At 45.8% G+C, this 144,179-nt stretch overlaps 2 protein-coding genes across 3 annotated transcripts in view; both read left to right on the top strand.

Annotated features, from left to right (window-relative positions):
• The window catches only part of LOC311229265 (interferon alpha/beta receptor 2-like), a gene marked incomplete at its 5' end in the record, with an annotated part of 15,308 nt that extends 2,200 nt beyond the window's left edge, over positions 1 to 13,108 (top strand). The window contains 4 exons of the mRNA XM_084315330.1: positions 610 to 773; positions 10,528 to 10,687; positions 12,170 to 12,291; positions 12,435 to 13,108. Of these exons, the coding sequence (XP_084171456.1) occupies positions 610 to 773; positions 10,528 to 10,687; positions 12,170 to 12,291; positions 12,435 to 12,500 (512 nt within the window). The 3' untranslated portion in view covers positions 12,501 to 13,108. The remainder of the gene's footprint in view (positions 1 to 609; positions 774 to 10,527; positions 10,688 to 12,169; positions 12,292 to 12,434) is intronic.
• A 53,697-nt stretch (positions 13,109 to 66,805) lies between these two features.
• On the top strand, positions 66,806 to 142,906 carry LOC311228598 (interleukin-10 receptor subunit beta-like). Of its 2 annotated transcripts, none has more exons than XM_084314515.1 (7): positions 66,806 to 66,889; positions 67,811 to 67,937; positions 116,573 to 116,754; positions 129,666 to 129,826; positions 136,570 to 136,720; positions 138,210 to 138,352; positions 140,505 to 142,906. In XM_084314515.1, exons 1-7 carry the CDS (start codon positions 66,832 to 66,834, stop codon positions 140,718 to 140,720), a joined length of 1,038 nt encoding a protein of 345 aa, XP_084170641.1. In that variant the 5' UTR covers positions 66,806 to 66,831; the 3' UTR covers positions 140,721 to 142,906. The 2 variants fall into 2 exon arrangements, with proteins under 2 accessions (XP_084170641.1, XP_084170640.1); XM_084314514.1 differs by having other exon boundaries at positions 136,555 to 136,720.
• The last annotated feature ends 1,273 nt before the right edge of the window (positions 142,907 to 144,179 follow it).

Below are 144,179 nucleotides of genomic sequence, written 5' to 3'. Positions count from 1 at the left end.
GGCTAGGTCCGTGGCCGCTTCCATTCATTTGTGCTAAGCTAGCCTAACTTGCAGCCGGATAGCTTTCTACTGAACACACAGAGAGGAAATTGGTATCTATCTTCTTGTCTGACTCTGGAGAAGACGGTAAAGAGCATTTCCCATAATGTTGGCGTGTTCCTTGAGGATGAGGATTTCCCAGGAAATGTACAAAATCACAGTTTCCACCACATTTAGGTTTAGGTTTACTTTATTTGTTCAAGGGGGACATCGTACATGAATAAAACATTTCAAAAATGTAAATGCACCCAATTTTTGCCAAAAGGCTCATTTCCATTGGCAGTCCCCCTGCCAGAAGGTACAGGCTAAAATCCTGTGTGAAAAAGGGTTAGCAATACAAACAGAATAGAATCAAGATAAATAACATTAGAATAAAAACACAAACAAAAGTACATAGAACATACGATAGGGATACAGGGATACAGGGCACAATACAGTCATGGACACAAGGACAGAGCACATCATGACACATCATGACATTTACCATAACATGTATATGATGGATGGATTGATTAGCCAATTAACGTCTCCCTGCGTATTCTGACCGTGTGACGGCCTGCCGTCCCACAGCGGTGCTGGGTCCTCCGGAGGTGTCTGTGACTGGCTGCGGGAACTGCTTGGTCCTGCGGGTTGGCCCGCCTGCCAGACCCCGGGCCTCCCAGCAATACGAGCAGCTCCACGACCTCTACAGAGGGGCCGTCTTTGTGGTGCGCAGGACCAGGGATGGCTCACAGGTACAGTATAGGTTACTGGAGGGTACAGTCATTTCATAACTTGATATAGAATATGAGCAGAATAAGGGTTAGCTTGTGTGAGGCCTCCGTTACCCCTTTCACTACCACACTACAAAGGGTTAACGCTTTCACTACCACACTACAAAGGGTTAACGCTTTCACTACCACACTACAAAGGGTTAACGCTTTCACTACCACACTACAAAGGGTTAACGCTTTCACTACCACACTACAAAGGGTTAACGCTTTCACTACCACACTACAAAGGGTTAACACTTTCACTACCACACTACAAAGGGTTAACGCTTTCACTACCACACTACAAAGGGTTAACACTTTCACTGCCACACTACAAAGGATTACCGCTTTCACTACCACACTACAGAAGGTTATCCCTTACATTACCACACTACAAAGGGTTAATCCTTTCACTACCACACTACAAAGGGTTAACGCTTAACTATGTTATTACTCTCAGTAACTATTCTATTCCTCTCATTAACTATATTATTCCTCATTAACTATTCTATTCCTCTCATTAACTATATTATTCCTCTCTTTCACTTTTCTATTCCTCTCATTACCTATGTTATTCCTCTCATTACCTATGTTATTCCTCTCATTACCTATGTTATTCCTCTCATTACCTATGTTATTCCTCTCATTACCTATGTTATTCCTCTCATTAACTATATTATTCCTCTCATTAACTATATTATTCCTCTCATTAACTATATTATTCATCTCATTAACTATATCATTCCTCTCATTAACTATATTATTCCTCTCATTAACTATTCTATTCCTCTCATTAACTATTGCATTAATCTCATTAACTATATTATTCCTCTCATTAACTATATTATTTCTCTCATTATTCCTCTCATTAACTATGTTATTCCTCATTAACTATTCTATTCCTCTCATTAACTATATTAATCCTCTCATTAACTATATTATTCCTCTCATTAACTATATTATTCCTCTCATTATTCCTCTCATTAACTATTCTATTCCTCTCATTAACTATATTATTCCTCTCATTAACTATATTATTCCTCTCATTAACTATATTATTCCTCTCATTATTCCTCTCATTAACTATGTTATTCCTCTCATTAACTATTCTATTCCTCTTATTAACGTTAGGTTATGACTATAACCAAGTTCTGTTAATTAGGGGTGACGCTTGGCATCACTACTGCACTATCTCGCGTACGTGCACGCGTACTGAATAAACCACAAATGTACCTCTAATACCAGTATTAGTCTGACCACACCCCTCATCAGCTTACCTTCATAAGCAGGTGTGTGGTCACCTGCTCTCCTCCTTCCCAAGCTTTCACCACAAGGTGAGGTCAAGGGCTGCAGCGGCCGTCTGATGCCAAGCGTCACCCCTAATTAACAGAACTTGGTTATAGTCATAACCTAACGTTCTGTTTCATTAGGGGCTCTGCTTGGCATCACTACTGCACAAAGGGAGGCCAAGCGGAGCCGCTGGCTGACAAATACACCCCGCTGACAGCCCCCCAAAACCATCAGAACAGGGAGGGCCGAGCCCCCCCGACCCCCCCTAATGGAGGGTATCCCCCCTATTAGAGGCTTCACGGGAAGGCGACGGACCCGACCGTGCGAAGAGGCACTCAAGCAACTTAACGCACAGGGTGAGCAGACCGTGGCTTGACCCCACGACTACACACACGCACAACCCGCATGCCACCCGGGAACGAACGGAGGAACAACCTCGTTACTGCCCCCAGAATCACGGGGTCAAGGGCAAACCCAACCCCGTGGCAAGGCCGTAGCAGCGGAGCGCGAAGGAAGACCCAGACCCACCAAAAGGACTGGACTCCCTGGAATGGGGGCCCGGAGAAGTCCATGATGCCAGCATCAAGACCCCACCAGGTGGGCACGTAGTGCCCCGCCCCCCACATCGCCAGCGTATTCGGACAAAGGCCCCCCAGTTACTGCACCTGGTAATCCCAGGCGGTATCCCAACCAAGTACTAACCAGGCCAGAACCTGCTTAGCTTCCGAGATCGGACGAGATCGGGCGTGTTCAGGTCGGTATGGCCGTAAGCCGAGCGGGCCCCGTCCCCCCAACAGTACACCGCCTGGCACACTAACCCTGCAGAACAGACAGTCAGCATGGCCGTAAGCACACAAAAAAGGTTAACCAACGGAAGCAGGCAGCGCACCGGGGAAAAACCAGGCAACAGGCTGTTAACCCTAGCCTGGAGACTGCGGACGAGACAGGCGCCAGAGGGGACAGCTGAACACAGCTGCCCCGGCGGAAGGGGCGTATGCTGGCGTTGTTGCATGACCAAGCCTCCATTTAAAAACCCCCACCCAGAGGGGTCGAGGCAGAGAAGGCTGACACGATTGGCAGACGTCATGAACGTGCAGGGGCACCCTCAAACGGTGAACCCGGGAGTTGACACTGCACCAACACACCAGGGAACCAACCACCTCGGTGTTACCCAATGCGGTGGTTGTTCCTATAACCCCTCAAGAAAAAACTCCAAAACACACCTGCGGGTATACACCGGCTATACCGCAGTACAAGTGTTTCAGTTTTCAAAAAAGGGTTAACCCAGGCCTACGGGTCGCAAACATCACTTCGGACCGGGCCTGGCGGTACGGGAAGCACAGGGTCACCAGAGGAGGTCAAAAAACCACCCCCACAGGCCCCTCTTCGCCATGCGTGAGAGAGGAGCGAAAAATAATGGAGAACCAGCCCCTAAGCACACCGTACTTGGTATTCCCAGGCGGTCTCCCAACCAAGTACTAACCAGGACCAACCTGTGTAGCGGCCGAGATCCGACGAGATCGAGCGCGTACAGAATGGCATGGCTGTAAGCCATGACGACAGTGCTGAGTAAAAACATACCCAACCAGGGTCTCCATAGCGCTTAACCCTGTGACACCCAGACCGACCTGGCATTTTTCCCCCTGAAAAAAGCCCAAGTCCCTCAGGGTACCAGAACAGCAGATCTGCATCCCCGGCGGACAACGGGTTCAACTGATCTGGACCAGCGTGACCAGAACCAGTCCCGTGCCCTAACCACGCCGACATGCCTACTCCAGGAGAAGGGCAGATATGCGTGTTGATCTTAACATGAAAAGAAGGCGCCACCCAGACGTTCGGACGAACCGCGCCTGGTGGCCCACCCCAAGGGCGTGAGACCCCACCACATATGTTCAGATCCATCCCGTCATCATCCCCCAGACATGAACGAGAATCCGTCGACAACCCACCCAGGTCATGGGATGTGGTCGTCGGAAGAGGAAAAACCCCCATCTCAGTTGCTTTATAAAAACGCTGTTTCAACCACAAGCAACCAAGGCGTGCCAGTCAATCGCCTGTTTACAGCGAGCTAGCACTATACGTGCGTCGGGACACACCCCCATCAATGAACAGGCCATTTAGACCTGTCATTGAATCCCCAAGGCGCCCAGGGGAACGACAAGAGGGGTGTGACACTCCCTAACTCCAACACTTCTGGAATAGAAAGAAGGAAGCATCAACAGTATGTATCCCAGTCTACACAGCCGGGGTAAAAAATGTTCACATTTTTACATCCCACCACCCTCCCATAGGAAAGAGACGGGGATCCCCAGAGAGACTTCCCACGCGAGCTGTACAGATTGAAAAGAATATATTGCACCTTGAGCCATGTAAAAAACTGGTTTTAGGGCCTCCGGGGAAGAGGCACTGAACCCATACACACTCAATAAACGAATTGAATCGAATATACATACAATAGAAAAGGACCCTTCTAGAGGGTCCACTCACTTTGACAATCTGAGGAGGAAGGCTCTGTACTCTGATGGAGGCTTCCTCACATGGAAGAAGGAGTCCGAACTCACAGAAGGCCTGAATAGGCGCTTGGTGAGGAGGAGCCCTGACCACCCCCCCTGAAAACAGATCCATCACATGGACCTGAACAGCACACGGAAGTCCTACCAACAGAGACGCGCACGGTGACGTACTCTATGGCGGGGGAATTCCTGCGGTGCACACGCCCAATATACCAGGCCGTGGGACCAGGAACTCCCTCCCCCCCCCCCCCCCCCCCCCGTAACGTGCCGAACCGCCACGTGACGGGAACCTTGAAGGACAGGGGGTGTACCCCTGACCGACAGAACAATGGGGAGAGGAAAGGTTACCAGTTCACCCCTTTACGACCCCACACCCATGATACGATGTAACGACAAAAAGAGAATATGACACAGTCATAGTCAGCTCTATGAAGCGTTTCACAGCTCCACACAGCGCATGAGCTAACCTGCTATCTGATTTTTACCAAAGAAAAACACAGAATAGAGAGGGCTCTAAGAACCCCGGTCCAACATACACATGTGCTTCTGTGGCCAGTACAACCCAGTTGTAGGTCACATGACACACACAACCCATCATCACCTACAAAAAATGGCAAAAACCTCAACAGAGGAACGCCGTTTTTTTCACAATGAGAGAATACATCATTCTTGATTAGTATCGACCACAGGCCTTGCTAAGCACACATGACAGCAACCAAACCAATTTCCCTTTAGGAAATAAGTTTCTCCAGCAGATTTAGCACAACCTCAGCAATCAAGCTAAGAGTTACATCGTATCCCTACCACACAAAAGACACAATTAATGCACAACATGTCTGACAGGAGGATGAAAAAGTCCCCAGGGAACCGGGGGGGAAAACACAATCCTCCTATTTTACCCTCAATACGGCCAGTTAAAACAGGAAAACCTGTTAATGTGTGAACACACTGTTCATTGTCATTACAGTCTGAGAAAGAACATTCTTTTACTCACTTGTCACCAAGCATAGCTTCATAGGTTAGTTACCTTAGTTGTGAGTACACGGCCGTGTTTCTCACACAACAACCAGATCATTACATCCCGTTTGCACGGAGAAGCTAACTGCCAGTGACAAAAACAGCTCACACATAACCCGCAACGTATCCTAAATGCATTGTAGCAACACACGTTTTGGGAAAAACACCGTTATTCACAATACATTTAGCAAAGTAAAACCAGAAGACGTGTTATGAGGTCTGGTCAACCCCGTTCCTACCCGGAACGCAGATCAGCGAAGTGCAGTCTCAAGACACCGTAGAAACACAGCCGTCCTGTGTTGCTCGATCCGGGCAGCGTCGCCGCTCTACCCGTCGCAACGGTCCCTTTGTTGATGCAATCCTTGCCGTCCTGGCTCAGGGTAGGGTCGACGAAAACATCCCCTGTCAAGGATGACGTCGTGGTCAAGAGTGTAAAACATGTTAAAATCAAAGCACGTTCAACAGAATAGCATCAAGCTAACGATCAGAAGCGAGCTCACGGCGGCGCGCGAGAAGCTAAGCTACCCCGCGCCAGGCCATGGCCATAGCAGCAAGCTAACGTTACCTAGCGACCACGACATGCTAGCCCCGCAGCTAACAGCTGACTGGCTAATAGAAGGCCCTAAGCAGGCCATGCAGCGATCCAGCAGGCTAACGCAGCAGTTAACAGCTGACTGGCTAACCGTAAGCTATGAACATGTAAACAATGACATAACACTCACCCAGACAGGCCGCCGTTCTGAACCTCTCCTCACTTTTTAAGAGAAAAGAGAAAACAAGATGTCAACACCGCTTCACAACGGTGACTTCACCACATCCGACGGAATCAGCACAGTACCAACTGGCCTGTGTAGCTGACTTTGAACATGAATCTGCCGCTATCGCACATTACATGCACATATCCCCTCGTGAAGGAATACTCTCATTTGGATATGAAAGATGGGGCCTTAACACGGTGACAGAGAGAATCCACTCGTCCAGAACACACAGGGATCACCAGTGTCAATGGTCGCGGCCCACTAGTTAAAACTATAATGGTCTTCAGACCAAGGTCTCCTGTCGCCTAGGTGGCTGAACAAAGGACCCTAGCCTGGAGCCGGTTTCCATAAACTTTGTCAAGTAGCCCCCATAGCACTAACAGACAAGTGGAGCCCGCCAGCAAACACTACTCACCCAACCTGGAACGCACCGCTTCTCACAACAGCGGCATGTCCGACAGTTCAGCTGTGGCCTGACAGGTTTCACCCCAACAAACACAGCAAGGAACTGCAGTTGAGAAGCATGCAGCGGCGTGCTCCCAATACGAAAACCGGTGGAGGGTTTTTAGAATGATCATCATCTTCCAGACACTCCAGTACGAAGACAATATCGCCGTATTTTCTCGAAAATAGTGAGAGAGAAAATAAAGATATGATGTCAACGTATCCTTGTTTCCCAAAGCTGCTCCTAAACCTTTCTTCCATCATGGTGTCAAGTGTGGGGATCTACCGAGGCACTTCTTCCTTGTGGTGAAAGCGAGAAGGAGGAGAGCAGGTGACCACACACCTGCTTATGAAGGTAAGCTGATGAGGGGTGTGGTCAGACTAATACTGGTATTAGAGGTACATTTGTGGTTTATTCAGTACGCGTGCACGTACGCGAGATAGTGCAGTAGTGATGCCAAGCAGAGCCCCTAATGAAACAGAACTATTCTATTCCTCTCATTTACTATATTATTCCTCTCATTAACTATTCTATTCCTCTCATTAACTATTCTATTCCTCTCATTTACTATATTATTCCTCTCATTAACTATGTTATTCCTCTCATTAACTATTCTATTCCTCTCATTAACTATGTTATTCCTCTCATTAACTATTCTATTCCTCTCATTAACTATTATATTCCTCTCATTTACCATATTATTCCTCTCATTAACTATTCTATTCCTCTCATTTACCATATTATTCCTCTCATTAACTATATAATTCATCTCATTAACTATATCATTCCTCTCATTAACTATGTTATTCTGTCTTGTTCTGTTGTTAGCCCTGTAAGGTGACCTTGGGTGTCTTGAAAGATGCCTCCAAATAAAATGTATTATTAAAGTATTATTATTATGACAGTATTTTTCACCATTTGTATTTAGTTTATTTCATAATGTATAGAGCATTCTTAATTAGTATTTTTATGACACAATTGCATCATTTGTTTTTGTCACTATCTTTTGTCTTTGCATTTGTTTGTCATGTCATCCCAAAATAAATTACTTGGAGCAGACCTGTCCATGGTGCTGAATCTTTAGGCAGAAGTTTGAAAGACACTTTGAAAAGCAGATGAGGATATCAATAAGGACACAATGCTAGTCTTGTGTTTACGTCAGCTCCGCTTCGCCTCAGAATTCTTGTTTTGCACTTGTGGTTTTGTCACATATTTCTATCATCCTGACAGCGTGTGTCTGGTTTCAAGGAAACAGTGGGGGGAGGGGGGTGTATTACCATGCATACAGTGATGCACAGTATTATCATAACTACCTACCTCATCCTATAGTCTACCCATATATTACTGTTGAATACCTGTAGGATAGCCATGTACAATAATTATATTATACTTGTTACAAAGGGTCAGATTAAACCGAATATATATATTTATTGCCTGAGATCCCATGTATAATATTTGTATGTCGTTTGATATCCCCTGTATATTCCTTGTACAATATGCACTGAATATCCCTTTAGTCTAGCAGGACAGACCATAATATTCATTCCCCTATTGGAAGCGATCCCCTGGCGCCAGGTACCGAGTAAAGCCTTACCCCCTCGAGCTGACTTGAAAGCTACCGCCGGGACTTGCCCAGGCATGCCCGCTTTCGCCCACGGCTACGAGACCGAGAGGCGACAGAAATGAGATAGGTACTATTTGTTCACGGTACATATATATATATGGCGCAAGAAATGTAGAACCCCCTTTGCAGTTCCTCTTCAGTTCGCCTTCAGTTCAGTCTGGTTCAGTTACCGAGTAAAGCCTTACCCACTACGCAACGTGCGGTACAGCAGGGCTCGCATTGCCCCAATATAGTCTTGTGTTATCCTAAATACGTCTGTTTGTCGTATCGTTCTCTATTCATTAGTAAACCTTCATTACGAGTCAAAGACCACGTGAAGTGGGTAATTGTGTGTCTACATAGAGCACTTATTGCCCGTGCTAATAGGATAGACCAACGTCAAGTTCAACGCTGAACCACCGCGCACTACCGCGCAACACGGAGGATTTACCCCGCCAGCAGAGCCACTTTTCCGGCAAGGATTATTCTTCAGTGCTTTGACTGTGGCGGCTGGAGCAGAACCGTCTGCCCCGCTGCTGCTGTGGGAACTACACATCTACCGTGAGGACCTCCACTCGAGTCCGTCTCTGCCGGAGCAGAGACCCCACGGCGTTACCTGCGTGGCGCGCACCCTGGGACCAGCAGCTGCTTTCCCCGCTGAGCCAGGGAGTAAAGACCGCTCCCCCTGCAGGTGCCTCGCTGAGGACCAGTGGACTAATTGACTTGCATAGAGCTTTGGCCCCCTCTGCTGGCTTACAACCGGTAGTACCCCTATCCCAGAAGATCCATAGATCTAATTACTTAATATCCATTATTGATTTACATGCACATTCTATTTGCCTTATAAGCGCAACTAAGTAATGTAATCTAATCCCTTTTATGTAATAAATATTCTAACCGAGTATTCTGTGTGGAAAACCGTGTTATTGTCGAGTGTTCTAATCTAATAATACTCATGTACAGTATTGGCCAGAAGTACATAGACGGTAGTGATTAATGATATCAGTACTTGATTAATACAGTCAGGGAATTGTACCCCTCAGTTACAATACTGTATATACGTATATATATATTTATTTACAACTGTTGGATATATCTGCATATATCCCCGTTCACATACCTGTATATATTATATCTATATCTGTATCCCATACTGTACCTACTCTTAATAGTTATACCACTGGCCAGTATGGCTTACTACCATACTATATTTAGGCTACTACTACCTGTATATCACTGTATAGCATAATTATACTGTACATACGTCAATTTAGCATATATTACCAATAGCTTGATATACAGTATCATTTGTACATGTCCATTGTATATTGTTAATGAAATTTAGTGTTACATTTGCACTCTGGTTAGATGCCAACTTATTTTCGTTGTACTGTACTTGTGCTGTTAATTTGAATCGAATCGAACCACATCCAATTATAGATGATTTCACTGGAATTATGTTGCAAATGTATTTCCTGTCAACTATTGCATTAGCTAACATTGCAACAGGAAATAAACTTGGGTCCTGGACTCCTTGCCAATGTTATTTTTGTCACTTTGAAAATGTCTATAGAACTATAGTACATACAAATGGAATTACTAAATAATTTGGAATAGAATAGAATAAAATAGAATTACAAAATACTGCTACAACAGGATGTGTGATCAACATACATTACATTCACAATCAATATCTTAAAGGAACACACCAACATTTTGGGAAATGTGATTACTGTCTTCTCCAGAGTCATACAAGAAGATAGATACCAATTTGGTTGCAAGCTATGCTGCAAGCTAGCCTAGCTTAGCACAAATAAATGGATGCAGAATACAGACCACTAGCCTAGCTTAAAACTTTTTGGTCAACAGCTAGGCTAGCCTGATCCGTATTCGCTTCCATTCATTTGTGCTAAGCTAGGCTAACTTGCTTTCTACTGAACTGCACAGAGAGGAAATTGGTATCTATCTTCTTGTCTGACTTGCGCATTTCCCATAATGTTGGCATTGTTCCTTTAACCATTGCTGTGTTACACAATACTGCAGTTGTTAGAAATGTCAGATAAAAGATTTTTTGACAAACCCTTCTGTTTGTGTTGTTATTGTTATGCAGTTCAGTCTGACCTTCCCCTATGAGAAGGAGACAGTGATTGACTACCTGGAGCCCAGGGTGGAATATTGTGTGACGGTCACCGTGACGACGACCTTCATTCCCAACTCAGTCCCTTCCAAACCCCACTGTGCCTTCACCAGTCCTCCTGCCACCAGCACAGGTATAGAGACGGCTCAGTGGCGGAAAGTAACTAAGTATTTTTTACTCAAGTACTGAAAAGATTGGCGGCTGGGTGGCGCAGCGGACATTGCGCTCGTCACCAACGCAAGAGACACTGGGTTCGACTCCGGCTGTCGGCGTTGCCTCCGGCTTGGGCCAGTCGTCATACTAACTCAACAGAAATTAGGCATTTTCTTTCAAAAGTGGTTACCAATGGTTACAGGCAGCCATGTTGGAAGAAAGAAGACTGTCTGCACAAACATTCCATGCAAGGCCTCTATAAAGGGCGGGATGGTTTGATGGGGGGGGGGGGGGGGGGGCGTTCGGCAATCGGCACACATAGTAAACCCAAATCATAAAACACATTCCCCTCATTTACCATAGATTCTATAGGGGCAAACAAAACCACATGTTTCCTGCACACTATCCCCTTTGGCCAACCACCCTCTGGTGTTATGGTGCACACATACTTGACTGTCCTCAATCTCAATCAATGACAGAGCAAATATTGATTCTTGAACAGGTTTTGAAGATGAACAATGCATTTCCCATGCACCTTGTATAAGCTATGAGCAGTATTTGTTTTCACTTTTAAATCACACTACCTACTGTACCTAGCTACCTAACGGGGCTGGGCAATTAGTTGAGTTTCAATTTCAATTACGATGTTGGCTTCCCATGACCATGAAAACAAGATTAATCGAGATAAAACAGTTATTGTGCCACATGCCGTCTTGCTCTCATTTTGTCATGTGTTGCAAACGCAGAGCACCCTTCCCTCGAAGCGGTGCGCAGCTCGTATTTCATTTTTTTTATCCACTTTTTCTCCCCATTTTTCTATTTCTCTCCCATCCCAATTTCGTATTTCCAATTCTTCCCTCCCCTGTCTTGAACGTTGCTAGACTAGGCCTCCCACTGGTCGGCTGTAGTGAGGATAGAAGCCTTGCATAATGTGTCCCCTCCGGTACACGAGGAGGCAGCCTGTTGCATCTTTTCACCGCAGCAGCTCGAACTCTCAGTGGCGAGGAGTAACGCGTGGGAGGCTCACGCTGCCCCCGATACTTCCTGTTTCCGCCGCACCGGCATCACCCAACCGACCTGTAGGAGTCGCTGTCCACAACGTCAAATCCCCACCCACCGGCTTTCCCACCCTTGCCAATTGTGTTAGTATGACGGCCGGCCAAGCCGGTAGCAACGCAGAGAGCTGGGCTCGATACCAGCATCCCCTGCGTTAGTGGTGAGCGCCTTGCCCACTGTGCCACTCAGCCGCCTATCGCAGCTCGTATTTCTTTGGTAACAAGATGACAGAAAGGCAGCCTTTGGTAACTTGTAGAAGATGACAGAAAGGCAGCCGTTGTTCGGGAAGAAAGTTCAAACAAATTCAGCCGTCGTCATTATGTTGTTCTCAAATCAATGAGTAATGGTGTATAATAATCGATTTCAAAATCATGTCTAACTAACCTATCATATGCTATGTCCACAGTACAGTACACAGTCCTCAGTTTGCTCTGCGTGTTTTGCCTGCTGGTTCTCATGCTCGTCGGGTGGGTGGCCTGTGGCGGTCAGATGTTCTCCAACCCGCCAGGACGTCTGTCCAACTCTCTGGTAGCTGGGTTTGACTTGATTTGCTGTTATCAATTGACTGTCTCCACATCCCTTATGCATTTAGTTGTCTCAGAATGTCAAACTGATGTTGACCAAAGTGCATTGTGCGTCAAGATTCTCTCTCTCCCTCTCCCTCTCTCCAGTCGTCCATCCCGCTCTATAGTAAAAGCCCACGGAGGAACCTCAGGTCTGACCAGTTCAACCAGTAGATCTCAGTCCTCCCACTGAGCGGCGATGCTGACGGCTTCCTGGCCTCTCTATAACCCAGTTCACCCGCCGAAGGTGGTGGTTGCTATGTTGAAGGAACGAGTGCGATGATGTAGCTAACGGTGGTGATGATAGCTAACCGTGTAGCTAACGGTGATACAAATTAAAACAAGTGGTTAGCCCCATCACCAACGTAATGAGTGAAGTCACTGGCAAAACGTCTGCATTTCCTCTCTGCTAACTTTAAACCACATATTCTCTACTCTATCAAGCTAGCTATGAGATTCATGCGTGAGTATACTGAGTTATATGTAAACAATGGCGCTCTGCTGGACAAACTGTGATGACACCATTTCTAAACAATGCCAAGCCGTTTTCTGCATTATATTCTGTAAAAAAACGTTTCATATCGGCCAACATATACGCTGATACCAATATGTCTGTGGATATCACTCTGTATGTGAGTCTCCCACCAAATGAGGAACTTTTTCTTAAATGCTGCATAATCTTCTCTATGATACTGTTATGATAAACTACTGTATTATGTTAGGATAATCTGTGAATTTCTTCCAAGACATGGGAATTTCACCATCTTTAATAATTTTGATTAACGCTGAATGACATTTGTCTTTTCATTATACCTTTTCTAATAAAGATTATTACTGTTTTTGTTGAGAGCCATCTCTTTTAATTCCTTGTAATAATCTGCCAATTCCTTATTTAAGTACTATATCGTGACTGATTACTGATATACATGATTTTTATTATGCTAAAAGTTTGCACTAAGTTCTCTTTTACCTCTATATTTATTTCACTCATACAAATTTTTTTTAGTTACTGTTTATATAGTCCTGTATATTGTGTGTACATTGTGTCCCATATGTTACTTTATGTTTATATTAGATTTTTTTTTTTTTTTTTTTAATCTTTTTCCTCCTTTTTCCGTTTTTTTCCCCATCCCAATGTTAGTCGTTATGCCAATTCCAAATCCCCTTCCTGGTCGTTGCGCACTCTACCCCCTACCGTCGGTCTGGGAGGGCGGAGACTATCACATGCTTCCTCCGACACATGTGTAGCCAGCCCACCGCTTCTTTTCACCTGGCAGCGCAGACTCTCACAGAGAGAGTGTAACGTGTGGAAGGTCACACTACCTCTCTTAGATCCTTCCCTTGCTGTGCAGGCGCCCCGACCGAACTGTAGGAGTCGCTGTTCACAACGACCAGGACCCACCCTCTAACACTGCCAATTGTGTTAGTATGGACGGTCGGCCAACCCGGAAGCACCACAGCTGGATTCGATCCCACTGTCTCTGTGGTGGTAGACAGACGCTTAGTCCGCTGCACTACCCGGCCGCCCTATATTATGAAGGATCTCGAGGTTTTTCAGTGTATATAATGTAAACAAAATGTATATAATGACAGCACTGCTTATAGCCATCTGAGAGCACCACAGGCAGAGAGTGTGTTTACAGGCAGTGTGTCTCCACAGCGAGCAGGGTGGGAGCTCCAAGGTCCTTCGTCATCTTGATAAGGATTGAAAGTGCAGACAGGCTTTGGACGTTTAGTGTGTGGTAGGAGCTAATTAACAACCTGCAGATGAGGCTATGCTGTCATCACCAGCTGATAGCCACAGCGTTTGTTTGGGGTAAGTTAATATCAACATTGCCGTTGCTATAGTGATCTGGGTCAAATAGCTGTGGTCAAAGACAGCACGTCACATAGGAATGAGGAGAGGGGCGGGCCTGTCATTGCTATGCCGAGATGATAATGATGATTATTATAATGTGAGTTTTCTTCCGCGTGTGAGTTAGAACAGGACGCAAGGCTGATACGAGCAGACGTGGAGAGCGACTAGAGGGTGGTGGGAGAGCCCCCCCCCCCCCCCTCCTATGCCTCGAGGAGGCTAGCTTCGGCTAACAAAGAAGGGTTTTGGCTAACGACGAGGCCTCAACCACCATTGGACTAACAGAAGCAGCTAGCAGAAGGGACGATAGAATAATGAATTTAGTGTTCCATCAAAGACTTTTCAAGGACAATACGAAATGGGTAACATCTGAGGCTTTTGTTTATGTAATAAACAACGTGTTCCGAGAAAGGTAACATGTCTGACGGTGTGAATTATTATGATTACGGATTGCATTAAAGGGGAATGACAAAGATTGTACAGCCAGTATGAGAAGACGTCAAAGAAATAAACACAACGCAGAACTACACAAGCCAACAGATGAAGAGGTGACACTGGCTGATTGATCGAAATCTAACAATTAGGACTTTTTATATACACCGTGGGAAGGGGGGAACGCAATTTAATTTCTCTGTATGTCTTGCACATTATGAGAAGTGACAATAAAGTTGACTTTGACTTTATTCTTATGTAAGTACTATATTGTGATTACTGATGTATGTGATTTTTATTCTTATTGAAGTACTATATCGTAATTACTAGGGGTGGGAATCACCAGTTGCATCACGATACGATATCAATTATTTGGACAACGATATTTTCACAAAGTCTGCCACGATACGATTCGATTCAGGTGCCTGCGATCGATATGAGACGATATTATATGCCCATTTAACACAATCAGTAACATTTAAATCAACAAAAAAAAGGCAATGGAAATATCATTTGACATTTTTATTTTTGATATCTTCCAGACATTTATATGAAAAACAATCTATTGTTTTTAATACAAATAATAATAATAATAATAACTTTATTTGTATAGCACTTTTCATACAGAGGTTGCAGTTCAAAGTGCTTCACAACAGTAAAAAATACAGGCATAAGCGACCTGTTCACTGTCACAGCGCTGTATTTTGGCTGGAAAAGGCATATTGGGAGTCAGAAGGTGCAGTACCGGCCAGATCCTGGTAGTGGGGCTATCTCGAGAATGCAGTAACCTCCCTCCTTCCCAGTCCCTAGTGGACCTCTGCTGTTCTCTCTATCGCTCTATCAGCTTAGCTTAGTTAGCTTACGCTAACGCAACGTTAATTTCGGTTTTTAACGCGACATGGGCATAAAGGAATGGCGAGGATGGAAAGCATGTTAGATGCATTTGACCCCTTGTGGGGAAAAAAACAACAGGCACTTATTTCGGGTCGCAAAATAGGCGGACTCTGAAGCAATGCTGTCTAACGTTAACACACGCTGAGCTACTGTTGTTGTTGCAGCCGGGCGGATATGCTCACAGGGGATTTTCAAAATAAGAGTATCGCAATATGAATCGATCTTTTTACGTTGCATCGATCCTATTTGATAATTGATAATAGATCGATACATCGATCTGGATCGATGTATCGTCCCACTCCTAGTAATTACTGATATATGTGATTTTTATTCTTATTGAAGTACTGTATCGTGATTACATATATACGTGATATATGTGAAGTGCCCCTTTAAGGTAAGGGATAGTTCATAACCACCATTTAGATCAAATAATATTAAAAAGTACTGTACTGTATGGTCAATAATTAGATTAGATTAATTATAGAGTTATAGCATAATATGTGTGATACAGGTGTAAAGACAGTATGGTAGTAGTCTGCTGGCCAGATATAGATATAGTATCTACAAATATGTAAAAGGACTATGTGCAGGTCAATTCAGACAGGTGTGGATAGATATAATATATGTAGTGAGAATAAATATATATATATGGTATATACAGCATTTGTACATGCTATCATACAGAGCTATGGGTTATATGCAGGTGTATAAATAAGTATATAGAGGGGTTATAAGCAGGTATATTTCAGACAAATATGTATATGTATATAATATTTATATGCGGTAAATATAAGAATATAAATGCAAATATAAATGTGGTATATACAGCACTGTTGTACGTACATGATATCATACAGAGTATATATAGTATGAGGTGGGTAGTTAAGATTATTATGATTACAGTGTAGGGCAGTTGTAGACAGTGAAAGCTTTACTGTAGGTATACATTGAGTAGGCAACAGAGTTCAGAATCGTACAGTATGGGTAGCAGAGCCTAGGGTGTAGGCAATGGAGTCAGAGTTTATATGGTGGGGGGGCTGTCAACGTGGCACAGAGTTCAGAGAAATAACAGATGACGGAAAGAAGCTGTTCCTGAGTCTGTTTGACTTGGAGCGGAGGTTTCTGTAGCATCTCCTGGAGGGATGGAGGGCAAACAGTCCGTGATTGGTTTATTGGTTTATTTATTGTTGATGTTAATTTGTTGTCGTAACCTTTTTTATATGGATACTTTGTCTAGATTGACCCCAAGTTTACACAACAGGAGTCAAAATATATAGAATTGTATAGGAAGTGGTCAGGAATACATTATTGTATATACAATTATACACCACTAAATATCTGAACAATTTCACCCCTCTGGAAGGCCGTGACTGCTGAGGTTAGGGTTAAAGGGGCACTTCACCAAAAAACAATGCTGATTTATTTTGCACATAATCTCACACGCATCCATTATGTGCTAAATAAATCGGCATTGTTATTTTGTGAAGTGCCCCTTTAAGGTAAGGGATAGTTTATAACCACCATTTAGAATAGTTTTTAAAAGAAAAGAAACAAGCCCCACCCCACCTCCTCCAATGTACAGTTTCTTCCCCCTCAAATGTATACTCTCTTTTTATACTCTTTTTGTACTCTTGGTATGTCATAAATGTCTAAATGTAACAGTACTGTCTACCTCATTGTCATGTATGTCATATATGTTATGATGAATTGAAAATGGGGGACCCTGATGTAAACAAGACAAAAGTCTCTCTGGTCTGCATCAGGGGCATTTTTAGGGTTAGAAAACATTGGGGGCTTCAGCCCGGGGGGGGGGGGGGTCCGCAATTTTAGAGTAATTAGAGATGAATACTGAAGAACTAGAATTATTAGAGGTTCTCAAAGTGAGGTCCATGTCCATGAGAGGGATCTGGACAGTCCCCATAGAAGATTTAAAGTTAACAGGACCAAATCATCAGTTTCTTATTTATTTATTTTGTATTTAGCCAGATAAAACATTGATCTGGTCCAAGAGGCCCCAACAGGAGTACAAATATACATATACACACACATATATATATAATATATACATATACTGTACATACATACACACATATACACCAATAACAAAATAAAAACACAGTTAAGAATCATACACATAAGCAAATAAACAAACAAACATATGCACAGCCTATGTACATAAGAAATAAACAGTTCATCTCTAGTCTTTACAGTTTTCAATTGCATAAACACTCAAATCAAAAGTATTACACAATTATCAAAACCTTACACTCAAGGAGCAAAACATAGGTCCAGATTTGCACCCCTATAAGCACAATGTCAGCCTCACACTTTTTGCAAAACAATACACAGTTATTTGCAAAACACTAAACACACTTGCATTACATTAGACACAGAATGTCAAATTACCACACATATGAGCCAATTGGTAAAACACAGCCATCAGATGCACAAACACACCATTGCTTAATTGTAGATTGTAGGTTTAAGCACTATAAAAATGCAGCAGGTGAGTTCACCTGTCTTCAACCAAAATGGAAGGAGAGTGAAGTACTGTATACAGAGAACGTGAAAATATACAATACATTCACCAAACACTACACAAGACAACCAATGATGCAGACTAATGAAAATATACATTTTCTCCCATTTTCCCAAATCAGTCAACATATTTGTTATGGTTTGTAACCGACCCCAATCGCACAACACAAGACAGGTATGAGAGTAAGCCAAAACAGGGCATTTATTTATTACATAACAAAAAGCGGCACAGTCCCTTTAAGGGAGAACACAAAAACACTAGAGTCAAAGAAATATGGAAAATGCGGCACTGTGCCTTTAAGAGGCGAACAGGCTAAGGGACTAAGGCTAAGGGACAGGGCCAGGGTTAAATGTCAAGGACCAGGGGCACTGGAGAGGGGGACAGGGACAGAGGCCCGGAGAGGCGGGCTGGAGACAGGGACAGAGAACAGGGTTAAGGCCTTGGACAGGGCGAGGGCCAGAGCTGCTTACAGGGATGAGGACAGGGTTCCGACGGCGGAGGCCTGGCACGGGGACAGGGGCCCGACGGCGGAGGCCTGGCACGGGAACAGGGGCCCGACGGCGGAGGCCTGTCACGGGGACAGGGGCCCGACGGCGGAGGCCTGGTACGGAGACAGGGGCCCGACAGCGGAGGCCGGGGGGAAGAGGCGCCATCCTCCCGTGGAAATAGGGAGCGATGACGCGCCGGCTTGACGTCTGGAGTGGGAACACTGGAAAACCTCCCGTAGAGAATTAGAGAGCGAAGACGGTGTCCCACTCCAGGCACGGAGATCCTCTTCCTCCTCCTCGGGTGCTGCAGACGGGCAGCGCAGAACAAAGGGGTCCCAGGGGACCGGGGCGAAGAGACGCATCCTCCCGTGGAAATAGGGAGCGATGCGCGCCGGCTTGACGTCTGGAGTGGGAACACTGGAAAACCTCCCGTAGAGAATTAGAGAGCGAAGACGGTGTCCCACTCCAGGCAAACGGCGACAGGTGGTGATGGCTGGCACGTCGTCTCACGCCGGAGACGCGGCAGGAGATGGTAACGTACAGGATGGTAACCGTACAGAACTCCATGAACACAGAGTGAACATAGATACAGAACGACCCGACAAGGACTGGAGGGGAGCCTGCAACTTAAGTACTCTCCCGAGCAGATTGCAAACTCCCAACAGGTGCGTGAAGGTAGAGGAACAAGAAAGTCCAAGGGTGGGGGCTGGTGAAGAGAGTAGGAGGCAGGCAAAAGTTCTCACAAGGGTGGGGGCTGGTGAAGAGTAGGAAAGGGAAAAAAAGGTCCAGGGAACAGGCGAATCCTCACAATATCAACATGGAGAATCACAACAAAATATTCTCTTGCCAGATCCAGCTAGGCAAAGAGATAATGTCTAGTATTTTCTGTACTCTATTTAAAAAAATTCTAAATTGTTTTTGTTTTACTGTAATTTTAACCTGTACTGGATACAGTATTTTATGTTTGTCTGATATTTGCTGAGCTTACAGTGTTATGCACATAGTAGCATGAAAACTGGGACATGTTTTGTTGTGATTCTCCATGTTGAAATGTTGATTGATTTGGGTATATGGAGAGAAAATGTTATTTTTTTCATCAGTCTGCATCATTGATTTGGGTATATGTAGATAAATAAATTATATTTGCATCAGTCTACAGCATTGGTCTTGTGTAGTGTTTGGTGAATTTATTGTATATTTTTTAATATTTTCACATTCTCTGCTCTCAGTACTTCACTTACAGTACTCTAATCACTGAGAAGTAGAATTGCTAAATGTGTTTTAGGTTAAGCACAGCAGTGTGTGTAACTGGTTCAAACAGAATTAAGTCATATGAAACGTGTGTTTCATATGGTAACAAAATGTAGTTTTTATAAATTAGTGTATAGTTTTGACAAGTGTTTAATTTAGCAAAGGATCTGAGGTGTTCTGATAATTGTGTGTGTGGTTGTGCTAATTGTGTGTTTTGAAACACCGGGCCCCGTTTTCAAAATCATGCTTAAGCAATCGAAAAAAAACGGTATTGTGTGTTTCATTATATACATATGTTTCAGTCTTCTCATAATTATTTTTTTGATTTTTGGGTCTTTTCCTGCCTTTGGTCCGCTTTGCATTCACATCTCAAATGAACCGCAGCAGGGTTCACTTGCAAGAGTGAATGAGCTTTCACACCACCCCAAACCAACCGGACTATCTGAGGAAATGAACCAGGGTTCGATTAAAGCTTATTATAGTTCATCACAGTATCGTGAGCATGTCTTTGTCAGTGGACACTGGACATGGGTATGGATGGCTCCAGGTGCTGCTGCGTTAAAGTGCACATCTTCAATACCTATCTGTACTATTTAAAAGCACAGTGCAGGACACACTCAAAGGTTATCGCACCTCAGAGATGGCAGTGGACATGTATGACAGGACAAAGGCCATATGTAATGGCCTTTGGATTGAGGAACATACTACCAGCCAAAGGAGGAAGCAAAAAAGGATGGACGAGTATGTAGTTGAATCATCTTGTGGCACAAGCTCAGACCTCAGCTCAGGAGATCAGCTGAGACAGAGACTTTTCTATCCAGTCGTCAACAGAATGCTGCAAGAGCTTGAGAGCAGGTTCTCAACTTATGAGAGGCATACGATACAGGCATGTTATCCAGCCTCAGACCAGTTTCTCTCAGTGGAATTGCTGCAACCCCTCGCCACACATTACAATATCCAACTATTGCCAGAGGAGATCACAGTTGCAAAGTGTTTCCTGGTCAGGACAGGCAGATGCAGTCCCTACTATCCAAAGTGTCTTTTCCCTCCTGGATGATAATAATAATAATAATAATAATAATAATAATAATAATAATAATAATAATAATAATAATAATAATAATAATAATAATAATAATAATAATAATAATAATAATAATAATAATAATAATAATAATAATAATAATAATAATAATAATGGATTTGATTTATAAGGCGCCTTTCAGGACACTAAAAAAAAGTCCACAAATCGGTGAATGAAAAAATTATAGGATCAAATGAAAACTACTTACTAAAAATGGATGTTTAAAAGTACTAAAAACCAACAAAAAATACCAAACACTAACAAACATTCAGCTGACATCTAAAAAAAAATAAATAAAAAATTTAAGCTCCGGGGCTAGGAGAAAAACATCCAGGGCTAAAGCCCCGGAAGCCCAGGGCTAACGACGCCACTGGTCTGCATCCCCTTAACAATGGACCTGTCGCTAAACCACGCCCCAAAATAGAATTTGTCCAATCATATCACAGCAAAAATCCTCGCTGCAGAAACCTCGGTCAACTCGGTTTGTGGGCTGTATCAAACCAGATGGCTGAGATCGAAACCACTGTGAAGGGTTCAGTTTATATGTTATTATCTACCTAATATCTGATGGTGAAACGCTGTGCGTGGGGTACCTGTAATTCGGACACCAGGTACCCTGAAAGACTGGATGGAGGAGTATATTTCATACCTTTTCCGAAGCCCAAAAGACAACTCGACAAATGCAAGCGATGGATTCTGCTGTGTCGTCGACCACATACACAACTGAATGTGAAGACCATTACCAAGGACACTTATGTTTGCTCAAAGATAAGGTCAATTCATAATAACGTTAGCTTTCTGTATCATAACGTTAGCTTATACTCTGGACTGGATTGATAGCAGGGCTGCGTCTATGCCAAATACAACGCAGTTCGGTTTCCGGGTTCCTCTGATTGGCCACTAAGCCCACGTGACCGCGCACTAGCACGCCCCCCTTATCGCCCGCTGCCGCGCTGTGAAGCGGAAGAGACAGCAAGGCGGTGGTTTCAGCAGCAGCGGCCGTCTTCTTCCGAGGCGGCTCGTTCTTATTAATCCCTAATGTCATGTATGTTGTGTATGTCATAAATGTCGATATGAATTGAAAATGGGGGACCCTGATGTAAACAAGACGAAAGTCTTTCTCTGGTCTGCATCCCCTTAACACTTTGAGCGCCACGCCTGGTTTTCCTTTTTACCGGCTGAATGCCACCATCGGCGCCAATGTTAACGTTAATATCGCCTAATCTATGTTTTAAATTATGGCTATGTGTCTAATCTGCCCATCGCATTATCAAAGACTATTTTCCAGTCAGTGCTGTCAAGGCAGATTGTTTTTTTATCTCGTCGTTTCCGTTTCAGAGCATTTAGAAAAGCACCCGTTTTCAGATAAAAAACAGCCCATTCTGGAGCATTCTATGAAAATCGTCTTTTAGTGGAATATTCCACAACGTTGATATTCGTCGGCCTTTTTATGAATCGTTTTCAAATAAACGCTAGATGATCAATATTATACGTGCACGCAAGCACATTACGGCCGCGCACGGATAATCGCCTCGTTGATTTCCTCTCTGACTTTTACAGTGAAACCGAAAGAAGATGTAGTAGAATCCTAACAATAATCTAAGGTTATTGTACAGTACAAGGAGGTCGCTAACTGGAAGGAGGGGAAAGGATCATAAGTGATAAATTTGGTCTCCTCATCTGACTCCCAATATAGCCAGCAAGGAATAAATGTGCAGTCCAGACAACAGAGTTCGAATTCAACTCATGGATTTATTTGTCTCGGCGGCCAGGAGTGAATAAAAAGGTTGCTTTTCACATACAAGGATTATCAGAATACATTAATCATGTCTGTTTTGTACACAGGATCAACAAGGTTTGCATCTCAAAACCCCAACATGTAGGTACATACAACAGTCATTGTTAACATAAATGTAATTAGAGAAAATACTGTAAGCATTACACATGAGTAAATCTGGTTTACAGATCAGGGATCTGTACATTACTCTAATCTAAACAACAATTGGTGTTTCCCATGATTTACTCACGTAAAATGCAATCAGCTCACAGTAGTCTCTGGATGGGTGACCTGGGGAGGGGTCTGGGCTCCTGAATAACACTATGTTTTTCCCTTAAGTACTATAATTTCCCACCAATAATAGCACATGTTACTAATACGTTTGGTCCAATCCGATTGGTATCTTCTGGAAGGGCGGTCCGCCCTTCCCCCTGGTTTCCTCTGGGGGGGCTGGTTGCCCCCACCTCCTCGATTTCCTGTGTGGGTCTTCCTGTGTGGTTCCTTTGATGAGTCTTCTTTTAGTAAACAGAAGGGGGCCGCCGGTGGCCCCCGTCGTTGTCTTCCTTCAGTGAACAGAAGGGGGGGGTCTTGGTGGCCCCCCTTGGTGTGGCCTCTTGAGGAGTACAGAGGCATGTTCCAATAAACCTTTTACCAGATGTTTTGATACTAAACAATTGATTAATAGATAACTTTGTTTGTGAATTAGTGTCCATGACTAATCATCTCTTCAACAAGTCTAAACTGGTCTGCCCTGTGTTCAACCCAGCTGTCTCTGCTCCTACATTTACATACAGTCAATTCGAGAAGGTGTTGTTTGTTCTCTAAATTAGTCATTGCTTGAGTGGGGGTTAAAATAACTGTTCTTGCTGTTATCTGATGCAGCTGTCTCTAGAATCGTTCCTCATTTAGCCCTGCAACCCACTCTGCTGCTAAGCAGTATACAAGGCATTTGCATATATTTTCTATTTACAGACATATTGATTATGAAATCCCAGTCAAGGGTACCACAATTCCTCCCTTTGACATTTAATAATGTCATAAACAAGTACCTTGACTTGATTTCTATACATACTAGCCATACAACATAATAACAAAATCATAATTTTTTTCAAATTTCAATTTTTCTTTCTTCTCACATTTTTTTTTCCATTATTCTTTGGTACATATCATCAATGAGTTTTTGCTCCTCAAGGCTCATTAGCCAGAGGCCCACCTTTTAAACAACAACTTTTGGGCTTGTTGAAAACAATAAAACAATTTCTTTTAAGCTACAATTTATACATTAAATTATAATAAATCACAAATTTAAAACCCAATTTCCTTAATCTATATGAACGTCTGTTTCCACACTCTTTTAGATGATCTGGTTGAGAGAAACATACATTAGTATTCATTTTACATTCATTTTTTTTCTTCTCCTGTTAATTCCTTTCTTACCTAAGACAGCACAATCACATCTGCATAATCCTTCAATTGGTCTTCTCATCTATCCACCCCCCTTATGACCATATCATGGTCATATAACCTTACCTCCTCGTCGTCACCAGTCGGGCAGGGAAGGCGGAGCAACACTCAAGGAGAAAAAAATTCCACCACCTCCTTACTTTGGCCATAATCTATGTATAATAATCTACCTATGTGTATGTTTCTATGCTCCTACCCTGCGTTGTGTTAATCTATTCGCCCTCTGCCTGCGCCTTCTACCAAATCACATGTGCACAAACAGAGTCCATCAGTTGCTACTGTTCAGTTACCCCCTGTTCTCCACACCAAATTTCACATTCCACAGAGGCCCTCGCTCACCTATCCTGCACAGTTCCAGACCTGCCTTGCCTCCCCCTTCCCCCTTTTGCCAGCCAGCCTCAGCCGTAGCAATTGTTGTAGGCCTGTGGTCCCGTCACATTTTGACCTATGACTGTCCTTCCTCGGATTTACAGACGGCTCTCTCAGTCTGGATGCTTCCCAAACCTGTGTCTGTTTTGGCCTCTGTTCTCAGGGCTATGATGAAGGAGGGGCTAGCGTCCACAAGCGACCTCTTTCCACAATCTAACAATTTCCCACAGGAAATAACTGAACAGGTTCACTCCACTGTGTCGTAATCTAATGAAATGTATTCATACTCAACACTTATGACTCCTCTACACGTGTCGTTCCGCTTCCCCCCTCGACTGAATCTGTGAGGGAAAAAACACGAAGCAAATCCTTTTACTCAATATGTCAAAAACGTATAAGAGAAGCCACTGATAATTCATATGCAAATGTGATGGCACCACTTAGCTTTTGTCGTCATATCCTGTCCTGACGCTCTTACTCCTGCTACCAGCTCTCTCCTCTCTCATCCAGACCATAAAAAGCAGATTAGAAAAAACAAAAGACAAATAATTAACAAAATATCTCAATAAACCACATCCTTCAACCACATGTTCTGCACCTCCACATGTGAAATCACCATTCATACCTAAAACAGTAAATCAATAAAAACAACAAGCACCAAACATTAAAATCAAAGGTTATTTTTGAAAGGAAAGGAAAACCCAAAATAAACCAAACACATTCTCCTACCACCTACGCGGCAGACCACTTGTGAATGCCCCATGCATACCAAGAAAATATTAAAGAAATAAAAACAACAAGCTTCAAACTTCACTCGCACGCCACCTTTTAACTCATCACCATCCGTCCAGAAAATTACAGATTAAACAATAGAAAAGAAACCTAAAAATCTAGACTTAAACGCTCATCCACACACAATAGTGGCTGTTAACTTCTAAGACATTCAAAAGAAATAAACTTGAATGAAAGTAGTGTATCAAAACCACCACCGCTTTTAAAATCCTACTCTTTAAAAAAAAAAAAAAATACACTCTTTCATTCAATATCTCACAGCCTCAAGCACCCACTGAAATCAAAAGACACTCAGACATGCACTCACACGCCACTCAATTCATCCTCACATTACCAGGTAACCACTCAAAGACAAAGCCATTCACGCTTGCCCCACTCATGCATACCACCTGGCACACAATCATCCACAGATTTACTTTAGTGTAACATTCACAAAAAAACATTCACGCCTACTTCACTCCTACATTCAACACACAACACAACATAACTCATTAATCATCATTCAGGTCCACAGACAAGTTGTTAGATTTCCTTCTCTCCTACTCTCAGTTCTCCCTGTACTCATCCTCAGGCTAAACACAATCTACACTCAACCTCTACAATCAAAGGGTCTAGCAGAACCCCTTTTTCAACCTGAAGTCACCCCAGCCTGCTAGAACCGTGATAACCCCAGGCTATTCCTCCAATCAAATAGGCAGCCCTAATCAATGTAAATAACCGCATCTGACTTGGCTCCTATTCAACCTACTCCCACCTTCTCTTCCTGAATTAGCCGCTTCCTGCCTCACCTTCCTGTCACCTCCTGTCTCCCTCATGCTATCCCAAACTAGCACCATATCTTCCTGTCTCCCTGTTGTAAAAAACAACAGGTTTTAGCAACCCCCGTGGCTTCCCGCGACCTGTCTCAAAAGGATTTCTACCCCCCTGGGCAATATAACCTTCTCAACTTTTGTCCCTCTGGCTACTGGCACCTGGTGCAAGCCCTTGCACCCCCATTGTCCCAAATGCAGGCCCCCCTGCAACTCCATCAAAAGGTTAATCATTACACACATCTCACCCTGGGGGCAAGCCGCCCCCTAGGTTTGAATAAAACACACATTCCTACTGCTTCCAGGGGAAGGTTAATTAACACATATGTGCCTGTTCTTCTAGTCACAGACAATAACACTTATCTTTACCACAGTGAAACTACGGCATGAAAGCAATCCTTTTACAAATAATCATCACAAACATATTCATTAAATTGCCATTGCATCAATAAAATTGCTTTCTAACACAGACAGCAAGCCTCCATCAATAAATTATAATCCCCTACAATTCTGAGGCTTGTATCAAGCATTAAATGTCCTATCCATATTAACAGTGTATCTAAAGATTTAACTCATCTAAAACAAGCATAAACACATTCTCAAAATACCTCTATTCCAAACAGATTTTAAAATCACATCTTTACACAACACTAATCATGCATAATACAAATATAACCATCTTTATCAAACGCCACTCATTAGAAATAAAACATTACTAGTGGTCAGTTCCAATCATGCTAAGACTCAAAAACTGTAAACAGAATTTTCTGGGAACGTTAGCTCTGTATATAGGTGACATGTGATTCTAATGTAGATGTATCAATTGAACATAATACAAGCAATATGTCAGTTTTAGTGTAGAGCGCTTTCCCAACTCAGCCTATAGCTTCTCTCAAACCCCACTCGGTCAAGACTATACCCTTGTGTAACATATTATTGCCCAGTTATACAGGTCCAATGTGTAGCTGGTTTGTGAATCCCAGCTTAGTATGGCCCATGTATATTAAATCATCCCTGTTTGTTTGATAGCCTCACTGCATTGTCTGCAGCCCAAGTAAACCCCTATTGACTATCTCCCCTTGTCTAATCATCACATGCTGCACCTACTCTCCCCTTTTTCTACACAACCTTGTAGTAACACAACCAAAACCACTCCCAGATCATTGTTTACAACACAAACAAACTACTTTAAAAGAACAAACTATCGTAAAAAGAATTTAAAACATTCTAATATACCAACGCCGTCCACAGTCCAACACGAATCATAAACCAATTCTCCTACAATCTCTTCTCTTGTTACCGCATTAAATATAACCCTTAAAACGGCCACAATCTCCTCAACTTACGCCTCGATTCGCTTCTTTTTTTTTAAACTTACATTTTTATTAACACTTATAGACAAACAGCACTTACAAAAAAAAGAAACTAACAACACAATGAAAACAAAAAAAGCAGTGCACATATATGGTCACATGGGTATCATGGTTAGTTGTCTGGTTCCACTACAGTTGTTTTCCAGGTACTTAATACAAAGGCTGATTGTGTACCTCCCTTAAACAGGTATAAAAATATAATTCCTACTCAAAGATGTTAAATACTGACTAAGGCATGCATGTGTGATATGGGTCCAAAGACCCTCCTTGAGCTTCTTTCTTCCCTTATCCTTCGTCCTTTTTTTTTTTTTTTATTTTTATTAACTTTCACTTTGCCTTTTGATTCACCCATACACAAACCACATCATCCCTGAATATTAATATGACACTGTTAAACAGACATAAATAATAAAGTATAAAAACATAAAACAATTGTAATACCCCAAAAAAATAGAAAACACTAACTAAAGCATAGGTGTGTGACATGGGTTCAGAGACCCTCCTTGAACTTCTTTCCTCCTTTACCCTTCGCCCTCTTGTGTTGCATTTGGTTCTTCCTCTGTGATGTCGTTTTCGTTCCCTTTATAATCCTCCCACTTTCCCCATCTTTCCTCAAATTTCTCTTCCTGTAACCTCAGCATGTGTGTTATCCTCTCCATATCCTGTATTTCTTCCACTATTCCTACCCATTGTGCTATTGTCGGTGGGTCTTCCTTGTACCACAGTCTCGTTATTGCTTTTCTGGCCGCTATCAACATTATCTTTATTAAATATTTGTCCCCCCCTTGTATTCCCTCGTGTGTCAGGTCTCCTAAGTAAAGCACCAGTCCTGTTTGTGGTAACCCGTATCCTAATATTCTGATCATTGCCTCCCCTATCTCCTCCCAATACCCCTTCAGCTTCTGACATCCCCAGAATATGTGCGTGTGATTTGCCCCCTCCTTCCCACACATCCTCCAGCATGCTCTTTGTGTTGGTGTATATTTTCCCTTCAGCTCTGGGGTTATAAAGAACCTGATTATGTTTTTCCATCCAAATTCTTTCCATATCCTCGATCCTGTTGTTGAATGTTGCACCTCGCATATGTTCCCCCATTCCTTCCCTGTTATTCCCATCTCTAGATAGATATCTGAAGTGGTCCTTGTTTTCTAGTCCAAATTTCTCCTTTAATTTTTGTAGTGTTTGCATTTCCCCCTTCTCTATCATTTTGCATATCGCTGTTGCCCCCCCCCCCTCTCCCACCTTCTGAATCCATGGTCTAACCTCCCTGGTTTGAATCTCTTGTCATGTGCTACCCATCTCAGGACCCCTGACTGCTTCTCCAATTTGTGTGTTTTTACTACTCTGTTCCATATGGTCAAGGTGCATTTGGTGATTGGATCTAATAGTCCCTCTTTTTCTTTAAATAGTTCCCTATCTCCCACCAGAGCTTGTACCTTGTATCCCTCCCCTTCTTTTTCAATGTCTTTCCATCTTGCCTCATATCTGTCGTTACACCAGCACGTCACTGCTCTCAGTTGTGCTGCATAGTAATAATCTTGTAGGCTGGGTACTGCCATCCCACCCTCTTCCTTTGGTAGTTGTAGTGTTTTATATCTGACCCGTGGTCTTCTCCCCGCCCATATGAACCTCGATATCAGTCTGTCCCACTCCCTGAATTGATTCTGTGGTATTTGTATCGGTAGTGACTGGAATAGGTACAGTAACCTTGATAGTATGTTCATTTTAATGACCTCTATTCTTGAATTGAAGTCCAAGGGCATTACTGTCCATCTCTCTAAGTCTCTCTTGATGTTCTGATTTATCTGTGTATAGTTCGCCTCAAACAGTTTCTCCACCCCTCTCGTGATGTTCACCCCTAAGTATTTAATCTTGTCCATGTCCCATCTTATCCCGTACTGTTCTCTAATTTCCGTCGTTGGGGTATAGTTCCATGCTAAGGTCTGTGTCTTTGTCACGTTTAGTTTGTATCCTGAGTAGTGGCCATATTCCTTCAGTAGATCCATCAGTGCCGGGAAGCTCTTGCCTGGTTGCCTCATGTATACTATCACGTCGTCTGCAAATAGGCCTAGTTTATATTCCGTTCCCTTTATCCTTACTCCCTTAATGTCTTCGGTCTGTCTGATCAGTTGTGCCAGTGGTTCTATGAAAACGGCGAAGAGCGTCGGTGAGAGACAACATCCCTGTCTGGTAGCCCTCTCTAATCTGATTCTATCCGTCAAGCTGCCATTCACCTTAACCCTCGCTGTCGGTTCTTGATATAGCGCCTTGATCATCTTCATCGCCCTCCCGTCCAGTCCGAACCTCATCAATGTTTTATATAAAAATGTCCAGCTCACACTGTCGAATGCTTTTTCTGCATCTAGGCTAATCAGTACCGCGCTACCCCCTTGTTTTTGTATCTCCTCTACTATGTGTAATGTCTTTCTCACGTTGTCCTGTGTCTGTCTCCCTTTAATAAATCCAGTTTGATCTTCATCTATAATGTCTGGCATAAACGTCTCAAATCTCTTTGATATTATCGATGTATACATCTTGTAATCCACGTTAAGTATGGACACAGGTCTGAAACTACTACATAATTCCCTATCCTTCCCTTCCTTCGGTATCGTGGTGATTATGGCTTCCTTCCACGAGGGGGGCATTTTTCCCTCTTCCATCGTGTGTCTGAACGCCGCCCCTAACATGGGTGCTAATTCAGTTCTAAATGTCTTGTAGAATTCCGATGGGAATCCGTCGCTCCCCGGAGACTTTTTGTTTTTTGCTCTACTAATTGCCTCTTCCAGTTCTTGTTCCGTAATTATTTAATTTAATTCTTCATTCTGTTCTTTCCCTATCGATGGTAACTCTAGCTTCTCCAGATATGTTTCTATTTCCTCTTCTCCCGCTGCTTTTGGCTGTGTGTATAATTTCTCATAGTATTCTCTAAATGTCCTCTCTATTTCAGCTGGGTCCCTCAATATTTCATTAGTCTTTGTATCCCTTATTGTGTGTATCGTGTTCAACTTCTGTTGCATCCTAATTCTCCTAGCCAACAGTCTGGTCGCTTTTGGTCCCCCTTCATAATACGTTTGTTTCATGAACCTCGCTTTCTTTTCTATTTCCGTCAATAATTCCCTATTTATCCTGGCCTTTACTTCTTTGATTTCTCCGAGCGTTTCCTGTTCTTTTGATATCTGGTGTCTCCCCTCTAGCTTCTTCAGCTTCCCTATCAGATTGTGATATGTCTCCGTTCTGGCCTTCTTCAGCATTGCTGTCTTCTCCATCAATTTCCCCCTTATCACCACCTTCAATGTGTCCCATAGAATGTTCGGATCTACCGCCCCTGTAACTGAGGGGTTACAAAACCCTAACTGTATTAAAGATTGTGATAGATTAAACCACTGCTAGTTATGTACTTTAATTACTGGCCAGACAGTACATCAAATATAGATGGTGAACACCCACAAGAACACGGCATTGACAAAGAAATAGTATTTGAGGGTATTTTATTATTATGCAACATTAGGTTACAGAATGAGAATTAGGGTTGCGCTTGTATGGCGAAGAATATGCGTAAAGTCAGTCAATAGCATGAGTCACTAAGAATAGCAGGAATCCTACGATGGGTCTAAGTTGACACCACCTGTCGTATAATAGCAACTATATAAGGCAACGCTGGTACCGCCTGGAGACAATGGGTTCCCTCCGGGGGTGTAAGGCCTGGAGGGTAGAGGAATGTTCGGATACTCAGTCTGATTCAATGAGGAATAAAGAGACTCCAGGTACAGGAGTCGGTCCTTGTAAATCCCTTGATCAGCAGCAAAGCAATAATTGTAATCCAAATGCTCGACAGCATTGATGACAGCTAGCCGGCCTCCGTCCACGAGGCCAGCCCGAGTTGTAATCCTCACGTGGTTGAATCCCAAACGATAGTGGAAATCAACGATGCTCTTCTCCGGGTAACACGTTCCAAATCAATATAATCCAACCAGTAATGGTTCTGCAATCGCCGACGCCGATTCTCCTGTGCACATGTCCAACGGTTCTCCGCGTATTTAGGCCACACACCCTGGCTAAGTACACTAGCTAAAAACACGACGAACCGCTGGGTAATGCTACACACGAACGAACTGTGGCCGCACGATATACAATAAATGAACGACTATTTACTTCACATTAGATTAGGTCGAACTCGACGTTACTACATTAAACTCTGACACTTTACTATTCTATTCGCACATGTTCTCAACGCACGAGTTGCTCACTTCACCACGATTAACTACGTTGGCTTGTTTAGATGGACAAGCATGTGCTCGGGGTAAGGTGGGGTAAGGTACTGAACTGAACTACTGCTGTACGCACCTTGCGCTCTATATATACTTAAGTGACTATCTAGTCCCAAACCGCAGTCTTTGTCTGGTATCAATATGCTGTCTCCGGGCATGTTCTGACATGCCTGGACTTGTCTTTGAACCTGGCATTGGGGGCCTGCGAGCTGGCGCCTAGGGGCGCTGTCCAATAAGGAGAGCGAATATTACTCTGGTTTGAACGCAGGTAAAGGGATATTCCGTGTATATATATAAATAATATACAAAGTATATCAAACAATAAAGGTAGATTCTCAGTTTAATCTGGCCCTTCACAACAGCCGCCTCCTAATTAGTCCGCACCTAATTAGTTAAGGGAGACAGATTAATAGTCCAGTCAACTGCTCAATGTCTGTTGTGGGGAGTAGGGCAATCTACAAAGTCAGTGGGTCATGATCGTCATCAGGGGAGTCAGGGAGCCTCGGCAACTCTATCAGCCTCGCCACGGGTCGGGTGTAGGTCCGCCCCTGGACAATAACTTCTGCCGCTCTGACCTTTCCGTCGGCACCAGTGATCACTTTGCTTACGCGGCCGGCCGGCCACATAGCTCGGGGTAGTGACTGGTCTATGATCATAACGACTGTGTCCACTTGTAAGTTGTCTCTGTCCTTTACCCATTTCTGACGGGTTTGGAGAGACGGTAGGTAGTGGAGGAGGAAACTGTTCCAAAACTTGTCAGCCAATATTTGACTGTACCTCCACCTTCTTCGGCCGTTCGCTTCTTCAGGTCTGTACACCGTCTGTGGAAGCGCAGGGTCCAGCCGCACCATCAAGAGAGTGTTGGGGGTGACTGGGTCGACATCTGCTACATCACTTGAGACATACTCGAGGGCGTTGTGCTCGCCACTTGCGACAGTCTAGACGAGTCCGCTGGAAGCGATGTACTGCTTCTCTTCCGTTCAGTATCCAATAGCGACGTCGGATCTCAGCGAAGACTCTCTCTGCCCCAGCGTGGTGCACATCCTCGTCGTATTTCTTTATGATGAGCTCAGTGACCTTGTGTCGGCTGTTGAGGACTATAGGAAACTTGACGTCGTCCGTTAAGTCCGGGGCCCGTCTCAGACGACCACCCACCCTGATGAGGCCATGGGTGTCGCGCTCAGGGCCCAAGTGGAGCAGTCTGCTGTCTGAAGGGATTGGCTTTGTTCCCTGCAGGCAGTCTAGCTCGTCGGGGAACGAGTCTCTTTGGGCTCGCTGTAGCAGAAGGAGTTCTGCCTCTGCGTAGTTCGATGCGTCAATGTCTGTAGTGGGGGGAACCTCAGGGTGGTGCCACAGGAATGTTTTTAGCTGCGCACTCTCAAAGGTGAGGCAGTCGTCTATGTTAGGGTCAGTGGGGACTGGGATGTGCGTCAACCCACAGAACATAGATTTCTTGATCTCTGCCTCCTCTTGACTAGCCTCCCGTGGGGTGGGGGTAGGCCACTTCTCCTCCGGGAGCTTGAGGAACTCAGGACCATCACTATAGATATTGGGACGTGTGAGGTCATCTAGGGACATCCCCCGTGTGATGACATCGGCTGGGTTCTGTTTCGTGTCCACGTACCTCCAGCACGCTGATCCTACCAGGTCTTGAATCTCTGTGATTCTGACTCCCACGAAGACCTTGTATCTACAAGAATCGGACTGGATCCATGTGAGTACGGTCATGGAGTCTGACCACAAGATTGTTCTTTGCACCGGGATGGTGAGTTCACGTTGGATTAACGTGGCGAGTTGCGCGCCTACCAGAGCTCTAGACGTGGGATCGATTGTTGCTTGCGGGGGGCTATCCTTGAGCGAGCCAGGATGAAGGCTGTGTGTATTTCTCCTCCCTCCTCTCGGGCCCGCAAGTAGGCCACCGAACCGTAGGCCACTTCCGAGGCGTCACTGAAGACGTGCAGGTCCATCTGGCACGTCTCCAGCCGCACTGTGGGTGGGAAGTAGCTCCGGCGTATGTTCACATTTTGGAGCGAGCTGAGTTCTCTCTCCCACTCTCTCCAGGTGGAAGCTAGGTGGTCGGGTATGGGGTCGTCCCAGCCCTGTTCCTTGTCCCACAGCTCTCGTACAATCATTTTCGCCCGAGTGGTGTAAGGTAGGATACACCCCAGCGGGTCGTATTGACTTGCGAGTGTTCTGTATACGCTCCGTCTGGTGGTCGGTAGAGGGGTCGACCTTCCATGCTCCGGGGTCAGGGGTGTGTATTTGTAATGGAGCGAGTCTGTTTTGAAGCACCAGACTAGGCCCAATGTCATTTCCTATGCTTCACCTGGGGTGGTCGCCATCCAGGTCTCGCTGCGTGCTGCCTTTGTCTCTGGGGAGAGGCTGCGAAGTACGTGAGGGTCACTGCTGGCCCACTGCCGGAGATCAAAGCCGCCTTTGATCAGTGAGGTGCGGAGCTTGAGTAGGAGGGCTTCGGCTTCTTCTGGCGTCGAGACGCTTTGCAGACAGTTGTCCATGTACAAACTCCTCTCTACACTTTGTCTGACCTCCTCTCAGCTTCAGGGTCTTCTGTCACATGTTTTTGCAGTGCGAACGTAGCACAGCATGGGCTGCATGTGGTGCCGAAGGGGAGGACCTCCCATTGGTAGATGGATGGTTGCTCATCGTTGATCCTCTCTCTCCATAGGAACCGCAGCAGGGGCTTGTCCTCCTCCACTAGTCGCACCTGCAGGAACATCCCTTTGATGTCGCCGCTGATGGCCACCTTGTCTTGGCGGAAACGTAGTAGTACGCCGAGGAGAGAGGGGCCGAGTGTCGGGCCGGGCAAGAGTTCTTTATTCAGATTCTGTAGTCCGATCTGGTAGCTGCAGTTGAATACAATGCGATCCTTGCCGTTGTGGTGGACCTTGTGGTGGGGCACGTACCAGGACTCAGTCGTCTGGTCGGCTTCTTGAATGTCAATTTTCTTTATGTGTCCCGCTGTGATCAGCTTGTCGATCTCAGCGCGGTACACAGTGGCTTGAGTGGGGTCTTTGGCTAGACGCCGCTCGGTGTTCAGTAGATATCTCTCTGTCGCTTCTTTTGAGGCGTGGAGGGTGGGCATACCCTCTCGCCTCAAGAGTGGAGTTGCGTATCTCATCACTCCGTTGACCTCGACTCTCTTTGTCTTCTGCTCGAGGAGGGCTATGGCATAAGTGTCTTCCTTTGAGCGAACGAGTTTCTTTTCATTCTTAAAGGGCATCGCGTCTAATGTCCATAGCCTCTCGACGTGCTGCAAGAGGGTGGTGTCTTCTTCATTTATCCTCGTGTAGAGGCAGCGAGTGGCTGTCGGTCGGTTGGAAGACCCGGAGAGGGGGCCTTGTAGTGTCCAACCCAGGCGGGTCTCGACCGCTGCTGGACAGCCTCTGGGCCCGATGTGGACCCGGTCCGTTGGGACGATGAGGTGTGCGTGGTCGGATCCTATGAGCAGGGTCGGGGTGGCGTCGTCGATGAGCGGTATAGGTAGTTGACGTAGGTGCACGTATTTTTCCATCAGCTTTGGGATGTGGTAGGTGTACTGTGACAGGCCTATGTCGTGGCTGGTGAAGGCGTTAGTGATGCTATACTGCTTCTCGGGCTGCCCGACCGCTGCTATCATGAAGGAGACATTTTCACCCTTTATGGTCTTCAGGTCTCTTCTAATGGTACGGATTGTCATTGTTTCTTCGCTCCCCCGCAGACCCAGCCGGGCTGCGGCGGATGCGAGGAGGAGAGAATTTCTGACCCATCGTCTAGGACGGCGTAAGTGTCCATGACCTTGTCCTCGTAGCTTAAGAGCACTCGGACCACCTTCAAGAGCACTCGGGAGCTCCCGCTCTTCGCAGGGTCTATGTACATGACGTTCACTCTCGAGCGGCTTGGGGGTACGGGTTTCTTCTTGTTGCTGTCGTGTAGGACCTCCAAGTGGGCGCCGTCGCACTTGCTGCATCTTTTCTTTAGGCGGCACTCAGCTGCCATATGGCTGCGCGCGCAGCAGAAGCAGCGGCGGTTGGCTTTGATCCACTGACTCACCTCGTCAGCGGTCAGCTTCTTGAAGGTGTCACATTGAGACAGCCAATGTTCGTTTTCACAGTACTGGCATACAATCTTCCACTTCCCCTTGGTCTGGGGGGTGCTGTGGTTCTTGTGCTGCGGCACTGACTCGGCCTGGTGCATAACTGTCACTGACCGGCGGTTATCGTTGGACCTCCGAGGTCCATCTCTTGGGCTAGAGCCACTCCACACGAATGTGTCCAGTCGTAGACTGCTAACTTCCCTTGCGAGGAAAGCAGCCAGGTCTAGGAGGGATGGCTCTGGGCCGTTGGGGTCACGGTGGTCTCTCTGCCGCCGAAAACGCTCTTGGCGGGCTGGAGGGCGCTTCTCCAGTATCCGCTCCACATTAGAATTTGCATACAGTTCATATCTCCCCTTCTCCTTTTGGGACCCCAGCATCCCCACAAGGGATTGTACCTTGATAGAGAGGTCATCTAGTGCTCTATTGTCTTTGGCTGGGGGGAGGCGGTCGATATCCCGTATTTCTTGGATCACGTAATCCCATATGCGTCCATAGCGCTGGTCGAGGGCCACCAGAGCCGCGGAGTATGGGGTGCTTGAGTTGGAATATGCCAGCGCTATATTATGCGCTCTGGGCACCTTGAGATGCTTGAGGAGGATGGCATATTTGTACGACTCGTCGTGGACATCGGACATCATAGTCTCCAAACACATGCGTAATTCCGTGTACTGTGCTCTGTCCTCGCCCGTAAAGTCTGGGAACGTCGGTGTACCAAGGTAAGATGCCATGGATGGCTGGTACATTGGTGAGCGTAGGGGAAGAGGCCTCCTTGGCGAGTCTCCCCGTATGTGTGGTTGTGGGTTAGTACTTGGTGGGTACCAGAGGCCGGGTCCCCAGGTGCTGTTCCTCGGTGCTGACTGTACGTCAAACTCACCCGTGAGTTGGGTCGGGGGTTTGTAGTGCAGTGACTCGGGGCTGAAGTCGGGGCTGTACTGGGCCTCCTGGTCCAAAGTATGTTCGTGCGGGTGGGCTTGATATTCCTCCTCTTCCTCTTCTAGGTCCTGAAGTCTTCTAGTTAGTCTCTCGGCGACGTAGGCCGGTTCTTCCCGTTGGCTGGGTCTCGTATGGACCGGTCGGGGAAGGGGCTCGGAGACGTAGACAGGTTCCTCCTGTTGGCCGGGTCCCGGGTAGCTTTGTCGGGTAGGGGAAGGTGCCCTAGACCCTTGTCGTGATGATCTCCGGGAGCTCCGTGCGGAGAGAGGGGGTGTCGCCCTGGCGATCAATTGTTCTATCATCTGCGCCTGCAGCCGGTCGCGCTCTGCTTCGCGCTTCGCATTGCCGGCGTCGAGCTCTGCTTCGCGCTGTGCATTGGCGGCGTCGCGCTGTGCATTGGCGCGGTCTCGTTCGATGTTCTCTTCCGTCTGAAGGCGCCTCTCCTCCAGTCTTATGCGGTCGTCCTCACTCCTTTGTTGCGCCTGGAGGCGCTCTCGTTCAGTTGCAGAGTGTTCGCGCTCACTAAGGGCTTGCGCTTGGAGTTGCGCGTGAAGGCGCTCTCGTTCCGCTGCAGAGTGTTCGCGCTCGCTTAATTGTTGCGCCTGGAGGCGCTCTCGTTGTTCGCGCTCGCTCATTTGTTGAGCCTGGAGGCGCTCTCGTTCCACGGCAGAGTGTTCGCGCTCACTTAATTGTTGCGCCCGGAGGCGCTCTCGTTCCGCTGCAGAGTGTTCGCGCTCACTAAGGGCTTGCGCTTGGAGTTGCGCGTGGAGGCGCTCTCGTTCCGCTGCAGAGTGTTCGCGCTCACTAAGCGTCTTTGCTTGAAGCCGGTCGCGCTCACCCTGGAGTCGGTCTCTTTCGGTTGAGGCTGTCAGCGTGGCGATCAAGGCTTGCGCCAGTCTCTGGTCCGCCTCGCTGGGGGATGACACTGACGGAGGTGATCGGGTGCTGACAGGGCTTGTTGGAGATCTGTTCTCCTGGCGCGCTCCGAGGTCTATCTCCTGGGCGCGGTACTCTTCTCTTGGTTGTGTGTCGGGTTCTATCCCTGGAGCGCTTTCTTTATCCTGGAGCGCTCCGGGGTCTATCCCGGTGACGCTGTCTGGAGGTATAGTCACGTCATGTCCCACTTGGTCCCCCCCGTGAGCTAAGTCAGTTTAGTTTGAACCCACTGGGGTCTCTACTGGCAGGGTTGCCAAGTCGATAGGATTGGACATGCTTAAACTATCCGATTTATCCGTATTTAACGTCTGTTTAGATAAGCTAGGGGGTAGAACGAAAGCGAAGTCCTCCAGATATGGAGGTAGCTGACGTTTGCGCTGCGGGCGGTCTAGCTTAGGGGAGCCGCTTGGAGAGTGTTCACCGCTGGCCATGTCAATATTAATATTATATTAAATATTACACTGATACCCTCCGGCTCGAAGGACCAATTGTAACTGAGGGGTTACAAAACCCTGACTGTATTAAAGATTGTGATAGATTAAACCACTGCTAGTTATGTACTTTAATTACTGGCCAGACAGTACATCAAATATAGATGGTGAACACCCACAAGAACATGGCATTGACAAAGAAATAGTATTTGAGGGTATTTTATTATTATGCAACATTAGGTTACAAAATGAGAATTAGGGTCGCGCTTGTATGGCGAAGAATATGCGTAAAGTCAGTCAATAGCATGAGTCACTAAGAATAGCAGGAATCCTACGATGGGTCTAAGTTGACACCACCTGTCGTATAATAGCAACTATATAAGGCAACGCTGGTACCGCCTGGAGACAATGGGTTCCCTCCGGGGGTGTAAGGCCTGGAGGGTAGAGGAATGTTCGGATACTCAGTCTGATTCAATGAGGAATAAAGAGACTCCAGGTACAGGAGTCGGTCCTTGTAAATCCCTTGATCAGCAGCAAAGCAATAATTGTAATCCAAATGCTCGACAGCATTGATGACAGCTAGCCGGCCTCCGTCCACGAGGCCAGCCCGAGTTGTAATCCTCACGAGGTTGAATCCCAAACGATAGTGGAAATCAACGATGCTCTTCTCCGGGTAACACGTTCCAAATCAATATAATCCAACCAGTAATGGTTCTGCAATCGCCGACGCCGATTCTCCTGTGCACATGTCCAACGGTTCTCCGCCTAGGACTCCTCGGGTGTGGGCGACGTATTTAGGCCACACACCCTGGCTAAGTACACTAGCTAAAAACACGACGAACCGCTGGGTAATGCTACACACGAACGAACTGTGGCCGCACGATATACAATAAATGAACGACTATTTACTTCACATTAGATTAGGTCGAACTCGACGTTACTACATTAAACTCTGACACTTTACTATTCTATTCGCACATGTTCTCAACGCACGAGTTGCTCACTTCACCACGATTAACTACGTTGGCTTGTTTAGATGGACAAGCATGTGCTCGGGGTAAGGTGGGATAAGGTACTGAACTGAACTACTGCTGTACGCACCTTGCGCTCTATATATACTTAAGTGACTATCTAGTCCCAAACCGCAGTCTTTGTCTGGTATCAATACGCTGTCTCCGGGCATGTTCTGACATGCCTGGACTTGTCTTTGAACCTGGCATTGGGGGCCTGCGAGCTGGCGCCTAGGGGCGCTGTCCAATAAGGAGAGCGAATATTACTCTGGTTTGAACGCAGGTAAAGGGATATTCCGTGTATATATATAAATAATATACAAAGTATATCAAACAATAAAGGTAGATTCTCAGTTTAATCTGGCCCTTCACAACAGCCCCGTTGTCATTTTCTTCCTTATATCTGGCTATCTCCTCCTTGATCTGACTCACCACCCCCTTGTTATTTAATATTCCTACATTTAGTCTCCAGATCGTGTTCCTCCGTCTCCCTTCTAGATCTACTGTCAGATATATGGCACTGTGATCTGATATGTCCGCCACTCCTATACTGCTCTCCCGTGCCCTGTAACTGTCCCCCGTCGTCATCAAAAAGTAGTCTATTCTCGCATATGTCACGTGTGGGTGTGAGTAATGTGTGTATTCCCTGTCCATGGCGTGCATCCCCCTCCAAACATCTGTAATTCCCATTTCCGTCATCTGAATATTCATATATCTACTGATGGGTGCTCGTCCTTTTCTGGTACTCGTGGTGTCTAGGTCGTGATTCAGTACTACGTTAAAATCTCCCGCGCATATCAATATCCCTTCTAGTTCCATCACTATCATATCAAAAATGGTCTCATATAAATCCCTCTCACTCTCTGGGGGTGCATAAACATTCACTAACGTAACCATTTGGCCCTCCATTTTCCCCTTCACCAGAACAAACCTTCCCTCCTTGTCTCTTACTTCCTTGATCAATTCAAATTTGACTGTGTTTTTGATTAACGTGATTACTCCTCTCCTCGGGTTCCGTTTAAAGGAACTATAGTATGCATTTTCATATCCAAATCTCTTCAGTTTCTCATGATCCTGTGCTACCAAATGTGTCTCCTGCAGAAAAATCACTTCCATCTCACTTTTTTTACATTTCAACATCACTTTGCTCTTCTTTATCGCATTATTCATTCCATTAACGTTTAACGACATCATTTTTATACCTTTAACCATTGTCATCTTTCTTCTTCTTTCGTCTGTCAGTCCCCCCCATGTCACATTCATTCCCCCCTCCGGTAGTTATATTTCCATTTATTTCCTCCATCAGCTTGTGTATTATGTGTCCATGTATACGTTATGTTCATTTCTATATCCTGCCTCTACCTGGGAATGTGTGTTTATACATATGTTATTTCAGTTTCTATATTTTGTCTCTATTTGGATAGTTTTTTCAATCTCTTGTGCGTGTACTCATCCGTTCGCCTCCTCCCGCCTCCTCTCCCCTCCTTCTCCGTCTCTGGCCTCCTCGTCCGTCTCCGCCCTCGTTCTGTCACGTTTCACCTCGGCCTTCTCCTCTCTCCTCCCTCCTCTCCCTGGTTTCGGTCTCCTACTCTGGTCCATCTGCGTGCCCCCTCCAATCTCTGCTGCAGGCTCCGCGTCTGGTCCTCCTGTCTCCTTCCTTCTCCGTCCTCCGCCATCTGCATCCCCCGTCGTCTCATCTCCTGCGCCGCCTCCCGTGCCGTCGCGTACGTCACCGTCCCTTCCTCCCAGTGAATCCTTAGCGAGGTCATGGGTGATTGGAATCTCATTCCGTTTTCTTTCAGAGTTCTCTTCAGTCCCGCGTAGGACCTGCGTGTTATTGCTACCGCTGTCGAGTAATCATGATCAAACGATAGTCTTTTCCCTTCGATTTCAATCTTCTTGGTCCACGCGGTTCTGAGTATCAATTCCTTAATCTCAAATCTCAGAAAGTTAATAATCACCGCTCTCGGAGGTCTGTCCGGTTTCGGTCTCGGAGCCAACGCCCTGTGGGCCCTCTGAATCTCCATTTTTTCCAGTCCCGTCTCCTTCAATTGCTCCTTGATAAGCTTTTCTACATAATGGGTCACCGATTCCCCTTCGACTCCTTCTTTCAATCCCCATATTCTGATGTTATTTCTCCGTGACCTCCCCTCCATGTCCGACATCTTTGTCTCCATCTGTTCTTGTTTCTGAATCGCACATGTTAATACCTCGTGTATCTCTGTGTTCCATTCCTCCGCTTGCGCCGTTCTAGTCTGTAACTCGGTCACGTTTCTGTCCTGTTCCGCCATCTTCTCCTCCACCCTTTTGAGTTCTGTATTCATTTCACCTCTGAAGTCCTCCTGTTCCTTCCTCAATTCCTCCCGTAGCTTCCCAATATCATTCCTTATCGTGTCCGTGTTCAGTTTTATCGCCGCTGTTATGTTCTCCAGTATCCCGGCCTGCATGACCACGGCCCATCCTGGCATTCCCGTGTCTGCCTCAGCGGGACCTCCCCCTTCTTCCGCCTGTCTCTTCTCGGCTTCGCTTCGGGGACTCTGTTTCTTCAAATTCTCCTTTTCTCGTGTGTTCTCCATTTCTCTTTCCTTCACAATCGTTGTCTCTTCCTTACTTCTCGTGTGCATTTTCATTTTTAATCACTTTTCGGGTCCTTTTTTATCCGTTTTTTCGCTCATTTGACCAGGAGCTCTCTCGCACGTGTGTTACCCGTCTGCTCTCATACCGGAAGTCCCCTCGATTCGCTTCTTAACAACAATTGCCGCCACAGTGTTTCGTCAATTCTCCTACCTCGCCGCCTTATCGTCCCTAGAATTACCGCGGCTCTTCCACAGAGCTAAGCCAGTTAGCCCCAACACCCAATATGATTCGCTTCAGACTCGCATACCGCCCTGATCCACGTTAAACAACACAACAACCCGGCCGAGTTTGCTATGATCATACATGGTTACACAAATACATAAATACATAAAAACATAAATACAAACAAACCGACCCCCCCGTACGAGACATCGATTACATGGCGCAACGCTATCATTATTTTATCATCACTCTGTTCCCTGTTTCTATGTTATCTGTACTCTGTTCTCTGTACGCTGTTCTCTACACTCTGTTCTCTGTTTACTCTGTAACTCTGTCTCATTGTGCTCTAACATCCTGTAACTCTGTGGCATGTTCATCACTCTACAGTCCGGGCTCATATTCCCTGTACTCTGTTCTCTCCGTGGAACCAGGAACATCCTGTACTACAATCACGGTATTCTCTGTGGTATCAGGGCTCATATTCCCTGTACCCTGTTCTCACCGTGGAACCAGGAACATCCTGTACTACAATCACGGTTCTCTCATCTCATATTCCCTGTACTCTGTTCTCACCGTGGAACCAGGAACATCCTGTACTACAATCACGGTTCTCTTTACCTTACCCTATAATCTTCTCTTTAAGATCTGACTACTCTGCATTGTCCATCACTGTCCATAGTCACCTCACAGTCCCACTTCCTGCCTTTCTGCAACTATCCTCCACGTTCTACCGCTCCACGCCGTGTTCCCTCAAGTAAATTACCTATCCCTAACCTATCCCCCTAAGCTATTACTTTCAACAAAAATAAAGAAAATACTATCCCCCTGTCCGCAAGGGCCTGGTACCAAATACGCTGCCTGTACTTATTGCCATAAACCTCAAGTGAACAGGCCGGGAACGGCCTCCTGTGTCTAAATAATCATACAAACATCAAAAGCTCATGATTGTATATTCACTGCACAACAAGCGCGATCCCTTTACCTTTGGACAGTCTAACCTAAACACCGCTCCCCCATTCCTGTACGCAAAGGCTATATTCCCCCCCGGGCCCCAACTAGTGGCCTACACAACCAGCCTCCATCCTTTCCCTTTGTCCTCCATCCAGACAGCAAAACCCTGCACTGCAACCCCTTAATGAAACGCCTCAACCCCCGGCTCTTTTCCTGGATGTCCCCAACATGCAAGCAGGGTCGTGGCTCTGAGCAGCCAGCCACACAAACCTCACTGCACATCTTCAGGGGGGGCACAACAGGGCGGGTGAAACGGCACCATTTCTGTAGTAGAATCCTAACAATAATCTAAGGTTATTGTACAGTACAAGGAGGTCGCTAACTGGAAGGAGGAAAAAGGATCATAAGTGATAGAATTTGGTCCCCTCATCTGACTTCCAATATAGCCAGCAAGGAATAAATGTGCAGTCCAGACAATAGAGTTCGAATTCAACTCATGGATTTATTTGTCTCTGCGGCCAGGAGTGAATAAAAAGGTTGCTTTTCACATACAAGGATTATCAGAATACATTAATCATGTCTGTTTTGTACACAGGATCAACAAGGTTTGCATCTCAAAACCCCAACATGTAGGTACATACAACAGTCATTGTTAACATAAATGTAATTAGAGAAAATACTGTAAGCATTACACATGAGTAAATCTGGTTTACAGATCAGGGATCTGTACATTACTCTAATCTAAACAACAATTGGTGTTTCCCATGATTTACTCACGTAAAATGCAATCAATTCACAGCAGTGGAGGCTGCTGACCAAATTTTTAGGTGAAGCACAAATTATTATATTATATTATATATTAAATAATATTTTTAAAACATCCCCCACTGTGTGTCAGTGGTCAGTGGACACAGATGAAAACATATTAATATTAGGTGACAGCGGACCTGACCAGATGAAAACATATTAGGTGACAGCGCACCTGACCAGATGAAATCATATTAGGTGACAGCGCACCTGACCAGATGAAATCATATTAGGTGACAGCGCACCTGACCAGATCAAAACATATTAGGTGACAGCGCACCTGATCAGATCAAAACATTTTAGGTGACAGCGCACCTGACCAGATCAAAACATATTAGGTGAAGGTGACAAGGAAGCCACAGACTCATACCCCCCCGACACTCAACTAACCGCCTCGGACAGTCCTTCATACCAGTGGCCATCAGGCTCCACAACAGTGGGCAGCGACTGCTGCCAGACATCGACCTAGAACTAATAGGAACCCAAGTAGGACAATAACACTACCTTATGCATACTGCACCTTATGTGGATACTGTGATACTGTGAATAATGAATAATGTATATTTCAGTTAGTTAGATAGTAAATTATATTGACCTATTTGTTTACACTGCTTGTGTTGTTTTCACTACCTGTACCCCCCCCCCTTCCCCCATGCTGCTATGATGCCTGAATTTCCCCAAGGGGATCAATAAAGGAATATCTTATCTTATCTTAAAAGGAAAGATGAAATTACCTACCTGGGTTCCATCCTATAGAGGCAAATCTTTCCTGTGACAAAATGGGATCCAATGTAATAAAACTAAGTCAACCAACGAACTAGATTCCTGTACCGGATCTCCTCTCTGGTAAACAAGAATACCTTGAAGACTCTAACAGGAGCACTCATTCAAGGGTACTACGACTATGCTTGCACCTCATGGTACCAAAGCACCTCAAAGGCACTAAAAACAAGATTACAAACATCACAAAACAAACTGGTCAGACTACTGCTTGACCTTACTCCTAAAACCCACCTCACCCCTGCCCACTTTGACAACCTAGGATGGCTTAGAGTAGACGACAGAGTACAGCAACTTGCAATGGGCCTGGTCTACAAGATACACTACACCACTAAGATACCCATGTGCATGTCGAAATACTTCCCAAAGGTCAGTGAATGCCACGACCACAACACCAGATGGAGTTCCACAAATCATGTTCAACCCAGATAAAATAATAAAAAAAAAAAAAAAAAAAAATTAATAAAAGAAAATAGTCATAACTTAGAAATGAGATTGCATAGGTCTATGAATCGATATCGCGATTCTGTTTCGATTAATTGCCCAGCCCTACAGTGTGTACAGTAAGTTAGCTTGGTGATTATCATTGTGATGTAGGCTAAGCTGGCTAGCTACTGTTAGCATACAAGCACTGTAGCCTACTTACTTTTTCATCCACAACGTTTTTTCTGATCCAGATGCATAAATCCACTTCTTCATGTTGCTCAGTTGCTGGTTTATACTTCGGTCCTAATGTTGGCGCAAAGTTTAATTTAGCCTGACTTGACTTGTTATAGCTGTACAGCTTACTAACTACTAAACAACTGTGGTAGTATTGACGTTGAATTTCATAATTAATAGGTGTGAATAATTAGGAAACCATAACATTATGCCTTGTATACTGTTTAGCAGAATGGGCTGCAGGGCTAAATGAGGAACGAGACTAGAGACAGTTGAACAGACAAAGGTCACACCTACTGTGACCAGATTACCACCACACCTACGGGGGCCACTACATTTACATTTACATTTAGTCATTTAGCTGACGCTTTTATCCAAAGCGACTTACAAGTTCTGTGCGACAAGACAGCAAGAAGGGTATAACTATCAGCTGAGTAACAATGTTCATCAAAGTGTTGCGTGTTACAGTGTAGGTTAGTTTATTAGGACAAGTGCATGACATTAAGGTTAGTCGGGGTTAGATTATTTTTTTTTTTTATCATTTCAGATAATGGTTGAAGAAGTGAGTCTTTAGTCGACGGCGAAAGATTGGACGGGATTCGGCTGTCCTAACTGGGATGGGTAGTTCATTCCACCATTGTGGGGCAAGGACTGAGAATAGGCGGCTTCTCTTTGATGACCCTCCGGGAGCTTGGATAGGAGTAGATCTGAGGCGGCCAGAAGACGCAGAGCGTAGGGGTCTTGAGGGTGTGTAGTTAGAGACCATTGACCGGAGGTAGGCGGGAGCGGTTCCCTTTGCCGCACGGTATGCTAGGTCGAGGGCCTTGAAGCGGATACGTGCAGCAATGGGGAGCCAGTGCAGGTCCCTAAGAAGTGGGGTGACATGGGCTGACTTCGGTAAGTTTGAGATCAGGCGGGCCGCTGCATTTTGAATGAGTTGAAGAGGCTTGGTGGCAGTGGCCGGGAGGCCAGCTAGCAGTGCGTTGCAGTAGTCGAGGCGGGAGATGACTGTTGATTGGACGAGGAGTTGGGTGGCTTCTTTTGTCAGGAAGGGGCGTATCCTTCTGACGTTGCTCAGGAGGAATCTGCAGGTTCTGGTTGTCGCTGCGATGTGAGCAGAGAAGTTCAACTGGTCGTCGAGGACAACACCAAGGTTCTTGGCGGTCGGCGACGCGGTCACAGCTGCATTCTCGACTGTGATGGAGAGGTCGGTCAGGGGGGAGGATTTGGCCGGCAGGTGGAGCAATTCTGTTTTGCTTAGGTTCAGTTTGAGGTGGTTGGTCGTCATCCAGGCGGAGATGTCAGACAGACAGGCCGAGATCCGCTCAGAGACGTGGATATCTGAGGGAGGGAAGGAGAGGAAGAGTTGAGTATCATCGGCATAACAATGATATGAGAAGCCATGAGATGTGATAATGTTACCCAGTGATTTAGTGTAGAGGGAGAAGAGAAGGGGTCCTAGGACCGAGCCCTGGGGGACACCCGTCCGGAGGGGGCGGGTGGCCGACAGAGTCCCTCTCCATGACACTTGGTAGGAGCGGTCATTGAGGTATGATGTCAGCCATGTCAGCGCAGATCCAGCCACTCCCATTCCTGCGAGGGCCGCGAGGAGGATCTGATGGTTGACTGTGTCGAAGGCTGCAGATAGATCTAGGAGAATCAGGACAGAGGAGAGGCCTTTCGCTTTTGCTAAGTGAAGTGCCTCTGTGACCGCAATGAGGGCCGTTTCTGTGGAGTGGCCAGTCCGGAAGCCAGACTGATTGGGGTCTAGGAGGTCATTCTGTAAGAGATAAGCAGTAAGTTGGTTGGATACAGCACGTTCAAGTGTTTTAGAAAGGAAGGAGAGAAGAGAGACAGGGCGATAGTTGGCTATGACGGTGGGGTTCAGGGTTGGTTTTTTTATGAGGGGCGTGACTCTGGCTTGTTTTAGGGAGGTGGGGACCACCCCCGAGTTGAGTGAGGAGTTGATGGTTGCAGTTAGGAATGGGAGGATGTCCGGTGCTATGGTCTGGAGGAGTGGGGAGGGTAGCTGGTCCAGCTGGCATGTAGTCGGACGGTTCGACGTTACCAGTGTCAGGGTCTCGGCTTCTGTAATGGGAGAGAAAGATGACAGAGTGAAGGATGAGGTTCTCGATTCAGCGTTTGGAATGGGTGGGGGTTGGGAGAAGGAGCTGCGGATGTTCTCCACTTTTTCCTCAAAGAAGATCGCAAAGTCTTCGGCAGAAAAAGATGAGGGAGGAGGAGGTGGGGGGGGAGTGAGGAGGGAGGACATGGTAGCATGCAGTTTGCGAAGATTCTTGGCAGAGGCCTCGATCCTATGGTGAAAGAAAGAAGCTTTGGCATTAGTAATGGTTTTGGAGAATGTTAACAAGAGGTTGTGATATGTGTCGATGTCAGCAGTGAGGCGTGACTTTCTATACTTCCTTTCTATACTTCCTCTCAGTACTCAGCAAAATACCACACCAAAATCATCTCAACCCCCCACTCAAACTGACTGTATGTAAATGCTGATTACATGCTGAAGAGTCATGGACACTAAAACACAAACAAAGTTATCTATTAATCAACTGTTTAGTATCAAAAGAGTAAACCATAATATTAGAAATAAGGTTTGAAGGGTGATTACACTCTTGATATAGAATTCTGGTTAGTATTGTATGGTAATAGGTAGGCCCTTCTGTTCCCAAGCTATGGCCCAAAGGAGGGGGCTATTCACACCACCCCACCAGATGACATCACACCAGCCCCCACCCGTGGGACAAGACCCACACAGAAGATCAAGGAGGTGGGGGCAGCCGGCCCCCCCCCAGAGAAACCCAGAGGTGGGGGCTGCCAGCCCCCACAGGAGACCGCCCACAGAAGACGCCTGATTGGACCAACTGTATTAGTAAAATGTGCTATTATTGGCTAGAAATTATAGGATATAAGGGGACACAAAATGGTAGTTCAGGAGCCCAGATCACCCAACCCCGATCTGCGGCTCCACCCCTCCCCACCATCGAGAGACTGCTGCTGTGCTGTTTGCATTTTATGTGAGTAAATACATGGGAAACACCATTTGTTGTTTAAGTTTAGTGTAATCCTTAATATCTGAAACCAGATTTACTCATGTATAATGTGTACAGTATGGTCAATGTATGTTCAAATTATGTTACCAAGTGACTGTTTCTGTACATATTGGGGTTTGAGAATGCAAACCTGATTGTGATTTCTGTACACAGACAGCCCTGTTAATGTTTTCTGATAATCTTTTGTCTTATTCACCTTGGCCTCTGGCTCAAATAAATGTTGAATTGGACTACAGTTCATGGTTTGTCTGGCTACACGTTTAATTCTTCATCTGCTTTAAGTCAGATGAAGAGATCAACAATTCTATCAATATGAACCCTTTCTCCTCCTTCCAGATAAGCAATCTCATTGTACTGTACTACAATAACCTTAAATTATTGTAGGATTCTGTAGGAATTTACTACACAACAACTTTCTCATAGTCTCAATTTTCACATAGTCAAAATGGGTCCAGCTGCATGTCCGGAGGTTTAGCTCGGGCCAATCTCAAGTTTCTCAAGTTTCTTTATTAGTTGTCATACAGAAGTACAGAATACTTTTATACAAAATGCTTCTTTATGTTACATTTTGTATAAAAGTATTCTGTACTTCTGTATGACAACTAATAAAGAAACTTGAGAAACTTGAGATTGGCCCGAGCTAAACCTATCCTCCGGACATGCAGCTGGACCCATTTTGACTTTGCAATGCAGCAATCTCTGATTGGATTTGCAAGGCTGCCAATCATATTCAACCTCCGTGTATTGGATGTCAAGGGCTGTCAATCAATCAATCCTCCATTCAATGGCAAGAGTTTAACTGCACAGACCGTGCTTAGATGAAGTTAATAGCCTATTTTGATTCGCTGTTATTTATAATTTATTTAACAATGGGTCACACCTGTGAAGTTTTCTTCACGAATAATTACTGCAGGCAATACTGCAGTGCAGGCCTGCTCAGAGCTGTCAATTTTGGCCATTTTTGAAGAAAATAAAATTCACTGGCATTTATTTTACAGAGGAAAACATTTATAATAAAAAAATAATAATAATAATAATTTAAAAAAAATATATATATATATATATATATCGTTTTTTTTTTTTTTTTTTTTTTATAGGTATATGTAAATTAATAATAATTATGAATTATGAGTGAATTTGTGTTTCACGTGTTGTCATAGAGAAACCTCCACTGGCTCACAGTAGTCTCTGGATGGGTGGCGGTGGAGCCGCAGACCTGGGGAGGGGTCTGGGCTCCTGAATAACACTATGTTTTTCCCTTAAGTACTATAATTTCCCACCAATAATAGCACATGTTACTAATACGTTTGGTCCAATCCGATTGGTATCTTCTGGAAGGGCGATCCGCCCTTCCCCCTGGTTTCCTCTGGGGGGGCTGGTTGCCCCCACCACCTCGATTTCCTGTGTGGGTCTTCCTGTGTGGTTCCTTTGATGAGTCTTCTTTTAGTAAACAGAAGGGGGCCGCCGGTGGCCCCCGTCGTTGTCTTCCTTCAGTGAACAGAAGGGGGGGGGGGTCTTGGTGGCCCCCCTTGGTGTGGCCTCTTGAGGAGTACAGAGGCATGTTCCAATAAACCTTTTACCAGATGTTTTGATACTAAACAATTGATTAATAGATAACTTTGTTTGTGAATTAGTGTCCATGACTAATCATCTCTTCAACAAGTCTAAACTGGTCTGCCCTGTGTTCAACCCAGCTGTCTCTGCTCCTACATTTACATACAGTCAATTCGAGAAGGTGTTCTTTGTTCTCTAAATTAGTCATTGCTTGAGTGGGGGTTAAAATAACTGTTCCTGCTGTTATCTGATGCAGCTGTCTCTAGAATCGTTCCTCATTTAGCCCTGCAACCCACTCTGCTGCTAAGCAGTATACAAGGCATTTGCATATATTTTCTATTTACAGACATATTGATTATGAAATCCCAGTCAAGGGTACCACAAAGACATTTCACAAAACAGCCTATATCTTCATCAAACTTACTCTGATTATCCTAACACTGATAACATAGAGTCCTTACCTGACATCAGATGGTATCCAACTGGTATATTCCAATTCCTGAAAAATCGATACGTGTATGGATCCAACGCGATACTGTAGAACTCCATGATCAGCGGGGATCTGAGGTTCCAGAATGAACTGTGGTAACCCCGGCTGGATCAGTGGACTGGAAAATGTGGAGTACCGGATTTTTTTCCCCATTCATTTTCATTGAGTCCATTCCAAAATCACTTATGTCATCTGGGAGACGACAGGGGGCGCTTTTTTCCACAATGATCGCCGGCGCCGCTCGGCTATACTCGGGTAGGCTCGGGTGATGCAATATGATTTCAGATCGCTAAAAAAAAAAATAATAATAATTCCGAGAAATCTCGTGAGTGGCTTTCAACCACCTATAAATAAACCCGAGTATTCTCGTGTGTGGCAGGCAAAGTGTTAACAATTGTGTGTATTGCGCCGTACTGTATTGTACCCATTCTGCAATCTGTTGAATAAAGTTTTCATTCATTCATTCATTCATTTCTCCCCCACTACTCCCAAAAGTAACACTAAATAGATAAATTACAACAACGCCAGACTCAAGAAACTGTGTTCCCTTTGGCGCAATACACACAATTGTTAAGGGGATGCAGACCAGAGAAAGACTTTTCTCTTGTTTACATCAGGGTCCCCCATTTTCAATTCATATCGACATTTATGACATACACAACATACATGACAGCTTTGGCTGTTTGTACGATGAAACAAAGAACTTCTAAGATATACATTAACTTGGATTTCAGTGATATTCAGCGGTTATGTCAGTGTTCTTAAAAGCTTGTAGTTGTGCATGTCATAAAAAAACAAACTCGCATCATTTGGGTATTTCTGAATGTTTTGGCATATGAGTCTATATAGGATGCATTTTTGTGTAATTGTTTGATCATAATACAGGACTAAGGAACATGGTATTTTTTTATTTCAAATTATATATATAGGACTATGTATAAAGAAACCATTTCTTCTTTCAGAAAGGCTGATATAAAGCTAATGTTTTGTGTAATTGTTATACTCATTGAGGACCATTACATTTGTAGTATTAATCGTAGAATCATATCATATCAGTACCTTCAATAAAGAGTAGATCTGACTACTTTACTGAATTAACAATTACTGTGAATATCTCCAAACCACGCTCACAAACATTGAGTAACAATACCTTGGATGATGTAACTGATATGGATATTAGTCGCGCTACTGGAGAAAAAGACGCTTGACAGTTAAAAAAAAATAAATCACTTTATTCATTCCAGATGTAGCTTATTTTTCCAATCATATTGTACTGAACAAAGATTAGCAACACATTTTCTTGCAGTGAATTCCTGCCTGAACATTCAAGACATGCTGTATTGCGTGGGGCTTTTAGAGAGGAAGATCCGTAGGACATCACAACGTCGATTCCTGAACGCAACCGCTTTGATAGGAGAGATTACACCCATGCAGCCTTGAGTGTCGTGTGCAGTGTAAACAAACATTGTTTATGAGAACACATCCAAAGGGAACACAGTTTCTTGAGTCTGGCGTTGTTGTACTTCATCTATTTAGTGTTACTTTTGGGAGTAGTGGGGGAGAAATGAATGAATGAATGAATGAAAACTTTATTTAACAGATTGCAGAATGGGTACAATACAGTACGGCGCAATACACACAATTGTTAAGGGGATGCAGACCAGAGAAAGACTTTCGTCTTGTTTACATCAGGGTCCCCCATTTTCAATTCATATCGACATTTATGACATACACAACATACATGACATTAGGGATTAATAAGAACGAGCCGCCTCGGAAGAAGACGGCCGCTGCTGCTGAAACCACCGCCTCGCGTCGCCTCGCTGGCTCTTCCGCTTCACAGCGCGGCAGCGGGCGATAAGGGGGACGTGCCAGCGCGCGGTCACGTGGGCTTAGTGGCCAATCAGAGGAACCCGGAAACCGAACTGCGTTGTATTTGGCATAGACGCAGCAGGGCTATTACTAGTAGAGCCAGCTAGTTCCTCATCTCATCAGCAACGTTACCGCAATCCAGGTGCATAACAGTGGAAATGATGACCAACAAGGACAGTTATAGTTATAGATGTAATGTAGTGACCACCATTGATAGTATAAAGAACTGGCTAACAGACAACAGAATACTAATAACATGAATACTACTACATGCACTAAGAATGCTCGATGCACTTCAGATGCCATAGTGCCACTTGAAACCAGTAACAACAGGGACAACGATGTAAATAAGTCCTGGACTTTTCGTTTTATCCCCGACAAGGCAAATACAAATGTTGATCTGTCAAAGTTGTTATGTTTGTTGTCAATAAAATCCACTTTGAGCTGCATTTTATGTATGAAAGATGCTCCATAAATGAACTATTATTATTATTATCTGTCTATGCTTAGCTAATACTCAGCTTTGTGTTTTTTTCACAGAATGAGGCGTGCTGGAGATGTTACTGCCCTCACAGAGACAACACAGGTCAACCCAAGACAGGACATGAGTGACAATGAAAGAGGTCTGATTTATGTTTTTGGACTAAAGTGAGCATCATGGAATGTGTGCAGCTTTACAATCATGTCATTGATGAACTGAATATATGAACAGAATAATATCCCTCTCTCCTCATTCACCTCTCCCCCTCATCCCTCTCTCCTCATTCACCTCTCCCCCTCCCCTTATCCATCACCCCTCTCTCCTCCCCTCTTACTCCAGATGAAGAGTGCCGGCCTGTGGAGCAATGGAAGGTGGACATTACTAGAAAGCTAAACAGAATGATAGGAATGTTAGAGGTTCTAGAACAGACCTGGGCCCGCGGGATGATTCTGACCGGCCCGCGAAAGATTACATGATAATAAAAAAAAATAAAAAATAATTTTTTTTTTTTTTTTATTTAATATTATTTTTTTTTTATTTTTTTTACTTTTTTTTTTTCATGTCAACGTTCACACGCACAGTATACGCTTAGGAGACATGCTCAGAAGATGTTGGTTCTCTTTGGATCCACCTACATACAGTATGTGAACAGACATTCTCAGTCATGACGTTTACCAAGTCCAGGTACAGATCCTCTCTCACTGATGAACATCTGGCAGCTGTGCTTCGCATCTCCACCTCAGACATGCAACCTGACTTTGATGGACTTGTTAAAGCTCAACAGAGACTGGATTTCTCACACTGAATGAAAAAAAAGAACTGAAGAACACTAAAATGTGGAAATATAACAAGTGAAATGGGACACTTGATCTTTTTTTTTTTTTTTTTTTGCACAGTTCTGAAAACATTAAATGTTTAATATAGGCATGTAAAGTAAAAAAGGCTACAAAACTGGGACACTTTTCTTTACACAGTTCAGTGACATGTTTTGTTTATTTTTGCTATAAGATGATGTGATGTCTTTAGAAAGCTAAGAAAATCCTTGTTTCAATAGTATATGAAACTCAAAATGCCCTTTGTTATTAATGTTTCACATTTTGTTTATCATTTTGGAAATAAATTCTATTTGAATAAATGATATTTTTGAAAGCTAACCTCACCTTTTAATTGCCAAATAATAACATACACTCTTACCAGGAGTCAAAACAATGCCATTTACTGCTTTTTATATAGAAATAAAATGTATATTATGCATAATTGAGTTTGGAATTTTGGCCCGGCCCCCCAACATATTTTCAGTTGCTCATTCGGCCCCCCGGGAAAAATAATTGCCCACCCCTGTTCTAGAAGGTTCTACTATGACATAATCACCAACGTTCCAGAATGTTCGGGCGGCACTAATTTTCTAGAATGTTCCTAACAATAGGTCCGTGGGTGAATTATGTACCATTACAGTACTGTATTAAGTTTCAAAAAGTAAAAGTACAGTACATATTCTATAGGGTGTTCTTGTATTTCAGTGCATTCAACCCTCGATATATTGACCTGAAGGTTGTTAAAGTGGTCCAGTTATGCTGCTCTGTGTCCCTCAGATTGCTGGTTTAAAATGTTAAAGTACTTAATCAACAGTTGCTGATATTGCAAATGTCAACAGACCAGGCTGTAACGCTTGGTGTACTATTGAAGTAAAGAACACAGTTTAGCAGACAAGGGAGAATAAACAAGGTAGAGATGAGGGGTGAAGCTTAAAGAAAGGATATTTACTACAATCAAAACTACAAAACAAAGGAGGCACAGCCGGGCTGGCTCTGTAACAAACACGGACTGATAACAAAACAAACAGAAGAACGATCTCACTGACTGAACAAACTCACATGATAGGACAAAGGCACGGCACGGGGAACACACAGGATACTGGAGAAATGTCGCCACAAGGAAGGGAGGACAGACAAGACACCTAAATACCCACACTAATTGATAATCAACAACACCTGGCCAACACAGAATCACAACATACACAATGACAGTAAAGCAATGACAAACTAAACAACAACTAGACACTAAGGCAATGACACACAACAACACAACAGGGGAGTAACATTACACAGAGACAGTGGTGGCCAAAGATAAACAATTAGACACTATGTCTATTACTTGGAACCACAGTAGAATAGCCACCTGTACCCATAGGCTAGTCTGGCCACTAGAGGGTAGGAGACCAATGTCAGGAGGAGAGCAATGTCCAATGTTATTCTCCTGCCGGTCAGCAGGACCGGCCCTTGGGTCGTAACAGTACCCCCCTCTCAACGGGGGGCTTCCAGACCCCCGAGAACAACGTCCGCACCCAGGCGAGGGAGGAAGCCGGAACCCCGGAGGAGGCCCAAGGAGAGGACCCGGAGACCAGGAGCCGGAAGGCAGAGCGAAAGCCCCAGGAGGGGCATAGCAGCCAGGGGGGCTGAAAACGGGCGCAGACGCCCGGAGAGGGGGGGAGGGGAAGGGAACAGAGGCCCGGAGAGGGGGGGTGGGGAAGGGAACAGAGGCCCGGAGAGGGGGGGTGGGGAAGGGAACAGAGGCACGGAGAGGGGGGGTGGGGAAGGGAACAGAGGCCCGGAGAGGGGGGGTGGGGAAGGGAACAGAGGCACGGAGAGGGAAGCCGGATCCGGGAGCAGCGGCCCGACGAGGGGAGATGGGGACGGGCACCGAGACCCGGGGAGGGGGGCTGGACCTGGGAACAGAGGCCCAACGAGGGGGGATAGGAACAGGTACCGAAGCCCGGGAAGGGGAGCTGGACCCCGGAGCAGGATCCCGGACGAGAGCCCCTCCAGCCGCCGGACTAGGAACCGGTTCAGGGGAGCCGGAACGGAGGGGCGGCGGCGGCGACCCCCGGAGCAGGACCCAGCGTAGACCACGGCGAAGACCACGGCGAAGACCACGGCGAGGACCAGGACGCCGGTCACGGCGTGGGGGTGGACCAGACGGGAAGCCAGGACCAGTCGAGGAGCCGGAGCCCGGCGTTGCAGCCGGACCAGTTGTAAAGGCTGGGCTGGGCGTGGAGACCAGTCCGGTCTCGGCGGCGATGCGTGGCGTAGAGGCTGGGCTGGTCATGGAAGCCGGAGGGGGAGTGATGACAGCCGGGGCTACACCGAGCGGAACCAGGCTGGCAGCGACGGCCGGGTCAGCTGTGGAGGCCTCGTCTGCTGCACCAGCCATGCAAGCTGTAGGGTCTGTGTCAGCTGGGAGGGTCTGGCTAGCTACAGAGGCTAAGCTAACAGTAGGGCCTGGGTTAGCTGTGGAAGCCTCGTCTGCTGCACTAGCCATGCTAGCTGTAGGAGTGACGCTAACGGGCGGAGCTACGCTAGCTGGGGATGCACGGTTAGCTACAGGCTCTAGGCTGACCGTGAGTTGAATGCTAGTCGACCGGCTAGCTGCGGGGGAAAAGCTAGCAAGCGGGACCGGACTGGTGGGTAGGGTACTAGGGATCGGCATAAACCCTTCCATGAGGGCGGAGACGTGGTCGGCCATAACCCGCATCGCAGGCGCCTGTGTCGGGCTCTCTCTTGCAACCCTGTCGATCGTCTAGAGCCAGAACACCCACTTGGCAGGAGAGTACTGCTCCAGATTACCGTCCATCAAGTTTTGAAGGATAACAAAAGTGTCTACCACCTTGCCTGCTGTGCGTTTGATTGGTGGCGACATTCTGTAACGCTTAGTGTACTATTGAAGTAAAGAACACAGTTTAGCAGACAAGGGAGAATAAACGAGGTAGAGACGAGGGGTGAAGCTTAAAGAAAGGATATTTACTACAATCAAAACTACAAAACAAAGGAGGCACAGCCGGGCTGGCTCTGTAACAAACACGGACTGATAACAAAACAAACAGAAGAACGATCTCACTGACTGAACAAACTCACATGATAGGACAAAGGCACGGCACGGGGAACACACAGGATACTGGAGGAATGTCGCCACAAGGAAGGGAGGACAGACAAGACACCTAAATACCCACACTAATTGATAATCAACAACACCTGGCCAACACAGAATCACAACATACACAATGACAGTAAAGCAATGACAAACTAAACAACAACTAGACACTAAGGCAATGACACACAACAACACAACAGGGGAGTAACATTACACATAGACAGTGGTGGCCAAAGATAATAAACAATTAGACACTATGTCTATTACTTGGAACCACAGTAGAATAGCCACCTGTACCCATAGGCTAGTCTGGCCACTAGAGGGTAGGAGACCAATGTCCAATGTTATTCTCCTGCCGGTCAGCAGGACCGGCCCTTGGGTCGTAACACCAGGCTATTAATCCATAATGGAGGTACTAGAAGAAAGGTTACAGGGTAACCAAAATCAACATGTTTCTCCTTCCAAGGGTCATCAATAATCACAGCAAATGTTGTGACTATGACTAACGGGTCAGGAGATTGACAATGTGCATCCAGCGATAACATTTTAATTCGATTTGTCTGGGGTTGGGACAAAATCAAATTTAAGCCTTGTCACAGCATTAATTTGGCTACAAGAATATAATGTTAAATTACCATAGATGTATCACAACAACACATGATATTGTTCGCTATTTCAGTTTATATCGTACATCCATTTGTGTAACTGTAAATCCATGTATATTTATTGTATATATTAAAAATAGTGGCTATTTATGTACACTTTAGTTGTGGGTTTTCTTTTCTAATCAGAGTGATCTATCTTGAGAATGCGTTGTATATGCATTTATTTATATTTATATTAAATATAACTTATACTTAGTGTTATAAGAAAAGCTATGTCCTGTACCCATATACTGTGATTTACAGGTATTTTGGTAAATGGTAAATGGCTGTATTTATATAGCGCTTTTATCCAAAGCGCTTTACAATTTGTTTCTCACATCTTACCCATTCACATTCACACACCGACGGTGGAGGCAACCATGCAAGGTGCCAACCTGCTCAAGGACACTTCGACACGCTGCCCGGGAGGAGCGAGAATCAAACCGGGAACCTCCGGATTACCAGACGACTGCTCTACTACCAAGCCACTGTCGCCCCCTATTAGGTCTATTTTATTATTAGGTATTTTTTTTTTTTTAAACTCAATTTTTATTTGCATTTTTGTATTACAAGCATACAAACAACATCATATTTGAATATTATTATCCTCTCAGTCGGTCTTCCAAGTACATATTATATAGACATAATGTACAACACCGTTAAACAGACAAATTATAAAGAAAAAAAAAATAAAGAAAACATTTTTAATACCCAAAAACAGAAATAATAAATACCGACTTAAGCAAAATTTCCACAGACATAAATAATAAATTGAAAAAACATAAAGCAATCGTCCTACCCAAATGATAGAGATAGAGAATACTAACTAAAGCAAAAATGTGTGACATGGGTTCAGAGACCCTCCTTGAACCTCTTTCCTCCTTTACCCTTCTCCCTCTTGTGTTGCATTTGTTTCTTCCTCTGTGATGTCGTTTTCGTTCCCCTTATAGTCCTCCCACTTTCCCCATCTTTCCCCAAATTTCTCTTCCTGTAACCTCAGCATGTGTGTTATCCTCTCCATATCCTGTATCTCTTCCACTATTCCTACCCATTGTGCTATTGTCGGTGGGTCTTCCTTGTACCACAGTCTCGTTATTGCTTTTCTGGCCGCTATCAACATTATCTTTATTAAATATTTGTCCCCCCCTTGTATTCCCTCGTGTGTCAGGTCTCCTAAGTAAAGCACCAGTCCTGTTTGTGGTAATCCGTATCCTAGTATTCTGATCATTGCCTCCCCTATCTCCTCCCAATACCCCTTCAGCTTCTGACATCCCCAGAATATGTGTGTGTGATTTGCCCCCTCCTTCCCACACATCCTCCAGCAAGCTCTTTGTGTTGGTGCATATTTTCCCTTCAGTTCTGGGGTTATAAATAATCTGATTATGTTTTTCCATCCAAACTCTTTCCATATCCTCGATCCCGTTGTTGAATGTTGTACCTCGCATATGTTCCCCCATTCCTTCCCTGTTATTTCTATCTCTAGCTCTCTCTCCCATTTCTCCCTTATATAATCGGTTGTGTGTCCCTTGCTGTTCATTATAGCCCGGTATATTGCTGATATTACTCTTCCTTGCCCCCCTTCGTATGCCCATACTATCATCTTTATTATTCCATTCTGTTCTTCGTCTTTGGCCCCCCTTATTTCTTTGTTGTAGTAGTCTCTAACCTGTAGATATCTGAAGTGGTCCCTGTTTTCTAGTCCAAATTTCTCCTTTAATTTTTGTAGTGTCTGCATTTCCCCCTTCTCTATCATTTTGCATATCGCTGTTGCCCCCCCCCCCCCCCCTCTCCCACCTTCTGAACCCATGGTCTAACCTCCCTGGTTTGAATCTCTTGTCATGTGCTACCCATCTCAGGACCCCTGACTGCTTCTCCAATTTGTGTGTTTTTATTACTCTGTTCCATATGGTCAAGGTGTATTTGGTGATTGGATCTAATAGTCCCTCTTTTTCTTTAAATAGTTCCCTATCTCCCACCAGAGCTTGTACCTTGTATCCCTCCCCTTCTTTTTCAATGTCTTTCCATCTTGCCTCATATCTGTCGTTACACCAGCACGTCACTGCTCTCAGTTGTGCTGCATAGTAATAATCTTGTAGGCTGGGTACTGCCATCCCTCCCTCTTCCTTTGGTAGTTGTAGTGTTTTATATCTGACCCGTGGTCTTCTCCCCGCCCATATGAACCTCGATATCAGTCTGTCCCACTCCCTGAATTGGTTCTGTGGTATTTGTATTGGTAGTGACTGGAATAGGTACAGTAACCTTCATAGTATGTTCATTTTAATGACCTCTATTCTTGAATTGAAGTCCAAGGGCATTACTGTCCATCTCTCTAAGTCTCTCTTGATGTTCTGATTTATCTGTGTATAGTTCGCCTCATATAGTTTCTCCACCCCTCTCGTGATGTTCACCCCTAAGTATTTAATCTTGTCCATGTCCCATCTTATCCCGTACTGTTCCCTAATTTCCGTCGTTGGGGTATAGTTCCATGCTAAGGTCTGTGTCTTTGTCACGTTTAGTTTGTAACCTGAGTAGTGGCCATATTCCTTCAGTAGATCCATCAGTGCCGGGAAGCTCTTGTCTGGTTGCCTCATGTATACTATCACGTCGTCCGCAAATAGGCCTAGTTTATATTCCGTTCCCTTTATCCTTACTCCCTTAATGTCCTCGGTCTGTTTGATCAGTTGTGCCAGTGGTTCTATGAAAACGGCGAAGAGCGTCGGTGAGAGACAACATCCCTGTCTGGTAGCCCTCTCTAATCTGATTCTATCTGTCAAGCTGCCATTCACCTTAATCCTCGCTGTCGGTTCTTGATATAGCGCCTTGATCATCTTCATCGCCCTCCCGTTCAGTCCGAACCTCATCAATGTTTTATATAAAAATGTCCAGCTCACACTGTCGAATGCTTTTTCTGCATCTAGGCTAATCAGTACCGCGCTACCTCCTTGTTTTTGTATCTCCTCTACTATGTGTAATGTCTTTCTCACGTTGTCCTGTGTCTGTCTCCCTTTAATAAATCCAGTTTGATCTTCATCTATAATGTCTGGCATAAACGTCTCAAATCTCTTTGATATTATCGATGTGTACATCTTGTAATCCACGTTGAGTATGGACACAGGTCTGAAACTACTACATAATTCTCGATCCTTTCCTTCCTTCGGTATCGTGGTGATTATGGCTTCCTTCCACGAGGGGGGCATTTTTCCCTCTTCCATCGTGTTTGTAGAATTCCAATGGGAATCCGTCGCTCCCCGGAGACTTGTTGTTTTTAGCTCTACTAATTGCATCTTCCAGTTCTCGTTCCGTAATTATTTTATTTAATTCTTCATTCTGTTCTTTCCCTATCGATGGTAGCTCTAGCTTCTCCAGATATGCTTATATTTCCTCTTCTCCCGCTGCTTTTGGCTGTGTGTATAGTTTCTCATAGTATTCTCTAAATGTCCTCTCTATTTCCGCTGGGTCTCTCAATATTTCATTAGTCTTTGTATCCCTTATTGTGTGTATCGTGTTCAACTTCTGTTGCGTCCTAATTCTCCTAGCCAACAGTCTGGTCGCTTTTGGTCCCCCTTCATAGTACGTTTGTTTCATGAACCTCGCTTTCTTTTCTATTTCCGTCAATAATTCCCTATTTATCCTGGCCTTTACTTCTTTGATTTCTCAGAGCGTTCCCTGTTCTTTTGATATCTGGTGTCTCCCCTCTAGATCCTTCAGCTTCCCTATCAGATTGTGATATGTCTCCGTTCTGGCTTTCTTCAGCATTGCTGTCTTCTCCATCAATTTCCCCCTTATCACCACCTTCAGTGTGTCCAATAGAATGTTCGGGTCTACCGTCCCGTTGTCATTTTCCTCCTTATACTGTACCTGGCTATCTCCTCCTTGATCTGACTCACCACCCCCTTGTTATTTAGTATTCCTACATTTAGTCTCCAGATCGTGTTCCTCCGTCTCCCTTCTAGATCTACTGTCAGATATATGGCACTGTGATCCGATATGTCCGCTACTCCTATTCTGCTCTCCCGTGCCCTGTAACTGTCCCCCGTCGTCATCAAAAAATAGTCTATTCTCGCATATGTCACGTGTGGGTGTGAGTAATGTGTGTATTCCCTGTCCATGGCGTGCATCCCCCTCCACACATCTGTAATTCCCATTTCCATCATCTGAATATTCATATATCTACTGATGGGTGCTCGTCCTTTTCTAGTACTCGTGGTGTCTAGGTCGTGATTCAGTACTACATTCAAATCTCCCGCGCATATCAATATCCCTTCTAGTTCCATCACTATCATATCAAAAATGGTCTCATATAAATCCCTCTCACTCTCTGGGGGTGCATAAACATTCACTAACGTAACCATTTGGCCCTCCATTTTCCCCTTCACCAGAACAAACCTTCCCTCCTTGTCTCTTACTTCCTTGATCAATTCAAATTTGACTGTGTTTTTGATTAACGTGATTACTCCTCTCCTCGGGTTCCGTTTAAAGGAACTATAGTATGCATTTTCATATCCAAATCTCTTCAGTTTCTCATGATCCTGTGCTACCAAATGTGTCTCCTGCAGAAAAATCACTTCCATCTCACTTTTTTTACATTTCAACATCACTTTGCCCCTCTTTATCGCATTATTCATTCCATTAACGTTTAACGACATCATTTTTATACCTTTAACCATTGTCATCTTTCTTCTTCTTTCGTCTGTCAGTCCCCCCCATGTCACATTCATTCCCCCCTCCGGTTGGAGCCTCCTCTCTCTTCACCGAATACATATAATGATTAACATAAATAAAAAACATAAACTTTACATAAAGTGCTCCCAAGGCGTTCGGGGGGTCCCTGTGTCCCCCCCTGTCCCCTGCTGGTGGGTGAGGAGTAATTGCTCTCCTAGTGAGAGGCCTCCTCCTGACGGCTTGGGGGTTTGAAGCCTTTACCCCCAACCGCTCGTCATATTTGTCCAGCTTTCTTACTGTTTTTTTTGCTGTCGAGCTCCTGGTCAAAAGCGCTCTGTCCTTCATTCTGACCAAAGACCCTCATTTCCTAGGTCCCTCTCAATGTGTCTCATATGTTCCAATGTCTCTCCTTCCTCCCAAACCTGTGTGTGGTGTCTCCTGTGTACCCCTTTTTACTTTCTTTTCCTCCCCTCTATTTTCTATGTGATGTCCATTTATCCCCTTAATCCCTTCCAACTGTGTTACTCGCAGCGTGTCTATGTATTTGTTTCAGTATGTTCTGTGTCCCGTCTATCCTACCTAGTTATATTTCCATTTATTTCCTCCATCAGCATGTGTATTATGTGTCCATGTATACGTTATGTTCATTCCTATATCCTGCCTCTACCTGGGAATGTGTGTTTATGCATATGTTATTTCAGTTTCTATATTTTGTCTCTATTTGGATAGTTTTTTCAATCTCTTGTGCGTGTACTCATCCGTTCGCCTCCTCCCGCCTCCTCTCCCCTCCTTCTCCGTCACTGGCCTCCTCGTCCGTCTCCGCCCTCGGTCTGTCACGTCTCACCTCGGCCTTCTCCTCTCTCCTCCCTCCTCTCCCTGGTTTCGGTCTCCTACTCTGGTCCATCTGCGTGCCCCCTCCAATCTCTGCTGCAGGCTCCGCGTCTGGTTCTCCTGTCTCCTTCCTTCTCCGTCCTCCGCCATCTGCATCCCCCGTCGTCTCATCTCCTGCGCCGCCTCCCGCTCCGTCGCGTACGTCACCGTCCCTTCCTCCCAGTGAATCCTTAGCGAGGTCATGGGTGATTGGAATCTCATTCCGTTTTCTTTCAGAATTCTCTTCAGTCCCGCGTAGGACCTGCGTGTTATTGCTACCGCTGTCGAGTAATCATGATCAAACGATAGTCTTTTCCCTTCGATTTCTATCTTCTTAGTCCACGCGGTTCTGAGTATCAGTTCCTTAATCTCAAATCTCAGAAAGTTAATAATCACCGCTCTCGGAGGTCTGTCCGGTTTCGGTCTCGGAGCCAACGCCCTGTGGGCCCTCTGAATCTCCATTTTTTCCAGTCCCGTCTCCTTCAATTGCTCTTTGATAAGCTTTTCTACATATTGGGTCACCGATTCCCCTTCGACTCCTTCTTTCAATCCCCATATTCTGATGTTATTTCTCCGTGACCTCCCCTCCATGTCCGATATCTTTGTCTCCATCTGTTCTTGTTTTTGTATTGCACATGTTAATACCTCGTGTATCTCTGTGTTCCATTCCTCCGCTTGCGCCGTTCTAGTCTGTAACTCGGTCACGTTTCTGTCCTGTTCCGCCATCTTCTCATCCACCCTTTTGAGTTCTGTATTCATTTCACCTCTGAAGTCCTCCTGTTCCTTCCTCAATTCCTCCCGTAACTTCCCAATATCATTCCTTATCGTGTCCGTGTTCAGTTTTATCGCCGCTGTTATGTTCTCCAATATCCCGGCCTGCATGACCACGGCCCATCCTGGCATTCCCGTGTCTGCCTCAGCGGGACCTCCCCCTTCTTCCGCCTGTCTCTTCTCGGCTTCGCTTCGGGGACTCTGTTTCTTCAAATTCTCCTTTTCTCGTGTGTTCTCCATTTCTCTTTCCTTCACAATCGTTGTCTCTTCCTTACTTCTCGTGTGCATTTTCATTTTTAATCACTTTTCGGGTCCTTTTTTATCACTTTTTTCGCTCATTACCGGAAGTCCTATTAGGTATTTTTACTTTGGTCTCTATCACTATACATTTATAGTTAGTGTAATCAATAATTTGACCTGATGTACACTAGAATGTACAGCATACCATTCTCTGACATCTCACCCCTTTATGGAGGAGGATTGTTGGCAAGTGACAGCTCTCACTTTTTTCCTCATTCTAGTGACTAGTGACACAACTGTCGGGTCTAGCTCGTATACTGCGTTGGACCACTAGCCTTAAACTAAATGTATCAGCAATAGTAGTAATCATGGATTATCGTCATAGTTCTTGTAATCTTCAATCAAGTCAACTGTAAGTAATGCTTGAGACGTTATCTATAGCTAATGCTTGCGTCACCATGGAGGTCTAAGGTAAATGTGTATCTCATGAACATACTTTTCCACTGCATATTGTAACCCTCTCTGTCTGTTTCTAGATGAAATATTTGTGTTATCTTTAAAAAACAGGTCTATTACTGATGAAATATGACACGTATCATGTAATTTTATAAACGGAAACATTCTCCCATCACTACACTATATAAAGCTGGTTTACGTCTCTCTCTCAGACAAGAGGGCCACTCACAGATCAGTGACCTGCAGGCTGACCCCTGTACATGGTACCGTTCCTCTCACACAAGCACACACACACACGAACCCACACACACACACACACACAAACCCACACACACACACACACACCCTTGCTCTCAACACACACACACATCCACACCCTCAAAGCACATACACACACACCTACACACACACACACACCCTTGCTCTCAACACACACACACATCCACACCCTCAAAGCACATACACACACACCTACACACACACACACACCCTGGTACTGACCGGCACTAGATAAGGCCGGATCACGTAAATTACCGGGATGTCACAAGCCGGGTGAAATACGACTAGGTCATTCAGTGGTCACGAAGACCAGTCTCCATTAAATCACAGATCGTTATCTTAGATCCACACATGCACCTACTTACACGTTAATGTGCGTTCCACGCACTCGTGCATGGCAGACATACAGGCGGACCAATAGACACAGACACAGAACGTGCACTCAGGACAAAGACACATACACACTGGACTAGGGGGCCAATAAAACACCCTGACAGAGAAACCACTGGACTTCACTTCGACTTCTTCTGCTTTGACTTGGACTGGACACAGACTGGAACGGAGGAAACATGCTGGACTGACACAATGACTTGACTTTTATACTTTCCTTTAAATATACTCAACCGGCCGGTTGTAACAATCGCTAGATTTCAATTGTACCTTGCTAATTTGCTGTTATGTTAAACTGTTTATAATAAATACCTTCAAAAGTGTTTCATCTCTTATATTTCTAAGTATAGTATACAACTTTCACGTTTGAATCTAAAACGTGACATTACCTGCTGTGGTAAATCTCCCGCAGCCTAGCCCCTTTCGTGACTGTGAAGCAAGGCTTGCATCACAGTCAGGAAAGGGGCTGCCTGCGGCCATCGTCAACAAGAGTCATTCACGGTCGGCTTTGTTTGTCCGAGGTTTCAAAGGGGGCGTGGTTTAGCGACAGGTCTATTGTATGTATTGAGCCGTACTGTACTGTACCCATCAATCTGTTAATAAAGTTTTCAATCAATCAATCAATCTGTCAAAGGCCCTTCTGGGAGATGGCCCGGGGGCGTCTATGCTTTTACCAAGCGGTTCGTGTTTCCGCGTTCCCGTTTTGCGCTCTGATTGGCCAGGCACGTTTCTGGTCATGTGACATGTGCACCCAATCGCATGACGAGCAGTGTCTTAGCCCATTTCCGCGTCGAACAGCCTGCAAACGACCTAACGCCTAGTTTATCACTGGTTAAGCTTAGGCGACTCTTTCGCAGTTGGTTAAGGTTAGAGTTTGGAATCAGGGCTGGTGTTCTATCGCCCTGCTCTAAGACAAACTCTAACCTTAACCAACTTCGAAAGAGTGCCTAAGCTTAACCGATGAAAGAAACAGGCGTCACACCATTGGCGTGACCAGAAACGTCAGTGGCCAATCAGAGCGCAGAACGCGAACTGGAAATCTGTTGGTAAAAGTATTCAGCTTTTGAATGTCTGATACAGTCTAGTCTATGAGATGTACATTTTATTTAAACAAATGTTTTATAATAATGCTAATAGAAATAAAAAGGAATGTTATCTGGAACAGGAGCGCATCTAGACTAGTCACTAGAGAGCGCATTCTCGAAGTCAACTTCCTGTCTTTTTAACTTTCTGTCTAAGTGCATGTCTATGGCTTGGGGGGAAACATGCACTTTTAGAATCACCAGAAAGGCTTTCGAAATAGTGAAATGCCATGTTGGCCTCAATATTTTCAAATTATATGAAAAGGTTATGAAATGAACAAGAATGTGATAAAAATAAAAACGGAGCTCAACGCATACATTTGATCGTAGAAATCCGTTTGTTGTTCTTACATATCTCGATGTGATTTATCTAGAAATATCTACAGCAAGAATTTTGGGTCTCAATGAATCCAAATTGACAATGTGGTTAGAAGTGGTGGAGAGAATAAAAGCTAGCATTTAATGGTAGTGTCTGGTTAGGAGCGAAGGATAATGGATGGATTATCCATTGGGGGGTCCAGGGCGGGGGGTGCGAGCAAGAGCATAATTGTGTAGGGGAATAGAATAGCAGGTATTAGGGGTATATCTTGTATAAGACATTTATCCAAACGGTGAGTTAACTGATGTACACTGTTTTACAATGCTTGTATATCTAATCGTGTGTTGTCATGTTTGTTTATGTGTTTGTTTAAAAAATAAAAAAAAATAAAAAAAATCCGTTTGTTTCCCCAATACCAAGATGGCGGCGGTCTCGTGACGTCAACTGTTGAGACGCGTCACTCGCTTCCTCGAAACAGACTTTAATAACTGTCAACTTACTTTCGTTTTCCCCGCCGCGCCCCGCCCCCCTCTGATGAGCCGCGGCTTTTTAACAGGAAACAATATTCAGAACTGTTGACTAACCGGGGGAACCGTCTGGACAATATGGCAGCTGTTTTCTTTCCAATTATCCTGACATTTTCAATACTATGCGGATCAAAAGGTAGGCTGCTAGTAACCCGTTCACTTGACTTATTAACTGTTACTTGTGTTTATTAATCTAACCGTAGATCGAGAGAAAAATACTATGAAATCACTGTGATGATCACCAGTCCGAGACGGATACTGGATACACTGTAGTATACAGGTGTGGTACAGACAGACTACAATAGATGCCTAGGTCTGTATTGTTTATTGGCCTACTTGCGCGACTTCAGTTTACACCATCAGTAAGGTGTCAGTTCCATAAGAAACGTATGCTGCTATCTGTTTATAGATGCCGTGGGGGGGGGGGGGGGGGGGGGGGGGGGGCATATGTGGGAGTGGGACCTACGTTTTAATTAAAGCCCTATTTAGATTCAAATGTATGTCATCATCGTACAGCACAAGTACAATACAACGAAAATAAGTTGGCATCTAACCAGAGTGCAAATGTAATAGTAAAGTGTATTAACAAGTACGGTGTACAAGTGATTACAGCAGGCTACTGGTAATAGCCTTATATGCTAAAGCTAAATTGATGTACATTGATACAGGTATTTATATACTATGGTAGTAAGCCATACTGGCCAGTGGTATAACTAATAAGAATATGTATGGGATATATACAGATATAGATATATGTGAACAACATATCCAACAATTGTAGATACATGTATACAGTATAATGTAATTATTGTACATGGCAATTTTTTTTACAAGTCGATTATTAATTTCAATATAGAATATTCGTTGACTAAGTACAATTAGTTACTGCACACTACATCACCCCTGAGTGGAACATGGAAAGCCAAACTTTCCCCCACTGTACCGAAAACCCGTACCGAACTGTGACTTCAAAACCGAGGTACGTACCGTACCGTGGTTTTTGTGTACCGCTACACCCCTAATATCAACTATCATTCCATAATCCTCGTCTCTGCAGGGGTATCGGGTGGAGAACTCCTTGGACTCAGAAATGTGAGAATGACCTCCTTCAACATGGATCTGGTCTTGATGTGGGACCCGCCGGAGAACGGCACCACCGGCTTGGTCTACAGAGCAGAGTACAAGTGGGTGGATGCACAAATAATGTGTATGTTATAAAGTATAATTAATGAGTGGGCGGCTACGTGGCGTAGTGGGCAAGGCGCTCGCCACGAAATCTGGAGATGCTGGGCTTGCCTGTTCGAGCCCAGCGCTCCACATTTGCCTTCAGTTTAGCTGGTCGTTCATACTAATACACATTGGCCGTATTAGGGGGTGAGAAACTGATGGGTGGGGATCGGGCGTTGTGGACAGCGACTCCTACAGGTCGGTTGGTGCGCCTGCGCAGTAGAATCAGGAAGTGTCGGGGGCAGCGTGAGCCTCCCACGCGTTACTCCTCGCCACTGAGAGATCGAGCTGCGCAGGTGAAAAGATGCGACTGCTGTTACCTCAAGTACCGGAGGGGACTTGTGCTATGTATGACTTAGTCCACGTTGCAGCCGGCTTGTGGGAGGCAAGAAACAGCGTTTGTGACAGGGGAGGGTTGAATTGGATGATACGAAATTGGGATGGGAGAAAATATAGAAAAATGTGAGAAAAAGTGGATAAAAAAAAAAGTATAATTAATGAGTATGTGTGTGTATTCTGTCCTTAAAGGGGTAGTTCTGATCTTTGGAACACTAGCCCTGTTTGCCACTATGACGTTGATCGGTAAAGTCCTTTCTCGGCACAATCCCAATATTCAAGATTCAAGAGATTTATTAGTCACATACACGAGACATGTAGTGACATGAAGGTGGCCATGCCCACCTTGATTGTGCAAAAAAATACAATTAATAATAGAATAAAATAGAATAGATAATAATAGACATGATAAAAGGTACTAAGATAAAATACAATACAATGCTCAGCTTACGAATTAAAAGTAATGAGTCATATATACACTACTATACAATATACTATACAATATACCGTTATGGGCAATTCCATGCAAATGTCAACCTCACCATGAAAAATTTTAAATAACATGATCATAACCAAACTAATTTCAAATGTATCATCAAGGTCTATATTTTGAAGTACAAAATAGATTTGATCGTAATATTTATGAGAATGCATGTTTTTTCACACTACAGGAGGAGACACAATGATGTACAAATTTATTTTTCGATTAACCTAATTGTATGACTTTCTGAATTGCCAGAATTGGCAAAAAAAAATCAACAGATATTTTTCTAACCTCACCTTTGGTCATGAAGGGCTGGTGAATCAATTATGTACTTTGTGTCTTTCCATTGGCAGGTGAAGCATGCTGTTATAATGCCCCTTTATGGGACAGCGAATGTAACATCCATAACGTTTTCCAGGAAAAGTTGTCATAAAACATGCATCTGGAATGCAATGTCAACCAAACTTCCTAAGCAAATCTAACTTTTATAAAGATGACATATTAGCAACAATTAGTCATTCTGGTCTTATTTTTTGTATTCTTTACAAGTGTTATGGATGTTACATTGCAAGTGACGGATGTTACATTGTGAATGTGTGTTGTTAAGTCCGATTATGACCCCTTTGTTTGAAGTATAATTTACACATTTTAGTTACACTTATTGAGATAAAGATGAGCCTGCAATAAGAAATTTTTGACCTTTTGGATTTTGAGATAGGTGACAAAATACACAGCGTTATGGATGTTACGGAAATTGACAAGCTTTTCGGACTCACTGAACACATGATGAAAACTATGTGAATATCTTTTTCAAATAATAACATGTTCACTATCACTTTGTAGGGAAGGGTTTGAGGTACCCAAAAAGCACATTCAGGAAAACCTGGCATTTCCTCTCAAGGAATGAATCACACAAAAGTGCTGTTATGGATGTTACATTTTTGCGTTATGGATGTTACACGTCTGAAATAGACAAAAAACACTATCAAACATGTGTGTTAAGTCCAATTATGACCCCTTTGTTTGATTTAAAATCGGAAGTATTTTATGACTCCTTGTTTGATTAAAATCCAACATATTCCCAGACACAACTTTTTGACACATTGTTGGTCTAGGCAGAGCAGTGTCCACGTTAGCCTACTGCTAATCGGCTGCTGTCGGCCATCTCCCCCTCGCGTCAGCTCAGCCTACATGTGTATTTGTTATTGTTTTGCCGAGTATCGTGACAAGAAACCCACCCCAAAAAACACAGAAACCCCAAATGAAACCAAAAAGTAAATGAGTATTATTCCAGTATTATTCCAGGGACGACATTTCAAGACAGGCCCCAGGAATGAAGGATGCAGTGACCATAAGAGAAGGAGTCAAGCAGAGGGTTCAGAAACGCCACATGTCCATGTCCCTTATGGAGGCTTACCGCTGCACTTCCAACCAAAGAGGACAAGTCCTGGGTCAGTTTTGATAAGATTCGTGAACACCTCAATCCTCACATGGATAACAGAGGGAGATACCATTTCTCTGAACCAGTCCAGGCAGAGTGAATTGGACTTGATTTTTTATAACTTTCTTATCATGGTGAGGTTGACATTTTCATGGAATTGCTCCAAAACTCATTTTCTGATTTAACCGATATTAATATTGCTGTTCTCTGTATATAAAACACCTTTTTTTATGTTAATCAAATAAAGAGCTATTTTCCAAAAACTTTTTGTAATTTATTTTCAGAATATTTATTTTGTGTGATTTTTGTGATGTCACAGTATGATGTCATAATAGTACATTCTAGAACATGGCACAGTATGATGTCATAATAGAACATTCTAGAACATTTGTGATGTTTCCTGGCATTTTTTCAGACTACAACATGAATCCAGACTGGTTTGACCCTCAAAATGGTCCACCGAAGTCAAACACATGTGGGTAAAGCCATATTTTTGATAGTGTTTTTTGTCTATTTCAGACGTGTAACATCCATAACGCAAAAATGTAACATCCATAACGGCACTTTTTTGTGATTCATTCCTTGAGAGGAAATGCCAGGTTTTCCTGAATGTGCTTTTTGGGTACCTCAAACCCTTCCCTACAAAGTGATAGTAAACATGTTATTCTTTGAAAAAGATATTCACAGAGTTTTCATCATGTGTTCAGTGAGTCCGAAAAGCTTGTCCATTTCCGTAACATCCATAACGCTGTGAATTTTGTCACCTATCTCAAAATCCAAAAGGTAAAATAATCTTTTACTGCAGGCTCATCTTTATCTCAATAAGTGCAACTAAAATGTGTAAATTATACTTCCAATTCAAATCGATGCCTTGTCAATGTTAAGTTAAGTTTCCAATTGTCTCTCTGAATGTAACATCCTGTTATGGTTTGAAACCGACCCCAACAGCACGGCACAGACAGGTAGTTTAGAGTTAGCCAAAGACTAGGGCGTATTTATTTCTGAAACAGGAATGAGCGAAATAACAATAAGAACAACAAAAGGGAGAATGTTTGCGGCTCTGCAGATCGTCCCGGTATTGAGATGGTGAAGCGGCGTAGCGCCACTGCCTCTGCGGCTCTGCAGCTACTCCAGGATCCAACTCGGGAAGGAACGGAGAGAGAGAGACAGTGGTCAATAAACAAGCCAACGGAATACAGAGGCAATCCAGTCCTCCTTAGCTGAGTCCAGTATAATCACACGTGACTTGATCTTCAGTGTTACCAACACACAAGTTTAGCTGAGCCCAGTACAATCACACGTGACTTAATCTTCAGTGTTACCAACACACAAGTTTAGCTGAGTCCAGTACAAAACAAAAACGGCAAATCTTCAGTGTTATCCAAACACACAGAAAACAGAATCCAAAAGGTTCGTTCCAAAAACTCACCAAGGTGCAAAGCGGGCAACGAGGCACAGCTCCAACGGATGATAGAGAAACACAACAGCGGCGACGTCCTGAAGAAAAACAGACGAGGCACAACAACGGGGGGAACAGGCAGTAGCAGTGGTAATCCAAAACGACCCGACAACGACTGACAGAAAGACCCGAGTATATGAAGGGCTCTGGAGCGTTGATTACAAACAAACAACAGGTGCGTGACGGCAATTGGTAATTGACCTAGAAGCGTGTGGCGGCAATGAGCCAATCCTCCTCACAGTACCTTGAAGCATGTGGCGGGAATGGGCCAATCCTCACAGTACCCCCTCCTCCACGGGAGCCACCCGGCGACCAGCCCGGCCCGGCCTGTCCGGATGGGAACGATGGAAGTCGGTGATCAGGTCGGGGTCCATGATGAGCTGGCGGGAGACCCAGCTCCATTCCTCCGGGCCGTATCCCTCCCAGTCCACCAGGTACTGGAAACCCCGTCCCCGCCGTCGGACGTCCATAAGCCGACGGACCTGCCACTGGGGGTGTCCGTCCACCATCTCGGGAGGAGGCGGGTCCGGAGTAGGAGGCATCAGGGGACTGAGGGAGACAGGCTTAACCCGGGACACATGGAAAACGGGGTGAATGCGCATGGACGCAGGAAGCTTAAGACTCACCGCCGCGGGACTGAGCACCTTCAGAACCTCAAAAGGACCGACGAACCGGGGGTTAAGCTTCTTGGCCGAGGATCGAAGCGGAAGGTCCTTGGTGGACAGCCACACCCTCTGCCCAGGGTGGTACGTCGGTGCAGGGATCCGGCGCCGGTCAGCCGCACGACTGGCGCGCTCCGATGACCGGAGCAGTGCAGTCCTGGTGATCTCCCAGACCTGTCGGCACCGGTCGAGATGGTCCTGCACGGAGGGAACTGCCACCTCCGACTCCTGTGCAGGGAAAAGAGGGGGTTGGTAGCCCAGGGATACCTCAAAAGGCGAGAGACCGGTGGCGTAACTGACCAGGGAGTTGATGGCGTACTCGACCCAGGGGAGGAACCGGCTCCAGGAAGCGGGTCTCTCGGCAGCCACACAACGGAGAGCAGACTCCACGCTCTGGTTCATCCTCTCTGTTTGTCCCTTAGTCTTTCCTCTGGTTATCATCCCCAGACTGACTGTTGCCCCCAATCCCTTGCAAAAGGCCCGCCATACCTGGGAAGTGAACTGGGGGCCCCGGTCCGAGACGACGTCCTGGGGAAACCCATGGAGGCGGAACACGTGGCTTGTGAGGAGGTCCGCTGTCTCGGCAGCCGAGGGAAGCTTGGGAAGGGCCACGAGGTGAACCCCCTTGCTGAACGATCCACCACGGTCAGTAGGCACGTGTTCCCCTGGGACGAAGGAAGACCTGTGACGAAGTCCAACGCCACATGGGACCAAGGGTGGCTCGGAATGGGAAGCGGCTGCAATAGCCCGGAGGGTGCCTGGTGGGAGGCCTTGCTGCGGGCGCAGACCGCGCAGGCCAGAACAAACTCCTTGACGTCGTTCCTCATGGTGGGCCACCAGAATCGACGAGCCAGGAAGGAGAACGTGCGATGAACGCCCGAGTGGCAGGCGAACCGGCTGGTATGGCCCCACTGGAGGACCCGGGACCGGACTGAGTCGGGGACGAAGAGGCGACGAACAGGTACATTGCCGGGAGCGGGATGGAAGCGTAGGGCACGCCTTACCAACCCCTCGATGCCCAAGGTGACCACTCCCACCACCCTGGCCTCTGGGAGGATGGGAGTCGGATCCTCAGTGGTTGGAGCCCCCTTGGAGTGTAACCAGGACAGGGAGTCGGCCTTCGTGTTGCGGGACCCAGGGCGAAAGGTCAGCGAGAAGTCGAACCGACTGAGGAAGCTGGCCCACCTTGCCTGCCGGCCGTTGAGGCGCTTGGAAGCACGGATGTACGTCAAGTTCTTGTGGTCCGTCCAAATGGTGAATGGTTCCTCGGCCCCCTCTAGCCAATGACGCCACTCCTCCAAGGCAGCCACTACCGCCAGCAGCTCCCGATTGCAGATGTCATAGTTCCTCTCGGCAGGGAGGAAACGACGCGAGTAGAAGGCGCACGGATGTACCTTCTTGTCCGTTGCCGACCGCTGGGACAAGATAGCCCCTAGTCCAGTATCCGAGGCGTCCACCTCCACAATGAACTGTCTCTTGGGGTCTGGGTGGAGCAAGACCGGGGCGGTGGTGAACCTCTTCTTGAGGGAACGGAACGCAGCGCAAGCCGCTGGGGACCAGTCGAACGGCAGGGAGGGAGAGGTTAGCCTGTTTTTCTTTTTTTGGATCAATTTCTTTTTTATTATTAACACTTTAATCGCCGAAAACGCCGGAACTCGTCTTTCCTAGCCATGCTCATTCTGCCGAAGACGCCGTAACTCGTCTTTGATGTCAATATTTAAAAAATCTGTCATCGAAATCAAATTTACTTTCCGGAGCCCTGAGACACACTGCAAAGCTCCACTGAACTCTCTAGCGGTTCAAGAGCGCCATCTGGTGGCCGATCGGCAGATCGCCAACCGGAAATTAACCTTTGAACCGGTAGTGCTCATCCATATGTGGTCCGGCCACTCGCTATCGTTAGAGAGACTCCGTCTTGATACAGTGAACATTGATCGGTGCAAATAACTCGAAAAAACAACATGATTTGGAGGTATATACTATTATACAACCTGGAAATGGATCTGGCATTTCTACATCCCATAATAGAAAAAATTCTGTTCCACGCTCATCTGCCAGCGGCGCGAGGAAGCCACGGTAAGATTCAGCGTTATTTTCTAACGTCTTCTATACTAACTGATCTGATGAACATATGACCCACTCTGGATGAATCATCTAACGCTGCCCACGGAATTATAAACGATCCCCCGCCCATCCGGTCATCAGATGATATGTAGAAACTTCTAGAAGCACATCCAGTTGAAATTTTTTTATCTCGCACAGATTCCTACCAAACTGTATTTGATCATCAATATAATGCATTTAGGGCTATAAATCACGTTCTGAAGAAAGCTGCAGAAAACGATAAAAACATACTTATACTTTAGACCATATTTTATTATGAATATGTGAATGAAAAAGTTTAACGTTGCTACACCCTGAACAATACATATAGGACATTGAATGGGCCATAATAATGGCAATTTAGCAATAGAATTTAAAAAGTTATAGCCCTGCAAAGAAGGGGAACTTCTCCATGTTAAATAGGGCTGGCGAGGGGTGGTAAATTATGAATTTAACCCTGGCGATTAAAGTGTTAATTACATGAAACAAGACAACACATTAACCACAATCACAATACACAGAACTTCACAGGAAAATAACAAAAACAATAATAATACAGAAATAACAATTTATAAATTATAAAGACAAAAAGAAAAGAAAATAAAGTTCAACCTTTTTAAATTTAAAAATGTCAAGGTTTCAAGGGGGGCTATCTAATAAATGACCAAATAGTGAAGAAATAGCTAAATAGCTGCCCCCCAATAAAATCCCCAGTTAAATTCAAGACATAACAAAAGACAAGACAGACAAGACATTTCCTCCTCCCCCTCCCATGAGACCGCCGGACTCCCCCGAACAAGCACCCCAACCCCGCTCAGCCGCACACGGCGGTCCTGACCTTCTCAGCTGCTGCGAACCACAGGTCAATCCCAGCCTGCCCTACCCGAATCACCCGCGCCGTGGATATCTCAAGATAAATCACATCCAACAGTGTTAGGGACCAGTTAATCACTGTGAGCTTCTCAGGCTCCTTCCACCTCAATGCTATTAGCTTCTTCGCTGCTGTGACGCCCGCTAGGACAACCCTTTTCAGTTGTACGGATGCGGGTAGTGTTGTTATATCGTTCAGGAGTAGCGTAACAGCTGTGAATGGGATAGTTAAGCCACACAGATCTGAAAGTTTGTCCGTTATTGACCTCCAGAAGCGGGCCACTGGTGGGCAATCCCAATACATATGCATATAAGTGCCAGTGGCCTTTTGAGAGCACAAAGTGCACCGAGAGTCGGTTATCAGTCCCATAGCAAATAACTTCCTAGGTGTAAGATAGGTCCTATGAATATAATTAAAATTAATTTGCTGGTGATTGGGGTTGCGGGAAGACAATGCCACATTTGCCCAAACATCATCCCAGTCAAACTCGGGGTCCAACTCCGGGATATCCACACGCCAGATTGTATCCAATGATACATTTTTATACGTGGATTGAATTAAGAGCGTATAATAGTCTGAAACAAACCCTCTGGAGGTTGACCTGTCCACTATGAGCCTGAGGAAGGGGTGTGGGTGCAAAGCTTGAGCCCACGGCACGCCATGCGCCCTCAGCGCTGACCTTAGTTGAAGGTAAAGAAAGAAGGACTCGCCGGGAAGATCATAAAATTCTCTTAAGTCCTGAAACGCACGGAGGCCGTTCTTATCATAAATATCCTCCAGAGTATGAACTCCCCTCCTCTGCCATTGAGGAATATTAACCGGCTTGTGCCCAACAAGTAATTGCTGGTTATTAAAAATTGGAGAGTCCAGGTGCCATGGGCATTTAACCCCACACGACTTCTGTACATTACGCCACGTTTGGATCACGTGAGTTATGATCGGTCCATACCTCAGCCGGCATTTCGAAATAGAGACAGTGGAGTACACCACATCCTGCAATCTTAGCGGTGAGACCGCCGCCGCTTCTAAGGAGCGCCAAGAAACAGCATCTACAGGGTCTAGCCAGCACATCAGAGGTATCAGTGAAAAGGACCAGAAATAAAGCTTAAAATCAGGGATTGCGAGGCCCCCATCTTGTTTCCTACGTTGAGTAGTAGCTCTTTTGATTCTCGGGCGTTTGTTATTCCAGATAAACTTAGATACCATCGATTGTACCTTGCGCCAGTGGTCTATTGGAGGGGGCAGGGGGAGCATTGAGCTAACAAAATTTATCCTAGGCAGGACGTTCATTTTGATTATGGAAGCTCGGGCTTGTAAGGAGTTAGGAAGGGACGACCATCTGTCTAGATCCTGGCGTATTTTATCATAAGTACCCGTGAAGTTGTACTTAGTAGTTTGACTCAGCGTGGGGAATATCTCTATACCTAAGTATTTAAAATGTTCCACTATGGGGATATCAGCTGGTAGTCGCACCGCCTTGGCCAGCTCATTAAGAGGTAGGCAGGCTGATTTGTTCCAGTTAATCTTAAAGCCTGACAATTTACCAAAGTCGTCGATTATTCCCAATAATTTTGTGGCCGACCGGGAAGGGTCATCCATAAAAATCAGTAGGTCGTCCGCATAGAGAGCAATTTTGTGTGGTGTATTATTGATCATTATGGGGACGATGTCCTCCGATTGCCTAATAAATTGGGCCAATGGTTCGAGGGAAAGCGCGAATAGTCCTGGGCTCAGAGGACAACCCTGTCTAGAAGATCTGGAGACTGGGAAAAGTGTGGAACAGTTTTTGCCTGTCAGTATCATTGCCGACGGCGAGGCATACAGGACTTTAATCATATGAATAAAATTCTTTCCAAGACCCATGACCTCAAGTACCTTCCACAGGTATGACCATTCTAGTCTGTCAAACGCCTTCATGGCATCCAAAGACAGAACAGTGGACGGAGCTGTATTGTCTTTACTGTTATCGACTACATGCAACAGCCTCCTAAGATTATCTGCAGCCAGGCGCCCCGGGATAAAACCAGTTTGATCGCAGTGTACCAATACCGTCATAAATCTCTGCAGGCGGTGGGCCAGCACCTTGGCAAACACTTTTAAATCGGCCCGAGAAGACTCAAGGGCCTATAGCTACCACAATCATTGGGATCTTTGTCCTTCTTGAGAAGTAAAGAAATCAACGCCATGTTGACATCTCTTGAGAACTCCCCTTGTTCAATAGCGTAATTGATCATATCGAGCATCAATGTACCCAGTTGGTCCCAGAAAGCTAAATACACCTCGGGTGGAATACCATCCCAGCCTGGTGCCTTACCCCTCTCCATTTCAGCAATCGTCTCCCTTAGTTCCATAAGAGTGAACGGTTTCCCCAGTTCCTTAGCCTCTTCCTCAGAAATGTGGGGTATCTCAAGCCCGCCAATGAACGATTCAAATTTAGAGTCGTCGAGATTAACCTCTGAGCTATATAACTGTGAGTAAAACTCTTTAAAAGTGTTGTTGATCTTTTTCGAATCAGTAGTGATTGTACCCTGTCGCGTCTTGATCGAGGGGATATCCGAGAAATGATCATTCGAGCGTATTTTCATTGCCAATAGATGGCTAGGCCTGGAGCCGTGAAAGTAGTAATTTTGCCTTGTCCTATGTATCAAGAACTCAGACTGTTGTTTAAGTATGGAGTTTATTTCCTTCTTGACTATCTTACGTTGTGTGTTTAGTAGTGATGCACGATATATCGGCCGATATGGCCGTTTTTTTACACATCGGTATCGGTCCGATATCAAGATAGGGCCGATATTAATTTTTTTTTTTTTTTTTTTTTTTTTTTATATTTTTTTTCTTCTTTTTACATGTTTTGGCCTTAAATAGTTTCAAAATATCAGTCATTTCTGAAAATAAGTTACAAAAGTAAAAAAAATGATGCGTTTTGGAAAATAGCTCTTTATTTGATTATCATAAAAAAGTGTTTTCTATACAGAGATATCGACATCGGTAAATATCGGTATCGGCCAGAACAGCAATATTAATATCGGTTATCGGTATCGGCCACAATTTTCACATCGGTGCATCACTAGTGTTTAGTCGTTCACTTTGGTCCCCTACTTGACATCAAAGTTTAGTGTTAGTGCGGCCCACGCGCAACCTTTTGCCGACCCGTTGCGCGAGTTGAGCGTTTTATTTATTTTATCACTTGTAGGCTACCATAGCGCAGGCTCATGGCAGCAACGTTAGTGGTTGAAACGTGATTCCGGAGTGATACCAAGGAAGGAAAATATATCCTGTCATCAGTGCGTATAGCAGGTATCCTCGAAATTCTCCCCTATCTCCTCTGCAAGCTCCTGTCCGGCTGCACTGCTCCCAACTGTCTGTGTCTGTCTACTGCTTTGGTCCAATCATATTCAGCGTCCCGTCACCATTCCCCCCCCCCCACCCACAGTCTGCGAATCAGAGGCAGAGTAGGGCGGGTCTTCACGGAATGCATGTTGTCTCTTTCAACGGGTCGGAGTCAGAGCGAGAGTTGACAACGCATCTACAGTAGTCTAATCTGCAGGTACTGTAGCTAGTAGCATAGTTTTGCCAGCAGGCAGCTAGTAGAAAAATATGGCATGTTCAAAGATGGCCAGTAAAATAAAAGTCAACAGTGAAAATCGCTGCAATTCAAAGGTGAATGGTCAATGGACTGAAAAATATGCGTTCATCCTCCCTCCAACCAGCACAATGTGCCAAGAAACGGTAGCTCTTGTGAAGAGTGGCAATTTGAAACGCAATTTGAAACGCCAATACGAAACAAAACACAGTTATTTTGATGCAACCTTTCAGCACTAAGAACCACAAAAATAAATGGAATGAAATCATCATATCAAGCTGCAAGCAGAATTATTGTTAAAGTTATGTCACGATATAAAGCAACCAAGTCCTCACTCAGTGGCATGGGTGTTGGCTAAACACAAGAATCCATTCTCTGATGCATACATAATAAAATAATGTATGACTGAAGTGATGGAGACCATGTTTGAAGGCAAACAAAAGCAAATCCTCCTCAGATAGCACAGCAACCAGAATAACTGAAATACTGGCTGATGATTTCATTAAACAGCTTTGTGATAGAATAAAAAAAATGCACAGTGCATTTCCATAGCTGTGGATGAGTCCACTGACACCACTGAGAATGCTCAGTTGCTGGTGTTTGTGAGGTTTTATGATGAGGCAAAGGGGTAGTTTGTTGATGTATTAATACATTTTTGGAATACTTGAAACCCTTTTTTGTGGAATATTTGATGCGGCCTCACCCAGACTCTACCTCCAGCGGCCCCCAGGTAAATTGAGTTTGAGACCCCTGCTATAGTTAGTTTGCAAAGATGCGTATAGGTCAGCATATAATGTTTCCAGTCCTTCTAGTTTTTTTGACCGGGATTTACGCAAATTGGAGGCGAAAAGTGTGACATGACCCCTGATACATCCTTTCAATGCGTTCCATAGGACCATGGGGTCATCGACCGTGCCAACATTGATCTGCAAGAATTCAGCTAGTTTACTCCTGAACTCAGAACAGAAATCATCGTTCTTTAATAAGGTTGAGTTAAAACGCCACCTGGGAGCTCTCGTGGAGAGCCTGCCAAAGGTTGCCACAAGGAAAATCCCCTTGTGGTCCGAGAGAGCCAGGGGAACCAATGAGACGTCGAAACTATCAAACATATTAGGGGATGCGAATGCATAGTCTATTCGAGAGAAGGTTTTGTGTCTGGCAGACAGGTGAGAGTAATCCTTGAGGGTGGGATTGGATAAGCGCCATAGGTCTGCGAGCCCCGTGTCCTGGGCCCACATCCTGAGGGCCTTAGAGGACCGTTTTTGGTCGCTTGTTTCAGAGGACCCGGACCTATCCATCTCCGCATCCCAGCACGCATTAAAATCGCCACCCACAATGAGAGCGTATCCAGTAAGTTCCAACATATTCTTCGTGATTGTATTATAGAACGCTGAATCAAATGTGTTCGGAGCATACAATGCTATTATTGCCTTCCTATGAGAGAACTCAACTTTTGCTATAGTAATCCTTCCCTCCGTGTCCGACCACACATCCAGGACTTTGATATCAAGGTTACGTCTTGTAACTATGACGACTCCTTTCGTCTTATCATCGGCTGAGGATGAGGAGATAACGTGATATTGTCGATTTGCTAGCCTTGACACATCACCCACCAATAAATGTGTCTCACTAAGGAGAGCAATGTCAATATTTCTTCTATTCAATAACCAAAGGACACTGGCACGCTTGTGTGGGGCGTTAAGACCCCCCGCGTTCCAAATTAAAATATTCAATTTAGCCATGGTCGAGTTTGTCTAAATGCGTAGAGAACATACCAGTGCAGCCAGGCTGAGTACAGAGGCGCTGATCCAGGCGGGCCCAGACGGTCAATCCCAGGAGTTCAGAGGAGGAACAATTACACACATATAAGACAACAGTACATAAAACACAGAAAAATACCACTCCAGTTACAACCCCCCCTCCTTCTACTCTAAACCCTAACCCACCCATCCTATTATAAACCCTCCTATACCCACTCTCCAATCCCCTCCCTATGCCCCATCCACTAAGGATGGTCATCTTCCTATCATTTCCCACTGGAGTCATGGATCCAATAAGACGCTCTCCACTCCGACCCCCCTCTAGATCAGGGGTTCCCAAACTTTTCAGGCCGGGACCCAGAAAATAAGGCGTCAGAGAGCCGCGGCCCAATGCACATCGCCCAATGCACCTTTTTACCGGCTGAATGCCACCATCGGCGCCAATGTTAACGTTAATATCGCCTAATCTATGTTTTAAATTATGGCTATGTGTCTAATCTGCCCATCGCATTATCAAAGACTATTTTCCAGTCAGTGCTGTGAAGGCAGATTGTTTTTTTATCGCGTCGTTTCCATTTCAGAGCAGTTAGAAAAGCCCCCGTTTTGATATAAAAAACAGCTCATTCAGGAGCATTCTATGAAAATCGTCTTTTAGTGGAATATTCCACAACGTTGATATTCGTCTGCCTTTTTATGAATCGTTTTCAAATAAACGCTAGATGATCAATATTATACGTGCACGCAAGCACATTACGGCCGCGCACGGATAATCGCCTCGTTGATTTCCTCTCTGACTTTTACAGTGAAACCGAAAGAAGACATTTCACAAAACAGCCTATATCTTCATCAAACTTACTCTGATTATCCTAACACTGATAACATAGAGTCCTTACCTGACATCAGATGGTATCCAACTGGTATATTCCAATTCCTGATCACCATTCGAAAAAATCGATACGTGTATGGATCCAACGCGATACTGTAGAACTCCATGATCAGCGGGGATCTGAGGTTCCAGAATGAACTGTGGTAACCCCGGCTGGATCAGTGGACTGGAAAATGTGGAGTACCGGATTTTTTTCCCCATTCATTTTCATTGAGTCCATTCCAAAATCACTTATGTCATCTGGGAGACGACAGGGGGCGCTTTTTTCCACAGTGATCGCCGGCGCCGCTCGGCTATACTCGGGTAGGCTCGGGTGATGCAATAATTTTTCAGATCGCTAAAAAAAAAAGAAAAAAAAAATCAGAGAAATCTCGTGAGTGGCATTCAACGTCACTATTAAAAACCCGAGATATCTCGTGAGTGGCACTCAAAGTGTTAAGTTAGTTCAAGTTAGTTATTCATTTATATGCTAATTATTATTGTTTTCAGCGTTTTATGTGCATAATCTGTTATTTAGTTTGAAATGTTCGTTGAAATAAGTAGATTTTTCGTTTTTGTTTATTTATTAAGTTAATATAAAACCATATAGTCACATTTTAGAATACAATAGAATATAATTTTAGAATACAACTAGAAACACTGTCCTGGCCTGCTTCTAAGTTCAGTGGCCTGACAAAATCATCTCGCTGAACTTTGGGACCCACTGCTCTAGATAAACCCCTGATTAAACCCCCACTCGTCCAATAAACACAAATAAAATAAAAATAAAATCAATAAAGATATCGGTCGAAAACCACCGTGAGCCTTGGCCCTAACATGAGACAACTATAATGGAAAAAATAGCTATTATTATATAATAACTCAACATCAACCCTGTAACCATCTACTTCCGAGTCTGCGTATTAATGTCGCAATGTTATAGCATAAATGGATAAAGGAAAATTCAAAACAAAATTAAATGAAAGCATACCAGCAGATAGTCTAAGGCAGGATCGGATCACAGGTAAATTGCGCAAACAGATGTAATTTAAACATCGACAATAAGAAGAAAGGGAAAAAAGGGGGTTATGGTCAAAGTGCACACATGTAACAGCCCCTCTGATCAGGCACAACGGCTGGAATGACATAACCTATGTAAGAATAGAATTAAACGCCTTCATTAACCCGGGGATAGTAATAAGCTATACCTGACACAACCTGTTATCATATATTGTATATATATATATTCAACCGACCTTCTCCTACTGGAGCCCAAAGCTCAAAACAGCCTGGATATAAAAATAAAAGCATACAAGAAGTTAGTTAAGGACCCGATCACTGTTGAATTGTGCAAACCGATGTCACTTAAACAGCAACAACAACCAAAATACGTAAACATTAACGGGTCTCGAATGCCTCGGCGCAGGCGATAGACGCAGCCCGCTAGCTAGCCCGAGGCTAGCGCGTAAGCTAGTGATGAATCCGGATAGCACGTTAGAATCTGTTATGTACATTGTTCAGCTAGCTCGCTAGCTTTCATAGAGGCGACACACAAGTACGACCATGAGGTCAGCATTAGCAAGTAACAGAAGTCATTGGGAAGCCCCGCTAGTTTGGATGGGCAGTGGACAGTTAGCATGTCTGGGCATGACAGCAAGCATTTGTGAGTAGTCGGCCCTATCAATGTATTCAGGCCCACATCGCCAAGTCACTCACCCGACATAGATATCAAGCTACAGTCTCGGCTATCCCCTAGAGCAGGGCTCGAGACTAACGATGTCCCGTCGTCCCGGGGACGATCAAATATTGATTTGGGACGAACAGAAATCTTTTTTGGGACGCAACCGGGACGGGGAGGATTTTTTCTTTTTTTTCACAGGAAATGTAAATTAGCGACTGTCAGTGCGCGCATATATTGCTGTCAAATGGTGAATCTAAACGTTGCATGATTAGCCGAATCCAATGTCTATCTCCGTCTCCCAAGGCAGCGATACGCCAGGGTTAGAAATTAACATTTTTTTTCAAGGGCTTTTTTTGCCCCCCTTAATTGATTTTCGGGGGCTTTTTTTGTATTTCGGGGGCACTGAATTTTTATGATAAACGGTAGGGGTGGGACGGTTCACAAAATGGACGGTTCGGTTCGTATCACGGTTTTGGGGTCACGGTTTTCAGTTCGGTTCGATATACGTAAATTTTTATAAAAAAAAATGTAACACTCAAATCTAAACATGCTTCTCATTTATTAAAAAAAAATAAAAAAAGTTTACAGTGTTAGTGTTTACAGCCTTAAATAATGTTTGGCACACAAAGACCGAACTGACTGAAAAATATAGGCTACATTTGTAGTATTAACTTAGTGCAAACAAACAATATGCTCAGCCAGCACTAGACTTTCCTTTCTTTAATATAAACACAAAAAAACAATGTCAACCATGTTTAAATTCCCTGATTGTCAGTTCTTAATGGAAAGATTCGTGTTCTGCTTGAAATTATTATGTATCTGTCTACATTTATTTAGACTAACATTATTTAAATATTGAGTGCAACTGTGGTGGATTACGTAATTCGGTGAGTTGGAACTATCTATGGGTTGGCGCCGGGTCCCCACGGACATTTTATTGTCACGCACCTTCAGCTCAGGCAATGTTATTATCAGCTCCGGTAGCTCCGGTAACGTTATGAGGTGATGGCATGCAGTGGGAAAGCGGCAATAGTCCCGGTTGGAGTTAATAAAACACAGTTGTATGTTAGCCTTCTTGGATGTTGAATAAACGCCTATCATTGTCTTTAAACACCCCGCCTCTCAGACTCCCATTTCCTTCTCTGCTAGCTAGTAGCTATGGTAACATTTCGTTGACTGTATTACCTCGCGGGCTGATTCTATAGTTAAAACGTGCATTGTTTTGTACAAACTGCTAACGCTATGGCAAGATGTGTGTATGCCTATGTAATGTTAATGGCTATGTTTTTAAAGTCGTAATGAAGATTGATTTAGATTGTGCTTGCCATTTGTACACAAACTGACTAGCACCTGGCTCAGCTGCAGTGCTGCAGCAGCCAGTGCTCACCTCCGCCAAATGAATTTTTTTTATTTGCGCGTCATCTGAACGGTACGATACACAGGCGCGCCATTACCGGATAAATATATATATATAATTAGTAAACTGTTGGGGGCATTTTGTGCCCCCCTTAACTGATTTTCGAGGGCATTTTGTCCATTTTCAAGGGCATTATGCCCCAAGCCCCCGTTAATTTCGAACCCTGCGATACGCTAATCCAACATCAAGCTTCTACCCACCACTCCTCAGCCAGTCACGCTGCAGCATCAAGCTCCTACCCACCTCTCCGCAGCCTGTCGCGCTCCAGCAGCAGCAGCAGCATCACACCCCAAATGAATCTCGCTCCAAAAAATTAAAACGTGTTAACAGGTGACTAGGTGAGGGAAATCTCTCTTACCTAGGCTTTCTCCACTGTACAAAAACACTGCTGTAACTGAGGGGTACAATTCCCTGACTGTATTGAATAAGTATGGTATCATTAAACCACTACTGAGTTATGTACATTACTACTGGCCATACAGTACACATGTATATGTGATGAACACCCACACAATAACACGGCTTAACAAAGAAAGTCCTGTTTGGAATATTTATTAGAAGAGCATCAATATTATCTTACAGTATTGAGAATTAGAGTTGCGCTTGTAAGGCGAAGAATGTGCATGAATAGGTCAAGAGCGTAAGTCCATGAGCATATTACGATGGGGATAATTAATACCACCTGTAGCATAAGAATTATATAAGGTACACTCGTAGGTCAGCTGGAGATACTAGGGGGGTTCCCTCCGGTTGTAAGCCAGCAGGGGAGAGGATTTGTCGGTAGCAAAAGTCTGGATCAACGAGGAATAAAGAGACTCCAGGTACAGGAGACGGTGCAATAATCCCTTGGTCCGTAGACAAAGCAACAGCTATTCTCCGGTATGCACTGCAGCATGGATGAAAGCTAGCCAGCCTCAGAGTCCTAGAGGCGGGCTCGACGGGGCTCCTCACAGGGTAAATCCCACACGGTAGTGGGGGTAGACGATTCTCTGCTCCAGCAGCCACAGGACCAAAGCAATATAATCCAGCCGAAAAGGGCTCTGCATTCGTCGGTGTAGGTTATCCAGTGTACATATCCACACGGTTCTCGTCTAGGGCTCCTCGGATGGCGGCACAAGGTTAGGCCGCCCAGCCTGGATAAGCACACTAGCTCGGTACGATGAAACGTTGGTAATGCTGGTCACTGTAGAACGGTAGCCGCACGATACACTATACATAATAGACTATCACTTAATAATAGAATAGGTCGAACTCGACGATACAGCGTTAAACTCTGACACTTCAGCTATCAATTCGCACGCGGTCTCAAGGCTCTATTTCGGGGCAAAACGGGCCCACTTCACAGCACGTTGTATCATGGTGAAGGCTTCTGCTTTTAGTTACTAAGTGCATCTGTATCCACCTGCGCCGTATTTATACGTAAGGTGAATAATCTAGTACCAGCCTTATTTCTGTCTCGTATTACTGCGCAAACCTGGGCATGTTGAGACATGTCTTAGCGGTGACTTTGAACTAGACATTGGGGGTATGGCCGTGGCGCCTAGGGGGTCGCTGTCCAATAGGAGAACGAATATTATGGTCTGGCCTGTACTAGGTAAAGGGATATTCCGTGTATATGTACAAAGAATATACAAGGGATATCAGACGATATACAAATATTATACAATATATCTCAAGTAATAAATATATATATTCGGTTTAATCTGACCCTTTGTAACAGCCGCCTCCTAATTAGTCCGCACCTAATTAGATAAGCAGAGACAGATTAACCGCCTTGTCCACTACTCAATGTCCGTTGTGAGGAGTAGGGCAATTCACAAAGTCAGGGGGTCATGGTCGTCATTAAGAGAGTCGGGGAGCCTTGGCAACTCTATCAGCCTCGCCACGGGTCGGGTGTATGTCCGCCCCTGGACGAGCACTTCTGCCGCTCTGACCTTTCCGTCGGCACCAGTGATCACTTTGCTTACGCGGCCGGCCGGCCACATAGCTCGGGGTAGTGACTGGTCGATAATCATGACGACTGTGCCCTCCGTCAAATTGTCTCTTTCTTTCACCCATTTCTGGCGGGTCTGTAGAGACGGTAGATAGTGGAGGAGGAAACTGTTCCAAAACTTGTCAGCCAATACTTGACTGTACCTCCACATTCTTCGGCCGTTCGCTTCCTCAGGTCTGTACACTGTCTGTGGGAGCGCGGGGTCCAGCCGCCCCATCAAGAGAGTGTTGGGGGTGACTGGGTCGACATCTGCTACATCACTTGAGACGTAACCGAGGGGCTTTGAGTTCAATACTCCCTCGATCTCCGTGAGGACTGTCGTGAGGACTTCTTCCGCCACGGTCTGGGCCCCAAGCACGGCGTACAGGGCTGTCTTTATTGAACGTACTTCTCGTTCCCAAGTTCCCCCGAAGTGAGGGGCATTCGGGGGGTTAAACTGGAAATCAATCTGAGAGGGAGCGAGGTGGGTCTTAAGTTCTGGGCCCATAGCTTGGAAGCTCTCTCTCAGCTCTCTTTCTCCGCCTTTGAAGTTTGTCCCGTGATCAGACAATAATATAGACGGTTTTCCTTTCCGCGCTGTGAATCTCCGGAAGGCCATAAGGAATGAGTCCGTACTCATGGTTGGAAGGAGTTCTATGTGTATCGCTCGGGTGGTCATGCATTTGAATACAATACCCCACCGCTTCTCCGTCCCTCTTCCTTTCTTCACATACAGCGGGCCGAAACAGTCCATACCGGTGGAGTGAAAGGGCTTGTCGCCGAGTCGGGAGGCGACAGGGGGGTAGGTCAGCCATCCGGGGTATACTGGGCTGTGCTCGCCACTTGCGACAGTCTAGACAGGTCCGCTGGAAGCGTCGTACTGCTTCTCTTCCTTACAGTATCCAATAGCGACGTCTGATCTCAGCGAAGACTCTCTCTGCCCCGGCGTGGTGCACGTCCTCGTCGTATTTCTTTATGATGAGCTCTGTGACCTTGTGTCGGCTGTTGAGGACTATCGGGAACTTGACGTCATCCGTTAAGTCTGGGGCCCTTCTCAGACGACCACCCACTCTGATGAGATTATGGGCGTCGCTCTCAGGGGCCAAGTGGAGCAGTCTGCTGTCTGACGGGACTGGCTTTGATCCCTGCCGACAGTCTAGCTCGTCGGGGAACGAGTCTCTTTGGGCCCGCTGTAGCAGAAGAAGTTCTGCTTCTTCGTAATTAGCTGCATTAATGTCAGTAGTGGAGGGAACCTCAGGGTGGTGCCACAGGAATGTCTTTAGCTGCGCACTCTCAAGGGTAGGGCAGTCGTCTATGTTGGGATCTGTGGGGACTGGTGTGTGTGTCAACCCACAGAACATAGATTTCTTCATCTCTGCCTCCTCTTTACTAGCCTCCCGTGGGGTGGGTGTAGGCCACTCTTCTTCCGGGAGCTTGAGGAACTCGGGACCGTCACTATAGAGATTGTGACGTGTGAGGTCATCCAGGGACATTCCCCGTGTGATGACGTCTGCTGGGTTCTGTTTTGTGTCCACGTACCTCCAGCATGCTGCTTCTGTTAAATCTTGGATCTCTGTGATTCTGACTCCCACGAAGACCTTGTATCTACACGAATCGGACTGGATCCATGTGAGTACGGTCATGGAGTCTGACCACAGGATTGTTCTTTGCACCGGGATGGTGAGTTCACGTTGGATTAACGTGGCGAGTTGCGCTCCTACTAGGGCTGCGCAGAGCTCTAGACGCGGGATCGATTGTTGCTTGCGGGGGGCTATTCTTGAACGAGCCAGGATGAAGGCGGTATGTATTTCTCCTCCCTCCTCTCGGGCCCGCAAGTAGGCCACCGAACCGTAGGCTACTTCGGAGGCGTCGCTGAAGACGTGCAGGTCCATCTGACACGTCTCCAGCCGCACTGTGGGTGGGAAGTAGCTGCGGCGTATGTTGACACCTGGGAGCGAGCTGAGTTCTGTCTCCCACTCTCTCCATGTGGAAGCAAGGTGGTCGGGTATGGGGTCGTCCCAGCCCTGGTCCTTGTCCCATAGCGCGCGTACAATCATCTTTGCCCTGGTGGTGTAAGGTAGAATACATCCCAACGGGTCATATTGTCTGGCGAGTGTTCTGTATACACTCCGTCTTGTGGTCGGTAGTGAAATCGACCTTCCCTGCTCCTTGGTCAGGGGTGTGTGTCTATAATGGAGCGAGTCTGTTTTGAAGCGCCAGACTAGTCCTAATGTCATTTCTTGGGCTTCACCTGGGATGGTCGCCATCCAGGTCTCGCTGCTTGCTGCCTTGTCCTCTGGGGAGAGGCTGCGCAGTACTTGAGGGTCGCTGCTGGCCCACTGCCGGAGATCAAAGCCGCCTTTGATCAGGGAGGCGCGGAGCTTGAGTAGGAGGGCCTCGGCCTCTTCTGGCGTCGAGACGCTTTGCAGACAGTTGTCCACGTAGAAACTCTTTTCTACACTTTGTCGGACCTCCTCATCAGCTGCTGGGTCCTCTGCGACATGTTTTTGCAGTGCGAACGTAGCACAGCATGGGCTGCATGTGGTTCCGAAAGGGAGGACTTCCCATTGATAGATGGATGGTTGCTCATCCCCGATCCTCTCTCTCCATAAGAACCGCAGCAGGGGCTTGTCCTCTTCCACTAGTCGCACCTGCAGGAACATCCCTTTGATGTCGCCGCTGATGGCCACCTTGTTCTGGCGGAAACGTAGCAACACGCCTAGTAGAGAGGGGCCGAGTGTTGGGCCGGGCAAGAGCTCTTTATTCAGATTTTGTGATCCGATCTGGTAGCTGCAGTTAAACACAATACGATCCTTGCCGTTGTGGTGGACCTTGTGGTGGGGCACGTACCATGATTCGGTCGTCTGATCGGCCTCTTTAATGTCAATTCTCTTTATGTGTCCCGCTGTGATTAGCTTGTCAATCTCAGCGCGGTACACAGTAGCTTGAGCGGGGTCTCTGGCTAGGCGCCGCTCTGTGTTCAGTAGATATCGCTCCGTCGCTTTTTTTGGGGCGTGGAAGGTAGGCATACCCTCTCGCCTCAGGAGTGGAGTTGCGTATCTCATCACTCCGTTGACTTTGACTCTCTTTGTCCCCTGCTCGAGGAGGGCTATGGCGTAAATGTCTTCCTTGGAACAAATGTGTTTCTTTTCGTTCTTAAAGGGCATTGTCTCTAGTGTCCATAGCCTCTCGACGTGCTGTAAGAGGGCGGTGTCTTCTTCTGTCACTCTGGAGTGGAGGCAGCGAGTGGCTGCTGTTCGGTTGGGAGACCTGGAGAGGGGGCCTTGTAGTGTCCATCCTAGGCGGGTCTCGACTGCTGCTGGACAGCCTCTGGGCCCAGTGTGGACCCGGTCCATCGGGACGATGAGGTGTGCGTGGTCGGATCCTATGAGCAGGGTCGGGGTGGCGCCGTCTATGAGCGGTATAGGTAGTTGACGCAGGTGCACGTATTTGTCCATCAGCTTGGCGATGGGGTAGGTGTACCGCGACAGGCCTATGTCTTGGCTGGTGAAAGCGTTAGTGATCCTATACCGTCTCTCTGGCTGCCCGCTTGCTGCGATAGTGAAGGAGACGTTCTCACCCTTGATCGTCTTCAGGTCTCTTATAGTCCGAATCGTCATCGTTTCTTCGCTCCCCCGCAGCCCCAGCTGGGCCGCAGCGGATGCGAGGAGGAGAGTCTTTTCTGACCCGTCGTCAAGGACGGCGTAGGTGTCCTTGTCCTCGTAGCTTAATGTTACGCGGACCACCTTCAAGAGCACCCGGGCGCCCCCGCTGCTGGCCGGGGTCAATATACATGACGCTTGCTTTGGTGCTGCTTGAGGGTGCGCGTTTTCTTCTGTTACTGTCATGTAAGACGTCCAAGTGGGCTCCGTCACACCGACTACACCTCTTCTTTAAGCGGCACTCGGCTGCCATGTGACTGCGCGCACAGCGGTAACAGCGGCGGTTGGACTTTATCCATTGACTCACCTCGTCGGCGGTCATCTTCTTGAACGTGTCACAGTGTGACAGCCAGTGTTCTTTCTCGCAGTACTGGCATACAATCTTCCACTTCTCTTTCGTCAAGGGGGTGCTGTGGTTCTTGTTACGCGGTACTGATTCGGCTTGGTGCATGACGGTCACCAGCCTGCGGTTATCGTTTGATCTCCTAGGTCCCTCTCTGGGGCTTGGTCCACTCCGCACGAACGTATCCAGTCGTAGGCTGCTGACTTCTCTCGCCAGGAAGTCGGCCAGGTCTAGGAGGGATGGCTCGGGACCGTTGGGATCACGGTGGTCTCTTTGCCGCCTGAAGCGCTCTTGTCGGGCGGGCGGAAGCTTCTCTAATATCCTTTCCACATTAGAGTTCGCGTACAGTTCGTGCCTACCCTTTTCCTTTTGTGCCCCCAGCATCCCTACCAGGGATTGTACCTTGATAGAGAGGTCATCCAATGAGCGATTGTCTGTGGCTGGGGGTAGACGGTCAATATTCCTTATCTCTTGTATTACGTAGTCCCATATGCGTCCATAACGTTGGTCGAGGGCTACCAGAGCCGCGGTGTATGGGGTACTTGAGTTGGAATATGCCAGCGCTATATTATGCGCTCTGGGCACCTTCAGGTGCTTGAGGAGGATAGCATACTTGTACGTTTCATCGGGGACATCGGACATCATAGTCTCTAAGCACATTCGTAGTTCTGTGTACTGTGCTCTGTCCTCGTGTGTGAAATCCGGGAATGTCGGTGTGCCAAGGTACGATGCCATGGATGGCTGGCACATCGGTGAGCGTTGGGGGAGAGGCCTCCTAGGCGAGTCTCCCCTTACGTGTCGTTGTGGGCTGGTACCTGGTGGGTACCAAGGCCCGGGTACCCAGGTGCTGTTCCTCGGGGCTGGTCGTGCGTCAAACTCACCCTTGAGTTGAGTCGGGGGTCTGTAACGCAGGGCCTCGGGGGTAAAGTCTGGGCTGTACTGGACCTCCTGGTCCTGTGGAGTACGATGCTGCTGGTGGGCTTGACTTTCCTCCTCTTCCTCTTCTTCTTCCTCTGCTAGGTCTTCTAGATCTTGCAATCGTCTATTCAGTCTCTCGGCGGCGTAGGCCGGTTCTTCCCTGTTGCTGGGTCTCGCATGGACCGGTCGGGGAGGGGGTTCGGAGACGTGTATAGGCTCTTTCTGTTGGCCGGGCTCCGGGTCGCTTGATCGGGTAGGGGAGGGTGCCCTAGACCCTTGTCTTGACGAGGCCCTGGAGCTCCGTGCGGAGGGAGGGGGAGTCGCCCTGGCAATCAGTTGCTCCATTATCTGCGCTTGTAATCGGTCGCGCTCGGCTTCGCGCTTGATGTGAGCGAGGTCGCGCTCTGCTTCGCGCTGGGCTTGGGCTGCGTCGCGCTGTGCATTGGCGGCTTCGCGCTGTGCATCGGCGGCGGCGCGCTGGGCTTCGGCACGGTCTCTTTCAATATTCTCTTCCGTCTGGAGGCGTCTGGTCTCCAGGCGTATGCGGTCGTCTTCACTCCTTTGCTGCGCCTGGAAGCGCTCTCGCTGGGTCGCAGAGTGTTCGCGTTCACTAAGGGCTTGCGCTTGGAGTTGCGCGTGGAAGCGTTCTCTTTGGTCTGCAGATTGTTCGCGCTCACTCAGTTGTTGAGCCTGCAGGTGGTCTCTTTCCATGGTAGAGTGTTCGCGCTCACTTTGGTGTTGCGCTCGGAGGCGCTCTTGTTCCATGGAAGAATGTTCGCGCTTGCTAAGCGTCTGTGCTTGGAGTCGATCGCGTTCAGTGGAGGCTGCCAGGGTGGCGATAAATGCCTGCGCCAGCATCTTGTCCGCCTCGCTGGGGGAAGACACTGATGGAGGTGATCGGCTTCTGGCAGTGCTCGTTGGAGATCCGTTCTCCTGTCGCGCTCCGAGGAGGTCCATCTCCTGGGTGCGCGTCTCTTCTGGTAGTGGGTCGGGTTCCGTCCCTGGAGCGCTTTCTTTATCCTGGAGCTCTCTGGGGACTGTCCCGTTGACGTTGTCGGGGGGTAAAGTCATGTCATGTCCCTCCTGGTCCCCCCCGTGAGCTTGGTCAGTTACGTTAGAACCCACTAGGGTCTCTACTGGCAGGGTCGCCTGGTCGGTAGGGTTTGACATACTTTTACTATCCGCTTTTTCCGCGTTTAACGTCTGTATAAAGCTAGGTAGTAGACTGGCAGCGTAGTCCTCTAGGTAAGGAGGTGGCTGCCGTCTGCGCTGCGGGCGTTCTAGCTTAGGAGAACCGTTTGTGGAGTGTTCATCGCTGGCCATGTCAATATTAATATTATATTAATATTACGCTAATTACCATCCGGCTCGAAGGACCAATTGTAACTGAGGGGTACAATTCCCTGACTGTATTGAATAAGTATGGTATCATTAAACCACTACTGAGTTATGTACATTACTACTGGCCATACAGTACACATGTATATGTGATGAACACCCACACAATAACACGGCTTAACAAAGAAAGTCCTGTTTGGAATATTTATTAGAAGAGCATCAATATTATCTTACAGTATTGAGAATTAGAGTTGCGCTTGTAAGGCGAAGAATGTGCATGAATAGGTCAAGAGCGTAAGTCCATGAGCATATTACGATGGGGATAATTAATACCACCTGTAGCATAAGAATTATATAAGGTACACTCGTAGGTCAGCTGGAGATACTAGGGGGGTTCCCTCCGGTTGTAAGCCAGCAGGGGAGAGGATTTGTCGGTAGCAAAAGTCTGGATCAACGAGGAATAAAGAGACTCCAGGTACAGGAGACGGTGCAATAATTCCTTGGTCCGTAGACAAAGCAACAGCTATTCTCCGGTATGCACTGCAGCATGGATGAAAGCTAGCCAGCCTCAGAGTCCTAGAGGCGGGCTCGACGGGGCTCCTCACAGGGTAAATCCCACACGGTAGTGGGGGTAGACGATTCTCTGCTCCAGCAGCCACAGGACCAAAGCAATATAATCCAGCCGAAAAGGGCTCTGCATTCGTCGGTGTAGGTTATCCAGTGTACATATCCACACGGTTCTCGTCTAGGGCTCCTCGGATGGCGGCACAAGGTTAGGCCGCCCAGCCTGGATAAGCACACTAGCTCGGTACGATGAAACGTTGGTCATGCTGGTCACTGTAGAACGGTAGCCGCACGATACACTATACATAATAGACTATTACTTAATAATAGAATAGGTCGAACTCGACGATACAGCGTTAAACTCTGACACTTCAGCTATCAATTCGCACGCGGTCTCAAGGCTCTATTTCGGGGCAAAACGGGCCCACTTCACAGCACGTTGTATCGTGGTGAAGGCTTCTGCTTTTAGTTACTAAGTGCATCTGTATCCACCTGCGCCGTATTTATACGTAAGGTGAATAATCTAGTACCAGCCTTATTTCTGTCTCGTATTACTGCGCAAACCTGGGCATGTTGAGACATGTCTTAGCGGTGACTTTGAACTAGACATTGGGGGTATGGCCGTGGCGCCTAGGGGGTCGCTGTCCAATAGGAGAACGAATATTATGGTCTGGCCTGTACTAGGTAAAGGGATATTCCGTGTATATGTACAAAGAATATACAAGGGATATCAGACGATATACAAATATTATACAATATATCTCAAGTAATAAATATATATATTCGGTTTAATCTGACCCTTTGTAACAACCGCGAAAAGTAAAATAAATAAAAAAACACGCTATACTGTCACTGTGGCATCCTCTCAGTGAAGCGAGCACTGTAAACAATAAACATGCTGCGCTATTTGAAGAGGGTGAACACAGCAGAAGATGGAGAACAGTCCCAAACTGACCAACAAGGAACTGCATCCACATCCAGCAATACTACCCCAGGCCCAGGGCCTGAGTCTAAGGTGAGGACACATTTAAATCACAGAAGTGTAATGTTAGTCTATTGGAACTGTATAGAGTTAACGACGCGTTCTAGTTATAGCTGCTTATTATAGCTAACGTTACTGACTAACGTATCAGACTGCCACTGATTAATCCATAGTTCACTATTTTATTCTTATTGTTAATATTATTATATTGTTATTCCTATTTTAGTCCTATATTGACCTAAATGTTTATTGTTGTTCAATGTGAGCGATACATAGTCTGCTCTGTAGTGCCGAATTTCCCTCGGGATTATTAAAGGATTTCTATTAGATTCTATACTAACGTTAGGTTATGACTATAACCAAGTTCTGTTAGTTAGGGGCGACGCTTGGCATCACCTTCTGCACTATCTCGCGTACGTGCACGCGTACTGAATAAATTCCACAAATGTACCTCTAATACCAGTATTAGTCTGACCACACCCCTCATCAGCTTACCTTCATAAGCAGGTGTGTGGTCACCTGCTCTCCTCCTTCCCAAGCTTTCACCACAAGGTGAGGTCAAGGGCTGCAGCGGCCGTCTGATGCCAAGCGTCGCCCCTAACTAACAGAACTTGGTTATAGTCATAACCTAACGTTCTGTATCGTTAAGGGGCTTAGCTTGGCATCACCTTCTGCACAAGGGAGGCCAAGCGGAGCCACTGGCTGACAAATACACCCCGCTGACAGCCCCCCACAACCATCAGAACAGGGAGGGCCGAGCCCCCCCGACCCCCCCTAATGGCGGGTAGCCCCCCTATTAGGGGCTTCACGGGAAGGCGACAGACCCGACCGTGCGAAGAGGCACTCAAGCAACTCAACGCACAGGGTGAGCAGACCGTGGCTTGACCCCACGACTACACACACGCACAACCCGCATGCCACCCGGGAACGAACGGAGGAACAACCTCGTTACTGCCCCCAGAATCACGGGGTCAAGAGCAAACCCAACCCCGTGGCAAGGCCGTAGCAGCGGAGCGCGAAGGAAGACCCAGATCCACCAAAGGACCGGGCTCCCTGGAATGGGGGCCCGGAGAAGTCCATGATGCCAGCATCAAGACCCCACCAGGGGGGCACCTAGTGACCCCGCCCCCCACATCGCCAGCGTATCCGGACAAGGGGCCCCTCAGCCGAGCGGGCCCTGTCCTCCCCAACAGCACACCGCCTGGAACACAAGCCCTGCAACCGGCAGACAGCACGGTTAACACACAAGAGGTAACCAACGGAAGCAGGCAGCGCACCGGGGAAAGACCAGGCAACAGGCTGTCAACCCAAGCCTGGAAAAACTGCGGACGAGGCAGGCGCCAGAAAGGACAGCTGAACAGCCGTCCCGGCGGAAGGGGCGTATGCTGGCGTTGTCGCATAACCAAGCTTTCAAACAGCACGTCAGAAGTGGGATCCGTAGACCACTCGACCCCTGACAGCTGCCCACAGAAAGCCCATACGATCGGCAGACGTCATGAACGTGCAGGGGCACCCTCAACCGGAGAACCGGGAGTTGACACTGCAGCAACACACCAGAGAACCAACCACCCAGGCATCACCCCATGCAATGGTTGGTCCCATAACCCCTCAGGAAAGAACCCCGAAACACACCTGCGGCACCGCCGCAGCCCGCGTTCCGGTTCCCAACAGGGCTATCCCGGGCCTACAGGTCAACGAGCATCACCCCGGACCGGGCCCGGTGATACGGGGAGCACAGGATCCCAAAGGAGGTTAACCCCACCCAACAGGCTCCTCAGCGCCAAAACGCAAGAGAAGAGCGTAATATGGAAGACCAGCCCCAGCACCCCGCACTCGGTATTCCCAGGAGGTCACCCAACCAAGTACCAACCAAGACCAACCCGTACAGCGGCCGAGATCCGACGAGATCGGACGCGTACAGGTCGGCACGACCGTAAGCCATTACGACAGTGCAGAATACAACGCACCCAACAAGGGTCCCATAACGCTCAACCCTGTGACACCCGGATCGACCTAGCATTTTTCCCCCTGAAAAAACCCCAAGTCGCTCAGGGTACCAGAATAGCAGATCTGCATCCCCAGCGGACAACGGGTGCACTGATCTGGACCAGCGCGACCAGAACCAGTCCCGTGCCCTAATCACGCCGACCTGCCAACCCCAGGAGAAGGGGCAGATATGCGCGTTTGATCCCAACATAAAAAAGAAGGCGCCACCCAGACGTGTCGGTATGAACCGCGTCCGGCGGCCCACCCCTAGGGCGTGAGACCCTTCCCCATATGTCCAGACCCATTCCGTCATCATCCCCTGACATGAACGGGAACCCATCGACAACACACAGGATGTCGGAAGAGGAAAAAACCCCCATCCCAATTGCTCCATAAAAACGCTGTTTTACCAAAGCAAACGAGGCGCGCCAGTCAGCAACGGCCCAAAGCACATCCTGAGCCAGCACTATGTGTGCGTTCTGACATACCCACATCAACAATAGGTCGTTTAGACCACCATATTGAATCCCCAAGATGCCCAGGGAACGACAAGAGGGGCGAGATGCAATCAACTCCATGAATGAATGAATGAAAACATTTACCCAACAGACTGCAGTACAGGAATACATACAAAAAGATAAGGGGAGGCAGACCTGAGAAAGACGTTAGTCTTGTTTCCATCAGGGACCCTCATTTCATATCCATCAAGACACATTCAACTCTTTATAAAATAAAGAAAAGCCATCACCCGTATGACCCAACTGCACAGCTGGGAGTAAAAACCCTGTTTTTCACATGATTTTAATCCAGTCACTCCTTTTTAATCAGAGTGTAAGACCAGACTCCCCCAGAAAACACCTTCCCACATGAGACCACGGTCAAGAAAAAGATATGTAACTGTGAGACACGTGACCAACAGACTCAAGTTTGACACATAAACGGGCGCAGCAGGCTGTAAGTCCTGCGCCCAACCTCGACATCTTTAAGACACCAGCTCATGGAAGGCGTCGCCATAGCAACAACGCTACAACGGGCGGGGAAACCCACCGGATCCTGTCATAACAGAAGTCGGTAGAATACCCCTTCCCCCCCCCCCCCCCCCCCCCCCCCCCCCCCCCCTGTCAAGCACTGGCTTGGCCCCGACTGGCTCAGCAGAAAAGATCAACAAATCCTCTAAACCAATCAAGTGGGAAAAAGGAGGGGTTTATTCGACACCCCCTCCGAAAAACACACCTTTTATCCCTACACACAGAAAACAACCGTAGCCATCTTGAAAACCTCCGGTAGAACAAAGCATAGCATAAGCTAATACAATGCCTGCTACCCACAAAATGTAAAAAAGGGTTTACAACAAAACACAAGTCGCCTGTGCGTGAATCCCATACCCGTTGCCTATGTCATACATAGGAAGAACGCTGAACGAGAGTAATGGCTAGGCCATGAAAAATGTGCGTACGAGCATTACTGCAACTAACAACACAGCGTTGTGAAAACACATATACTTAGTTAAAGCAATGGAATAACACCAGTTCTAATTGCATGTGGAGCATCAAGCTAATAGAACCTATTACCGAGTGTAAGTTGCAGACCTTGCTTAAAACCCGTAACACAACACAACTCACCCCCCAACGTAACAGGGTAGATTCATATATACACAACCCCACCATATGATTTGTATGAAGAAACACACAGTTTGTTCGGCCAAACACAGTCCCCCTTATATCGGGGGAACTTTTTTTATTAATTAAAAAAGTGTAAGGCACAAAATCACAGAGGGGCCGGGAAGGGTGTAGAGGAGGGGACACAAAGGGGAAAAAGTCACTCCTAACGGCGTCTGCCACCTCGCGCCGCTCGAGTCTTGCCACCCCGGGGAGCCCCGGAGGGACGATAGGTTACAGTCTGCTGGACACAACGTTCCCTACCGTCTCCTCCGGTCTGGGATGGGCCGGCGGTGGCCGAAGCGCCGTTTCGTCCCCTGGCCCTCTTGGCAGGGCCAGCAGCGGCGGTGGAGGTAGTGGTAGCGGCGACGGAGACAGCTCGACGTCGCGGAAGCCTTCTGCCCCCACCGGCAAGGACGGGAGGCGGAAAAATGGGGTTGAAGGACGGATCTCTCCTCTGCCATTTCTCTGCATGTTGAGGTCATCAATTGCAGGGCCTTCCGGAACAGGCCAGCGTCGGAGAGGGCGGCCGTCAGAAGAGGGGCTCTCTTCTTCTCTGGCACACGGGCCTGCTCCAGCCAAAGGTGACGCTGGCCCAGGGTGGCCAGGGCGCGCACTTTCCCCATGGCTATGGCCAGCACCTGGGAAAGGTGCAGAACAGCTCCCGCAGCCTGGGTGATCTGATCGCATTTTACCTCGTTCAGATCCGTGCCGCCCGTCATTATCCCCGATACAAATCTAGCCAGGTGGGCGATGTTAGACGCCGCAGCCAGCGACTGTGTACCGGCGATGAATGACTGGTCACCCCAATAAGCCAATCGCCTAGCCGACTTCCCCTGGAGGACCGGCTTGCATAGGGGTTCCCACACCATATCCGGACAGAGGAGCGCGGCCATCGGATTGTCAAGCCGAGGTACGCCCTCCCCCATACCTTTGACTAACCCCGACACCCTGCGTAACTGGTACGTAGGCGGGAGTTAGTCCCATGATGTTGGACACCGCCTGACCCCGACGAACATAGGCCCCCATCGATGGGAAAAATGGGTAGACAACGTCCACCCCTCTCACTGGGGGACGCTGCCAGGGATGGCCTATGAGGTCATCAGGGACAGGTGCAGGCAATGGCAGCGGCAGCGGCACACCGTTTGCGGTGGCGGCTACCGCCATGAGCTCGGGAAACAAGGCCCGCAGTTCCCCCTGCGAACCCTCCTCCACCGACCCCGCATCCCTCGCATACAGCAGGCTGCGACTGGTCAAGGAGCCACAATCCGATGCGGCTGACAGTAGGGCATCCTGCTGATGAGGCCAAGGTGGTTCCTCGACATCCTCGAACAAGGCGCCCCATGGAGCCATTTCTCCCCCCTCCGGGGTCTCCGGAGGAGGGATACTCTCCTCCACGGGACCATCATACAAGAACCCGTCCGCCTCCTCCATGAAGTCTTCAGTTTCCATCAGAAATCCAGAGTCGGACGCGTCCTCGCTGGTCTCCAGCAATTCCCCAAACCCAGGCCGTTCGCGTCTGCACGCCACCATCTTGCGACGTGAGCGAGCAGACGCAAAAAGTTTTCGTCGCAAATCCTCCGGCTCCAAGACAATCCCCCGTTCATCAACGGGCGATTCCCCAGAACCAGAGGAACCAGAGTCGAGATCAGGCCATCGCCGGAGCGACGGCACCGAACCCTCGGCTCGTCGGTGAGGAAAACTATCCACCGGCAGTCTCCCGGGCTGGGTCGGCAACCACGAGAGTGGCAACAGCCCAGCACCGAGGCGCACGACGGAGGCGGGAATGGAGAACCGGTGGTGAAGAGTAGGTCTAGCGGGTCTACTCTCCGCGGAATACATTATGACCCAAACCTTTTCTTATACAACAAGTGAGAGAAGAAAAGGTTAAGCACAATGTAAACCAGTCACAACTCTTTTCAACTAACAACACGTCAAGTGGGGTACTACCGAGGCACTTTCCTTGTGGTGAAAGCGAGAAGGAGGAGAGCAGGTGACCACACACCTGCTTATGAAGGTAAGCTGATGAGGGGTGTGGTCAGACTAATACTGGTATTAGAGGTACATTTGTGGAATTTATTCAGTACGCGTGCACGTACGCGAGATAGTGCAGAAGGTGATGCCAAGCTAAGCCGCTTAACGATACAGAACACGTAATGTTACTACCATTGCAAGTTAATTGGCATAACGTTACATTTATCGAAACGAACGCGGAGAAATAGACGACAGGCTATAGGCAAACTTCACTTCAGCTACACAATGAATCCATATTCAGTGAGGAGGGCCATCTGGAATTTAGCAGCAGTTCGACCAGGAGGACAGCACGATCTAAGGGACATGTTTCATTACTAGTCAAGTGTCATTACTTTAGTTATCAAAGGTGGAATCTCTGGACGCAATGACATTATATAGTTTAAAGCTAAACGACGTTTTTCTTTCTTGTTAAAAGAGGGATAACTTATTCAGTTAGATTTGATTGGATCTTTATTTATCTCTAACATTTTCAACCATAAACACACATTTGTAATAACAAAAAAAACTAAAACAAAATAAAATACAAATATATTTTCCTATGGAAGGAATAATCAACATGGCTCCAATTGGTTGAACCGTGCACCGTGACCAAATATCCCTATACTAGCACCTTGTTAAACACTTTTTATATATATATATATTTTTTTTAATCATAATTATTCTTGTGAAATCTTTCCACTTGGGAGCCTTTTGACTAAATCAATGTATTCTCCCCTTCTCTGAATGGTGTTTCTTATGGCAATAACAACTATAGACGACAAAACCAAAGTAAAGAAACAACATTTGATTTTTGGGACGGTTACATTCATTTTGGGACGGTTAAAATTGTATTTCGGGACGGTTCTGGGACGGTGGTGAAAAAAGTTAGTCTGGAGCCCTGCCCTAGAGATATTCCTTCGCTTTAGCCAACGACCAAAATGAACGCCGATCATCGTCCTTACCCAGCACAGATAATTTCGCGGGAGCGAATAGCGTAGGCCTCAGGCCTAGTTTCCATAGCCTGGACATGACCACTTTGTATTCGCCTCTCTGTGCTTGAACCTCCGGCGTAAAGTCTTCGAAAATGGCCACTTTGTGATCGCCAAGCCTTAGTTTACCCCTTCTGGCACGGGCCGACCGCATGATGAGTTCCCTCTGCTGAAGCCTGTTCAGCTTGACAATGATGGGCCTCGGCTCTTTGTTCACTCCAGGACTGGTCCTGCCTGCTCTGTAGGCCGACTCACATACGGGAGGGGTGGGGAGGACATCTTTCCCCAGTATTTCCTGCAGCAATTCCGGCATGGTCTCAGAGAGACGGCCTCCCTCGTTGCCCTCCGGTACTCCAACAATCCTGATGTTGTAGCGTCTCTCCCGGGACTGCATTTCCACAATTACCGACTGTAGTTTGGCAACTTCAGCCTGCCTAGCCAGCAGGGAGGTCTCCTGACCCGCCATCCTCTCGCCTTGTAGTGAGACCTCTGTCGTTAGCGTGGCTAGTTCGTTAGCATTAGCCGAGGAGACAACGTGCAGCGACTCCATCTTGTCTTTCAACGGGTCGACCGCCAACCTAATTTCCTCTGATATCTCTCGATGAAGGTTATCACAAAATTCCGGCAGCACTTTTCTTTGTGTTTCAGCGAAGCGTGTCTCAAAGTCTGCATGGAGCTTGGTCATGACCGAGAGCACAGCTTCGCTTATCTCACCGATACCGGGCGACGGCGCGGTCAGGCCCGGTGGCAGTTTGCTGGCTGGGGCGCTCATGGATCTGGTCTCCACCACCGACATCGCAGAAAGTTGAAAAAAGTCGACGACAGTAGTTGAAACTCGACGACTCAACAAGCAGACAAAAAACAAATAAAAATAAAATAAAGACTAATGGGGAGAAAAGTATATTTCGCACGGTAGAAGGGAGCTCACGTGAAACACGTCTACTCCATGACCGCCTAGCTCCCCAGAGAGGTTAGCCTGGTAAGTGGTTCCGCCACCTGGCTGTAGTTCCGGATGAATCTTCGGTAGAAGTTTGCAGAGGAAGCTCTGTAGCTCTTTCCGAGAGGTGGGTTCCGGCCACTCCTTCACGGCCCGGATCTTGCGAGGGTCAGCTCGGGTCAAGCCGCTCTCCACGATGAAGCCCAGGTAATCGACGGAGTCGGAGTAAAATCAGCACTTCTCTGCCTTGACGAAGAGCCGATTGTGGAGGAGGCGCTCCAGCACACGGCGGACATGCTGGACGTGTTCCTCGAGGGTCTTGGAGAAGATGAGGATGTCGTCCAGGTATACCACCACAAACTCCTCCAGCATGTCACGGAGGACGTCGTTCATGAGCGCCTGGAATACCGCCGGAGCGTTGGTGAGGCCGAACGGCATCACCAGGTACTCGTAGTGGCCCCTGGGAGTCTTGAAGGCAGTCTTCCATTCATCGCCTTCTCGGATACGGACCAGATGGTAGGCACTCCGGAGGTCCAGCTTGGTGAAGACTGTAGCCTGGGTGAGGGGCTCGAAGGTGGAGTTCATGAGAGGAAGAGGATACTTGTTCTTAATGGTGATCTCGTTGAGTTGGCGATAGTCGATGCAGGGTCGAAGGTCTCCATCCTTCTTCCCAACAAAAAAGAAACCGGCCGCCACCGGGGAGGAGGAAGGCCGAATGAGGCCTGCAGCCAAGGACTCAGAGATGTACTTATCCATCGCTGCCTTCTCAGGGACGGGCAGACTGTAGAGGCGGCTGCCGGGAAGGGGAGCCCCAGAGCGGAGGTCGATGGCACAGTCGTAAGGCCGGTGAGGCGGAAGGGCCTGAGCCCGGGACTTACTGAAAACCTCCTCGAGGTCGTGGTATTCGGGGGGAATAGTCGAGAGGTCCAGGGGCGGCTCACAAAGGGAACTCCGGGGCGAGGGACTGGACGCCGCCTGAAGACACTGGGCATGACAGGAGGAGCTCCACCCCCTGATGGTACCGGAGGACCAGGCGATGTGGGGCTCATGCAGCGCGAGCCAGGGCTGACCCAGGACTACCGGGACAAGAGGGGATCTGGTGATAAAAAACTGGAGTCTCTCAACGTGGTTACCAGCAATGGTGAGAAGGACTGGACAGGTGCGTTGAGTGATGTCAGCCAGGCGGTGCTGGTCCAATGCGAACACCTCCAAGGGTCTCTCGAGGTCCTCAAGTGGAATGTTGGCCTGGGTGGCAAACTCGAAATCCAGGAAACTCTCATCAGCACCCGAGTCAATGAGTGCCTCCACCGTCGCCCGTTGGTCCGCCCAGGCTAGGGTGACGCTCGTCAGACGGTTAGGTGGTGCACGGGTGTGGGAACAAGAAAAACAGCTCACCAGGATCTCCCGGGGTCCCGGCGAGCCTGGTCTTTTGGCCGGGTGGGGCAATTGGAGATACGGTGTCCATCCCGGCCGCAGTAGAGGCAAAGGCCGGACCTGAACCTGGCCTCCCGTTCAGCCTGGCTAAGGTGTGTGCGTCCCAGCTGCATGGGTTCCTCCTCGGGCACCGAACGGGAGGGGAAGGGGCCACCAGTTGCGGAGGGAGCAGGACGGACCGCAGTACCGTCACAAGTGCGGGGGGTCTGGGGAACGTCTGGGGGTCCCAGTCGGGCTCTCTCACGCCTTCTCTCCCGGAGGCGTCCGTCGATTGCGAATTGCGAGGTCGAATAGGCCCTCGAGGGAATCGGGCTCCTCACGGGTCGCGAGCTGGTCCCTTACTGCGTCGTTGAGCCCCCTCCGGAAGGTGAGACGAAGCACTTGATCGTTCCAACCGCTCTCCGTTGCGGCCAGTCTGAACTCCAGCGCGTAGTCGGTGACACTGCCACTGCCCTGCCGGAAGGTGCCCAACCACGAGCTGGCCACGAGCTGGGTGGTGGAAAACCCTGCGGAGCTCTGCCACGAAGTATTGCATGATGAATGTGGCACAATCCTCGAAGTTACCGTCTGACAGACCACAGCTCCAACGGATGATCGAGATATACACCAGCGGCGACTTCCAAAGACGTCCTGGAGAAGAAGTAGATGAGGCACAACAACGGGGGGGAACAGGCAATAGCAGTAGTAATACAAAACGACCCGACAACGATTGATAGAAGGCCCGAGTATATGAAGCCTCTGGAGCGCTAATTACAAACTACAACAGGTGCGTGATGGAAATTGGTAATCGCTCCTGAAGTGTGTGGCGGGGAATGGACCAATCATCACAGTACCTTGAAGAAGCGTGTGGCGGGGAATGGGCCAATCCTCACACAGAGTGCAGATTTTGCCAGTAACCAGCAAGGGGGGGGGGGGTGTAACGGCAACATGGAGCTGATGAAGTTAATTCTGGGCAAAACATTCATCTTAACTATTGACGCTCGGGCCTGTAATGAGTTTTAAAATTTTGACCACCTGCTGAAGTCATCTGTGATCCTGTAATTATACTTCACCGTCTGGCCTATAGTGGGGAATATTTCAACTCCAAGACATTTAAAGTGTTCTACCATGAGTATATTTGCTGGGAGGATGGTAGCCTTCGCAGTCACATTGAGTGGAAGGAAGGCCGATTTTGGCCAGTTGATCTTAAATCCCGATAGACTGCCAAAATCATCTATTACTTTGAGAAGATGAGGTAGGGAGGTGGCGGGGTTCTGCATGAACAAGAGTACATCATCTGCATATAAGCTGATGTGATGCTGTGTGCCCTTAATTGAGATCGGTGATATGGTCTGGGATTGTCTTATGTACTGAGCTAAAGGTTCGAGGGATAGAGCAAATAGTCCGGGACTAAGAGGACAACCCTGTCTGGACGGGCGCGATACAGGGAAGAGTGGCGAGCAGAGTTTACCTGTTAAAATCATGGCCGATGGACCTGTATATAGCACTTTGATCATATGGATGAACCCTTCACCTGACCCCATCCTTCTAAGTACTGCCCATAAATAAGACCACTCCAATCTGTCAAAGGCCTTCATCGCGTCTAAGGATATGACAGCTGTGGGAGTCGCGGCATCCTTGCTGGCATCTATCACATGCAGTAACCGTCTAATATTATCCGTGATCAGGCGGCCTCTTATGAAGCCTGTCTGATCAGGGTGAACTAGAGATGTCATATGCTTTTGAAGTCGGATGGCTAACACCTTAGCGTACAGTTGTCTTAAGTAGGACAGATATGAGTGCCATATTGACATCCCTGGAAAAGTTTCCCTCTTTGATTGAGTGTAAAATCATATCAAGTAATAGGGGTCCAAGCATAGACGCCTGCGCAATGGAGCACTCGAAGCATCTGCTCTACCACTATTGAACATGGGGGGGGCAAACGTCTGGTTTTGCTCCCCCACTTTTTGATCATATGAAAAATATGATATACCCCCCCCCATATATAAATCTAACCATAACTACGTAATTTCAATCAAATTAATAATACGCAATGACACTTAATAGCACGTTTTTAAGTTTCCAAAGATTGTGTGACCCCCCACTTTAATGGTTTGATCCAGTGCCCACGGGCCACGGTTCCTCGGCATGATGTATACGACATGTTGGGGGAGGCGGCTTTTTCGAATGCCTCGTTTGTCGTTTCAATGAAAAAAATTCAGGCTGGATATTGGATAACATTGTGAGGATTATTCTTTGGCGTTTACATCAAAATTGAGCAAATCATTACGTAAGTCGAACACTGTGACTGTATACTAAATGCGCAAACAGATTGAAACTGAATATTTCTCGTATGGTGAGCCTCGGCCTCGTATGGACCTAGCCCCTTCCGTGACTGTGATGCACCGAGTGAATCCACAGTCACTTGCTCCTCAATGGGAAACCAACCTAGATTTACCCTGAAGGACTGGTTCTGGCCGAACCGTTCGTTATACAAGTATCACAGAGACATTACAAAGGTGCTCACAGTTGCACGAGGGTTTCGGACAGAGATACGGGATGGTTTGAAAGCTCGGCGTTGCTAATAAACATTTAAAATATGTTTTATAAACTGCTCAACACTGCACCGTTTCCGGCGTTGGGTTGCCTGGTGCGCCTGCGCTGTGATCACCCAACGGCGGAAATAATGCCGTTTTGAGCAGTTTATAAAAAAATATTTAAAATATTTATTACCAACGCCAAGCTTTCAAACCATCCCGTATCTCTGTCCGAACCCCTCGTGCAACTGTGAGCACCTTTGTAATTTCTCTGTGATACTTGTATAATGAACGGTTCGGGCAGAACCAGTCCTTCAGGGTAGGGCTGGGCGATATGGCCTAAATATGATATCACGATATTTTCTGACCTTTCGGCGATACACGATACGCATCACGGTGTTTTTCTTTTTTTCCCCAAACAATTCATTATGAGGCTTACCAAGACAGTATTTGAGTTTGCAAGCTAACATTAAAGACAAAATAAAATACCCATGCATTTAGCATTTTTATATTATATATTAGATTTAGATTATTGGATTATTAGATTATATATTGCATATATTTAGCAATGAGATATTATATGATTTAGATATGAAATATGATGAATTGAAAATGGGGGACCCTGATGTAAACAAGACGAAAGTCTTTCTCTGGTCTGCATCCTCCAGTCCACTGTTGACTGTTGTTGTATTGAGCTGTACTGTATTGTACCCATGCTGCAATCTGTTAATAACGTTTTCATTCATTCAGACGGCAAACAGAATCATTTTGATTGACAGTCGCGTCTGCCAATTACGTCACACCGCTTGCACCCGCCCTGCTGTTCTTAGCACCAATCGGCAAGCGCGTATTCATTTTTTACTTCCGCCATTGGAGAGCTCAATGACAACAACAATGGCAGCGGTAGCTCGCCGCGGCCGACGTTTAGCTTTTAGCTCCGCAGAATGACTAAACGACTGGAGGCATAATGATTTTACTGCAACGGATGTTATAATAAAAGCCTTTCCATACATCTGTCTGATTGAAAACTTTATTAACAGACCGCAGAATGGGCACAACTGAGTCAGCACGGGCTGAGATATGAACGACTAATGCTTGCTATATCTAGGTCGACCTCGGACGTTGCTATGTAAATACGCTGATGTTATTGAAAGTGTAACTATATAACGTTAATGCCACAAAACGAATGCCTTTGTTATCATAAGTAGTAACTTTGATGCAGTAGTGTGTGTGTGGGGGGCGGCGCTGTTCAAAAGTGTCAATGTGTGGACCAGATTGACGCGACACAATCCTCTTGGGCAAAACATCACGATATCCACGATACGTTTAAAAAGTGTATCGTTAATGAACTGTACCCGATATTTATATAATATCGTCATATCGCCCAGCCCTAAACTGACGTAACATATACATGAACACACACTCCCAGGTAGAGACAAGGTATAGGAACAGACGTAACATATGCATGAACACACATTACAAACGCTGATGGAGGAAATAAATGGGAATATAATTAGACGAGGACATGTGAAATGAAGGTAAACAGACATTGGCCAGTGGAGGGAGCCGTCGTTCCAGCGAAGGCCTGGGGGGGATACCACAGCAGAATCACACACTTGCAGTGGGAAACAACAGGGTCGAACAGACATGTCCAGAATAATAGACGGAACACAAAGCATATTGAAACAAATACATAGGCACACGCTGCGAGTAACACAGATGGAAGTAATTAAGGGGATAAATAAGCACCACATAGAAAATAGAGGGGGGGGGGAAAAAGAAAAAGATAGGCAGAGGGGTACACAGAGGACACCACACGCTTGTTTGGGAGGAAGGAGGGGCAATGGAACATGTGAACCACATTAAGAGAGACCTAGGAAATGGGGATCTTTGGACAGAAAGAAGGACACACAGAGCGCTTTTGACCAGGAGCTCGACAGCACTAAAAACAGCAAGAATGCTGGACAATTATGACGAGCGGTTGGGGGTAAAGGTTTCAGACCCCCATGCCGTCAGGAGGAGGCCTCTCACTAGGGGAGCAGTTACTCCTCACCCACCAGCAGGGGACAGGGGGGGACACAGGGACCCCCCGAACGCCTTGGGAGCACTTTATGTAGAGTTTATGTTTTTTATTTATGTTAATCATTATATGTATTCGGTAAAGAGAGCGGAGGCTACGACCGGAGGTAAAAATATGTGTGACATGGGGGGGACTGACAGACGAACAAAGAAGAAAGATGACAAAGGTTAAAGGTATAAAAATGATGTTGTTAAACGTTAATGGAATGAATAATCCGATAAAGAGGGGCAAAGTGATGTTGAAATGTAGAAAAAGTGAGATACAAGTGATTTTTTTGCAGGAGACACATTTGATAGCACAGGAACATGAGAAACTGAAAAGATTTGGATATGAGAATGCATACTATAGTTCCTTTAAACGGACCCTGAGGAGAGGAGTAGCCACGTTAATCAAGAACACAGTAAAATTTGAATTGATCAAAGAAGTAAGAGACAAGGAGGGGAGATTTGTTCTGGTGAAGGGGAAAATGGAGGGTCAAATGGTTACGTTAGTAAATGTTTATGCACCCCCAGAGAGTGAGAGGTATTTATATGAGACCATTTTTGATATGATAGCGATAGAACTAGAAGGGATATTGATATGCGCTGGAGATTTTAATGTGGTATTGAATCACGACTTGGACACCACGAGTACTAGAAAAGGAAGGCCGCAAATCAGCAGGTATATGAATATACAAATGACGGAAATGGGAATTACAGATGTTTGGAGGGGGATGCACGCCCTGGACAGGGAATACACACATTACTCACACCCACACGTGACATATGCGAGAATAGACTATTTTTTGATGACAACGGGGGACAGTTACAGGGTGCGGGAGAGCAGAATAGGAGTAGCGGACATATCGGATCACAGTGCCATATATCTGACAGTAGATCTGGAGGGGAGACGGAGGAACACGATCTGGAGACTGAATGTGGGAATATTAAATAACAAGGGGGTGGTGAGTCAGATTAAGGAAGAGATATCCAGGTATAAGGAGGAAAATGACAACGGGGAGGTCGACCCGAACATTCTATGGGACACACTGAAGGTGGTGATAAGGGGGAAATTGATGGAGAAAACAGCACTGCTGAAGAAGGCCAGAATGGAGACATATCACAATCTGATAGGGAAGCTGAAGTATCTAGAGGGGAGACACCAGATATCGAAAGAACAGGAAACGCTCTGAGAAATCAAAGAAGTAAGGGCCAGGATAAATAGGGAATTATTGACGGAAATAGAAAAGAAAGCGAGGTTTATGAAACAGACGTACTATGAAGGGGGACCAAAGGCGACCAGACTGTTGGCTAGGAGAATCAGGACGCAACAGAAGTTAAACACGATACACACAATAAGGGATACAAAGACTAATGAAATATTGAGGGACCCAGCTGAAATAGAGAGGACATTTAGAGAATACTATGAGACATTATACACACAACCAAAGGCAGCGGGAGAAGAGGAAATAGAAACTTTTCTGGAGAAGTTGGAGTTACCATCGATAGGGAGAGAACAGAATGAAGAATTAAATAAAATAATTACGGAACGGGAACTGGAAGAGGCAATTAGTAGAGCTAAAAACAACAAATCTCCGGGGAGCGACGGATTCCCATCGGAATTCTACAAGACATTTAGAACAGAATTAGCGCCCATGTTAGGGGCGGCATTCAGGCACATGATGGAAGAGGGCAAAATGCCTCCCTCGTGGAAGGAAGCCGTAATCACCACGATACCGAAGGAAGGGAAGGATAGAGAATTATGTAGTAGTTTCAGACCTGTGTCCATACTCAACGTGGATTATAAGATGTATACATCAATAATATCAAAGAGATTCGAGACGTTTATGCCAGACATTATAGATGAAGATCAAACTGGATTCATTAAAGGGAGACAGACACAGGACAACGTGAGAAAGACATTACACATAGTGGAGGAGATACAAAAACAAGGTGGTAGTGCGGTACTGATTAGCCTAGATGCAGAAAAGGCATTCGACAGTGTGAGTTGGACATTTTTATATAAGGCATTGGTGAAATTCGGGCTAAACGGGAGGGCAATGAAGATGATCAAGGCACTATATCAGGAACCGACAGTGAGAATTAAGGTGAATGGCAGCCTGACGGATAGAATCAGATTAGAGAGGGCTACCAGACAGGGATGTTGTCTCTCACCAACGCTCTTCGCCGTTTTCATAGAACCACTGGCACAACTGATCAGACAGGCCGAGGACATCAAGGGAGTAAGGATAAAGGGAACGGAATATAAACTAGGCCTATTTGCGGACGACGTGATAGTATACATGAGGCAACCAGACAAGAGCTTCCCGGCACTGATGGATCTACTGAAGGAATACGGCCACTACTCAGGATACAAACTAAACGAGACAAAGACACAGACATTAGCATGGAACTTTACCCCAACGACGGAAATTAGGGAGGAGTACGGGATAAGGTGGGACATGGACAAGATTAAATACCTAGGGGTGAACATCACGAGAGGGGTGGGGAAACTGTTTGAGGCAAACTATACACAGATAAATCAGAACATCAAGAGAGACTTAGAGAGATGGACAGTAATGCCCCTGGACTTCAATTCAAGAATAGAGGTCATTAAGATGAACATACTATCAAGGTTACTATACCTGTTTCAGTCACTACCGATACAAATACCACAGAATCAATTCAGGGAGTGGGACAGACTGATATCGAGGTTCATATGGGCGGGGAGAAGACCACGGGTCAGATATAAAACACTACAACTACCAAAGGAAAAGGGAGGGATGGCAGTACCCAGCCTACAAGACTATTATTATGCAGCACAACTGAGAGCAGTGCCGTGCTGGTGTAACGACAGATATGAGGCAAGATGGAAAGACATTGAAAAAGAAGGGGAGGGATACAAAGTACAGGCTCTGGTGGGGGATAGGGAACTATTCAAAGAAAAAGAGGGACTGTTAGATCCAATCACCAAGTGCACCTTGACCATATGGAACAGAGTAGTAAAAACACACAAATTGGAGAAGCAGTCAGGGGTTCTGAGATGGGTAGCACATGACAAGAGATTCAAGCCAGGGAGGTTGGACCATGGATTCAGAAGGTGGGAGAGGGGGGGGGGGGGGGGGATATGCAAAATGATAGGGAAGGGGGAAATGCAAACCCTACAAAAATTAAAGGAGAAATTTGGACTAGAAAACAGGGACCACTTCAGATATCTACAGGTTAGAGATTACTACAATAAAGAAATAAGAGGAGACAAGGACGAAGAACAGAATGGAATAATCGAGATGATAGTGTGGGCATACGAAGGGGGGAAAGGAAGGGTAATTTCAGCACTGTACCAGGCTATAATGAACAGCAAGGGACACACGACCGATTATATAAGGGAGAAATGGGAGAGAGAATTAGAGATAGAAATAACAGAGAAGGAATGGGGTAGCATATGCGAGGTACAGCACTCAACAACAGGATCAAGGGTATGGAAAGAATTTGGATGGAAAAACATAATCAGATTCTTTATAACCCCAGAGTTGAAGGGAAAGTATGCACCAACACAAAGGACATGCTGGAGGATGTGTGGGAAGGAGGGGGCAAATCACACATACATATTCTGGGGATGTCAGAAGCTGAAGGGGTATTGGGAGGAGATAGGGGAGGCAATGATCAGAATATTAGGATACAGGTTACCACAAACGGGACTGGTGCTTTACTTAGGGGACCTGACGCACGAGGGAATACAAGGGGGGGACAAGTATTTAATAAAGATAATGTTGATATCGGCCAGAAAAGCAATAACGAGACTGGTACAAAGACGATCCACCGACAATAGCACAATGGGTAGGAATAGTAGAGGAGATACAGGATATGGAGAGGATAACACACATGCTGAGGCTACAGGAAGAGAAATTTGGGGAAAGATGGGGAAAGTGGGAGGACTATAAGGGGAACGAAAACGACATCACAGAGGAAGAAACAAATGCAACACAAGAGGGCGAAGGGTAAAGGAGGAAAGAGGTTCAAGGAGGGTCTCTGAACCCATGTCGCACATTTTTGCTTTAGTTAGTATTTTCTATTTCTATTATTTGGGTATGACAATTGTTTTATATTTTTTCAATTTATTATTTATGTCTGTGGAACTTTTGCTTAAGTCGGTATTTTTATTTCTGTTATTGGGTATTAAAATCTTTTCTTTATTGTTTATGTCTGTTTAACGGTGTTGTACATTATGTCTATGTATTATGTACCTGGAAGACCGACTGATATGAAAATAATATTCAAAGATGATGTTGTTTGTATGCTTGTAATCCAAAAATGCAAATAAAAATTGAGTTTAAAAAAAAAAGAATACCTGATTATGAGATTTTTTTTTACGATGCATGGAATATTGTTGAGGCACACTAGTTACAACTATATTTCAAACAGGCACTCCATGTCAAAAAGGTTGCTGACCCCTGCTCTAGCTCGTCCACTCTGCCAGTCCAAGTATTCAAGCCGTCTTCCACAGAGGTCAGGCGCTCGGCATGGTCATTAACCGGCGTCCAGAGGCTGTCGAGTTTGGTTTCGAGCGAGGTAGCGGACTCTCTGATTTCGTTGGTTAAGTCGTTGGTTAAGGATTGCCTGAGCTCTTCAATTAGCCCAGCAATGGCGATTATATCAGCGGGAGCGTCGTCCTTCTTGGATTCATTTCTCAGTGTTCTCTTCGCTGCCATTGTAGTTCTTTCAGCCAACATTTTTTGTAGGAAAGATGTATACAAAAAGGTTTAACCGAGTTGAGAGTATAAAAATAGGCTTTTAAAACTAAATATAAAATAAAAGGGAGTAACAACGTGGCAGTGAGCGACTTCTACATCCTCGACCCAGAACCGGAACCTTTATTGTAACTTATTGTAACTGTGTGAGGAACTTCCTTATTGTAACTGTGTGAGGAACTTCCTTCTCTAGGGCGGCTAGGTGGCGCAGTGGGCAAGGCGCTCGCCACCAACACAGGATATGCTGGGTTCGAGCCCAGCTCTCGGCGTTGCTACCAGCTTGGCTGGTCGTTCATACTAATACAATTGGCAGTATTAGGGGGTGGGAAGCTGGTGGGTGGGGATCATACGTTGTGGACAGCGACTCCTACAGGTCGGTTGGTGCGCCTGCGCAGTAGAATCAGGAAGCGACAGGGGCGGCGTGCCCCTCCCACACAGACCCTCGCCGCTGAGAGATCGCGCTGTGCAGGTGAAAAGATGCGACGGCTGCCTCCTCGAGTACCGGAGGGGACACGTGATGCAAGGCTTCGTCCACATTGCAGCCGGCTTGTGGGAGGCATGGCCTAACAGTGTTCGAGACAGGGGAGGGTAGAATTGGACAATACGAAATTGGGGAAGGGCGAAAAATAGAAAAATGGGGAGAAAAAGATAAAAAAAAAAGGAACTTCCTTCTCTGGGAAAGAGGAAATGACTCGTCCACTAGTTACTGTGTGCAGGCACGTGCACACATAGAGCCCAAAGGGTGCTCGAGCACCTGCCTTTTTGTGCCTCATAAAAAAGTGCCCTTTTTATGCAAATATTTCTATTTTATTTTATTTATTATTATTTATTTTTTTAAATGTATATTAAACAATACAAAATATACAGCACTTATTGGGGTCTGTAGGGTAAGCACTTATTTCCTTCCCCCTGAACATTTATGGAGATGTATTGTGAGGGTGGGGGGTTCTTGCGGAGCCCAATAGCAAAACACAGGAGGAGAGAATGGAGCGGTTTAGGGTTCTTTAATTATTCTTCCCAACCAAGCAGAGTATAACAGGAATGTGAAACAGGAATGTGAACAACACGGAGGTTATAATGTTCTTGGGGGGGGAGAAGAATGGGAGCAGGTGCACTCCAGTGCAGCTGTCGGCAGCGAGAGAGAGAGGACACAGGTCTTGCGCTTGAGAGCGAGCAGCAGTCCTCTTTGCGGGGCTCGAGACGTCAGGGTGGAAGGACGCTGGGGCTCGAGACGTCAGGGTGGAAGGACGCTGGAGCTCGAGACGTCAGGGTGGAAGGACGCTGGGGCTCGAGACGTCAGGGTGGAAGGACGCTGGAGCTCGAGACGTCAGGGTGGAAGGACGCTGGAGCGAAGTCCTGGGGCACAAGAAACAGAAGGTTAGGGCAAGCATAAACAGGGGTAGTTACAGCTGGTCTTCAGGTAGCGTCGTCGTACCTCGGTAGGCAGTTTAACACTGCGACCTTGGAAGACGGGTTCTGCCAGTTGAAGTAGGGAACGCTTGATGAGGTGATCTCTTGCAGCCACGCTGATTGCTCCTCATCTGGCAGACACAAGCTTTGATCGTGACAGTATGGGCCTTTTAAGTCAGTGATAAAAGTGTCTTTCAAGGATAAGTGAGCTCCTGCACTGATTATTATTGTTCAATATTCAATATTTGATCACCAACACCCCCCAAAAAGCATAAAAAGCCCCCCCCCCCCCCCCCCATGCCCAAAAAGGGCCCCCAAAAATCGGGCTTGCACGATACATGCACTCAGTTCACACGCTATGCACGCTCAGTTCGCGTGGCCACAGGACCAGTGCCCATTTCAGCCTTTGAGCACTTGCCCCCCTAAAGTCCTGTGCACGTCCCTGACTGTGTGTACCTGACACACTCTCTTTAATCTGCCTCGAGAAAAGCTACTATACAAAGTCTATACAACACATTTCCGAAAAGGAGCAGGAACAAGTATAAATGTATTTAATCCTACCCCTTCTCTACTACTCAGTGTTTGTGAATATACATCTTTCTAAGTCACAATACTGTATATACATACACACATACACATGCACTATTCTTAAACATTTAAATATATGTACCCACAATAATGAAGTAAATATATAAATAATAATCTTTGTGAACACCTGGTGATCCCTGTACTTCATTGTATGCTTATTTTATACCTAATTATACGTCTGCACTTTATGCATTGCTCTTGATCTGCCAATTTTGTGCTCATTTTATGCCTGTCTTTTTTACTGCTGTGAAGCACTTTGAGCTGCAATTCTTGTATGAAAGATGCTATTTAAATAAAGTTTACTATTATTATCATTCAACATTCTCATGATGACAAACAATATCGCTTAATATGGAATAATGATTTTCCATTCTTTCATCAAATCAAATCAAATGTATTTGTATAGCCTGATATCACATGGAATAGCCCCCATGGGCTGTACAAGTCTTCTTGTACAAGTCAAGAAGAAACATCACAAAAGATCAAAAAACAACCATAAAATCCTAATATTTATCGCATCTCATTCTCAGTTGAGTTCCGTTCTCAACCAGTTAACTCTTTGGACGCCACTGACTTGAGCATCTTTTGTTCCTACCATGCCAACGCTCTAAAAGATAGGAATAAGTGGCGGTGTTTGCAGGGCTATATATATATTCTATATTATAGCTATGGATACAATACTATGGCCCATTTGACATCAACTATCTATCGTTCAATATGTGATGAATATAAGTATAGTTTTAGAGTGATCCTGTCTAATCCCAGAAAACGATGATATGCAGCAAAACATGAATTTCACTAAAAGCGTTGCCGTCTCTCGCCTGGACACGCTACTATTTCCAAATCAAATGTATATAATAGGCATTATGTTTCATCATGAATGCATGAAGGGGGGGGTAATTTTTTGATGCTTTGATCGTCACCAACGGCAAAAGTTGTGGAGTAACGTTACACACACACGATCGAGGTGAAATCATGGTTGGATCAAAGCAGGATTGATATAATTTAGTCCTTACCTTCACTAGGAGGTACCCCAAAAAGAATATTCCAATTGTCTGACCTTGCGTGGTGGTAGCCTCCGCCGTCGGTGTGTGAATGTGTGAGTGAATGGGTAAAATGTGAGGAACAAGTTGTAAAGCGCTTTGGATAAAAGCTGCTATATAAAAATGCAGTCCATTTCTAAAAATGCAGTCCATGAAGATGACAAACCCTGGCGATATCTAGGAATACCTTTATAGAATATTTGGCAAGGAGTAGTTATGTAATTTCCCCCCAGCGCCTAAATTACATCTCAGACCGGTAAATCTGTACAAAGACAAGGCAAACCGCATTTTACATATGTCCCTGTTAACTCCCCCGTAGCCTAAGTGGCTATTATATGATAATCAAAAAACTAGACCCGATATTGTCGGGGAACGGGATGTGTCCTTTATGCGGCCACAAGCTACAGGTGGCTGGAGGAACAACTATAGGCCGATATTACATGGTTGACAGGGAATGCTTGTTTTATCTATAGGCCTGTACTTCAAGTGTATACTGTATATGCACACAAACACTGTACACACTTTATATAGGGTATAATTCACCCGCCCCAGCTATGATGCGAGAGGAGGCTGCACATTACTGTACATTTTACTGTATATTTTTGGACTATGTTTTAGAATGTATATACATATTTTAGAATGTATATCTTGTGTACTGTGTATTATTTTTTAACTACCTAAATGTTTACTAATGGGAGGTGGAATTACCGACAATCAAGACAATCATTATGATACAAAAAGATTCTAATAACACATCCCCCCCCCCTGCAGTGCTGTGTCGGTGAGTGACTTCAGAGTGGCTTGCCTGAAAACCACAGCCCTCAGCTGTAACCTCACCAGCCTCCAGATCCCGATCTCGGTGTTTGGAACGTATTCGGGCAGAGTGAGGGCGGAGCTGGGCGAGGAGAACTCTGCTTGGGTGGAGAGCGGCCCGATTACCATGGATGAACACAGTAAGTGGATGAACTACATTTTACTGGACGTCACCATAGGCTGGGTTTAATATACTGTACATCTGGAGGGAATCTTTTTTTTTTGTATTTTATTTTTTTATAATCTTTTAAACAAACACATAAACAAACATGACAACACACGATAAGATACACAAGCATTAGTTGACAGTGCACATCCAATGAAATCACATTTTAGTTAATTGTTATATATAGGATATACCCTTAATACCTGTTATCTAAAAACCTACACACATATGCTCCAGCTCGTACCCCCCCCTCCCGGACCCCCCATTGGATAATCCATCCATTTTCCCTCGCTCCTAACCAGACATTACCATTATATGCTAGCTTTTATTTTCTCCACCACTTCTAACCACAATGTCATTTTGGATTCATTGAGACCCAAAATTCTTGCTGTAGATATTTCTTGATAGATCACATCGAGATATGTAATAATCCAGACCTTTCGGCAAATTTTTTCCGGTTGGAACGATCGTGATGCTATCAGCTTTTTAGCCACTGTGATACCCGATAAAACCAATCTCTTTAGCTGTGGATGTACTGCACACTCAAAAACATCATTCAGCAGTAATACAGAGGGGTGTACAGGTATATTCCAAGTTACGAGATTTGATAATTGCTGGGTCACCTCTTTCCAGAATATCTTAACTGGTGAGCAGTCCCAGTACATGTGCATAAATGTCCCCTCGTCCCCATTTGTACATAAAGAACATTTGGAGTCTTGTATAAGACCCATTTTTTTCAGTCTTATAGGAGTCAAGTATGTCCTGTGAATATAGTTAAGATTGATTTGTTGATGGTCCGGGTTCCTTGATGTGAGTCGAACATTTGCCCAGGCTTCTTGCCAATCAAAATCACTTTCCAGGTCTGGTATATCCCTGCTCCAGACAGAGTCTAGGTGGAGGGTTTCATATGAGGACGTTAGTAATTGATGATAAAAATCTGAAACAAAACCTCTTGATGTCTCTCTTTCATAGAAGAATTTGTGGTATCTGTGGTGTTCAATTGGTTTCGTTAATGGAACACCTTGAGTCTTCAAACATAACAATAACTGTAAGTAAAAAAGATGTGTGGACTTGGTAAGATTAAATTTCTTCTGTATTTCTTCATAACTACAGAAACCCTGTGTGAGGTTTTGCCCGCTGCTCACCACCTTTTCTGTTTCTTTAAGCCTATACTGTTTATTTTCCCTTCTCACTCACTCTCTCTAGCCCCCACCCTCTCGTTCTTTACTCTCGTTTACTCTCAGTGGCCACACCTGGACTATTATCAATTACCTCTCGCACCTGTGGTGGCAGGCTAATTAGTTCCCCTGTGGGCTTTAAATACCAGGGCTCTTCCCCTCGTTTCGGCGTGGGGTCGTGTTGTATACTTGCCGAGTCATATTCTCTAAACATCTAGACTCTTTCGGGAGATCCTCTGTCTGCCTATGCTGTTCCATTCTCCGGTGTCGAGATGTTTGCTCCAGCCTTCGCCAGCTGTCGCCGTTGCCTGTGGGGGAGACTGGTCTGCGCTCCCTGTACTTCCACGGGAGGCACCCCAGCGTTCCACTGCAGACCCCCGTGCAGCTGTTCGTCCTGACGCACATCCAGACCAGCGCAGACGCTCTCCAGTCCTCAGCGCGCATCTTCCAAGGACGCTCGAGCTTGGCACGCTCTCCAGACCAGCGCGCAACGCGCATCTTCCAAGGACGCTCGAGCTTGGCACGCTCTCCAGACCAGCGCGCAGACGCGCATCTCCTAGACCTTCGAGCTTGGCACGCTCTCCCGACCAGCGCGCAGACGCGCATCTCCTAGACCTTCGAGCTTGGCACGCTCTCCCGACCAGCGCGCAGACGCGCATCTCCTAGACCTTCGAGCTTGGCACGCTCTCCCGACCAGCGCGCAGACGCGCATCTCCTAGACCTTCGAGCTTGGCACGCTCTCCCGACCAGCGCGCAGACGCGCATCTCCTAGACCTTCGAGCTTGGCACGCTCTCCCGACCAGCGCGCAGACGCGCATCTCCTAGACCTTCGAGCTTGGCACGCTCTCCAGACCAGCGCGCAGGAGCGCATCTTCCAGACCTTCGTGCTTGGCACACTCCTCCACGTAGACGCCCCCACGATGCGTCTCTCGGTTCCGGTGCGCACTCAAGCAGTGGCGCACCACTCTGTTCCTCGGCTCCGACAGTCGGCAACCCGGTGACGACACCCTCGCCGTCGCCGCTGCTGTTCCTGCACCATTACGCATACGCCTGGGTGAGTTTTGATTGTTAGGTCACTCATCCAGCGTGTTGCCTCCTGGGTTAGTTTTGATTGTTAAGTCACTCACCCAGCGTTGTGCCTCCTGGGTGAGTTTGATTGTTAAGTCACTCACCCAGCGTAATGCCTCTGTTTTGTTCTCTCGTGGATATTATCACTCCAAGTTGTGGCGCACCACTCTGTCCTCGGCTCGGACAGTCGGCTACCCGGTGGCGACACCCTCGCCACCGCCGCCTGTTCCAGCACCACTCTGTCCTCGGCTCGGACAGCCGGCTACCCGGTGGCGACACCCTCGCCACCGCCGCCTGTTCCAGCACCACTCTGTTCTCGGCTCGGACAGCCGGCTTCCCGGTTCCTGCACCATTACGCATACGTTCTGGGTGAGTTTTGACTGTCTAGATCATCTCCGTTTTCGTGTGTTTCTAACACTGAAGAATTACCACCTTTTTAATCTGACAGTCACTCACCCAGCGTTGTGCCTCTGTTTGTTTCACTTGGATATTATTTTGGACGTTACATCTCCCACTGTGTGTTTGTTCACACCAAAGATAGTATTCTCTTTGTATTTGTTTTGGTACTTTGCTCTTTGTGTATTTTTCACGAAGATAGTTTTACTTTGTTTAACTTTGGTATTTGGACTGGTCACCTCTCCTGCATCTGCTCTGTTTTTTCCCCTTTGTACATTAACCCTCTCCTCTCTCCCTCTCGGCCGCCGTTACCCACCTCGGAGATCTGCCGAGAGAGTTCTGCAGAGCGGCCCAGGTGTTCCCACCAGTCCTCCCAGTCCTCCCTGTCCCCAGCCCGCCTCCGTGGGCCTCAGTCCCTAGTCCTCTATCCCTAGCTCTCTGTCCCTAGTTCTCCTTGTCCCTAGTTCTCCTAGTCTCTAGTTCCTCTGTCCCTAGGCGTTCCCTTAAACCTTCCCTTAGGCGTTCCCTTTACCTTCCCATAGTGTTCCCCTTTCCTGCCCGCCTCTTAAAGGCATTGTACCTTCCCCTCTTGTTAGATTCCAGTATTTTGTGTTTTCTCCCTTAAAGGGACAGTGCCCTTTTTCCCTGTTTTCAATAAATACCTGTTTCTTGGCTTACCATCATACCTGTCTTGTGTTGTGCGATTGGGGTCGGTTACAAACCATAACAGTACGACCCCACCAAATCGACGACCCCAGCCAGCACAGACGGTGTATGTTGAGTTTGCCTTTTTTTTCTTGTTCCCTCTGCTTCCTTGTTAGCCCTGTTTAGCTCCCTTGTTAGCTTGTTAGCTCCCCTGTTTAGCTTGTTAGTCTCCCCGGTTAGCTCCCCTGTTTGCTTCCCGTTTTGCCCTGTTTGACCCCCCTGTAGCTAGCCATGCCCTGGCAGCTAACCCAGTCCCTCAGCAGAGCCCCTGTCTGCTAGCCTTGCCCCGGCTGCTAGCACAGCCTCTATGTTTATGCAGCCCTTGCTGCTGGCATGGGCCCTGTAGCTAGCCATGCCCTGGCAGCTAACCCTGTCCCTCAGCAGAGCCCCAGTCTGCTAGCTTAGCCCCGGCTGCTAGCACAGCCTCTATGTTTATGCAGCCCTTGCTGCTGGCATGGGCCCTGTAGCTAGCCATGCCCTGGCAGCTAACCCAGTTCCCTCTGCATGGCCCCAGTCTGCTAGCTTGGCCCCGGCTGTTAGCACAGCCTCTATGTTAATGCAGCCTTGCAGCTGGCATAGGCCCTGTAGCTAGCCAGGCCCAAGCAGCTAACCCGGTCCCTCTGCATGGCCTCCACTTTTTTGTGTAGTTTATCCCACTGCTAGGACTGCCTTTTCAGCTAGCAAGGTCAGTTTTTCTCCCACTGCTAGGACTGCCTTTTCAGCTAGCAAGGTCAGTTTATCTCACACTGCTAGGACTGCCCTTCAGCTAGCAAGGTCAGTATTCCCACTGCTAGGACTGCCCTTTCAGCTAGCAAGGTCAGTTTATCTCACACAGCTAGGACTGTCCTTCCAGCTAGCTTGTTCTCTCATGCTGGTCCAGCCCTGTCTGCCAGCCTAGCTCCGGCAGCTAGCGCAGCCTCTATGTTAATGTAGCAGTACGGCTGGCATAGGCCCTGTAGCTATCAGTGCCTTGGCAGCTACCCTTTCCCCCTGCTAGCCTAGCTCGGCAGCTAGCGCAGCCTCTATGTTGATGTAGCAGTACAGCTAGCATAGGCCCTGTAGCTATCAGTGCCTTGGCAGCTACCCTTTCCCTCTGCTAGCCTAGCTCCGGCAGCTTGCGCAGCCTCTATGTTGATGTAACAGTACAGCTAGCATAGGCCCTGTAGCTCGGTGCCCTGGCGGCTACCCTTTCCCTCTGCTAGCCCTTTCCCGGTGCTACCATGGTTACCCCTTAGCTACCCTGCTTGCCCCTCAGTTCCTCTAGACCAGTTCCTCTAGACCAGTTCTCTAGACCAGTTCTCTAGGCCAGTTCTCTAGACCGGTTCTCTAGGCCAGTTCTCTTGGCCAGTTCTCTAGGCTAGTTCTCTGGACCCAGTTCCTCCTGACCCGGTTCCTCTAGGCCCGGTTTCCTCTAGGCCAGTTTCCTCCTGTTGCCCCTCTGCTACCCTAGTTACCCCTCAGCGACCCTGTTTCTTTTGCTAGCCCCACTCTTGTGGTGGCTTCCCCTGCTGGCTTGGCCAGTACCTTTTGTTTTTGTCTTGTTTTGCCCCCTGCCACTCTGTCTGTATTTGTTTTGGGTCGCCAGGTGGCTCCCGTTGAGGGGGGGGTACTGTGAGGTTTTGCCCGCTGCTCACCACCTTTTCTGTTTCTTTAAGCCTATACTGTTTATTTTCCCTTCTCACTCACTCTCTCTAGCCCCCACCCTCTCGTTCTTTACTCTCGTTTACTCTCAGTGGCCACACCTGGACTATTATCAATTACCTCTCGCACCTGTGGTGGCAGGCTAATTAGTTCCCCTGTGGGCTTTAAATACCAGGGCTCTTCCCCTCGTTTCGGCGTGGGGTCGTGTTGTATACTTGCCGAGTCATATTCTCTAAACATCTAGACTCTTTCGGGAGATCCTCTGTCTGCCTATGCTGTTCCATTCTCCGGTGTCGAGATGTTTGCTCCAGCCTTCGCCAGCTGTCGCCGTTGCCTGTGGGGGAGACTGGTCTGCGCTCCCTGTACTTCCACGGGAGGCACCCCAGCGTTCCACTGCAGACCCCCGTGCAGCTGTTCGTCCTGACGCACATCCAGACCAGCGCAGACGCTCTCCAGTCCTCAGCGCGCATCTTCCAAGGACGCTCGAGCTTGGCACGCTCTCCAGACCAGCGCGCAACGCGCATCTTCCAAGGACGCTCGAGCTTGGCACGCTCTCCAGACCAGCGCGCAGACGCGCATCTCCTAGACCTTCGAGCTTGGCACGCTCTCCCGACCAGCGCGCAGACGCGCATCTCCTAGACCTTCGAGCTTGGCACGCTCTCCCGACCAGCGCGCAGACGCGCATCTCCTAGACCTTCGAGCTTGGCACGCTCTCCCGACCAGCGCGCAGACGCGCATCTCCTAGACCTTCGAGCTTGGCACGCTCTCCCGACCAGCGCGCAGACGCGCATCTCCTAGACCTTCGAGCTTGGCACGCTCTCCCGACCAGCGCGCAGACGCGCATCTCCTAGACCTTCGAGCTTGGCACGCTCTCCAGACCAGCGCGCAGGAGCGCATCTTCCAGACCTTCGTGCTTGGCACACTCCTCCACGTAGACGCACCCCGATGCGTCTCTCGGTTCCGGTGCGCACTCAAGCAGTGGCGCACCACTCTGTTCCTCGGCTCCGACAGTCGGCAACCCGGTGACGACACCCTCGCCGTCGCCGCTGCTGTTCCTGCACCATTACGCATACGCCTGGGTGAGTTTTGATTGTTAGGTCACTCATCCAGCGTGTTGCCTCCTGGGTTAGTTTTGATTGTTAAGTCACTCACCCAGCGTTGTGCCTCCTGGGTGAGTTTGATTGTTAAGTCACTCACCCAGCGTAATGCCTCTGTTTTGTTCTCTCGTGGATATTATCACTCCAAGTTGTGGCGCACCACTCTGTCCTCGGCTCGGACAGTCGGCTACCCGGTGGCGACACCCTCGCCACCGCCGCCTGTTCCAGCACCACTCTGTCCTCGGCTCGGACAGCCGGCTACCCGGTGGCGACACCCTCGCCACCGCCGCCTGTTCCAGCACCACTCTGTTCTCGGCTCGGACAGCCGGCTTCCCGGTTCCTGCACCATTACGCATACGTTCTGGGTGAGTTTTGACTGTCTAGATCATCTCCGTTTTCGTGTGTTTCTAACACTGAAGAATTACCACCTTTTTAATCTGACAGTCACTCACCCAGCGTTGTGCCTCTGTTTGTTTCACTTGGATATTATTTTGGACGTTACATCTCCCACTGTGTGTTTGTTCACACCAAAGATAGTATTCTCTTTGTATTTGTTTTGGTACTTTGCTCTTTGTGTATTTTTCACGAAGATAGTTTTACTTTGTTTAACTTTGGTATTTGGACTGGTCACCTCTCCTGCATCTGCTCTGTTTTTTCCCCTTTGTACATTAACCCTCTCCTCTCTCCCTCTCGGCCGCCGTTACCCACCTCGGAGATCTGCCGAGAGAGTTCTGCAGAGCGGCCCAGGTGTTCCCACCAGTCCTCCCAGTCCTCCCTGTCCCCAGCCCGCCTCCGTGGGCCTCAGTCCCTAGTCCTCTATCCCTAGCTCTCTGTCCCTAGTTCTCCTTGTCCCTAGTTCTCCTAGTCTCTAGTTCCTCTGTCCCTAGGCGTTCCCTTAAACCTTCCCTTAGGCGTTCCCTTTACCTTCCCATAGTGTTCCCCTTTCCTGCCCGCCTCTTAAAGGCATTGTACCTTCCCCTCTTGTTAGATTCCAGTATTTTGTGTTTTCTCCCTTAAAGGGACAGTGCCCTTTTTCCCTGTTTTCAATAAATACCTGTTTCTTGGCTTACCATCATACCTGTCTTGTGTTGTGCGATTGGGGTCGGTTACAAACCATAACACCCTGTTTGTTAAAAACATCCCCTAATGAGTGTATGCCTTGCTTTTCCCATATAGGGAATCTTATAGGTCGTTTTCCAATCAAGAGTGCATTGTTATTGAATAAGGGAGTATGATTGTGCCATTTATGTGGGTTAGGATATTTTTTTTGTGTTTCACGCCATATCCGGATCGCATGAGTAATTATGGGGCCAAATTTCCGTTCACAATGCTTGATTGGTAGTTTAGTGTATGCTATGTCCTTCAGTCTATGTGGGGCTACTATGTTTTCTTCTAATTTTCTCCAGGATACTAATGCTTGGGGATCAAACCATGTTGTCAATGGTCTTAATGTGTACGCCTTAAAATAGTGGAAAAAAATCTGGAAATGCCATGCCACCGTCTGCTTTATTTCTCTGTGCGGTGGATCTTTTTATACGTGGTGGTTTGTTATTCCAAATAAATTTGTATGTGGAGGAGTGTAATCTTTTCCAGTAACCCTCTGGAGGGGGTAACGGTAGCATTGAACTGAAGAAGTTGATTCTAGGTAGTACGTCCATCTTAACTATTGATATCCGTGCCTGTACTGAGTTTTTAAGTTTTGCCCACCTATCAAGGTCGTCTTTGATTTTGTTTTGGATTTTTGTGTAATTGTGCTTCACCGTTTGTCTTATGGTGGGGAATATTTCCACTCCCAAGCATCTAAAATGTTTTACCATAGGTATCTCTCCTGGGAGGGTTATATCTTTTTTTGCAGGGGTGTTAAGTGGAAGGAAAGCCGACTTCGGCCAATTTATCTTGAATCCCGATAAATCTCCAAAGTTCTCAATCAACTTGAGCAGATGAGGCAGTGTGGTGTTGGGGTTTTGCATGAACAGTATTACGTCGTCCGCATATAAACTAATTTTATGTTGTGTGCCCTTGATTACGATTGGTTGTATGGATTGGGATTGTCTTATATATTGTGCTAAAGGTTCTAATGATAGATCGAATAGTCCGGGACTAAGAGGGCAACCCTGTCTAGCTGAGCGTGATACCGGAAATATTCCGGAGGTGATTATACCTGTAGTAATCATGGCCGATGGGTCTTTGTATACTACTTTAATCATATCAATGAAACCTTTACCTAACCCCATCTTCTCTAATACTGCCCATAGATACGACCATTCCAGCCTGTCAAAAGCTTTCATTGCATCCAGGGACAGCATCGCCTAGGTATGGTGTCGTCCTTGTCGGCATCTAGTACGTGCAGTATTCGTCTTATGTTATCAGTGATCAGGCGGCCTCTTATGAAGCCAGTTTGGTCCGGATGAACTAAAGACGTCATATGCTTTTGTAATCTGATGGCTAATACCTTAGAGTACAGTTTGATATCGATTCCGAGGAGGCTTAAGGGTCTGTAACTACCGCACTCGGTGGGGTCTTTGTCTTTTTTGAGAAGGACTGTTATGAGTGCAATATTGTCGTTTTTATGGAAGTTCCCCTCCTTGACTGAGTATAAGATCATATTTAGTAATAAGGGTCCAATTATGTCCCAACAAGAAAGGTACATTTCTGGTGGGATACCGTCTCTTCCAGGAGCCTTACCACTTTGCATTTCGGATATGGCCTTCTTGAGTTCCTCTAGTGTGATCGGTGTTTCTAACTGTTTAGCGTCATCCTCTGAAAGTTTAGGGAGAATAATTTGATTAAGATATGTGTCCATTTTGTTTTGATCGAAGGTCGTTTCTGATTTATATAAGTCGGAGTAGAATTCTTTGATTGTATCGTTTATTTTTTCAGGGTCTGTTTCAAGTACTTGTTGTGCTCTAATGGTAGTTATATCTGCAAATTTTAATTTAATTAACTTTAACTTAATCGCATGGCTAATTGGTTTAGAACCTTGGGAGTACTGCTGTTGTCTTGTGCTACGTATTTGTATTTCCGATTGTTGTCTGTATATGGCATTGATCTCTTTTTTTAGTACCTTAACTTGATTTTCTAGTCGAGTTGAGTTGTTGTATTTTAAAGAATTAAATAACGTTGAGTAAAGCGTTTCCAGTTCAGCCAGTTTTGTGCATCGATTCTTGCGCATTTTGGAGGAAAAGCTATCAGTGAAATCCTTGATCATTCCCTTTACCGACATCCATATTATTCTGGGGTCTTGCACAGAGTTTGCATTCTCCCGTAGGAATACTATAATAATAATACTAACTCAATACTTTGAGTTGTTTAATGAATTCCTTGTTATTAAGCAGCATCGAGTTAAATCGCCATCTTGGGGCTCGGGAAGATAGTATACCAAATGTTCCTTTTAGGAGTAAATAACAGTGATCTGATAGTGCATTGGTTATCATTTCCACTTCATAGTTATCAAATAGTCTCGGGGATGCAAAGACATAATCTATTCTGGATAATGTGTTATGTCTCGCAGATCGACAAGAGTACTTACGGGTCGTGGGATTAAGTGATCGCCATAAGTCATTTACACCTGTAATCTTCGACCAATCCTTTAATGCATTAGATGAATTCTTTTGTTCGCTGGAAAAGGCGAGGTAAGATTTGTCCATCCTTGGATTCCAAATGGCATTAAAATCCGCACCTATTATAAATGAGTAATCGGGAAGGTCTAACATTGCATTGGTTAGTGTAGTGAAGAAACCCTCTTCATACAAATTTGGGGCATATACCGCTGCCAACGCTATTTTCCTGTTGTGTACAATCATAGCTATAGTTATACGACCATCTGCATCAGACCATACTCCCTTTAATTCAATATTCAACTTACGTCTAACGACTATGGCTACACCTCGAGTTCTCGTACCAAAAGAAGAGTGACTAATATTATGATATGTGTTGTCCGCTAACGTATCTATGTCTTTCTCTAGAATGTGCGTTTCACTTAGCAGAGCAACGTCCACCTGTTCTTTTTTCATCAGTGTGAGCACGCTTTTGCGTTTGTGTTGGTTATTTATTCCCCCAGTGTTCCAGATCATTATATTCAAACTAGCCATAATCTATACATGTTGTTGTGTAGTTATTGGTAATGCTTCTGGAGTGCGAGGCAACAATAGATATACATCCAACTAGTGAGGTCCCGTTGAGAGCCGAGCTTAAAAACATACATGTATACAAATAAAAATCCCCTTTCCCCCCCTCCCATCGAGAGTCGCACAGGATTGTGTCCCATAGACACATCCTACACTTATGACTCCCTCCCTTAGGCCACCGGATTACCCAAATTGAGCTTTGTAATCCTATTCTTCCTATGCTAATTGCCATAGGATCTAAAACGTTCATTCTAATTCGATAGAATGTCGCTTTTGGTCTTGCGCCTTCCCATTAATGTACTAACAATAGTTTGAAAAATGAAAAATATACCTTCATTAATATATTCATTTGAACCTTCTACTAACTTATGTAGGAAACATCAGAAAAAAGGAAAAGAGTGGAGCTAAACACTAACACCTTAAAATGAGAAAAAATAACAATGAAAGATTAAAAAATAAAAAAAGGAGTGAGAACTCAAATAAAACTCATCAGAGAAAAACAGATGGAATAAAATTGAGTAAAGAGAAAAAAGAGAAAAACAGAGACTTTTAGAGCTACATTGTGCAAATCTCTAAATCAGTGGTGTAATTATTTAAAATATTAGAATAACCTTGTTGTGCTTATACATTTAGATGTGGCTAATGTCTTTTTATTTTATTTTTTTTTAAAGCCTTATTAAAGCCTTATTAAACTTCAGTCCTTGAATCCTATGCTTATTCACACCCGATGTTAGTGTTAAATTTACAGGCCTTCGTTGAAGGGGTGCATTATATTCTAGAAGGTTGTAGAATACTAGTAAATCTGTAAACACTGCTGTATGATCCAGAATGATCTTCCTACCCAGGGGTCATGACCTTCTAGTATTTTCCGGGATATTCCTTTGTGTCCCTGAGCAGTCAAGAGAGGAGCCCAGAATGTTCCAGAATATTCATAATGTCAATGTTGGATTATTGTCTCCACAGAGACCAGAAGACTGTGAATATAATGCATTACGAGCCATATTAAACATCTTGTGCCTTATTGTTGCCAGCGTGCATATCATCTGTTACTTTTGTTGAGCCGTGGTAAAGTCATTCTAATAAAATTACTAAAATACAAAGAAATAGAGAGATGAGTAAGCTTATCTGATTCGAGCCAGTGTTGCGTCCTGCCCGGGGGGACCTGATCCATGTAGCTTCATGTAATCTTCGGCGGCTTTAGGCGTGCGTATTACCTGTCTAATACCGTCTTTTCCCATGATCGATAATAGTGCCGGGTAGTTAAGAATTGGCCTGTGACCACTCTTGAACATTCTCTGCATCACATCCTTGTAGGGGAAACGCTGAGCGATGGCCTCCTTACATAGATCTTCATAGATAGCTATTGAATTTTCACCATATTTCAGTTTCCCCCTTTGATTGCGCGCTGCTCTAATGATGGCGTCTCTTATTACCGTCTTACGCAGGGTAACAATGATAACTCTCGGACCGTTACCTCTTTGGCCTCGTGTACCGACTCTGTAACATTGGTCCACTGTCTGCGCTGTGGGAAGGTTGTTATTACCTAACACTGTTGGAAAGCTGTCGTCTGTGCATTTGACTGATTCATCCAGTCCCACGATGCAGATATTATTTCGCCTGTAGTAACGTTGGGTCTCGAGCTGCCTCTCCATTGCTTTCTCTTCGACTTCTTGTATTTTCTTCCGACATTCCTCCTTCACCTGTTTTATCTCCGCCGATAATTCTGTTAATCCATCGTTGAGGTTCTTCTCGTTCACTTGGACCCTCTGTGTAATTTCTATCACCGTATTCTCCACTGCCGTGATTCGCCCGGCCTGTACAACGGCTGCTTCCATAACCAGTTCGAATTTAGCATCGATGTGTGCTTTGAATTCCTCGATAGCGACCATCTGTTCCTTCATCAGGATAGTCAGAGAGTTGAAGTCGGGATGTGAAATTGCACTGCTTGTGTCAGATGATGTTGTGGGTGCAATGATGGACCTGATGAGTTTGTTGGAGATTATCTTCTCAAATTCCCCTGCTTTATCTTTTACGGTATTTTTACACGTCGTTACCGTTGTGTTGTCAACTGCTGTCTCCCTCTCGGGGCCAGTCGTCGTTGGTCCCGGTATATTCTCTACTATAGTCCCCCCATCGGGGCTAGTCTCCAACGGTACCGCTGCTGCGTCAGCTGTGCCCTTCGAACGTGTTAAAATCGGCGCCGTTGGAGAGTTTTTCTTTCCACTCTTTTTCTTATCATTAGTATCCATGTTGAGTCTTTCTGTCTTTTGATATAGTTAGTAGAAGGTCTTATCAATACATACGATGTGGTTTAATCTCTTTTGGTATTGTTCAAATAAGGTTTTTAAATGAAATTAACGTTGACGGGAGCGGAGCTATAACCAAACGCGTATCGTTTCACATTGCGTTCAAACCGGAAATCTGGAGGGAATCTTTAAGATGGAGAGTTGTTGCAGTGTAGCAATCTACCTAAGGAATGTTGTGATGATCTTGCCCAAATGATCTAAATGGGTTTCTTTGTCCTTGTCTTTGTCTTTGTCTCTCTCTCTCTCTCTCTCTCTCTCTCTCTCTCTCTCTCTCTCTCTCTCTCTCTCTCTCTCTCTCTCTCTCTCTCTCTCTCTTTCTCTCTCTCTCTCTTTCTCTCCCTCTCTCTCTCCCTCTCTCCTCCTGCAGCCATCATCGGACGCCCCGCTGTATCACTCATCCCCAACGAAGCTCAAATAGAAGTGAGCATCCAAGACCCCGTGTTTAGGATTCCTCGCGTGGATCTCCGAAATACATACACTTACGTGGCCTACAACATCAGCTACTGGAAGAAGATCCAGTTGGAGGAGGTACAGTAGGGCTCAGGATCAGTATGTGCCGCTTATCGTCTTGTGTTATCGTGGGATTGTTTTGAATCGTTTTAATTGCGATACACAGTGTTGTCATCCAAATGTAAATATAGTCAATAATAAAAGTCAATAAATTATGATTTGTGAAATATTTGAGAAGGTCAATTGAATTGATGATTTCCATTTCGATATAACCTCTGTTACCGTGCAGAACAATATGATTGACATCGAGTGGACTATCTAACGTGATTTCCCATCACATTACTTAAGCAGATACCATGATCATCATAATTCTCGTTTTTTCGTCCTTTTTTCCCCACTACAGTGGGAATGTACAGTATATTGTTGTCAAAAAAAGAAAAAAAAATCTTTTCTATATCGCCCAGAACATTCTTAATACTTTCTGTTGGAGAAATAGAACAATAGTTATTCCTTAACTCTAGTTATATGAGTTAGCGTGCAGCTTCAAGGCCATTGGCTCCTGAATTACGAGTCTTAACTGCCAGTTAATTGCGATAAACAATATTATTGTCATTCTATTATAACGTGAGCATCAGTAGGGTAGGGCCTTTATCTCTTCCAGACTCGATTATTGTAATTCAATTTTCATCTGTCTAAATAAAAAATCCATTGATCAACTTCAGTTGGTCCAAAACACTGCTGCCAGGCTACTCACGAGGTAAAAGAAAAGTCATGCCACATCACCCCCATCCTTGCTTCCCTGCACTGGCTCCCAGTAAACACCAGGATCAATTTCAAGGTCCTGGGCCCTCATTTATCAATAATGTGTAGAAAGTGTTCTATTTCCGTTCCTAAGCACAGAATTTAGAATGTCTTTAGCACACTCCGTGTTGATAAATACCATTGTTCTTACCGTCTATGCTCGTGCATGATTGTAAGCATTTGCATACAGAACCACCCCTAATTAGCCATATATGGTAATGAAACACCCCCATGTAGGCCTGCCACGATAACACATTTTGCTGGGCGATTAATTGCCCCCGAAAATATCGCGATAAGCGATATTATTGCGACCGGTTAGAGAATTTCTTTTTTGGAGAAATTTATTTCCCAAAACTTTTATTTTGAAGCCCACCGCTCCGTCTTTTCCGGTGTTTTAGACTTTTATTTTGAAGCCCACCGACCGGACCGGAAGTATTGTTGCGATTATCAGGTACTTTGGGTACCAGAAAAGTCACGTGAAACACTGCAGACCACTGATTGGTCAGAATAGAGACGCGTCTCTAGGATTTCATAAGCATTATGTTTGCAGCAGGCACAAGTGCAATAAACAAAGGATACAGTCACTGTGTATTCTGCCTCATTTATTGATTAAACAAAACCGACATCAACACAATTTGCCACCGAGCGGAGAGTTTAGTCTCGCAAAAAGATCGCTGACTTGTTAAGGCTTGTTGTTAGGTTAGGTGCTAATGTTGTGCTAGCGTTTTAGCATGGCTATCGTACATAGCGTGATCAATATAACTCGCTATTGATTGTATGAGTAACGTTAATGCTAGTAGAATAGACACAACGTGAGGTAATCACCATCCATTTTAAACCGGTTATTACCTAATGCTAACGTTAGCAAATAGACGCGACTGGTAACGTTACAGCTAACGTTAACGCTTGTAGAATAGACACAATGAGAGGTAACGTTAGCGTTAGCAGAATAGACACAACGAGGGTCTCGTTAATGTTGTTATTGATTGATTGAAAACTGTGTTTACTCTGTTTGTATGAGTAACGTTAATGCTAGTAGAATAGACACAATGAGGGGTAACGTTAGCCCCACGGAGCTCCTGTGCTGTGCTCTGTAGTAAAGCCAGCGGCCCGCCTCCCAACACGGACAGTGACAAGGGGCACTGGGTCCGCCTCATTAAAACAAACGCGCAAATAGCAATTAATCGCGCCCGTCAAAATCATTGCATTCATTTTAATTATCGCGGCAATTAATCGATTTATTGCTTATCGCGGCAGGCCTACCCCCATGGAATGTAGAATAATGGACTAAGCCAGTGCTTCTCAAACTTTTTCTGTCAGGCCCCCCTTTGGCGGACCAAAATATTTTGCCCCCCCCCCCCCTCCCCCCCCTCGCCCCAACAAAATAGTCATGAAATGGGCCATGTTTAAATTTATTGAAATAACACCAATATCGTGACCTTTCAAATTGACAACACCTTCCCTCGCGAGAGCCACCAGCACTGCAGAATGGTCAGCTCCCATCTCCTCACACAGCGCAGAGAACAGGCGCGCTTTCAGGGGTCGGGTTTTGATGAAATTTACCACGTTTATAACTTCTGTCAAAACCTCATTCAGCTCAGGGCTAAGCTGTCTTGACGCTGGCGCCTCTCTGTGAATTTACAGTGCGTCCATTGCGCGTTTGGCGAGACCCCCTTGATGAGCGCCTGTAGCCCCCTCCTTTTCCCTGCCATGGCCTGCGCACCGTCAGAGCAAAAGCCCACACAGTTCTCCCATTTCAGTCCATGTTCTGTCAGGTAACTGTCAATAATTTTGAAGAGCTGTCGCTCTGTTTTTGACATATTTGTAAAACAGCAGATCTTCACTCAGTGACTGGGAATTTACAAAGCGAACATAGGAAATAAGCAAACAGTCTTTATTGCTGTCAGTCTTTGACAAGGCAACACGCATGTCATCCTCAAGGCTCAACTTGGCCCTATACATTTTGTTTTCAGAGCTGTCATGGATGAAAAGCCAGCTTCACACAGATATGTGGTGCTGAATGGTATCAACACCTCAACTGCTGCATCATGAGATACTTGGTACTCAGCACCACACTCTGAAACTAGCTCTCCAGGTGGCATCAGATGAGATTTCAATGAGTTCTTCCAAGAGTTTGGATGGAGATGTGTCAGGAAGCTTTGTCTCAATGTTGTCTGTAAAGTTTTTTTTTATCCAGAGTAACTTGGTGATCCTTTTCTGTGTTTTATTAAATAATGATTTTCAGATTTTGAGAAATGGTCAAACTTATCCAAATATGGTATTTTCATGCAGAACAGTGCAGCTGCAACAGATAGCACTTTAGTGATAATTTTCTGTAATAAAAATAAATAAAATTAATCTCAAGGCCCCCCCTGTCATGCCTCTGCGCCCCCCTTGGGGGGCGCACCCCACACTTTGAGAAACACTGGACTAAGCCGAGCAAACTATGAGAAACTTCACTGAGAGCGAGATTGATCACGGAGGTCTAACCAACAAATTAAACGTATACAGCATTTGCTGTTGTCAACGAGCTTATTTGGAAACATGACACACAGAATAATAGTATTTAGCGTTTTTTTGTTGTTGTCCCAATTAGTCGTTGTGCCAATTCCCCCCCTCCCCTACCTGGCTGCTGTATGCATGTTCTCCTACGAGTCGATACAAGGGCGTCCCGAGTCGATCGCACGCTTCCTCCGAGACGTGTGCCGACAGCCAGTGACGTCTTTTCACTTGGCAGCGAGGACTCTCATTGGTGAAGTGTAACGCGTGGGAGGGCACGCTATCTCCACCAAGTCCTGCCCCGCTTAGCAAGCGCCGAGACCTGACCTGTAGGCGTCGCTGTCCACAACGCCAGATTCCCATCCGCCAGCTTCCCCACCCCCTAATAACTGCCAATTGTATTAGTGTGAACGGCCAGCCAAGCTGACCGCCTTTTAGCGTTTTATTTTAAACAATATTTAATCGTATGATTATAGATATTTTTTGAGAATAAATAAATCCAATGAAGTTGTCAATTTCACAGACAACTCCGCTGAGGAGGAGGGAGCGTGCATACTATCTTCGGTGCGCCGGGAGCCAAGGATGTTGACTGACCCATTGATTGATTGATTGATTGAAAACTTTATTAACAGATTGCAGAATGGGTACGATACAGTACAGTTTACATCAGGGTCCCCCATTTTCAATTCATCAGGACATATATGACATACATGACATACAGATATACAGTACTGCTACATCTATACATTTATGACATACCAGATTTGCAAATACAGTACTGTTTGTGATACAAAAAGAGTATATACATTTGACGTAAAAACTGTACATTGGGGGAGGTTGGGTAGGTGGGGTGGGTGGGGGGGGGGGGGGCTGTACATTGGAGGTGGTTTGGTCGGTGGGGTGGGGGGGGGGGGTTGGGCAGGAGGGGTGGGGGGAACACTGTACAAGCAAAACTGTACATTGGAATATTGACAACCATACTTGGTCATTTACTGTACATTGGAGGGGGTTGGGTTAGGACATTTACATGGGCCAGTTTCGAATTGCAGTCTCCCGTAGGTGTTCTTTGAAAGTGTTTTTGAAAGTGGGTAGTGATTCACATTCCTTTACAGCTTTGGGTAGGGCGTTCCACATTGATGTGGCATAATTGCGAAAGGTGTTTAGTCCCTTGTTTGAGCCGAATCTGGGTTTAACATGATTTGTGGAGCTCCCTCTGGTGTTGTGATCGTGGTATTCACTGACCTTTGGGAAGTATTTTGACATGTACATGGGTACCTTGGTCGTGTAGTGTATCTTGTAGACCAGGCCCATTGCAAGTTGCTGTACTCTGTCGTCTACTCTAAGCCATCCTAGGTTGTCAAAGTGGGCAGGGGTGAGGTGGGTTCTAGGAGTAAGGTCAAGTAGTAGTCTGACCAGTTTGTTTTGAGATGTTTGTAATTTAGTTTTTAGCGCCTTTGAGGTGCTTTGGTACCATGAGGTGCAAGCATAGTCGTAGTACCCTTGTATGAGTGCTCCTGCCAGAGTCTTCAGGGTGTTCTTGTTTACCAGAGAGGAGATCCGGTACAAGAATCGAGTTCGTTGGTTGACTTTTTTTATTACATTGGATGCCATTTTGTCACAGGAAAGATTAGCTTCTAGGATGGAGCCCAGGTAGGTAATTTCATCTTTCCTTGTGACAATATTGTCACCCACTCTAACTGAGAAGCCGTCGGTCTTGCTGAGTTTGTTATTTGAACCGAAGAGAATGGACTCTGTTTTGCCCATGTGTAATGATAGTTTGTTATCAGCGAGCCATATGCAGATTTTGCCTAGTTCCGAGCTGAGGGTTTTTTCAACCTGTAACTTGTTCTTGTCAGAGACCAGCAGGGCTGAGTCGTCTGCGAACAAGAACAAGTTGCAGTCACAAGCTGACGACATGTAATTTGCATAAATTAGGAACAGTCCTACAGAACCAACACATTGACAGAAATAAATTACAAGCTGACCCGACATTTTGCACTGTAATGCCTGAAATGAACGAGTTGCTGAAGCACATTGCTATACCTGTGCAACCCAATGGAGAATACAAACTCGTAACCACTATTTTGCGCTTGTGTTTGCCATATACCATATACTGCAAAATAAAAGCCTTTTTTTCGTTGAGGTTTTTTCAAGTTAGATTAAGACCTTGCAAGGGTAGACTTACTTAAAACTGCTGTATGATCCTCTTGACTGAATTGCTGCTTTAAGCAGGCCAACTGCTTATTCTACAATGCCTATTGTGCGCACGTAAGCCCTGTTGGTTTTGGTCAGAGTCATTATGGCTTCAGTGGATAACCCAGATCACCTGCATTTAAGTGATATTTTAATTACAGATACCCCAGTAATAACATTACAATTTAAATAAAATTAGGCCTGTGTCGTGCGTTCCTCCCGGCCACCAAATGCAACGATAAACCATGGTGCATTCATTCGGAAAGACCTATTCCAAATGCTATTTATAGGGTTTGACAATAATTACACTAATGGCGCTATTTTACAATTAACTATAATGAATTACGGGTCATACAGAACACGTCAGTGTTGAAACTAATGCATGAAACTGATGAAAGCTTATTACGTCCGTCTGCAGTCTTCATATTCTACGGATTGGTGACATGTACGCACGGTCTGAGCTCAAGCACACGTTCATTTTGATAAATCCCACACTTTGCTTAGAAATGATCGTACGCTATTTCGGCGTCGGGGACAACCGTGCGTGTCACGGATCTGGGGTACACGAGTTTGACTCCCGGACTCGCCGTATTTTCTCAGAGTGTCTTCCCCTGATCTATATCCCATTCAACCTGTTTCTGTCGGTCATGCTTGACCAGAAAAAAGCGATAAACGCTAAAAAGAACCAGCTGTCTGGTCAAAGTTTAAAAAAAAAGAAATGATCGTACGCACGGTTTACGCACATATCTGTGTTCACGCACCATTGATAAATGAGGGCCCTGGTGTTTGCCTACAGAGCCCTCCATGAGCAAGCCCCCCCCCCCTACATCAATGAGCTCATACACCCACTCTCCTCCAGTCGGACACTGCGGTCATCCCATCAGGAGCTCCTGGTGGTGCCCAGGACCAGACTCAAGACAAAAGGGGACAGAGCCTTTGCAGTGACTGCAGCCCCAAGGCTCTGGAACGCCCTCCCTTTAGCGCTGAAAACCGCTCCCTCAGAGCTAATTTTTAAAAGGCAGCTAAAAACCCACTTCTACAGGCAGGCTTTTTAAACACTCATAGCCGTTTTCTCTCTGTTCATGTCTGTTTTGTTCTTGTTTTTGTTAAAACATTTAGTCTATTCTGGTGTTTTAGCTAATTGTTTATGTTTTTTTTTTTTCTTCTCTTCACATGTTTTATTTCTTGTATTTTCTACTGATGTTGTGAAGCACTCTGTGCACTCGTGCTGAGAAGGGCGCTATACAAATAAAGTTTTACTTACTTACTTACTTACTTACTTACTTACTTACTTACTTAACTCTTCTAACCAGTCCTCTGTTCCACAGGTTCAGAACATCAGCAGTCAGCAGACCCGGTTGGTTCTGAGTGATTTGGAGCCGTGGACTGACTACTGTGTACAAGTCCGGATCTACATCATCAACAGGAACTTTAAAGCCAGCCAGGCGAGTGACATCACCTGTGAGAGCACAGCTGCTGGTGAGGCTCATTCACTTAGGACATCACCAGTGAACACGTTGTTGAACTTGATCATGCATTATTTATTAGAAAATGTAATTACAGCACTATGTTATCAATACACAATAAAACGAGGCATATTTAGGCAAAATATGTTGCATTCAACTTTTTTCTCTTCTTTCTTTTTTACTTACCAATGCGCAACCCCACTGTCACCTACCCACGACCCCACTTTGGGTCGCGGCCCGTAGTTTGAGAACCGCTGATTAGGCGATTTAGAGAGAAGAGTAAACAACACAAATCGTGCGTTTTACACGCACCTAAATATTCTAATACTATTTGGGACACCTGAGTATTCCGTCTTATGAGTTGGTGCATCTAAGTGTCATATCCTGTTTACAATTAGCAGGGATATCCCCAATATGTGATACCCGAAAATTATTGCTACCAACAGATTGCACACTGCCTGTCTTAGAATACACATGTAGTCATCATAATAGTAATAGTTGTGTACATATATGCAATAGGAGTAAAGTAGATCAGCCTCATCAACATAGAATGATAGTTATAGTCATCATAGTAGTCATCATAATAGTGTACATATATGTGTAGGAGGAATACACACACATTATAGTCATCATAATAGTGTACATATATGTGTAGGAGGAATACACACACATCATAGTCATCATAATAGTGTACATATATGTGTAGGAGGAATACACACACATCATAGTCATCATAATAGTGTACATAAATGTGTAGTAGGAATACACACACATCATAGTCATCATAATAGTGTACATATATGTGTAGTATGAGTACACACATCATATTCATCATAATAGTGTACATAAATGTGTAGTAGGAATACACACACATCATAGTCATCATAATAGTGTACATATATGTGTAGTAGGAATATACACACATCATATTCATCATAATAGTGTACATATATGTGTAGTATGAGTACACACATCATAGTCATCATAATAGTGTACATATATGTGTAGTAGGAATACACACACATCATAGTCATCATAATAGTGTACTGTATATTTCCTGTCATGTCAGGTCCCCCCTGGCAGCTCTCTGAGGCCCCCTTGTGGAGAACCGCTGCAGTACAGGGCATTTTAGAATACCCCTACAAGCTGTTATCAAAGTGTCAAATAAGCTGCTTCTTGGTATTTCAATGTGTTTATTTGGTCATCCAAGCATCTCACTTGTTTTAGTTGTCGCTTAACCCTTTCACTACCACACTACAGAAGGTTAACCCTTTCACTACCACACGGTTAACCGTCTGTAGTTGGTAGTGAAAGGGTTTAACCTTCTGTAGTGTGGTTGTGAAAGGGTTAACACTTTGTCGTGTGGCAGTGAAAGGGTTAACCTTCTTTATTGTCACAGTGAAAGGGTTAACCATTTGGTAGTGTGGTAGTGAAAGGGATATTGAGGTGTGAATAGAACGCCAGCGAACAAACTAACTCTGATCTCACTCGTCTCACCATAGAGGACACTCCATGGGTGGTGGCAGTGGTGACGTTTGTTGTCATGGCGATGGTAGTGGCTGTCGTGGTCCTGGTCGTCATGTGTCACAGAAAGGTGACCAACGTCCTGTGTCCCAAGGACACACTGCCCCGGATCATCAAAGAGGTGAGTGCTCTGTGTGTCTCGCTGTATATGGTGAATAAATGATAAATGGACTGCGTTCATACAGAGCTTTTATCCAAAGTGCTTTACAACTTATGCCCCACATTCACCCACACATTCACACACAGACGGCGGAGGCGACCAATGTAAGGTGCCAACCTGCTCACCTGGAGCAGTTAGGTTAGAAGTGTCTTAGGTTAGAACATGACCGCTGACCAGATGACCGCTCTACCTCCTGAGCCACTGTCTCACCCTAACCTTCTGATGACCAGATGACCGCTCTACCTCCTGAGACACTGTCGCCCCCTAGACATAATAACTACTTATGTCTTGATGTTTTGTGATTGAAGCTTTCTGTATTTAATGTTTTCAATAATTTCCTGTAGAATAAAGCAGGAAGCCGGACCAGCACTCTCAGATTTCAAATTTTAATTGCAGCCGGATACAGGCATGTTTCAGAACCAATGTGTTCCTTCTTCAGTGTTGATGGCTAGCACTGCTGAAATCTGAGAGTGCTGGTCCGGCTTCCTGCTTTATTCTACATTTATCTTCGGGATTGCAGCACCCAGTGTCAACTATTGTGAGCGCGGTCTAACTTGACTTTCAATAATTTCCTGTCATGTCATCATAATAGTGTACATACTGTATATGTGTAGTATGAGTACACACACATCATAGTCATCATCATAATAATGTACATATATGTGTAGTAGGAATACACACACATCATAGTCATCATAATAGTGTACATACTAGAGATGTTCCGATACCATTTTTTCCTTCCCGATCCGATTCCGATACCTAAGCTTTGGGTATAGGCCGATACCGATACTGATCCGATACCAGTGCATACATAAAACAATTAAATAAAATAAAAATATTATATAAATTATAAAACTTTCTTTTTTTATATATACAGCTACTGTTTTATATATACTGTTTTTTTTAGTAATAACTATAAAGTAATGGTATTTATTCAACAACAGGTGATTGTATAGATTAGTATTAGTATCAGTAATTGAAAACTATCTCAATGAGTTCACCCACGGAAAGGTTGTTGGCACATTAGTTCCACACGGACATTATTAGTTGCTGCACTTGCTTCCACAAGGCTCCGTTTAAGTAGCAGAGGCTCTGTTGGGATTTTTGCACAATAAATATTCAACATTCTCTTTTGAGACTCCGCCTCAGACTCTTATCATTTGGCACTAAAAGCTAAACATTGTCACTGATATGGCTGTCCGCAACATGTCATTAATTGTGTACGCGAAGTGGTTGATCAGTGACGACGTTAACATGAGCTAGGTTAGCTAGCATGAGCTACCGGTAGATGGAAAGACTGTAACGTTACTGGTGAAAATGTGATTTACCTTGGAATACTCCTTTGCCAACTTGCAGGTCTGCAGCCATTATTGCTGGATTATGAATAGCCCCAACTTTAGCCAAGGTAACGTTAAAGCTAAAACTTTAACGTTAGTTAACGCTAGCTTTCGGTTAGCTGTTCAATGCTAATAACACCACCAAGCGAACCCATCAGAGCTCCCCGTCAACAGCGCTCTGTTAAAATGACAAATGGCATTAACACTTTAATTCACGGTCGGTTAAAAACACGTTTGTTTTATAATGCTCACTCAGCAGACTGCAGTGTTGTTGATAAATTACGTCATATGGTATCGGAGCGCAGAATTAGAGGGTACTCGCCGATACCGATACCAGCATTTTAGGCAGTATCGGCGGCATTTCCGATACTGGTATCGGTATCGGAACAACTCTAGTACATATTGTATATGTGTAGTATGAGTACACACACATCATAGTCATCATAATAGTGTACTTATTGTATATTTCCTGTCATGTCAGGTCCCCCCTGGCAGCTCTCTGAGGCCCCCTTGTGGAGAACCGCTGCTGTACAGGGCATTTTAGAATACCCCTACAAGCTGTTATCAAAGTGTCAAATAAGCTGCTTCTTGGTATTTCAATGTGTTTATTTGGTTTACACTATCACCCACATGATCAGAGGCTGGGAAATATTTGTTATTAGAAAATAAAATAAAATACACTTAAAGCTGCAGGTGCCGCTGGGAATCTGTGAAAAACTACAGTACCCATTTGTTTACATTTGGATCACTGACTGGGTCTTTAACTTTATTTACAGAAGCTACTGGAGTGTCCCCATTCGTCCATCTACCTGGCTATGCAGGAGTCCCTCTCTTCACCCGAGGAGATCTACCACCAGGTCAGCAGCATCATGCCACGGGAGGAGGTGGAGCTCCCTCTGCAGGCCGGGGGGAATAACTGCAGCACACAGGCTGACGATGCGATGGAGGAGTGGCAGCGGATTGAGGACAGTCATGGTGCTGAAAGAGGATGATGAAAGAGAGGAGCAGACGTGACTTACTTGAGAGTTATGGTGGAGTGGAAGAGATAAGGAACTTGTCTCCCTCTCAAGACTGGTTTCTCTGAGAGCGAAGCGCCAGGATCCCGGGCTGATGTGGGCATGTTCAAGGGCCAATTCACCAACAAAACAATGGTAATCTGCACATAATCTCACACACATCCCAAAAGGATTATGGACTAAATAAATCAGCATTGCTTTTTGGTGAAGTGCCCCTTTAAATGTTTCTGTGACCTTGTGACTGTGCTATGCTATACTTGCATTCTTCGCCATACGCCAGTACGGTAATGCGCATTTCCTTTTCCGCCGACCAGGTGCTCGCCGCGCATGCGCATGAGGTCGCCGCTTGGTTCGATGCGGTTCAGACCCCCATTCAACACTAATCACAGATGCAGCACACATTAACGCTGGTCAATCACATTAATACTATATGCTATTGCTATTTCTATATGCTATTAATACTAATACGGTATATATATACATGCGGTGGACGCAGCAGGCGATCACTGCTACTGTTATTCAGCCACGCCAGCCGCCGCGCCGCAGCCGTGCAAGAGGTACATGATTGATTGTGTAGTGACTGTACATAATTCACACAGAACTGTTGGGAATAGTAGTTCCCCCCGGACGATATTGTGTGTAGCACTTCCTGCCTCGAACATTCTACCTATCGATTCGACTACGTTGACATTGTTGTTATGCTGCTGTTGAATAAAGGAATTAGGTTCAACTTCGATACACCGCCTCCGACTCCTTTATCCCAGCGCTACAATTGATTGATTGATAACTACTGAGCTAACATGAAGCTAACTACTGAGCTAACATGAAGCTAACTACTGAGCTAACATGGAGCTAACTACTGAGCTAACTGAGCTAACATGAGCTAACTGCTGAGCTAACATGGAGCTAACATGAAGCTAACTAATGAGCTAACATGAGCTAACTGCTGAGCTAACATGAGCTAACTGAGCTAACATGGAGCTAACATGCAGCTAACTAAGGGGTACGCGATTGATTGATTGACATGTATTCCATAATATGTAAAGTACATGTGGTCCTCGTTTGGATAATATGTAAAGTACAGTTGACAGCTGCGTTGTGTTAACGTTGCAATGTACAGGGAAAACGTTATGGCGTTGCGAGTGAATCGCGTCGCGATAATATACATGTATTCCATTTCGGCGTCTGAGCGGGGGAAAAGAAAATGCGCATTTGGAGGGCGTTACCGGGGCCAATCAGGGCAAAATGCGGAAGCGCTCTTGCACTCTTCGGCTGGGATTAATATAGACGCGTCCCGGCCAGGGATCATGCTTGAACAATATGAACAGTCGTTTTCTGCCGGCCTCTGGTGGCCAAACGCAGCAGATCCAGATATTGGACTTTATTCTGGATGTTATTAATGGTGCTGTGTTTTATCTGTTCATGTTGTGTGGTGCGTTTTAGCTTGTGTTTTTAAAAAGGTTTATCTTTTTATGTTTCCTTTTAAAGGTTCATTCCCTTTACATATGTTTTTTGTAAGTGTTTAACTTTACATGTGTTCCTTTAAGGTTCACCCCTTTTCACATGTATTTTAGTGTTAAACATCTTTACATATGTTTCCTTAAGGGTTGTTCTTTTTATATATGCGTTCCTTTAAAAGGTTCTTCCCTTTACATATGTTTTTTGTAAGTGTTTAACTTTACATGTGTTCCTTTAAGGTTCACCCCTTTTCACATGTCTTTTAGTGTTGAACATCTTTACATATGTTTCCTTAAGGGTTGTTCTTTTTATATATGTGTTCCTTTAAAGATATTCCATTTACACTTGCTTTTAACAATGTTGTGAGTTTTCTTTTACTAATTCTGTGTTCCTCAGCCTTGGCCATGCAGGCCTGTTACCAGCTGGCACTTGTTAGTAATCACAGGGCATTGTATATAGAGCTGCCCGTTCCTCTCACTCATTGTCGCACCATTGCCTTGTTTCAGTGTATTGTTTCACATAGTTGGTTTCGGTCACGTACTCACCTCTTGTCACTTATATTCCCCGTGAGTCCGTTCCTCTCTAAGTCCACCTTTTTGCCAGTTTTGCTGTGTATAGTTTGTTTCCGGGTTTTGCAGTTCGCTTTTGTTTTGCTACCGTTTGTAACGTGTATCCTTGTCGAATCTGCTCAGTAAAAGCCTGTCACTTCAGTACGTCGTCTCAGCTTCTTCTCTCTCTGCTCGTGTTACTTGCAAGTGGGGTCTCCTCTCCTAACCCACACGAAACCATCACACCTTTATTTAATTATCAGGAATACATTGAAGATGGGGCCCTCATTTTCAATGATGCCGAGATTACATTAGGCAACAATTAAACTACTAGAAGTAGATAACAATAGAACATAATAAAAACAATCAAATGCAAACTAAACAAAATTAGATTGATTAAAACACAGGCAGAGAGGTTTGTGATCATGGTTTTAAATTGAGGACATCAGACAAAAAAACACAAGTCTGTTAAGTTTTCAGTGCAACAATGTTTTCAAACTTTTATGTAAAGATGGTAAGTTATTCATAGTTCATTCATAGTTAAAGACAGTAGAGGTTGAGTAGTTTATTATCTAAATAGTAAGTTATAGTGTTGTGTTCGTTCATAGTTAAAGACAGTAGAGGTTGAGTACTTTATTATCTAAAGATGGTGAGTTAGTGTTGTGTTCATTCATAGTTAAAGACAGTAGAGGTTGAGTACTTTATTATCTAAATCAGGGGTGGGCAATTATTTTTCCCGGGGGGGCGAATGAGCAACTGAAAATATGTTGGAGGGCCGGGCCAAAATTCCAAACTCAATTATGCATAATATACATTTTATTTCTATATGAAAAGCAGTAAATGGCATTGTTTTGACCCCTGGTAATAGTGTATGTTATTATTTGGCAATTAAAACGTGAGGTTAGCTTTCAAAAATATCATTTATTCAAATAGAATTTATTTCCAAAATGATAAACAAAATGTGAAACATTAATAACAAAGGGCATGTATGAAAAAGTGCTATACAAATAAAGTTATTATTTTGAGTTTCATATACTATTGAAACAAGGATTTTCTTAGCTTTCTAAAGACATCACATCATCTTATAGCCAAAATAAACAAGACATGTCACTGAACTGTGTAAAGAAAAGTGTCCCAGTAGCCTTTTTTACTTTACATGCCTATATTAAACATTTAATGTTTTCACTGTGCAAAAAAAGGAAAAAAATATCAAGTGTCCCATTTCACTTGTTATATTTCCACATTTTAGTGTTCTTCAGCTTTTTTTTTTCATTCAGTGTGATAAATCCAGTCTCTGTTGAGCTTTAACAAGTCCATCAAAGTCAGGTTGCATGTCTGAGGTGGAGATGCGAAGCACAGCTGCCAGATGTTCATCAGTGAGAGAGGATCTGTACCTGGACTTGGTAAACGTCATGACTGAGAATGTCTG

Source organism: Notolepis coatsorum (genome assembly GCF_963971535.1).
Source record: "Notolepis coatsorum genome assembly, chromosome: 5".
Classification (NCBI taxonomy): Eukaryota; Metazoa; Chordata; class Actinopteri; order Aulopiformes; family Paralepididae; genus Notolepis; species Notolepis coatsorum.
Note: the sequence above shows the minus strand (reverse complement) of the source record. Positions and strands in the feature narration are given on the sequence as shown.

Coding starts and splice junctions, on each gene's coding strand:
- LOC311228598 (XM_084314514.1), top strand. CDS start 66,832: ATGGCAGCTGTTTTCTTTCCAATTATCCTGACATTTTCAATACTATGC. Junction 116,755..129,665: donor GATTACCATGGATGAACACA/GTAAGTGGATGA, acceptor CTCCTCCTGCAG/CCATCATCGGACGCCCCGCT. Junction 136,721..138,209: donor CTGTGAGAGCACAGCTGCTG/GTGAGGCTCATT, acceptor GTCTCACCATAG/AGGACACTCCATGGGTGGTG.